The following is a 139,247-nucleotide window of genomic DNA, read 5'->3' as shown; positions in this document are numbered from 1 at the left end:
TTTTGGAGGACGCAGCCTCCTTTTTGTCCCAATTTCCCAGCTGCATTTCCCTTCTCTCTTTCCCCATTTCTGAGGTACTTGAGAGGTTCAGACTTCCCAGGACACCTGATCCCAAAGATTCCCCTCTAATGTACAACCCTCCCTTTTAACTTTTAATTCTTATGGAATTTAGGGGTTTTCTTTCCCATTGTTTCTTTCATCTCTCAATGTCTAATTTCATTTCTCAGCAAACCTAAAGTTTATTTGTAAAATCAAATCTCTTTTTCCATTCACCAATCAGTGGAATCCTTCCCATGGTTTCTTTTATCTCCCAGTGCTGGTTTTATCTCCCAGCAGACCCACAGCTGGTTTGGAAAGACAAATCTGCTGTTCCTCTCACAGGGGGTCCTGGAGCAGGAGCCAGGAGCTCACAGCAGCTCTGCCACCCTGGTAAATGCTGGTGATGCCCACACAGGTGCTGGTGCTCCTCAGTGAGGAGGAGTGTGGTGGGGAGGAATGTGCTGGCACAGCTCTGGCCCTGCTCTCTGCCTCAGGGACCAGAAAAGGGTCACAGCTGTCTCAGGGGGGATAAGAGGAGCTGGAAATTCACACAGAGATGTCCCAGCAGCGGCTCTGACTCGGCCATGGGTGTCTGAAGCCACCCCTCCCGTGGGGTCAATGTCCCCTTGCTCACACCCTGCCCAGGGAGCTGCTGCCCTGTCCTCGCTCCATCTCCAGCAATAATCTAAAGTCAATTTGCTATAACAATTGAGACTGTTCCCTTTGATGAATTCCTGTTTGCCTTTAATTTGTTACAAGATGATGAGAGTTGGAGGAAATGTTCAGCTGTCAGGAAAGTGCACTCTCAGACACTTAAATTTGTGAACTTTGATATCATCAACTGAGTCATTTTCCAGGGACTCTCTTCTAACTCCCAGCACTGTCACTGCTGGGTTTTCTGTCTTTCTCACATTTTCTATGGCACCAGGCTGGATATTTTACATTAGGAAGCCCTACCTGTGCCTTGGTGAGATTTAGATGCTTTGAAATGTCACTTGCCATATGTTGCCACGATTATTATGAATTACACTCAGATGAAGAGCAGCTTCTCCCAGGTCTGTAGTGCCAGAACTTTGTACTTCACAGGGTGCCAAAGAGCCCCTCAGGAAATGCCACTAATAAACAAACCTCATCTCTGCCCAACCAGGCACTTACTTCATTTTAAGCTTTTGAGTTAGTGGCTTTTGAACTTGACTTTTTTGCCTTGGACTTGCAAGGGCCATGGCAGGGCTCAGCGGGGACATTCTAGTGGCACCAGGGTCCAAGATAATGCCATTATTCCCAGATAATGCCATTATTCCCAGATAATCCCAGCAGAGCCATTGCCTCAGCTCAAGGCAGAGGTGTAGAGCAACACTGCTCAGGCAAAGGATGCTGGAACTCCATGCCAGACACAAAACTGGGATGGTTTTGCTGCTCTTCCCCCACAATTCTTTTTTTTTTTTTTTTCTGGAAAAAAAAAAGGAATTTTTTGCCCCACAATTCTCTTTTTTCTGGAAATTCAATTTCCAGCAAAATTCCCACAACTTTGCTGTAGCTTCCCTTTAAAGCGGGCAGGGATACAAATGGGGGAAGGAAAAAATCTCTTTGCATTTCTGAGGGTTATGAAATAATCAGGTGGCATTTCCCTTCATCACTACTAATCACAAGAACAAGCTCTCACAAGGAATTAGTTTGCACTGAACCTTCTGCAAATCTTCGAAGCCGCAGACGAGAGGCTGCAGAACTGCAGATTATGACTTTTTAAAGTTAAATTCATTCCCTCAAATTAGCATCAAGCTCCAGAGCCCTGCAAGCAGAGCTGATGGCACAGCCCCTGCCCTGGGCTGTGCTGTACAAACCCAGTGGGGTGAGGCAGAGCAGATTTGAGGGCCAGGCTGGAGAGGAGCAGCTCATGTTGCTGTGTGCTCCAAACAGGGCCTTCTCTTGATAGAAAAGATCATTGGGTTATCAGGCAAAATAGATTTTAGCATCGATTTCTCATCTCTTTCAAGACACCTTTTGCTACACTGGTGTGTTTAAGCTGAGCCTGACAGCCTGGGCATGGGAGCTGTGCCCCTGCAGCAGTGAGAGCCAGAGGTGAGGGAGGAGCAATCCTGCTTTAGAGTTCTGGTTGGATGAGCTCCCATCTCCCTGGCAGGGACAGAAAAGGGGCAGCAGGCTCTAGGGGGTGTTAGTTATGTTTTTATCCATTTAAAGAAACCAGTCTGAAGACAGGAGGTGAGGGAGCTGCTGCTGGGGATGGTGGATCTGCTCCCCTGCTCCTGGGGGATAAATTATTACAGCTCCAAGAGCAGTGGAAATTTCAGAAATAATTTTTGAAACCGATGAGCGTGGAATTCCAATAAATCCCTGAGGGGTGCTGGAGGACCTGGGCCAAGTGGGAAAGCCAACGCTGAGACACCCTGGTCCTGCCAGGAGCAGCTTGGTCGCCCTCTCAAGGGGTGGGGAGAGTGTCAGGACCCAGGACATCCCTGGCCAAGACCCCTGCCAGGGGCTCAGGGACCCTGGCACAGAGCCCAAAATGCCCCTGTGGTTTGGATTATGAGCCATGGAGCAAGTTACCAACCTTGTATGAGGATCTGCAAGCCACAAGAGTTTAAGTAGAATGACAGTGAATTTATCATGGGGTGGAAAAGTAGATTTTGGGGTTTTTGAATGGGGGCAAGATGGAGGAATCTGGGTGTGTCCAGCCTTTCTCCTTCTTCTTTTTGGCCTCCATCTTCTGCTGTGATGGTGGCACTTTTGGATTGGTTTAAGGTAGAAGCTCACTGTCTAACACAGGTGATGGTATTGGGAAGATATTGTAAATAAAGTACAGGTAGTTCATAGTATAAAAAACTAACACCACCCCAAGGGCTGGAAACAATTACCAGCTTTGTGTGAGGAGTTACAAGCCACAAGAGTTTGAATAGAATGACAGTGAATTAATCACTATCACAGGGTGAAAATGTGGAATTTTGGGGTTTTCAGAATGGGGATTCGGGGGGGCAAGATGGAGGAATCTGGGCGTGTCCAGCCTTTCTCATTCTTCTTCTTTTTGGCCTCCATCTTCTGCAGTGATGGTGGCACTTTTGGATTGGTTTAAGGTAGAAGCTCACTGTCTGACACAGGTGATGGGTATTGGGAAGTAACTGTAAACATTGTACAGGTAGATTTTAGTATAAAAAGATAACAACACTGCCCTGAGGGTGGCCAGAGTGCCTCTGTCTGTCCTGCTGAATGGACCTCAGCAGGACAGGAGAAAATTTTTTATAGATAAGAAACAATAAACAACCTTGAGAACGAGAACTGAAGAGCTCTGACTCCTTCTTCAAGCACCAGGCTGGGAAAAGAGACTTTCTAACACATCTTGGGGTCACTGTGAGCAGCAGAGATCCCAACAGGAGAGGAGCATGCAGAGGTCAGGTCTGGCTTCTGGGAGCACCCTGGGAACATGGCACAGAGGGCCCCTCCCTGTGCCCAGAGCCATCTGTGGTGCAGCTCATTGCTCAACAGCCAATCCAGGCTCGTTTATATGTGCACAATGGAGGGAAATGGCTTTGCTGCCGGGATCAGTCCTTCAATCTAACACCTCTCAATCCATTGTAACTGCGTTTCATGCCCTGCTCGAGGATTTTTCAGGTTTTTCACTTGACAGAACAAGAGCTGTGGAGAGAAGGACGTGAGGATAAAGAGCTCTCTGCTTTCCATTCAATGCAGAATGACCTGGGCAGGAAAGGAAAACTCAGGAGCTGTGATGATGCACTGCTCATGTCGTGCTGCTCTGTGTTGTGGCTTTGTGGGGTTTTCAAGCAGGGCTCACCACCTACTTGAGCATTTCATTTCACTCATGAAATGCTCCTGCCAGCACGTGGCTGTGCCTCAGCCTCTGTGCAGGGGAGCAGGGCAGGAAGGCACAGCCAGAGCTCCTCTGCCAGCCCAAAGGGGATTTGGCGATGCCAGAGGGGCACCATGAGGGTTCAGGGGGTCCCTGCAGCCCCCATTCCCTGAAAGGCTTTTCCAAGCAGCTGCCAGGCAGTGCTGTCTCGGGGCTATAGCTGCTCACAGTGACCCTGAGATGTGTTAGAAAGTCTCTTTTTCCCAGCTCAGTGCTCAAAGAAGGAGTCAGAGCTCTTCAGTTCTCGTTCTCAAGGTTGTTTATTGTTTCTTAGCTATAAAATTCTTTCTCCTGTCCAGCCAAAGTCTGTTCAGCAGGTCAGACAGAAGCACACTGGTGTTATCTTTTTATACTAAAAACTACATGTACATTATTTACAATAACTTCCCAATACCTATCACCTGTCTTAGACTGTGAGCTTCTACTCTAAACCAATCCAAAAGTGCCACCAGCACAGCAGAAGATGGAGGCCAAGAAAAATAAGGAGAAAGGCTGGACATGCCCAGATTCCTCCATCTTACCTCCTGAACCCCCATTCTAAAAACCCCTAAAATCCATTTTTTCACCCTTTGATAAATTCACTGTCATTCTACTTAAACTTTTTTGGCTTGTAATTCTTCATATAAAAGTTGGTAATTATTTTTTTGCAAGGGCTCAATCAAAGGCTCAGGGGTCTGGGGCTCTGAGCCCCCTGGGCAGGAGCTCCAGCCCTCCAGGGCAGCCAGAGGAATTTCCTGGCTTCTGACACTGCTGCAGACCTGGAGGCAGCCACAGCACTGCTGAGTGCTCACTCAGCCTGAACCAAAGGCTGTGGCAGTGTGGGCATGGCCCAGCCCTTCCTCTGTGCCTTCAATCAGGTGATGCTCCAGTGAGCCAGAAACTGAGCTGCAAAAGCCATTAGATCCAGCAGCAGCACAGCCAGGCTCATGCTCACAGGCACACAGAGCTGTCTCCCCAGGCTGACCCAGCACTTCTCCTCCCAGTCTTGTTTTCATCCATTTTTCATCACCCTGGGCTGCAGCTGCTTTGGGGTGTCCCAGGAGCAGGGCTGGGGTGGGTTTTCCATCGTGATTTTGGAGCAGACTGGTGAGGGGAGTGCATGACCCGGAGCCCTGAGCACAAAACAGCAGCAACAGGCTCCAGGGCTGTGTCCTGGGGGGACCAAGGGGTCCCCAAGTGTCACAGACATCTTTTATGGAAAATCCTTTCCTTAGGATTTTTCCTCCTGAGAAGCTGAGAGGCCTCAGGAACAAAATGTAACCAATGGTTATCTGCTGCTGTGGAATGCAACAGGTGCATCTGGGATTGGCTCATGTGGTTGTTTCTAATTAATGGCCAATCACAGCCCAGCTGGCTCAGACAGAGAGTCCAAGCCACAAACCTTTGTTATCATTCTTTCTGATTCTGTTCTTAGCCAGCCTTCTGATGAAATCCTTTCTTCTATTCTTTTAGTATAGTTTTAATGTAATATATATCATAAAATAATAAATCAGCCTTCTGATAAACCCACCCCAAACAAGAAGATGTTTTTACCAAGCAGAAAGAGAGCACAGGCAAACAAGTCAGCAAAGCTGCAAGTAGAAAAAAGGTCTCAGAATTTTCCACTGCAAGAAAACTGAAAACCAACTTCTGGCTTAAACTGTAATGTGCTAACTTTTAGTGATTGGAGAATAGCAACATGAATATGGTAATTATAGCAGTTATGATAGGCTATAGATAAGACTCAAGGTATAGATTGGTTCTACTGTATTGAGATGCTGAGCAAAGAAAAGTCTAGAATGCATTGTAACCAAAAGAAAAGTATAGAATGCATTGTGACCTAAAGAAAAGTATAGAATGCATTTGTAACCAAAACCAAAGGGTCTCCAGGCCTGCCTGCAGCTGGAGCTCACAGCTGTAGGCACAGGCTCTGTCACCCATGACCCTGGACTGCTGTAACCTCTTGGATGGAATAAACTGCATTTTGGATACAATAAACTGCATTTTGGAGAGCTGCCTGGAGTCCCACATCTCTCATTTCAGCTCTTACACCTCAGCAGGTCAGAGAAGGAATGTTATAAATAAGGAAAAATAAACAACCTTGAAAAGCAGAACTGACAAATCTCAACTTCTTCGGTCACAGGGCTGGGAAAAAAAAGACTTTCTAATACCTCAGGGTCATCTCAACCACAGAAACCCAAGATCCATTAATTATGCCATTTAATGAGATGACAAATATTCATATTTCAGTAATGACTCTGCTCGTGCTGCATTCAGCTCCTCGGCTGCAGTGACGCAGCTTCCCCTCGATCCCTCATTCCTAATGAACAACCACTTAGAATTTTAAAAAGTGGAGAATATCTTTCTGAGTTAATTAGCTTGAAATTAGCTTAATCACAGCTCATTTAAACTTATCTAAACAACAGCATGAGGAACTCTAGGAAAACTTGGGCTCAGCCTTACTCAGCTTTCCACCCAGCGAGCGGCCAGCTGGGGGTTTTACTCCTCTGTACCAGGCTGATTTGAATATTAATTGTGTGTGACCTGTTGCATTCAGCTCATGCAGATCCAGCCCACAGCTTCTTTATTTACCTGCTCTGCCTCCTGCAATAGCTGTCAGGAGGAATGAATAAAGCCTGAATTAGATCCTGAACAGAGAAACGTCATGCTGGAACAAGTTTATTATTTCATGTGCTTTTCAGGGTTCCTGAACACGATGTTAAGATCTGATCAATTGAACATCTGGGTTTCCTGGAGGCTGAGGCAGGATCATGCAATATTTACACCAATAGTCTGAGATCAAAGAAGGCAGTGAGTCTTCCAGAAAAGCTCCATGCAGAGGGATGAAATGGAGTGCAGGAAACCCCAGCTGAAATCCAAGTCAAGCCCTGTCCTGCCCCGCTGGAACCCGGCAGAGAAGGACACCAGGAGGTCCCTGAGTGCCACAGGGAACTGCTGGGACTTGGGGACTATCAGAAGGTCCACAAGAGCCTGGGATCCATTTGGCCCACTGTGGGTGGGAGCACACATCAGGAATTTGCTCTCGTGTGCTCCCACCCAAACTGCCATGATTTTGACCTGCTCTTAGCTTCAACTTCAAAGGAGGCAGACCCTTTAATGCTGAATTTTGTTTTTCAGAGCAAATTCCACAGCACATTCCCCCCACAAGCAGCTGGGAGCTGCATGGTAGCAGGAGATGCTGATGGCAGTGCCAGCCCTGCCGCTACTGCAAATAGGGAGGAGAGAGAAGGGTGAAGGCAGAACCCTCAGAGATCTCATTAGTGGGAAGCATCCTCCAACTGCTGCTGTATGGCTGTCAAAGCCCAGCCTGCTCAGGGCTCCAGCACAGCCCCCAAACCATGTCCTGGGCACAGAAGGGAGCAGGGACAGGCTGGGCTGGGCTGGGTTACCTCTGAGCAGAGAGCTCTGGGCTGCAGGGTGTTCCTGAGCTGTGTCACTGCCCATCTCCTCACTGCAGAGATGGAGGAGCACCCATCCATCCTCACTGCACAGATGGAGGAGCACCCACCCATCCTCACTGCAGAGATGGAGGAGCACCCATCCCCACTGCAGAGATGGAGGAGCACCCATCCATCCTCACTGCACAGATGGAGGAGCACCCATCCATCCATACTGCAGAGATGGAGGAGCATCCATCCACATGCACTGCAGAGATGGAGGAGCACCCATCCATCCACATGCACTGCAGAGATGGAGGAGCACCCATCCATCCCCACTGCAGAGATGGAGGAGCACCCATCCATCCACACTGCAGAGATGGAGGAGCACCCATCCATCCACACTGCAGAGATGGAGGAGCACCCACCCACCCATCCCCACTGCAGAGATGGAGGAGCACCCATCCATCCTCACTGCAGAGATGGAGGAGCACCCATCCCCACTGCAGACATGGAGGAGTACCCATCCATCCTCACTGCAGAGATGGAGGAGCACCCACCCATCCCCACTGCAGAGATGGAGGAGCACCCATCCATCCTCACTGCAGAGATGGAGGAGCACCCATCCATCCTCAGTGCAGAGATGGAGGAGCACCCACCCATCCTCACTGCAGAGATGGAGGAGCACCCATCCACACTCACTGCAGAGATGGAGGAGCACCCACCCATCCTCACTGCAGAGATGGAGGAGCCCCCATCCATCCATGCTGCAGAGATGGAGGAGCACCCACCCATCCCCACTGCAGAGATGGAGGAGCACCCATCCATCCCCACTGCAGAGATGGAGGAGCACCCACCCATCCTCACTGCAGAGATGGAGGAGCCCCCATCCATCCATGCTGCAGAGATGGAGGAGCACCCACCCATCCCCACTGCAGAGCAGCTGCTGGTGGAATCAGAGGTGGAATGTGGGAAGCTCTGTTTCTGTTCCATTACACCAGGCTGAGGCTTGTTCTGCTGAGGATGAGGAGCAGCTCAGCCTGGCATATCCTGCTGGGGATGAGGAGAGATCACCCCAAAATGTTCTGCTGAGGATGAGGAGAGATCACCCCAGCACATCCTGCTGAGGATGAGGAGCAGCTCACCCCAAAATGTTCTGTTGGGATGAGGAGCAGCTCACCCCAAAATGTTCTGCTGAGGATGAGGAGCAGCTCACCCCAGCACATCCTGCTGAGAATGAAGAGCTGCTCAACCTGTCATATTCTGCTGAGGATGAGGAGAATTCACCCCAAAATGTTCTGTTGGGGATGAGAAACAGCTCACCCTGATACATCTTGCTGAGGGTGAGGAGCAGCTCAACCTGGCATGCTCTGCTGGGGATGACAGGCAACTCACCCAGGTGCCTCTCTAATTGCAGGTTTGCTGCATGAGCAGATTATTTTCACTGTGTCAGTGCTTCCCAGAAGGAGCTCACTTCAGGGACACTCTTATTTCCTGTATCATGGAAAATGTAAGTAGTATTTAGGGCCTCTTTCACCACTCTGGTATTTGTGCCACTCTCATTAGCTGTGTGAGGCAGCACTGTGCTGCACCACAAGTGGCACAACTCCTCTGTTTTTAAATCAGACACAAGAACAAAATACTTGAGGGCTCCTTCAGCAGAGAAACAAACACCCTCTGCCCACTGCAGTCATACCTGGTCCCTCTGGCTTAGTCATTTACTCTGCAGTTAGCAACAAGGTGAATTTTAATTCCAGACCATTTTTTCAGTCCTGCTGCTCCTTGTGTGTGTTGTGTCTAATAACAATGTGAGCCATATGGTGCCTCCAGCACTGGGACTGCAGCCATGGGGTAACAGATGCAAAATGGCCCAAGATAATAGATGGGAAAGTTTGTCTTCTCACTTTTGAGGAGTTTGAAGAGCTACCAAAAACAGCAACATGAAATATTCAGCAAATTAAACATGGCTGGAGTACATAAAGTCCAGCCCAGCTGGAAATTTGTTCTTCTGGGGAGCCTTTCTAGGACACTTTGGAGGCACAGCTCCAGAGCCATGCCTGCAGGATGAGCTGCCTGAGAGCTGCTAAAACATCTCCTTCACTGATCCTTTTAGGAACTACCCAAAAATGTCCACCAGAGCCAACTGGGCAGGGCCTGGAGCAGGGAGAGGGCTGAGATGGCACCCTGAGGTCCTTCCCTTGGCTGAATTTGAAACTCCCAGACTCTTTTCCTACCCAGATGCTGGCCTTGCCTACAACACACAGCTGAGCTCTGCAGAGTCCTGCCTCACCCAGACAGCCAGGTCCCATTGTCCAAGAATTTCCAAACTTGTTGGCAAATTAATTGAAGCAAAATGAAAGTTAGATTCTAAGGGATAACTTTTACAGCTCCTGCAAAGAGCAGAACTGGTAGAGGACAAGTCAAAGCAGCTCCCAGCCCATGTCAATACTGAGCAGAGACCCCACGAGGGCTTGGCTTTGCTGCCAGCTCTTCCCAGCCCCTTGGCTGCTCTGACACAGGGAAAGGAGTGCCTGGAAGGCAGGAATGTATTGAACACCAAGGAAAGCTCCTGAGGATGCTGTGTTTGGGTTCACTGCTCTCAGGGCACAGCCTGAGTGCTGAGGAGCTGGTGTTGCTCATTAGAAACGCGTTAAAACACGATTTCTAATGACTGTGGAGTTCCACAAATGCCACCGCCCCATCAAACAGTTATTCAGTTATTGATTTGCATTAAACAAGTAGATAAATACTTAATCTGAGTAGCAGCAGCACTCTCATCATAAAGTGAATGAGTGCCTAAAATGTGTCTGGCTCATTAGCAGGCTCAGAGCTGTGTCACTGCTCCCAGGGCTGCAGGCAGAGCTGTTCATGACCCACATCCCCCCAGCCCCATGGCTGAGCCCCTCAGGCTGCAGGACATGAAATGAACTGGAGAAAGATTCTTTTTCAGAAGGTTTAGAAGTCAGTTTTTAAACTGACTGAAGGTTTTGTCTCCTTACATTGTTGGTGGAAAGGAAAGAAGGGCTGAGGGGAGAAAGGTGTCAAAAGTTTATTTAGTTCTCATCATTCTTCTTTTCATTCTGTTAATAAAGTTTTCTTTATACCCTTTGAAGTTTTGAGCCTGTTCTGCCCCTAAAGCATTTTCTCCTAATGCTTATCTCAACCCCATGAGCCTTATTTTAACTAGTTTTCCCCTCCTCTGCTCCAGCTGTAGCAGAGGAAGATGAGTAAATGATTTTTGTGAGTGCACTGGCCTTTGGCCAGTGGTCAGCCCACCACACAACCTGCTTTGTCCAGTGCCTCCAGGGGATCCATGGGCAGCAGGAGCAGCCTGGGGGGACACAGCCTGCTGAGGCACCTCCCATCCTGCCTTCCCTCAGCACCCCAAATCAGCTGTAATGAAGTGTGGAGAGCCAGGGCAAGGGAACAGCCGGGATCCGTGTTCCTGCAGCTCCTCCTGCGTGGCATTCACATTCTCTGGACAGAGAGAGACATCATTCTCTCTCTCTCTCTCAGGTTTTTTCCTGGAAAAGCACAGAGATCAAAACAATTCTTATCTCATTTGCTGCTCCTGTGTTTGCCCATGTGGACTGTATTAATTTAATTAATTAATGGAGATTGTTTACCCCAGGTAACCAACTGGATCCACACGTGTGGGTCAGGACTCTCAGGCAGAGAGTCACGAGTTTTTCAGTAGTGTTAGAAGCTAGAAGTGAGCATTATGTAGTATAGAATATATCTGTCTTTAATGTAGTATAATGTAATATAATACAGTTTTAATAAAGTGAGTGTTCAGCATTCCAAGGCCATGGAGTCAGATGCCAGTCATTTCCCAGACGTTGGGGGCTCCCTGCTTTTACAATACTCCTGTCTGTCCAGGGCCTGTGTTGGAGCCCTGGTAATTAAGATTTTAAAAGGTAATTAAGACTTTGGACAACTTTTTTATTACAGGTGGGAACTAATATTGATAACCTTCTTCCTGAGCTATTCTCCTGTGGAAGGACTTGCTGCAGGAAAGTAACTGAGCAACATATTAAAAAAAAAATCCATTCTCATCATCCCTTTTCACATCCCATCCTGCTTCCCAGGGCGCCTCCTAGCCTCCTGCCACCTATCAACAAACAAACAGTTTGGCTCTAATTGCAAAGGACACCCTCTAGGGCTGGGAGCAGTGAGCCCAGAAGGATGGATGGGTGGGGTGGGATGTTCCCCACGCTGACACCATGAGCCCAGGGGCATGGATGGGCAGGCTGGGATGGTGTAGGAGCATCGGGGGTGGGACGGTCAGGATGGACAGAGAGCAGAGATCTCTAAAGCCAGGGCTGGAACTTGGGGTTCATTGCAAAGGGCCTGGGTGCAGGGCCCTGCTGGGAGCTGCCAGCCACAGCTCAGAGCAGGACTGAGAGAAGAGAGAGGGAGAGAGGATGAGAGGGGAAGAGCGTAAGGGCATAAAAAAGGTAAGAGAGTGAGGTTTCCATTACAATACAATAAATCTTCTGTGCTGAATATTCTAATTCTCACTAACCAATCTAGTCCAAGATACAAATCCTACAGCATTTCCATACAGCCTATAAGAATCATTACATTACCACACTGGGTTACATTTTAAACCCCAAAAACTCCTCTTTGGGCCCCTTCTGCCAAGCTGGCAGGGTCTGCTCTGAGCCTTGGGCCTGTCTGCAAGCAGAGGGGATTGTTTGATCAAAAGGGGATCACCTTCAGCTGGCCATGCCATTGTTTTCCAGTTGTTCAGGAACTGAGGGATCTCAGAGCTTGCTTGTATTTCAATCTCGCTTAGAGTTTCCATATTCTCAAAATCTTTTGCCAATCATATTCATAAGGCTTTCCTGTTTCATCTTCCCCAACAGGGTGGGATGTTCCCCACACTGACACCGTGTCCCAGCATGGGGCGGGAGCAGCCTGGGCTGATTTACTCCAGATTTGAGCTGGGAGTAAATTGGAAGGCATGAATCATCCTGACGCAGCCACTCCGGAGATGGATTACCTGCTTTGGCAGCTTGCTCCTCTCTTTCCACAGCCCTGCTTTTCTCCTCTCAGTGAAGTTTCATTTCCCAGACACAGAAGCTTCCTGCTCCATGCCCATGCCCCAGGGATCCCTGTGTCACTCTCCAGGTGCTGCCACAGCCAGGCTGGACCTGTGGCTGGGAGGCACTGGTGATTCCTGCTGGTTGGAAGCTGGTGTCAGCCTCCAAACCTGGGCTTAGGGTCCCCTCCTTCCATTGGCACCTCCAGACTGTCAGCCACAAACAGCATTGGGCTGAAATAATGCCACATTAGCTCTGTCTCCTATGTCAGTGGGTGCAAAGTGCACCATCTCTTTCTGCCCAGGCTGCTATGGGTGTTCAGCACATCCCTTCCAAACTTCTTCCCCCCAAGAGTTGCATCTTCTTTTGTCCCAGATTGCAAGGCAAGATGTATTCTATTTGCCATCTGCAGGGCAAAGTGTCTTCTGTTCATTGGGCAGTTTTCCTTATCTCTTCCACAACTGGGGGGACACCTGCTGATAACAGCTATGGAATGTCCCTGCATGGCTGATAAGAACTACAGCATCCCATTGGCAGATGGGAGCCCAGAGGGAGGAGCCAAGCATTCCTACCCGGATAGAATCTGGAGATTCTGGAACACCAGCACGGCTTCTGCACTGGATTCCCCAGAGGAGCAGCAGCTGCCTCTTGCCCTGGATCTGCAGAGGCAGAGACTGCACCTTTCTCCAGGATCCCTGCTCCAGCAGAACCAGCCCTGGCACTGCAGGAGGGCTGAGCCACAATTCCAATGGTTCTGCTGCCACCAGCCTGACCCACAGGGTGTCAGGCTGGGCTCTGACTCTGGCACTGTTGCTTTAGTTCACTGCATTCTTTATTTTATCCTTTTATTTTTTTCCCTATTAAAGAACTGTTATTTCCTGCTCCCATATTTTTGCCTGAGAGCCCTTAATTTAAAATTTACAGCAATTTGGAGGGAGGGGGTTTGCATTTTCCATTTCAAGAGAAGCTCCTGCCTTCCTTAGCAGACACCTGGCTTTCCAAACCAAAACACCTTTTAAGACCTGTAGCTGAGCAGCCAAAGGCTGGATGGCTGCTGCCCCTCCTTTGCAAGTGGCTTTTGCCTTCTCCATCTCTGTGGAAAGCAGAGCTGGAAGCACAGGGAATAATGCTGCTCCACATTTCATTCACCAGGCAGACAGACTCTCCCTCTGTGATCCCTGGGCTCCAGCAAAGGGCAGCACACCTGAGAGAAATCTTGACTCACTTGTATGATGAGGCAGGACTCAGCCTTGCTCTGGTGCAGCAGGCCTAAATTCCCATTTAAATAGGGTCCTGACACCTTCTCACCTTAAAGAATTCAGCACTTCAACACCACAAATTATGAGCTAAACAGGCAAATAAGCCCCAGCCCCGTTCTGCAGTGATTGCAGCAATCAGAGCCCAGCTCAGGTTGGCTCCCAGGGACTGTAAATCCTGAACTCTGCAGGCACAGCCCCGGCTGATGGTTGATAGCAAGTGATTAGCCTTAATTCCACTCTTCCTCTCTTTTAAGATGGTTCATCTGGAGCCCCCACAGTGTTCCTCTGATCACAGCCCTGTGCAGGAGCAGCACAGGGGGCAGAGACACCTCCAGCCTCCCCTTCCTGCTTTCCTTCTTGTCTCCAGATTAACTCCTCCTGGAACAGAGGTTTTCCTTGGTGGCAGGGGATTCGGAAGCAGAGGGAAATCTGGGGATGGAAGCAGCCCTCTCCTGAAGGGTGTTAGAGCAGCCCTGCACCAGCACAAGCTGCTGCTTTGGGGCAGGTACATTTTGGGAACCAGCTTCTCCTGCCACTCACAGCATCCAAGTCCTGACTTGGGACATCCCCAGCTCTCCCCAAAAGCTGGCATTCCCAGACTATGCCATTCCCCAGTGTTCCCACCTGGCCTGTGGGGTTCTGGAGTTAACAAGCAGGTTGTCTGCATTTATTTTTAAGAGGTGGTGGATTTTTGATCACAGCCTTGCTTCCACCCTCCTCTCCATCCCCTTCTCCAGCTTTCTTTGAACAAATCATTCCATTTGCAGAGTCCTGTTGTTTAATTTTGCCAGTTGCTGAGTCTCAACCTCCCGTTAATTGGTTTTGCCTGTCTTTGTGCATTCCGTTAAATGAGAAAATGCCACACATAAAATTTTAATTTTGAAAGCCGCCTTGTTTGTTTTATATTGAAATTACCCACGCCACGTCGGCCCACAGAAACAGACGCTTTCTCATTTCATTAAAAACTCTTTGTGATGATAAAAAAGCAGCAGAAATGAGATAAAGAGTGGTGTTTCCTTAAAGGCACATGAAAGTGAGAGAGATAAATCCCATGTATTGTAGGGATCAAATGCAGCGCAAGGCTGCGAAGTGGCGATACCACGACGGAGGCTGTGCCAGCAGCAGTGCAGCAATAGCTCCTCTCCCAGGATGCTGCAGGCTCTGCCTGGCCTGGCCTCTGTCACCTGCCAGTGTTTCTGCCCCCTCTGTCACCCGCCAGTGCTTCTGTGCCCTCTGTTTGTCCCTAGGTATCTGCGGTGAGGCGCACAGGAGCCCCCCAGGTGTGTGTCCCCAGCCCTGTGTGTCCCCAGCCCTCTGTGTCCCCAACCCTGCTGATGGCTGGCATGGTAAAACCATCAAAGCACCAAGGGCAGAGGGGCCTTTTGCTGCCTGGCAGGTGGGTATGGGGAAGAGGGATCAGCTCCTTCCTCTCCAGGCTCGTGTTTCAGGCCTGCTGTGTGAGCACACACAGGGGATTTAACCAGCTCTTCGTGAGGGATCCTCAGAAGGACCAAAGCCCTTGATGCTTTAAGTTTTAGCTTTTATATTTTTAGATTCTGTGCTGCTTTAGTGTGTACCTCTGAGCTATTATGGGATGGTGAGCTCTCTGCACAGAGCAGGGAGACAAAACAATTCCTGCTCCAGCTGGGGACCAAGGCCAAATGATCCAAATCTCAGGCCCAAGAGCACAAACAACGTGGGCTGAGAGAAGAGAGAAAAACAAGAAGGATGGGACTTCATAACCTAAAGCTGTAATTAGACAATTAACTACAATATGCAAATGAACCAAAACTTATAAAATGAGGGACCCCGTGACCGGGTGTCCACTTTGTGACCATTTTGGTTCATCTTGGGTGCAGCCCTGACTGGGCTCTTGTACTGCACAAGGTGCATCCATTGAGGCCTTTTAATAAATCCCTACTTTATTCTTTAACTCCACCTAGCCTCTGTTCTAGGTCAGCCTTCACCAGGCATCACCCTCAGCAGATTTAAGCACTCTCCAACAGCTGCTGGTCGTGGCAAAGCAAATTTGTTGTCACCACTCTGCTGTCCCCTGCTCTGGGGCAGCTGTGACCACTGAGCACAAAGGGAGCTGAGGCCACTGGAGGTGCACAGGGAGGTGTTCACTGATCCCCTGCGTGCTCGGTGTTCCCATATTTATTCTGCCCAATGGGATTTGTAAATCAGCACAAATGAAGAACAAACTTCCAGCTTCAGACTTGATTGCTTCACTTCCCTTTACATCAAAGTGAGTTCTTTTCTACTTGATTTTCAATCTCCTTCAGCAGTTGCTGAATTGCTATTCAGCTTTGCACAATTTTTCCACCCACTGCCATTTTAAAGGTCATTTAATTATTATTACAGAGAACTACAAAAAGATAGAGAATTGTTTAAATACCTTAAGCTACAACAGGTTATTGGCATGGATTTTTTATAGTCATGTTAAATGGATCAGTATTTACTGCTCAGGAGTCTCTCATTGGACTGGTGATGCTCAGAGCAGTGAGCCAGCCCAGCAGCACTGCAATGGGAGGTGCTCAACCTCTCCCTTCAGGAAGAGTCAAAGACATTTCTTTGGAAATTTCAGACCCCCCATCCCCATAGCACTCTCTCTGGGCAGCTCTGAAGACCCTCCTGCAGGACTGTGGAGATTCTGGAGCAGCCTGGAACATGTGATAACAGCAAAACCCAGAAACTGAGGCTGCTGGTGAGGCACAGCACCTCCTGAGGAGTCAGAACAGGCCATGCTGTTCAGTAGGGAGCTACTGCATGCACAGGTTTGTCCCTTGATTTCATCAGCACATTAATGTGTCTGTTAAAGCAAAAGCCAGCCTCCTGTTTTCATGAAAACATGTTTTCTACCAAAATGCAATTGTTTTCTACCAAAATGAGCAGCTTTCCATCCTCACAGAAACACTGCACGGAGCAGGGAGGAAGAGAAGGAGGTGCTGCTCTTCTTGGTTTGTAAAGGTTGCAGGACTGCAAACAGGGACAGGGGTGAGGCACACCAGGTCCACCTCCTGCTCTGAGCAATCAGAATTTGCTGGTAATTACTGTAGAGAGAATTTAAGATTATAAACCTAAGGACAAGTTTTCATTTCTGCACATCAGGTTGGACAGACAAGCCCAGCAAAAGAATATGAGTTTATCAGCAGAACTGGAAGAGGCATTAACCAGCCTTGGCCAATCATTAATTGCTTCTTTCTGCATCTCATCGTCATTCTCATCCCAAACGCTCTTTCCACAAAGCTGAGACAATAAATCAGGACATTTAGACTAAGCTGTAAAGCCTCGCTCAGGCCTCTAGGTGGAAGGCTGAGAAAGCAAATCTGATTCTTGGGAAAAGGGGTAGTTGTCCCAAAGAGGAAAACAAACGTGCCATCACTTCTTTGCCCCTTTTCTTGATGTCAGCTGTGAATCAGGTGTGTGGGCTTGGGAGGATGTTAAGACTGGCAAGGTCTTAACTGAAACTGTCTGACAAACAGACCTCAGATCCCACACACTGAATATTGTGTCTCTCGAGCCTCCGCTCCAGAAGCTGTTTTGCAATAAATGCATCACTCCTGCACAAGGTTGTGTAAAAGTGGAAAGACAGGCTGGGGCCGGGCTGGGCTCTCCCGTGGCACAGGAGGGGGACCGGGATTTGGGCTGGGGGTGGCAGTGGCTCAATCCTGCAGCCGCAGCATCCTGAGTTCCGTGCTGTGCCAGGGCAGCTCCCGCGGCCCGGCCGGCGCACAAACAAAAAACAAACCCACGGCTCCCGGCTCTGCTGCAGCCCCACAGGAGCCCCACACGCCTCGCGGCGGGGAAATCCCCAGCCAAGGGAGCGAAAGCACGGCGTTGCCTCACTCCGCTGGGCGTTCCCGGAGCAGGGCGAGCGCAGGGGAGGCCGGGGCTGCTCGCTGGGCTGCGCGGGGAGCGTTGCACAACTGCAGCGAGGGATGCTCCGTCCTCTCCTGCACGGCTCAGCCTCGCTGACCGGCACGGCTCAGCCCAGCACGGCTCAGCCCGGCACGGCTCAGCCTCGCTGCCCGGCACGGCTCAGCCCGGCACGGCTCAGCCCGGCACGGCTCAGCCCGGCACGGTTCAGCCCAGCACAGCTCAGCCCGGCACGGCTCAGCCCGGCACGGCTCAGCCCGGCACGGCTCAGCCCCGCTGCCCGGCACGGCTCAGCCCAGCACAGCTCAGCCCGGCACAGCTCAGCCCCGCTGCCCGGCACTGCCCCTTTCCCCTGCTCCGTGGGCAGGCTAACACCTTCACAGGTAGAGCCGGAGCAGGTGGGAAGCACCTCCCGGCCCCTGCCTGATCCCCCCTGAGTCACAGCGCACCGGCCGCTGGCGCTGACATCGCGGCAGCGGCGAGGGGGCTGCGGCTGTTTGTCTGTGTGTCTGTGTGTCCCGCTGACACACATCCGTCCCGTCCCGCGGGACGCCCGCCACCGCCCCACATTGCGCAGGACGGCGGGCAGCGGCACGGCCCCCACGACCACACGGACCCCATGACCCCACGGCCCCCATGACCACACAGATCCCATAACCCCGCGGACCCCATGACCACACAGACCCCAAAACCCCACGGCCCCCAAGACCCCACGGTCCCTATGACCCCATGGCCCCCATGACCACATAGCCCCCATAACCACATGGATGCCATAACCACACAGCCCCCATGACTACATGGCCCCCATAACCACACAGCCCCCATGACCCCAGGGACCCCATAACCCCATAGCCCCCACGACCACACAGCCCCCATGACCCCACTGCCTCCATGACCCCACGGCCCCTATGGCCACATGGCCCCCATAATTACATGGACCCCATAATCACACGTCCCCCATGACCCCACAGCCTCCATGACCCCACGGCCCCGTGGCTGGGGTCCCCACTGACCCCACCGGCCCACAGAAGGACAAAATGAATTTCCTGACAGGCAATATGTGGTGAGAGCCAGGACCTCGCATTCCTAAGAAAAGCATTGGGGAAACTCAGCCTGTCCCCCAAATGATTCACCAGCCAACTTTGCAGACAAGGTCCCGAAGTTGTACAGGAGTTAACTGTTGGGTTTGGGATTTCAGAGGGGCTGCCACATCCTTCCCTGAATTCCTGGGTGCCCAGAGCAGACACTGCTGCTCTGCTTTTCCATTCCTTAGAAAAACCACTTCCCAGATGGATGTGACTTCTTAGGAGGTATTTGCTTAGCAATAGGCATAAATCTTCTGCTCTTCACATCGGTCTGGGTGAGATAAAATATTCTGTAACTGTCTATTTAAACATCTTACATTAATACCATGAAGTGTTTGTTCAAGTTTTATTATTCTTTTAGTTCTGAAGTCGCGAATGCTCCCAGGCATGTCAGAGTACAGCAAATCCAGAGCTGCAGACACTGCATCCAAACTAACCTGGGGCTGAGCAGCAGGCAGGGATATTTCTGGACAAGGGGACCACTGACATTTTCCGGCAGAGAGGCCACAGCTGGGAAGAGCTGAGCAAAACAGTAAATGCTGCTGTCACAGCCCCTTGCGCAATCGCTCGGTTTTCCCCAATTATTTATTACTTGAACTTGTTGCTTCTCTCTGCTCTTGATCTAGCTGCTGGAAAGTTGAGGTTGCCTGGTGAGCCAGGAGTGCTGCTTCAGATGGAGAGGGTGCTGCTGGTGTGTGGGAGCTCTGGGTGCTGCTGCTGGACACAATGCTGTGGGATGAGGTGATCACAAAGGGAAAATATCACCAGATATTGAACCCCTGGTGCAGCCTGGGCAGGGACAGTGGGACTGTTCCCCCCTGGCTTTGGCACAGGGGTGTCAAGGAACTGCTTTCAGCTGAAAGCCCAAGTGATGATGAGGCTTCTGCTGCCTCTGTCACTCCAGCCCTCCCCTATGACAGATTTATAGCCCAAGAGCTGTCAAAGGACAGCTCTTTTACTTGAGTGCATGAGAAAAAATTGTCAGGGTGTGCCCAATCCATCTGTCATTGAGGAGATAGGCTCATCCTATAACTTAATGCCATCAATCACTAAGACCAAAGGTAGAGATCAAGGCTGCTTACTCAGAGGAGTACCTAAGGCCGTGTCTAGTCAGGCACACAGTGACAGCCAAATAAATTTCCTTGGTATGGTCCCTGGGGAGTTTGCACTCTCCTCCAGAGCTCAGAAACATGCCTGCTCTGCAAGGAGCCCTCGGGCTACTCAGGGAGTAGTTACTCTGCAGAGTGCTTACAAGGATCTCCTTAAAGCCCATGGAATGAGTTCAAAATGGAATGTTTCAGAGAAAAATCCATCTACTTGTCTGCAGCTGCACAGGAATCCCATACTCATGGGTGAAGGCAGCACTGGGAGGACCACAAGCAATGTGACAAGGACTGCAGGTATACAGGCTCCAAACGTGAGTTCTGCACATTCTTTATAAGCTCTTCCTCTAGTCCTCCCTTCCTACATTTTCCTTTTTTCGAGCAGAGCTGAGCTTTGTTTCTCCTCTGGAATCACTACAGCACACAGCACCAGGGTCTGGAGGCCAGGAGCTCTTGCCCAACACACAAGTGGGAGGAATCTTCCCTCAGTGCCTCATGGCACTGGGCACGTGTCCAGCCTGGCTTTGCTCAGCTGGCAGCTTCCCCTCCAGCAGCCTGTGATGGTTCTGCCACCAGACCTTTGTTCATCAAGGCCAATCAGAGCAGCAGATCTCTCAAGTGGCATCTCCATGAACCTGAGTGGCTGTGCTGTAAAAACAACCATAAAGGGATGATGTTGCTCGGCTTTGCTTCCAGCATTACCGCTCAGCTTTCCTCGTGAGGCATGATGACCCTCTTCCAAAGAAAGGGATTAAATCATCATTTGTTTTCCCTTTCATTCCAGAATGCGCTGAGTCCTCTGTAATAAATTATACTGCTCGCTGTAAAAGAAAACCCAGAGGCAGCTCTGTGAGCCTCTGGAGTTGCAGGTGATGGGAGAATTCAGTTCATCACCAGAAGCACCTGTGGGTGAGTGCAGTGAGAAGAGCCATCAGGTCACTATAGATGAGCAAGACATTGAGAACACCAAAGCTGCTGGGAACACACAGATCTCAAGGCATCCAGTCCCAGCCCTGCCAGCTCCCTGAGAAGCTGAGAATGAGCTCAGCTTGGAGCAGGTGCCTTAGCAAACCCTCATTGCTCCGGGTTTGTCTATACAAGATTCTTAAGAAAATTAAATTGAATTAACTCATTCTAAAGTAGAACATTAAAATTCTGCATAAAATTCTCATTCAGAATTAAAGTGGCCTTAATTCAGTTTAATTTACTCCCAAATGCTGCTAAATAAGGCCATTTAAGTTGTCTTTAATTAACATAATGGTCCCACATAGGCTTTTATAAATGAGATTTAATTAGCCCGTTTTTAGAAATGAGTTAGCTGCCTTGAGCTTCCATAGGGAAGCAGCCAGGTCCAGGGCCACTTTTCTGACAGGGCTCCTGGTTGTGGCTGGTTAGCAGGAGTTGCAAAGAGCTGGCATCACCTCTCAAGGAACTGGCACAAGGCCAGCTCCTTCCCAACCAGCAGATAATGGGAGCCTTGAATATCAACTATTTTGGCTGTGTTAAATGCATGAGTGGGGGATGAAAGGCTCTGCCAGAGGATGAGCTCTTCCTTTAAAATGTGGGACATGGGGGTGGTAATCCCTAGGAAAATGTGACATCAAGATTTTGAGGATTTGTTCATGAACAAGGAAGCAGGCTGGAGGAAAGCTTACCCTGAGGCAGCAGAGAAGGGGATGGAGGTGGAGGACAGGCAGGGACTGACCCCATCCATGGGTTCCTGCTGTCATAGAGCATTTTGGGGTCCCCACTGCCCCTGGATGCTCTAGTTCCTTTTTTGCACACCAGAATTCCCAGCTCAGCAGCATGAGATGCTGCTGGCTGCTCTTAATGACCATCTTGAGAACATCTGGCCTCACCAGCCCCTGCCCTCCCCTCGGTGTCACCGGTTCCTCCTCGGAACAGCCCAGTGCTTTCTTGTGCTCTGATGGGGACTTCCACCTCTTTCCTGTGGCCACGGATGTTTCACAGAGAGACAGTGTCAGGCCAGCTGACAGCCTGTCCCACCACAGAAAGGGCAGGATGCAGCTGCCTGGCTGTGGGCACGGCACTGTATCATCATCATCATCATCATCATCATCATCATCATCATCATCATCATCATCATCATCATCATCATCATCGCCTGGAGGTGGAAAGCCTCAGTGCATCCACAATCCCAGCAAAGTTCTGTGAATATCCTCAGAAGCTGCAGCTTCCACCATAGCCCTTGCACTTCCAAAAAAAGAGAAGTGCTGTTCAAAGCAGTATGCAGCTGTGGAAAAGAAAAAAAATAGTCAAAATCACCCATGAGGAGCTCTGAGGTGTGCCCGGCACGTGACTCCCTCTGACTTTTTGGGTGGAGAAGCCAACAGCCTCCCTCTCTCCTGGCTTCTCATTCACCAAATTGGAGCCATGTGGCTGCTGCCACTGCTTTGCATAAATCTGGAGATTCAGCTTTGTTCCCCTTCCTTGGGGTATGTCCTATAGGAAGTACGTCTGTGGCCATACTTTGTGGTGCAATAGACTTTAGCCTGGAAGCAAAAGCACACAAACAATACTAAATTCATCCTGACTGGAGTAGATTCCAAGGGAAAGAAGTGTTGGGAAAGCACCTACTTAAGAACTGAGTAAGGATTATCTCTGATCTGAATCTCGCTCTGTGTGTGTGTTACTGTTGAGCACACAGTGCGGTTTCAGACACGGCCAGAGACAAGGAAAAATGATTGTTTCGTGGTAACCACAAGGAAGATGAATGCAAATGCATTCCTGTAACTGGGAGAGTTCCTCGCTCCTGAGCTGGGCTCCGGTACATGGCCTTGGGGAAGCAAATTTGCAACTACCTTCATTAAATTGTTTAGGCATGATTAATCAGAAGTCAGAGATGCGAAGTTTTTGCACGTTTCACAATGTAGATTTAACCCCTGCAGTTCCATACAGGTGCGGTTTAGCGCTTGGCAAGGCACAGGCACCGCGGGGTGACAGATGTTTCCTGCCAGCTCCTACCTCCTCTACACGGCCGAGCTGATAAACCACAGTGGCTGAATCACGGCCACCTGCATCGCCGGACCGAGGCGGCGCAAGGGACGCGTGTCACGGAGCCCGGCCCCGAGGCGACAGCACAGAGGGCGGGCCGGCCGGGCCGGGCCGGGCCGGGCGGAGGCTGCCGCTCCACCCCTCGCTCCGCTCTTCCGCCCCGAGAGGTTCTCCGGTATAAATAGGGGCCGCCGCCCGCCCTGCTCTGGCCCCATGGAGAGGCAGCGGCAGCTCGGCGGTGGCAGCGGCCCGGTGAGTGTGGGGGGGTTCGGCCGGGAGCGGAGCGGGAGCGGGGTGGGGGCCGGGGTTCGGCCGGGAGCGGAGCGGAGCGGCACCGGGGCGGGGGTTCGGCCGGGAGCGGAGCGGAGCGGTGGGGGCCGGGGTTCGGCCGGGAGGGGAGCAGAGCGGCACCGGGGCGGGTTCGGCCTGGAGCGGAGCGGGGCCGGGGGTTCGGCCGGGCTGCGGGGCCGCTGCTAACGCCGCTGTCGCCTCGCAGGTCCCGGCGGCGAGCGGAGGCCGCGAGTCCCCCGCCGGGAGCCATGAGCGCGGGCAGCGTCGCCCCGGGCTGGCCTGAGGCGCTGCCGGCCGCGGCCCGGCCCGCAGCGGGGATGAGCGGCAGCGAGAGCCCCGAGGGGCCCGGAGACGGCCCCGAGCTGCAGCTGAAGGTGGATTTTTTCCGCAAGCTCGGCTACTCCTCGGAGGAGATCCGCGTCGTGCTGCAGAAGCTGGGCCTGGGCGCCGACACCAACACGGTGCTGGGGGAGCTGGTGAAGCACGGCTCGGCCGAGCGGGACGGCCCCGAGGCCCCGCCCGAGCCCGGCGAGGCCCCGCTGGTCCCTCGGGGCGGTGCCGGCAACAAATCCCCCGCGCCCGGCCCCGAGGAAACGGAGAGCGACAACCTGAAGCCCATCGTCATCGATGGCAGCAACGTGGCCATGAGGTGCGTCCGGGGTGGGCACGGGGCTGTCGGGTGTGAGCTCTGCCTGGGAGCTCTGCTAGGGCTCGGAGATGAAAAGCTGTGAGCGCCACGCTCAAAGCAGCCGCTTCTGGGTGCTGGGAACGGGGCTGGTAATATTTTCCAAAGTTCCTCTCTGACACACGAGGACGAGCATCCCGTTTGCCTTTGCGGGCCCGTCTTGCCACTGTTCTGCCCGCCCAGAGCCGCCAGTCACGGGGCAATGGTGAGGCCAGCAGTGCTTCCTTTGAAACAAACACTTCCTCCTGGGCTCTGGCAATGAGGGGATAACTGAAGAGACGTTGTCCTCTCAACTAGTGGCTTTGTCTAAGTTTCCGTAGCAGGAAGTTGCTCAATAAATAATTATAGGGTTAATTAGAGAAGGCTTTGTAATATGGAGCTCCATTGGAGACTTGTCTCCAAATTGTGCCTCTTGTATATTGGTGAATTTCTGTAGAAGGTACAGAGCAATGAGATGTCAGAGGTGTCACCAAGGCAGGGCTGTGACTCATCCTCACCGTTTCACGTGCCCGAGTGTTGCTGGAGCAGGCTCTGTTGGACACTGTGACCAGAGCTCCCAGTATCCATGAAGCATCCAGACTCTCAGGGCTGGACATTTATTGGTGTGATGTCCCCATTTTCACCCTGACTTTTGCTCCCACTTTGGTGAGCGTTGCTTGCCCTCACCCCACCCCAGCAGTATGTGTTCCCCACCTCTGCATAGCAGACTCTTGAAATTTAACACACCAGCTTCTGAACTGGGCCCTGAAAGCTTTTTTCTGTTGCAGCTCAGAAGCCGCCTCCTTTGTTGTTTATGTTTGTGTATGCAGATTTTATAAAAAATAACCCTGGGTGCGGGTGGAGCTGCCGTGTCGGTTGCAGTAGGTTTGTCTGAGGTGAAAGTGCTGTGTGGAGGTTTGTTTGCAGGTGTGGTTTTTGCCAAGCCCTGGCTGACAGTTCTGAGAACAGAACTGAGAAAGATGGGGCACAGGTGAGCCCCAGGGTGAATGAGGGGTGGTGGTGGCAGTGGGACAGGGCAGGAGAGTGAAAGCCGTGCCTGGCACCCCTGAAGAGAACCTGCTCCAGTTCCTACCCTCTCCACAGCCCTGGGAACACTGTGCAAAATGACCTAATGTGAGCCCAGGCTGATAAGTGACTCTGGCAACAAAGTTTACCTTGGATAAGTGCTTGGGCTTTAATAGCAGGATTGGCTGTGTTTGTTAGTGAGGAGCCTCTTAGTGGTGAAAGTTACCCCAAAATGCAGAGGGGAAATCACAGCAGCTGTGAGTCAGGGCAGGCCAGAGCCCAGGGTCTGACATGAGAGAAGCAGTCTGGCTTTTTTAAGCAATTCGCTAGAAGGGGAATTCCATTCTGAAACTTCCTGTATTGATGGTGTGATGTTCCCTGCTGATTCATTTGCAGTATGTACAGTGGCCTCCCTCAACAGCTCTTGACAAACTTATGCAAATCATAGTGGAAATTAGCTTTTACTTCCTTCTAAGGGAATTTTTCCTTGGCTGCTGCCAAATCAGATCAGCCCAATCAGATTAGCTGCCTTCTGGAGGTTCGAGGTTGGTAGCAGAGACTCAAAAAATAAAAACAACCAACAACCCAAAACAAAGACAAACCAAAAAAATCCACCAAAAGGGATTTGTTTTTCACACTTGTCTCTAAAAAATTGTAGTAACCTGTGTCTGGCTATTTATAGCTAAGTCCATCTGATATTGGAGAAAACTTTTAGAGCATCTTCTGATGGTGATTTTCAGCCTTCTGTAATTTAGGATTCTTATTGAAGGTGTGTTAGGTGTCTCTTTAGGGGTTAGTTCTGTTGCCAAGCGTTCAGTTCTTCTAGAATAAGTACTTTTGTACAGCTCTTCAACTTCCTTTGTAGTTTCAAAGAAAGGGTGAGGCTGGGAGGGAACTGAAACTTCTCTGTAGTGGTGCTGCAACAGTGCCACTGCAGGAATGGCTCTGGTGAGGGGCTGGTGGGGGCTGAAATGCCATTCAGGTGCACGTAGAAGGAGGAAGATCTGGGACAGGTAGTGACCAGGTGAGGAAAACCTTCCTGAATTGTGAGAGCAGTTCTCCTTTTGGGGGTGTAGTGCATTGTGACAGAGCATGGGCAGTTGGATCCCCACAGTGACATATCAGGCTGGAAGAGAAGTGTTGGAAGCTTGCCAAAACCACTATCAGCAGAAGAGCTGATTGCACTGTAAATACTAGTGCTTGTAAAACAGGAGGGGTAGTTTCCTCCTAGAAGTTCTGGAAACTTATTGATATGACTTAATGAATAATTAAGAAGCTTTTTGCATCAGTATGTGGCTTCTGACAAGGCTGTCAAACTTTGTTCTCCAGCTGCCATGAGCTGTTCTCTCATCCAGCACTGATGACAGGAGATGATGCCATTTTGTGCAAATAGTGCATTTGTAGATGAGGTTTGGAGCCATCATGGAATGAATCATCTTTCCTTGAGATGAGAGTGCATATAAAACACCTTGTTTTCCTGCAGTGATCAGAATAAGTTTGCAAGCAAAGGCCCAGTGAGGGTGCAGTGGCAGGAAGCAGTCACTGGCATCAGCTGTCAGAGTAGCACAAAGGGCTTTTAGGTCACATTGTGCTCTGGGCTAAAAATAACATCAGCAGGCTTGAAGCAGAGACTGTTTCAGAGCAGCTGCAACAGTTCCAGCTGCTGCCTCCCTCCCAGTGAGTATTTGGGTGTTTACTGGTGTCCTGAGGTGCTGACACAAACGGGGGTGCTGGGCAGGTCTGAGTGAGGGTGTTGTTACACAAGACAAGCATCTGTGTTTGCTGCCTGTGCTCCTCAACCCTTCACTGAAGCTTGTCCTAATTGCCAGCTCCCTTTGCTCTGTGCACTGAATCATGAAGGGATTAAAGTCTTAATTTTCTCCTTTGCAGCCACGGGAATAAAGAAGTGTTCTCCTGCCGAGGTATCCTTCTGGCTGTCCAGTGGTTTTGGGACAGGGGACACAAGGATATTACAGTCTTTGTGCCATCGTGGAGGAAGGAGCAGCCCCGACCAGATGTACTCATAACAGGTATGAAAATATGGAAACCAAAAGCAGCTTTTCAGGCTGACTGCTCTGCCACTTAGTGAGCTTGCAGAGTTCTGGCTAAGTCAGTAATTAACTTCAGAATGGAAAGTCTGAGTAGTAGGAGCTGCAATGAGCTGAACTGACCAGGGAGTATTAGTCATTAACTTCTCCCCTAAGCCAGCTTTTGCCTGAATCTGTTGGAATAATTTAGAAAACAAGAAATGTAATACTGCTCTACTTCCTAACTTCTTGTCTTTTATTTCTTGATGTTTTTCCTCTTGCAGGTACATGCTTTGTATTTAACTGAAGCATATTTAGCCAGAATTATTCAAATTGAGGGGAGCTTGCAGAGAGCTGAGATTTTAATAACTCGGAACAGTGATGAGCAGGATTGAATATAGTCTGGGTTGTGTTAAAATAAATGCTTTTGTTTATTTATGTCTTGTATTTGCAGAGTTCCCAGACGAAGGGAGGAATGATGAATCTGACTCCATGTTCTTGAAGGCTAATTTATTATTTTATGATACTATATTGTATTTAAGACTACTATAGTAAAGAATAGAGAAAGGATACAGACAGATGGCTAGAAAGATACTAATGAATCTTGTGACTCTCTCTCCAGAGTCTGACACAGCTTGGCTATAATTGGCCAATAAGTTAAAATAATTCACAGCAGAAACAATGAAACAATTTCCAACCACATCCCAAAGCAGCAAAACACAGGAGAAGTAAATGAGATGATATTGTTTTCCTTTTTCTCTGAGGCTTCTCAGCTTCCCAGGAGAAGAATCCTAGGCAAAGGGATTTTTCCAGAAAATATGACTGCAACAATAATGCTATTTCATCTGCATGAAGGGCTGTGCAGGTGTCTCACTGTCATATTTTCTGGAAAAATCCCTTCACAGGATTTTCTCCTGGGAAGCTGAGAAGCCTCAGCTTCTCCTGTTTTGCTGCTTTGGAATGTGGTCTGGAGGTTGCTTATCCAACATGTGAATTGTTTTTACTTAATGACCAATCTCCATCAGCTATGTCAGACTCGGAGTCAGTCACGAGATTTTCATTCTCATTCTTGTTAAGCCTTCTGTCTGTATCTTTTCTCTATTCTTTAGTATAGTTTTAGTATAGCATTCTTTAATATAATGTTTGTACATAAATAAGTATATTTACATTTATATATATTTATATACATTTATGTATATAAGTATATATACATCAGTATAAAGAAATAAAATAATAAAATAAAAATTAAAAATAAAATAATAATTAAAAATTTATGTCTAATATATACTTTATATATAAATAAAAAGAATAAAATAAAAATAAAATCATGAAATAGAAGAATAAAAATAAATGATAGAATTTAAAAATAAAAATTAAAAATAGAAGATAAAAATACTAAAATAATAGAAATATAGACATTAAAATGATATGAAAGTGATACTAAAATAGACAAATTATTAAATATATTAAAAATAATATTGAAATATAAAAATAATATAAATTATATCGTAGAGGGATATCGTAGAGGGATATCGTAGAGGGATATCGTAGAGGGATATCGTAGAGGGATATCGTAGAGGGATATCGTAGAGGGATATCGTAGAGGGATATCATAGAGGGATATCATAGAGGGATATCATAGCCTTTGATATCAGTGGAGTCAGATTCACTCATCTCTTCCCTCATCCTGGGGACCCCACGAGTAGCACCCAGGTGTGCTGACAGCTGTGTTTGCTCCAGACCAGTACATCCTGCGGGACCTGGAGAAGAAGAAGATCCTGGTGTTCACGCCGTCGCGGCGCGTGGGCGGCAAGCGCGTGGTGTGCTACGACGATCGCTTCATCGTCAAGCTGGCGCACGAGTCCGACGGCGTCGTGGTGTCCAACGACACCTACCGCGACCTGCAGAGCGAGCGGCCCGAGTGGAAGAAGTTCATCGAGGAGCGCCTGCTGATGTACTCCTTTGTCAATGACAAGTAGGGCTCTGCCTTCTGTTGTTAGCTTGTGTCGTTTTCAGATTTTTTTATTTCTTGGACAGCGTCAGTGCGTGACTCTAAAATCCGTATGGAGTGTTAGGAAGCTCGTCACGTGTTGGTCAGATCTTGTGTTTGCGGGGTTCCCAGAAAAAGGGAGGAATGATGCATCTGACTCCATGTTCTTGGAAGGCTTTGTATTGAACTGAAGCATATTTAGCCAGAATTATTCAAATTGAGGGGAGCTTGCAGAGAGCTGAGATTTGTATAACTCAGAACAGCGATGAGCAGGGCTGGATACAGTCTGGGTTGTGGAGAGACAGAATAAATGGTTTTGTTTATTTATAATGTCTTGTATTTGTGGGGTTCCCAGACAAAGGGAGGAATGATGCATCTGACTCCATGTTCTTGGAAGGCTAATTTATTATTTTATGTAATTATATTATATTAAAGGATAGAGAAAGGATACAGACAGAAGGCTAAAAGATACTCATGAGAACCCATGACTCTCTCTCCAGAGTCTGACACAGCTTGGCCATAATTGACCATTAAGTCAAAACAATTCACATGAAACCAATGAAACAATCTCCAACCACATTCCAAAGCAGCAAAACACAGGAGGAGCAAATGAGAAGGAGAAGCAAATCAGATAATATTGTTTTCCTTTTTCTCTGAGGCTTCTCAGCTTCCCAGGAGAGAAATCCTGGGCAAGGGGATTTTTCCAGAAAATATGACAGTGACAGTCAGACAATACAATCCTTCTGGGCCTGAGAACCAAGGGCAGCCTCTGCCTCAGGCCCTGAAAAGTATCAACAAAATTGAATTGGGGGGAGGGGAGCAAACTGGGGAATATGACTTCATTGCCTGAAGCTGTAATTGGACAATTAACCCCTGATGTGCAAATAGACCAAACTTAATCTGTCTGAAAAACTCATGACCGTGGTCCATCTTGGGTGTAGCCTGTGTGAGGCTTTTGCACTGCCCAAAGTGTACCTGTTGAAGGCCTTTAATAAATACCTTTATTCTTCTAGCTCTGGCTAGCCTCTGTTTTAGGTAGCCACTCTATGGCATCATTTTCCTGGGCTTTTAAGAAAGATTTGTGTGAACACACTGCCTTGTCCTAATGAAGCAATAGCAAGTGACGCATGAGAAGAGCAAAATGCTAGTGAAGAAATAATGAAAAGCTGTAGGATACAAAGCCAAAAGAAGTTGGTGGCATCTCAGTAGCTGCTCCTAATTTGGAGCTAGGAGCTCCAAGGAGAGCTCCAGGGTGTGATTTCTTCACAGGACAATTGTTAGCAGCAGGTAGTAATTCTGGTTGACAATCAGGCATTGAGCCTCTTCTGTGCCTGAAGGGAAGCATTTTGTGCTGGTGTGGACTGGGTGGCAGGAGGATTATCTCTGGAGAAAATGGGAGAGCTTTGTGGGGATCCACATAGCTTTTGATCTTTAATGAAATGGGAGTCTTCGAGAAGAAACCCAACCTCAACTCAGACAAGTGAACTGCTTCTGACTGAGATTTGTTTTTCTTTAGGTTTATGCCTCCAGATGATCCCTTAGGGCGTCATGGCCCCAGCCTGGATAACTTCCTCAGGAAGAAACCTGTAGTTCCAGAACACAAGAAACAGCAGTGCCCTTATGGTAAGACCTCCCTTCTTAATGTGAAGAACCAAGGTGCCTGTGCGAGTGTCACTCATAATCTAGTCAAATCCAGCTGGTCATTTCATGCTCTGGCTTTCCTTACAGGGAAAAAATGCACTTATGGAATTAAGTGTAAGTTTTACCATCCTGAAAGGATCAACCAGCCGCAGCGCTCGTTAGCTGATGAGCTCCGTGCCAACGCAAGGCTGTCTCCAACCAGAAGCACCAGTGCCAAGGAGGAGAAAAAGGGGAAGCGGGGTTCCCAGGCAGAGCTCTTGTGCTCTGTGCCCACAGAGAGTGACAAAAGCTCTGTACAGAAGGTCTCTGCAGAGAGGAAGAGCTTGGCCCACAAAGCCAAGCCCAGCGACGTTGTGCTGCAGGCCAAAGGCTGCGTGTCAGGCACTGTCTCCCCTGACAGGTACCAGCAGCCTCCCATGGATTCTCTGTCTTACATCTCTCAGGAGCATCTCGACTCAGGCATTGGCTCTCTGGAGAACCAGCTGTCTGACATGTGGCCTCACAGATGTACCAGCCACTGTGACCATTCCCACACGGAGCAGGTGCCCGTGTGCACCTGCAGCAGGCAGAGACCCATCTACCCACATTCCCCCAGCTTAGAGCAGAACGGGCTGCTCTCTTACAACCACAGCTCCCACAAATCTTCATCCTCTGGTGCTAGCTTCTTGCAGTACAGCCCTGAGATGCCTCGCTCGGGGGCACCCCACTCTTTCTCAGGCTTTGGGGTGCCCGTGGGTGCAGCAGGGCAGTACAGCCTGCCCGGTGAGTTCGGGGCCGCGCTGCCGCGCTCGCGGGAGTTCTGGTCCGAGCCGTACCCCCTGCCCCAGGTGAGATCCCCTGGTGTGCCCGGCCCCCACCCTGTGCACGGGGCCCCAGGGCCGCCCTATGGGGACTCAGGGCCCTGGGCTGGCCCTGAGCAGTTTGCTGAGGAGAGGGCCAGCGTGCACGTCAAGCTGTGCAGCATCTTCCACCCGCACCTGGTGGATGCCGTCATGAGCCGCTTCCCCCAGCTGCTGGACCCCCAGAGGCTGGCAGCAGAGATCCTCACCTACAAGGCTCAGAACCCGGGTGTGTGAGGCAGGTGCTGAGGGCAGGCAGGTGTGGGGAGAGCTGGAGGGGCTGGGATTTGCCTCTGCAGCTGCCACAGGTGCCTTCTGAGTGCTCCTTATTCCTTTGGAAGGGCTGGGTTCCAGCTGGAGGCTGGGTGCCAGAGGTGATGTGCTCACAGCAAATTCTGCTCCAGCTATCACCACGTGCCTGTGGGAGAGGTGAGAACATTCCAGCATCCCACCTTCCCCAGGGGCTAAGCAGGAAGGGAGGCTGCAGCTCTGGAGCAGGGCTGTTCCTTTGGGAGTCTGGCACACCCTGAGCTCCTGCAGTTGTCCATAACTGCATGTGAGAGAAGTGGGTGCTGCCTTTGTAGGGGCCTAAGGCTAGTTTCTGAGGACCCAAATGCCTTGCTAATGCTGTTGTTAGGTCCTGACTAAGCCTCTTTACTAAATCCCACCATTCAGATCTGTGGCAAATATTGGGTTATAAATGTAATCTGGAGCTGGATTTATCTGACTGGCTTTACTGGTGCACTTCTTGAATGATGTTTTCCACACCCCTCCCACCTCAGCTGATCTTCCTGAGGTAATTGTGCCCCATGGACCACAAGTGCTTGGTGAGCTCTGAGCTCCCAGGAGCACAGTCCTGGCTCTGGGGAGTGGCTGGACACTGCTCCAGAGCTGGGTGTGAGTTGTGTGTTGGGTGCGTGCTGACAGCTGCAGTGTCAGAGCAGGTGGGTGAGCTGAGCGTGCTGTGAGTGCTGCTCTGGAACTGTCTCTGTCCCAGGATGGCTCTGTGCAGCACCGACAAGGATTTATTATGTGCCTTTTGCTTTCAGACAGCAATAGAACAGCTGCAGTCACATCTGGACTGCTGCCAGGGGCCTTCCTGAGGAGTCTTGAGTATTTTGTGTTGTAAAGCTGTTGCTTCCTCTTCTTCCTCACCAATATTCTCCTGTCCCCTTTGGCTGTGCCCAACTAGAGCAGCATCCAGAATTGTAGAATAAGAATTATTTGGCAAGACTGTTTTTGTTTCATTTCCTCTTACTCTGTAAGATGTTTTCTATTGTAGGTACTGTAAGAGATTTTAAATATGCAAAAACAATTGCTGTAGTAATTGGTTCTGGTCCTGGAATTTTGCTGTGCAAGGGACGCAGAAATGTTCCTGGCACTTGCAGGCCAGAAGCAGTTGATTTGTTGATACACATTGTATCTGTGTGTGTTGTTGTTTTCTAAATACAATACGCCCTTCTGTGGTTAAACCAAGGTCATTGAGTGGCAAATTAGGAAGGGAAGAGTGGAAGGCAGCTGGTCCTGAAACCCTCCTGGGAGCAGGGTTGTCTGTTCTGCTCTTCCTCTGCTGTCCAAGGAATGACCTGCCCAGACTGGCACCGTGTGCCATGAGACCACAGGGACACAGGAACCTGTATACCTGGTTAATAATGATACATTACAAATTAGTAATGTTTCATGTTAGTAAGCAAAATGCTTCTTAATTTTAAGTAACCTGATACTTTGCATATTTGTAAATTACAGATAAAATGGTTTTTAATGTTACTGTTCAGCATCTTGCTGCTTGCAGTTTTTAATCAATGCTGTTCTCACCTCAGCCATATGTTACTTGGCAAGGTGGGTTTGGGTTTCTGGTGGAATGCTGGTATCTGCTGCCTCTCTTGCAATGAGAAGATTTAACATTTTGTACTCCCCAGCTGACACTTGCTGAACTTTCTGTATCACTATGCAGTGTAGCCATGTACTGACTAGCCATGTGACAGCCCTGGCAAAGAAAAACTGTGTTATATAAATAAAAACTGCTGACTCGACATATTTGGTCTCTGGTGGCTTTGTGGAGGAACATTCAACATTTTGGTTGGCTTTCCAGGGAGAAGCCAGAGAAATGATCCTTCCTCCCTGGGGGTTCCTCTGACAGGCTTTGATCTGTGTGTGCAGTCTGAGGCTGGGTATTGACAGGCTGTTAATGATGCAGTGACACCAAAACATCCATGTGCTGTGGCAGATAAGGGCACGAGCAGTGTCTGCTGCTGATTTGGCTTCCCTGGGGTTGCTCAGTGCCCAGGGCAGGTGGGGTGAGCAGCAGCACTGGCTCTCACTCAGCACCACAGTGTGGGTGCCTCGGGTGCTAAAGCAGCATTTCTTGCCATTGAAAGCAGCAGAATTGCCATGCTCCTGGCAATTTTGGAATCAGCATGGACTGTGTTTGCCTTAAAGGGGCAATTCCACAGTACAGCCTGGAAATAAATACATATTTTATCCAGTTACAGTACGTTTGTGACAGATATTGAGTGTGGAATATGTGAATGGTTACACGTCCAGGTTTTGCTCTGAAGATTTGTTACGGACTGGAAGTGCAGCAGGAATATCAGTGCTCACCTTGTGGTGTAAGGATCTTCCCCTCCCACCTGCTCCACTGCAGCACAGCGTGTTCTTATCTCACTGGTTAAATAACTTTATGGTCTGTATTGAAACTTGTGCTCTTCATTTACCACAGGGCAGTGACTGTAGTTAATGAGAAGCCAGGGAGGCAGGTGCTCCCAGGGAGCAGCTGCATTTCAAAACAAACCTGCAGCTCTCAGTCTGAAGTCTTTATTGACTGTGGGAGAGGAAGCCTCTGGGGCTGTCACTGCAGTGACAGAGCTCATGTGGCTCTGTGTGGGGATGGAGAGGTGTGTCAGGGATCTGAGCACACCTTTAGCCAGGTGAGGAGTTTCCTGCTGTCCTGAATGGGATCTGGAGTTGAAAAATGCTGCAGGATTTTAAGGCTGGCGTTCCTGTGAAAGACAATAGGTCATTCTAGTTTTACAGGATGTGTAGAGGGGTTTGGTTTTGTGTCTCAAAGCTGCACTCAAAGACAGTTAAAGAGATCAGTGCAGAGGTTCATTATCACAACCAGGAGAGGAAGAGCTGGAGCTGACTGACTTTGCTTGTGATGTTTCTGCTGTAGTGCCAGTCCTGGGGCACATGGACTGGTTTGGGAGGGTCAGGCCCTAGCACAGATCTGGTCAAAGTTTCTCCCCCAGACTTCTGTGTGTGCTGCTGGGGCAGCCACAACCCCACTGCTGTGCTCTGAGTTTCTCCTTCATTCACACAAAGTTCTGTGTTGTGTCCCCATTCCCCAAGCTCACTGTGGTGCCAGAATCTGGGACATGGCAATGCTGACTGGAACTGTTGCTGCTGCACATTTTTTTCCCCTACACACTCCTCAGTGCCAGGAGTGGTGGGGCTGCCTGCCTGCACACCTTGGAACCCTGCTGGGGCTGTTAAGGGCGGGTTTTGGGATGCATCCTCTGGTTTGGCACTTCCTGAGGCTCTGGGGTAGAGCTTGCTGTGCTGCTGGGTGTTTGGTTTTGGGTGTTTTGCCAAACTGGGTCAGATCTGTGGGTCAGATCTGTGTGTCAGCTCTCGGGGCTGTTGGAGGGAAGGAGGTCACACAGGGGCCTGTTGAAGGTTTCCTGTGCTCAGGGGCTTCCCAGCCCTCATCCTGTCAGCTGTGTGCCACTGCAGCCTCGTGCTGAGCTTCAGGAGGGGCTGGTTCCTCCAGGCAGGCCAGTCTGCTCTCCAGGGCTTGCTTGTCACAGACACATTTTATGAAAATCCTTTCCTTAGGATTGTTCCTCCTGAGAAGCTGAGAAGCCTCAGGAACAAAATGTAACCAATGGTTATCTGCTGCTGTGGAATGCAACAGGTGCATCTGGGATTGGGCTCATGTGGTTGTTTCTAATTAATGGCCAATTAATGGCCAATGTCTGAGCCCAACTGGCTCAGAGAGAGAGTCCGAGCCACAAGCATTTGTTATCATTCCTTCTTTTGCTATTCTTAGCCAGCCTTCTGATGAAATCCTTCTATTCTTCTAGTATTGTTTTAATGTAATATATATCATAAAATAATAAATCAAGCCTTCTGAAACGTGGAGTCAGATCCTCGTCTCTTCCCTCATCCTCAGACCCCTGTGAACACGGGCACACTTGCTCATCTCTCCACTGCCCTGTGCTGCCCTTGCTCCCTGAACTTGGATTTGAACTCAGCTGGTTCCTCCCCTTGGGGGTTTCCAGGATGTGGCCAGCTCAGTTCCAGTATTTTAAAGCATTTCCAGAGGCAGGAAAGGGGAAGGTTCCTGTGCAGGCTGTGGGTCAGGGGATGGGGTTTGTGCACCATCATGGGGGTGCAGTGATGGGAGCAGGGTCAGCATCCACCCCCTGCTCCCCCAGGCTGAGCCTGCTGCTCTCCCTGTAGAGGGGAATGGATGGACTGAGCATGGCAGCAGCTCTGCACCCTGTACCCCACAGAGGCTGCAGCACAGCCTCCCTGTGAGACAGGACTGCAGGAACTGAGGAACTGCAGTCAGTGTTGCATTCAAGAGGAGGGAAAGGTGCTGGGGAGGAGCTGGGTGCTGCCCCAGGGCAGGGGGGGGAGGCTGGGGTGGGATGGGGTGGGGATGGTGTCACAGACACATTTTATGAAAAATCCTTTCCTTAGGGTCTTTTCTCCTGAGAGGCTGAGAGGCCTCAGAAACAAAATGTAAACAATTATTATCTGCTGCTGTGGAATGCAACTGGTGCATCTGGGATTGATCCATGTTGGTTATTTCTAATTAATGGCCAATCACGATCCAGCTGTCTCAGACTCTCTGGTCAGTCACAAGAGTTTATTATCATTCCTTTCTATTCCTTGCTAGCCTTCTGATGAAATCCTTTCTTCTATTCTTTGAATAGATAATTTTCTTTTAATATAATATATATCATAAAATAATAAGTGAGCCTTCTGAAACATGAAGCCAATATTTTCATCTCTTCCCTTGTCCTGGGACCCCTGTGAACACCACCACATTGGTAGTGCTACCTGTTTCCTTTCCTCTTACTCTGTAAGATATTTTCTATTGTAAGTACTGTAAGAGATTTTAAATACCTAAATTAAATTACTACAGCAAAACCAATTGCTGCAGTAATTGGTTCTGGCCCTGGAATTTTGCTGTGCAAGGGATGCAGAAATGTTCCTGGCACTTGCAGGCCAGAAGCAGTTATTTGTTGATGCTCATTGTATCTGTGTGTGTTGTCAGGATGCTGTCAGCACTTGCTTTCCAGTTCTCACACGCTTTCCTAAGAGCCCTGAACACTCCAGAGTCCCCCCAAATCCAGGGGCTGCCCCTGGAAGCCAAAGTCTGGGGCAGCAGCAGCCTGCTCAGCCCTCCTGCCAAAGCCACCGAGGGCCCTGGCCAGTGGAGCAGCGTTGCACAAGTGTGCTGGAGGAAATGCAGCCTCGGGTTAAGCAATAGGTCAGGAGCTTTGGCTGGGGAAGGTTTCTGTGGCTCTTGCCTTGCTGCAGGTGCTGTGGGGAGGTGCAGGTGCTGCATGGGGATGCAGAGCTGGGGGCTGTAGCTCATCCTGCTTGGTGTCATCCTCCTCCTCCTCCTCCTGCTCCCTGTGGGCTGGCTGGGGATTTCCAGCCCAAGGATTGCCATGGAGAGGCGAATGGAGGCTGCAGCAGGAGCAGGACCTTGTCACTGTCTGGTGGTCCCAGCATGGAGGGTGCTGTGATTCCTGCAGGACTGGGTGTGACCGTGCTCACAGGGGTCTGAGGATGAGGGAAGAGATGAGGATCTGACTCCATGTTTCAGAAGGCTGATTTATTATTTTATGATATATATTACATTAAAACTAATGTATACTATACTAAAAGAATAGAAGAAAGGATTTCATCAGAAGGCTGGCTAAGAATAGAATAGCAAAGAATGATAACAAAAGTTTCTGTCTCGGACAGAGAGTCTGAGCCAGCTGATTGTGATTGGCCATTAATTAGAAACAACCAACATGGGCCAATCCCAGATGCACCTGTTGCATTCCACAGCAGCAGATAATCAATGTTTACATTTTGAGGCCTCTCAGCTTCTCAGGAGAAAAAATCCTAAGGAAAGGATTTTCCATAAAAGATGTGTGTGACACATGGGAGGCCAGCTTGGGGCCCCCATGGCACCTGCCAGGACCTGGTTTTCTGTGGCATTTCTGAGCAGCTCGGGGCAGTCCCTGGGTGCAGGGTGAGTCAGGGCTGCTGCTGCTGGCGTTGCCTCAGTTCCCTGCATGTGGGAGCTGCACGGGCACGTTGGGAGCACAGATCCCTGCCAGTCCTGCTGCTGCTGCTGCTGTGGGTGTGTGCTGGTCCCTGCTCTGCTTCAGCCAGAGCTCATCCTGTCCCCCTCCCCAAAGAGCCTGCGGGGCTCTGGTGGAGCTGTCCCAGCCCTGCTGGGGAAAGACCAGGCAGACACGAGCGATGGGGAGCAGCTGCCTCTATTGAGCAGGGTGAGCCTGGGGCAGGGTGCAGCCCCCTGTGCTGGGCCAGGCCCGGGCACTGGGCAGCCCCTCAGCCCTGCAGGCTCTGGGCCAGGTCTTGTGGCCAGCACAGGGCCCTCAGCCATGCCTGGGGAGCCTCCTGCCCTTGGTTGCTGTCTCAAGGAGCCGGCCCAGGGCTGTGACGTGTGCAGGAACATCAGGAAGTCAGTGGGTGAGTTTTGCAATCCCTCACCCCAGTGCAAGGTGACTGAAGCTGGTGCTGACCAGACTCTGGTTCTGGAACTCCCAAAAGCAGCAGAGCAGGAGGATGCTCCTCGGTGGGCTTCACCAGGCACAGTCAGCCCTGGGCAGGGAGGGCTGTGCCGTGTCCTGGGGCAGACCCAGGGCCAGTGGCTTGTCCTGAGCTGCCTCCTGCTCCTGGGGAATGGCTGCAGCTCTGCTGGATGGGCTGGGCCCAGCCAGCACCAAGGGATGGATGGAGGCACATACAGGGGTGCAGCTGGGACTGCAGCAGCCCAGGCAGGGAGGGACGTGTGGATCCTGCCTGGTTTGCTGAGCCCTGCTCACACCCTCACTTACATTTTCTGCCTGTCAGGCTGGATGGAGCCACGTGCTTGCTGAGGTGCCTCCATCCACGGGCGTCCTGGGAAAGAGCAGAGGAGAGAGGAGACACCAGTGGGAGCACCCAGCCAGGCTCCTGCTGGGAGCAGAACCAGGAGCCTCTCCCAGCACCGCCCTCCCCGGGCTGCCCAGTGCCACCCAGTGCCCAGGTGTGTCACAGACATCTTTTCTGAAAAACCCTTTCCTAGGATTTTTCCTACTGAGAAGCTGAGAGGCCTCAGGAACAAAATGTAAACAGTGGTTATCTGCTGCTGTGGAATGCAACAGGAGGATCTGTGATTGGTCTCATGTGGTTGTTTCTAATTAATGGCCAATCACAGTCCAATTGGCTCGGACTCTCTGTCTGAGACACAAGCTTTTGTTATCATTCTTTCTTTTTTCTATTCTTAGCCAGCCTTCTGATGAAATCCTTTCTTCTATTCTTTTAGTATAGTTTTAATATAATAGATATCATAAAATAATAAATCAAGCCTTCTGAAACATGGAGTCAGATCCTCATCTCTTCCCTCATCCTCAGACCCCTGTGAACAGCTCACACACAGGTGGGAGCTGGTGGCTCACCCACACTGCCCACAGCAGAGCTCAGCACATTTCCCCCTCCCCACCACTGCCTCCCTGTGCCCCCCCACCACTCCCATTCCCTACCTTCTGGGCTCTCTCCCTCACTCCCACTGGCACTTTGCTCCTCTGCTTCCCCCAGCAGCTCGGGGCTGTCCCCAGTGTTCCAGGGCAGCTCCTGCAGCTGGAGCAGTGTGTGAGGGTCTGGGGGGTCACGGGGCTGTGGGGGCTGGCACCCCCCGGGACCCCCAGCACTCACCCGCTGGCGCAGGCTCTGCTGTTCCCGCAGCAGCTCCAGGAACCGGCTGCTCCACAGCAGCTTCTCAGCCCCCAGCTCGGTGCACAGGAATCGCACATCGGCCTCCAGAGCCTCCAGCCTCCCCAGCACGGCCTCGCTGCCCTGGCCACGCCACTGCCCTGGCAGCACAGCTCAGCTCCTGCCACCCCCCAGGGCACTGCCAGCCCCGGGGACACCCCTGGGCCAGGGACCCACCTGTCTGTGCAGGCTCCCACGCAGAATCTGAGTCCACATCCTCCTCCTCCTCCTCGCTCCCCTCCAGTCTAAGCTGCAGGGCTGTGCCGAGCTGGAAGCCAACACGGACAGGGGGGGGCTCGCAGGTGCGTGGGCACCAGAGCCCCCCTGGTGCCACCCAGCAGGCGCTGGCTGTCCTGGGCTTTACCTCCTCGGTCACCTGGAAGGCGCCATCCCAGCAGCTCTTGTAGCACATCAGCAGCACCTGGGCGAGAGGAGGGCTCACCCCCGCCCTGGAGCGGCTCTCGGCGGGCACAACCGCACCCGCCCAGCGCCTTGAGCCGAGCAGCCCCCAAGGGACGAGGGTGGTGCGGTGAGGCAGCTGCAACACCCGCAGCAGCAGCGGTGCAGGGATTGCACCCTGACCCCGAGCAACACCCACAGCAGCAGCGGTGCAGGGATTGCACCCTGACCCCAATGCAACACCCGCAGCAGCAGCGGTGCAGGGATTGCACCCTGACCCCAATGCAACACCCGCAGCAGCAGCGGTGCAGGGATTGCACCCTGACTCCAGTCCCCCCACAGCAGCAGCGGTGCAGGTATTGCACCCCAGCACGCCCCGTTTGGAGCCGGCCGAGGTTTGGGGAGCCCCCTGGGGAAGGGGCTGTGCGGTACCGACCCAGGCCAGGCTCCAGAGCCGCCGCAGCCCCCGCAGCGCCGTCCCGCAGAGCTCCAGGAGCCGCCGGCCCCCGGCGCGCAGCAGCCGCGTCCAGCAGGGCCCGGCCGGGGCTCGGTGCCGGCCCATGATGGGCACCTGCGGGCCGGACACGGACCTGCTCGGGCTCGGCCGGGGCTGCCCAGCAGCGATACCGAGGGCGGTCAGGCTCTGTCCCGGCTCGCCGTGAGCAGCACACGCGGGACCCCCGCTCCCTCCCCGCTGCCCCCTTACCCAGCCGTGCACCGCGCCCCTCCTGCCCCTCGGCCACCAGATGAACTCCTGCCTAATCCTCTTGGTGACGAGGCTGTGCAGGGATTAGCGTTTCCCTCACGCTCCACCTTTGCGGTCCATAAGGACAGGGGTTGCTCTCCTGCGCTTTCCTTTGCTCAGGATTCATCTTTCACAAGAAAAGGACTCAGGATGTATTTCTAACCACTACTTTTAGCTTTAATTAGCTTTCAGGTAAAGTCTGTGCAGCTCCCTCTGACTCCTGTGCTCAGCTACTGGCCATCCTGCGGGTCTTTAGTCACTCAGGCTCTTTAGGAAGTAAAACAGAAGCGTTCAGAAGTCAAATGGAAGTTTTAGGCACAGCTGCTGGAGTCAGGACCCAGCGGGGAACAGCTGATCCTTTGACTGAATCAGGGGTGTGCCATTTCTCTTTCTGCCCCGTCCGTGTGCCCCCCTCAGGCTGCAGAAGAGGCTGTCCCCTCCTTTGGTGACAAACACGGCCAGAGGCAGGAATGGCTGCACTTCATTGTCCCTGCAGCACCCCAGCGTGTCACAGGGAATGCAGAGCTGACCCTGCCTGCACACAGCCTCTGAGCTACACCAGCCCTTTGCTGCTTCTCCAAAATGTTCCACCCAAAAAAGCCTGGCAGCTTTCCTCGAGGGCAGAGGTGCAGCAGAGACTTCAGCCTCTGAAATCCAGGTGCTCCAGCCATCCCTGCTTGGAGCAGCAGCAGCAGCAGCAGAACTGTTTTCATACTGAGGCCGGGGAACCAAAACCATCAGCTGAGAATTCTTTTTTCCAGAACTATGGAGGAGCAAGGCCTTGTAGTTTATGCTGATTTAGATCTTCAACCCCCCTGTACTTAAACTGTAGCTTAAAACACAGAAGTAGGCCGGCTTTGCAGCTTGGCCTTTAAGCTGCTCTGTCGTGACCTCCCCGTGGAGGAGCAGCCACCAGTCCCAGCTCCCTGCAGGATAAGCCAGCTCCCTCCAGGAACAAATACAGAGCTGCCTTGATCCCCAGATCAGACACAGCCCAAAGCAGAATTCTGCTCCCTCACAGTCCCAGTGCCTGGAGAAGACCCCAATTTGGGAAGACCCCAAATCCCAGGGGAGCAGAGGTGCAGCAGAACACTCGAACCTGTGGCAGTTCCACAGGCTGTGCACACTCTGGGGACTCAGTGACAGCCCTGTCCCTCAGCAGCAGGGGTTACACAAACACATCCCAGCACTGATAAAGCAATTCCCCACAGCTCAGATCTACAGCAGCAACAAGATTCTGACGTGGCTGCTGCGAGAAGCACCCAGCTGTGATTCCTGTCCCTCTCCAGGGACAATCCAGCTGCCTCATCCCTGACCTGCCAGCAATATTCCCTGACCAGCAGAACCATGGACATTCCAGTCATGCCTTGCAGCAGGATCAGCCAAACACAGCTGGAGATCAGAGCCTGGCACTCCCTGCACAACTTAGGAAGAGCTGCCCCAGGAGAGAAAGCACCAAGAGAACCTCCCATGGGACACAGGACAAGGAGCAGCTCCAGTGCCAAAGGGGAAGAAGCCCAGCAAGTCCCCATAAAGCAGATGGACACTAAAAAGCAGCAGGAGTCAAAGTTTGGACTGAATAAACCATGAGAAGAGACAAACATGGAACTTTTATTGTTTATGTACAAATGACAGAGGTTTGTATTAAAAAGAGAACCCACCCAAAGTCAGCGACAGTGAAGAGTTGGCTCTGAGCTCTGGCCCTTCCTGCACCTAATGCACTGAGGAATATTGGGAGATGGTGTTTAAAATGAAAGAGAAAAGGGTTAAACTGCCTTCTTCTCTGCTTGAGTAAGAATCAAAAGCTGCTCCACAAAATGAAGAACCTTCACTACACGGACTAAACAAAGAAACCCAAAGCCAACTTGTAACTATACACTTCAGCTTTAAAAAAGGCACAACAAAACCAACAAAATAAAACAAAACAAAAAAACCAAACCTTCAAAGCTAAATATCAGCAACAAAAGTAATTTAAGTCTCACGACATGGATGGGACACACTGAATCCTAGCCCAGTTCCAGTGGAAAAGGAAATGCCTCTCTGTGGGTCTGCAGGTGACAGGGGGGCAGCAGTGTCAGCCTTTTCAGCAAGTTCCCGACCAAGGTGGAAGCACAGAACAGTCAGGAATTCAGAACTACTACAACTACTACACCACCTTTGTCCTCCTGCAACTCAGGTGATTTAAAAATGATGCAAAGTACATGGTCCAGGATTTCCTCCCCCCATCCAAGTCCCTTAGAGTGAGTCACTCCTGCTGCAGCTGCCATCCTGCTTCAGGGCTTCTCAGAGGGGAGTCACAGACCTAAATCCCAGGAGCATCAGCACTGATGGCTCTAGTAGTCCTGCAGAGAAAGGACAGCACATGCACATTAACACCTTCCCACCTCCGAGTCTGCTCTTGGAGCTGGGGCCTCTCAGTCCTCTCTCATCTCACACACCACTAGCTGCAGGCAGAACAGATCTTTCTCTTGTAGCTAAACACTGAAAAGCAGGACCCTTCCAACCTCGACTATCAACTCAAACCAGATGCTTTTGATGCTCCAGATCATGACAAGGTAACAGGATGCAAAGCAGCTTTTTCCATGAGAAGCACACAGGAGTTATCTGTGACCTGGGCTCAGCTGCTGCCACAGCCAGGGGACAATGCTGACCTCACACTGCGACTCCTCGACCATGACAATAAGAACTCAAATGACAGCAGCAGCAGCAGCAGGAGGGTTTTAAAGCTTGTGAGTCAGCCAGCCCTTCCAGTGAGCAATGAAAACACAGACAGAGCACGGATACTTACGGCTCTTGGCTTTTTGTTTAACTTGAGATCAATCCTGTGGTTGGAAAGACAAGAGAAACGTCCATGTCAATACCTGACCCAACACCAGAGTTACTGCACAGGGCACAGCTAGACAGAGACTATGGTTAATCCATCCATTCCCAGCTGGCTGAGCCAGGGGCTGTTCCCAGGGTTACTGGGCACGAGAGCAGCACAGGAGAGCAGAGCTATTTGCCAAAAAGCAGATTCCATCCACTCCCAGACAGAGTTAATCAAGGGGCACAGTCAATCACAGGGCACTTAGGCAGTGAACAAGGGGAACCAGGCATGCTTTATGTTAATTTAATCTGCCAGAGGTGTAACTATGCCACAGGTAATTAGCCAGACATAGCGTGAGAGTTATTTACTCGGATAGAGAGAGGAGTTAGGATGACAGGGATTATATGAGCCAAAATTACTGAGTTAAGTACATTTTTCCAAAAGGAAATATCCAAGTCTATACTTATCTCCTTAAGCAGCAAAGCCAAAAGAATCAGTTTTTAAACTAAGTTTTAAAGTTAAAAAGTTTTATCTATTCAAATATGAAACAGAAAGGTAAAGAAGAGTGAAGTTAATTTATAATTTGCTGAAGTTATTAAATAAAATGTTACCTCCATCACGCTTTTCTGTTTTTAAAAAATACTTCCCAGCCTAACCTAATATACATACCTACAATTAAACAGATAAACTAGGGGTTAGCGAGGTCTCAAAAGGCACATCGTGTCTACACACTAACAACACAGCACAAGTACTAATTCAAGTCAAACTTACTCAAAGTCATAATCAAACATGCCAGACGGGCTGAGGGGCAGCATTTGAAAGGAAGAAAGCAATAGAAATTAATATACTAATGAATTAAATCAATTAATTGATTAGCCACCCTAGCGAGATTGCTAAAAAAATGAAATGAAATAAATAATAAAGCCAGTGTTCAAACACCATTGAGTTCTTCAGGTATCTTAACCAGGACTGGACACAAAAAGCTCTCTGGCTTGGCAATGCAGAGTCCCCCTCCCCACTGGATTTCTGGGAACAAGAGGTGTTAGCACAGAGGTGGGGTTGGCTCACACAGGGGATTTTAGGAGCTGAAGGAGGGGCAGCTGCCAGGCCCAAGGGCAGGACAGGAACCCAAGGGTTGGAAAACCAAAGTGAGGGGTCAGGAAGCTGGGGAGGGGGCTGGGCTGCCAGGGCAAGGCAAAGCTGCTTCAGGCAGAGGTGACACAGAACTTGGTGCCCAACCCTGCACTGGGCTGCTCCCCCCACACCCCAACAACGCTGCTGTCCCCAGCTGTGGTGGCCCAGGGATGTTGGGCCAGAGCTGAGCAGTTTGGGGACTGTCCCACCCCCCAGACCCAGCTGTGCCCACAGCTGGCAGGATTGATCACGGAATCCCATTCCAGGACTGCACTAAGAGCAAACAGCACTGGGCTCCCTCAAACCCAACCAAGCACACAGAAAATCATCTCCAGCCTGGCCTTGCTGTGGTGTGGCAGGGAGCAGAGGGACAGCACGGCCCCTGCAGCCACAGCTGAGGCCCTGGGTGCACCTGGAGCCAAAGGCCCCAGAGGGGAAGGCAGCGAGGCTCCTGCAGGGCCCTTCCCCAGCACCTCCCAGAACGGGGCAGCACAACCCACAGTCGGGCTGGCAAGAGGAAGAGCTTCTGAATAAAGAGAAAAGGCAACATTTCTTTTATTTTTCTCTTTTGTCATGCCAGACCCCTCAGGGGACCGACCCACAGGTCTGGCTGGAGCACCTGTGGGGTTGTGGGGCCTGGGATGCCCTCGCTGCACGTTGTTGCTGGGGTGTTTTTAACCTAAACATATTCGAGAATTGTTTGGTCTTGTCTGCCAAAATTTAGGGGATACTCAGTAACAGCAATCACAATTTTAACAGAGCTTTTATTACAGACAAATTTAATGATCTTTTTATGGTTTTTAATTGTCTATCTGGCCCTGCTGAGCATTACAAACAGTCAGTTCCTGCCTTGCTGAGCCCCTCGGAGTGTCTGAAGGGGTCTGGGAACACAGAAGCTGCCACAGGTGAGCAGGGCAGGGCTCCTCTGTCCAGCCAAAGCTGCACAGGGGGGATGTGAAGGAACCCAGAGCCACAGAGCCTGTTGGGGAGCAGCTTCCCCCCAGCTCCTGTCCCTAAAGTCCGGGTCATGGACCAGAGCAAAGAGATTTGTGTCAGTTCCAGCACCTGCCCTGCACCCCACCATGTTGTTGGCCATGGTTTGTCCAGGGAGAATATTTTCTAATTTGTTTGAAATGGCAGTTTCCTTAAGCTGTACTTCAGTTTTACAGGTTGTTTCTCTGGACTTGTTCACGGATGTAGTTTCTTGTGTTATTCCTGAACTTCTTCCAAATATCTACAGGCAAAAAAAGAGATTTGAACTTCTTTGGATTCCCAGCTCATGGGGAACCAAAGGGACATCCAGTCCTTTTGGATATTTGCCCAATTCAGGCTGCTGTAGGAAGCAAATTCTGACCTAAGAATTAAAGACATGCTAATGACTCAACACTTAATGAAGGCAAAAAAGGAGTTAAGCATTTTTCAAGCATTGTACCTACCTCGTGTCCCCACCCCAACTGTCCCCAGCCCCCCTTGTAAAGTTTTACCACTTTAAACCCTTTCTCTAATTGCATGGCAGGTCCCTTAAAGAGGAGAGCCTGTCCCTAGGCAGAGCCAACAGCTCAGAGCCAGCACAGAATGGCTCTGAGAGAACTTTTAAAACTAGAAAGTTTTAAAAGCCCCATTACTTCTATGAGATCCTTAAGCCCCAGCTTCAGCAATCCTCCCAGACAGCTCTGCAGTGTCTCCTCTCCAGGGTTTTCCTCCCTCAGGGCCTGACTCACAGGCACTGTCACTGCCAGAGACTGGCTGAGGGCACAGGGACCAGCTCACTGCCCTCATTATGCCTTAGGGGCAGAGCTGGACAGGTAAATCCAAGCAGAAAAGACTTCAATGAATCTGTTCCACGTGAATTTCAGGTCAGTTTAATAACAAACACTCTGAGGTGAAGGTGACACAGCAACTCCTCTATGCCAGCACTGAGACTCAGGTGGGATGTGAGAGCTGGAAGGGGCTGGACTGGAAATCCAGACACAGGGAGTGTCCAAAACCCCAAAAACATTCCCACTGGCTTTCCACCCTCCCTCAAAACAAGCACTAACATTCCTGTCCTCCTGGGCTCTGCAGAAACCAAGCAGCAAGCTCAGGAGGTCAGGACCTGCTGGAAGGAATGAGCTTTATCCTGGAGAGATGGGAGAGCTGGAGAAGCTGCCCAGCTGTGCCACAGCTGGAGCAAGCACCCTGTGCTGCTTGTTTAACTTCCTCAGCACTCTCCCCTCCTCGTCCAAAAGCAGGAAAACCACCCAAAGAACTGACCCCAGCTGCTTGTTGGTTATTCCAATGTGTTACTGGTTCCCCTCAGGCAATAAATTCAATCCAGCCCCAGCCAGCTGTCCAGGTGTGGTGAGCAAGCTGCTGGTCCCACTGACCTGTGTCTGTTTTTGTTCTTTCTCTTTTTGTGGCTGCTGTGGTGGCTCCCAGAGGAAGTGGAGGAAGCAGCTTTCTGGGGCTTCACACCCTGCACGGAGCCATCCAGCTCTTCAGCATCCTCCTGGTTGGGCTCATTCTCCTGGTTGTGGAAGTCTGGAGAAGTGTCACTCTCTGTGCCACTGCCCGGCTCCCCTAGAGCAGGACAAAGCCAGGTGAGCACCAGAGTGAGCTCCTGGCACAGCCCTGAGGGGGAGAAACAGCCCCAGAACAGCAGCAGAGGCACCTGAGCCCTGCAGCACCAGGTGAAACACAGAGCCTGGGAAACAGCTCTGCAGGATGGACAGGAAGCTGCTCCCCAGCTCTGAGGAACCACATCTGATTTGGTGCTGCTCACAAAACGGTTTCTCAGTGTCCTGGAGGTGAGTGGTCCCTCCCCAGGCCTCCTGTGACTGACACATCTGCAGATGCAGGGCTTCAGCTCCTCCGGCCTCTTCCTCCACAGAGCACCAAAGCAATTTCAATCCCTTTCACACACAACAAAGCCCTCTGAGCCTGGAAGGAACCTGGGAAGCCGGAGCAGCCTGGGGCAGCAGACACAGGGGCTGGGGAGTCAGACCCCAGACAGGGCAGAACGGTGGGGAGAGTGTAATTCTTCCCCAATTCAGAGAAAAATGACAAAGGGACTTACGCTTCTCAATGAGCTGGTCCTGCACTCCAGCTAACGCACTGACAGCCTGCAAAAGCAAACAGCATGTCAGGCCAAGCAGGGATTCACTTCCCAGGGCTCAAAGCACGGAGACCAGGTCACACAGACACGTCCCTCTGAAGTGCCCCATGTGACACCGGGGGTCTGGGGCACAGACAAAGCCAGGGGACAGCAGTGACACCAGAGACAGGCACACTCCCACCCCCAAACACCCGGAAAGGGGCTCTGGAAGAGGCTGCAGGGTGGGATGGGGATGCTTAGGGCAGGGAGCCAGGGCAAGAATGGGATTTCAAATGGGGAATTCATTCTGCAGGTGATCACAGCAGGACTGAGGCACCAAGGGACAGGGATGGGATGGGATGGGATGGGATGGGATGGATGGGGATAAAACAGGAACAGGAATGGGGACAAGGAAAGGGATGAGATGGGGATAAAACAGGAACAGGTGTGGGGACAAGGAAAGGAGACAAGGATAAGGACACGGATGAGGGGAGGGGTGGACACAGGGCCGGTTATGGGGTCAGGGCTTGTCCCAGCACTCACCGCTGCTGAGGTGACCGACGACTTGCTGAAGAGCCTCTCGGCCTCCTTGAACTTGCGGTTCCTGCGGTCGTTTTTGCTGTTGGAGTTCCTGAAACAGAGACAGGCGCGATGGCGGGGCCGGGCGGGCGGGGGGCCCTGGCGGGCGGGCAGCGCCTCCTCCGCCCCTCACTCACTTCTGGTTGGTGAGATAGCGATCCCAGCCGCGGATGATGTTGCCGTACATCTGCGTGTCCTCCAGGTAGCTGCCCTCGAAGGCGTAGATCTGCCTCTCCAGGTTTGCCAGCGTCTCCTGCCGGGAACACCGCCGCGCATGGAGCAGGCCGGGCCGCGCCGCTCCGGCCCCGCCGCTCCCCCAGCCGCTCCGCCGCCACCCGCACCGCACCGAGCCCTTCCCCGGTGCTCACCGCCAGCTCCTGCTTGCGTTTCACCAGCTCGGCGAGCTCCCGGCGGGTGTCCGGGATCTGAGGGGGCCCACCGGCCTTGGCGTGCAGCGCGGCCATGGCGGCGCGGCCTGCGCGGGCGGGGCGGGCCGGTGCCGGCGGCGGCCGCCAGGGGCGCTGGTGAGGCGGGAGGGGCGGGGCGATAACCTCAGCCTCATTAAATAAACCCGACACTCCTAATTAATTACCCTGCCTATCCTCTCATTAGCCCTGGGAGGATGAACGGGGCTCAACCAAACACTAACCCGAAAAATCCTAGCTTTTTCTTCCACCTCCCACCTAGGCTGAATAGCAATCATTATCAGCTACAACCCTAAACTTACCCTCCTCAACTTCTACCTATACTTTACCGCTATAAATAACTGCAACCGTTTTCCTCACCCCAAACACAATCAAAGCCCTAAAGCTTTCTGCCCTAATAACTGCATGGACCAAAATTCTGTCACCAAATGCAACACCCTGGGGTAGCTTGGTTGGCGGGACCCAGGCTCGGTGACAGCGACACCGGGGGCAGCCCCAAAGGTTGGAGCGTTCTGTGGTTCTGCTGCTAAAAATTCAGATATCCCCCAATTCCGTGGTTTTTAGGGTCACTCTGAAAGGAAGGAGGGGTTTGTCTTTACAAACAAGCTGTGGGTAGATAAAACCAGCGCTGAGAAATAATAGAAGCAATGGGAAGGATTCTGCTGATTGATAAATGGAATGAAAGGGATTTGTCTTTACAAACTGTGGGTCTGCTAGTAGATAAAACCAGCGCTGAGAGATAAAAGAAATAGTGGGAAGGATTCCACTAATTGATAAATGATTCCCTTTTGAGAGGGATTTGTCTTTACAGACAAACTGTAGGTGTGCTGATAAATAAAACTGGAAACTGAGAGATAAAATAAATAATGGGAAGGAGGAGCATTAATTCCACAGGAATTCCACACAAGGGAAAAAAGGGGAGGTATATATTGGAAGGGGTTCTGTATTAGGTGTTTTGGGAAGTCTGTACCTCTCAAGCACCTCAGTCAGTGGGCAAAGAGAGAGGGAAATGCAGCTGGGAAATTGGGATAAAAAGGAGGCTGCATCCTCTAACAATTTGAGAGACCCCATGGGGAATGCTCCATGGTCTCTCCCTTTATTGGAATAAAGTTCCAGGACTCCTCTGTCTCCTTTTTGGACACAAACTTCTGGTATTAGTGGATTAATTTTCCTGACACCTCCAACCCAAACCCTTCTGTGATCCTATTAAACTGTGTCACTCCAATCCTCTGCAGTGACACTGGGGGCCACTTTGCTCTTTTGCAATACAGCAATTCTGTCACTTCCCAGACACAGAGTGAGCCCCTCTGGGGTGAGAGAGGGGAGCAATACAAACCTCCTGTGCTCACAGCTTCTCCAGCATACAAATTGTGCAGTTTTGAACTTATTTGGTTTCTTTACTACAGAAACAAGTGCTGAAACTTCAAGTCTTCTGAGGAAAAAAAGAAAAAGGATGCTAGACAAATATTACAACTGAAAGCAATCAAGGCTAAATTTACAAATTGTTTATTTAAAAACCCTTGGAGTAGATATAAAGGAGCTCCTCCTGCTCAAACCCCATCCTACCCATCTGAAACCCCACAGCAATGCCCCATATTTACACTATCCATGTGTACAACAAGCACCTTTGTGTACAGTCTGTACACAGCAGGGATGAACAGGTGAGACCACAAACATCCAGGTGAGTCAGTGAAGTGTGGGACACACACATTGAACATAAAGCAACGTTGGAGAGACACCAAAAACTCTGCAACTCCCAGTGAGTGGGACTGGTGCTTCTCTCCCTAAACACTGACTTCTTCACTGTTAAACAATGGACTTGGGTAAGTTTTTATAAAAAGAGAACTTAAATAGTGCAAACTGGTTAAAACATGTCACCCTATCAAAGGTGTTTCTGTCTGACACTAACAAACCCTGGGGTGGGGTCAGAAATGAGGGTTCTAGCTTACAACCCAGACACTCCACATCCAGGACAGCTTCAGCATCATGTGTGGGAACAGGGAACTGGGGTCACAGTCTCATCACCTGAAATTCCAGGAACTGTTTAACTTCTGTTTCGCATTCCCTTGTGATTTCCAGGCAGAATTCCAGTGAAATGCCCGTCCCTCAGTCACCATGAGACAAATTAAATACCAAAAACACACAAATACATGAGAATCTTTGCCACATTTCTGCCATTTTAGCAGTGATCCAGGTAAATTCTCCTGTCAGAACTCCCAACAGGCAGAGGAATTTGGCAAACTACGGAACAGGACGTGCATCAGGTACTCTCTAACTAACCTTTCAGTCTGTAGCATTTTCAAAGGGCTATAACAAAACAAGTCATAAAAATAATTTTCCAGACGTCTGTGTTTGACAAGGTTTTCTGGAAGAGTCTGGCAACATCTGTGGAGGGTTTCCAGCACCAAGAGTTTTCACATCCAGGTGCTCTTCGGCTTCTTGGGAGAAAAATAAAATAAAAAATAAAGCTGTATTTCCTGATATGCAAAACTATCAAACACGAATAACGAGCAAAGCCCCCCCAAAACAAACTATGGGAACAGACCAGCAACAGAGAAAGGACTTTAAGGCAACAAGAGGCATCAGTGCTGCAATGCTCCGTGTTCACATCCCAGTCCCGTTCGACCGCAAGGAGTTTCCCTCCTCTGCCTCTCCCCAGCTTCTCCCTCATCCGTTAACTGTCAGACTCCTCCTCCTTCTCCTCATCCTCATCATCGTCCTTGGTGTTGGCCTCAGATTTGTCTGAGGACTCGTGGAGCAGCACGTACTCCCTGCTGCTGAAGCCGAACTTGAGCACGTCCTTCTCCTTCAGTTCGTAGTAGCGCTGGGGCTCGATGCGCTGGTTGTTGAGGAAGGTGCCGTTCCCTGAGCCCAGGTCGATGATGTAGGGCCTCACCCTGCGGCCCACGGTGCCGTCTGCTCGGGTGTACTCCACCAGCCTGCAACAACAACGCTGCTGAGCCACCAGAGACACTGCAAATGTGTCCCAAAGGCAGCAGAGGCAGAAATTGTGCTCTGCGGGGAGGTGGGGTTCCACCGGTACTGGAAGACGGCTTATAACTGAGAGAATTGTAACTTTTAACCTACACTGTAAAAACATGACCTAAACCCACTTACCTATGTAAGAAAACAAACAAGAAAAACCCCCTGCATTATCAAAAGCAATTCAGAAATCATCTTCAATTCCTACAAAACCCCTCCCCCTCCTGAGCTCTCACCAGCATTGGAAGATGGCTTATAACTAAGAATCTTGAAACTTTTAACCTACACGTACAAACACAAGCTAAACTCACTTTTCTTACTTATGTTAAAAAAACCCAAACAACTGCATTATCAAAAACAATTAAAAAACCTTAAATTCCTTCCAAACTCCTCCCAGTCCTGAGCTCTCATCAGTACTGGAAGATGGTGTGGTGCTTGGAGCAGGAGGGGTGGTCGATGGGGATGTGTTTTATTAATGAATAAATCTTTTAAAAGCCTTATAACTAAGAGCCTTGTAACTTTTTAGCCTATACTGTAAAAACATGAACTAAATTCACTTTTTTTGCACAGGAAAAAAACCCAAAAACCTGCATTATCAAAACCGATTCAAAAATAATTTTAAATTCCTTCCAAACTCCTCCCACTCCCGAGTTCTCACCAGTACTGGAAGACGGCTTATAACTAAGTATTAACTTCTAACTTTTTAACTTATACTGTAAAAACATGAACTAAACTCTCTTATCTATGTAAAAAGAAAAACAAAAAACAACTGCATTATCAAAACCAATTAAAAACCCTTAAATTCCTTCCGAACCCCAGCCATTGCCGAGTCTCACCAGTACTGGATGACAGCTTATAACTAAGTAGAACTTGTAACTTTTTAACCTATACCGTAAAAATATGAACCAAACTCACTTTTATTACTTACATAAAAAAAGCCAAAAACCTGCATTATCAAAAACAATTAAAAACCCTTAAATTCCTTCCAAACCCCTCCCAGTCCCCGAGCTCTCACCGGTACTGGAAGACAGCTTATAACTAAGTATTAACTTCTAACTTTTTAACTTATACTGTAAAAACATGAACTAAACTCTCTTATCTATGGAAAAAGAAAAACAAAAAACAACTGCATTATCAAAACCAATTAAAAACCCTTAAAACTCCTTCCAAACCCTGCCCTGCCGAGCCTCACCGGTACTGGAAGACGGCGTGCTGCTTGGAGCAGGAGGGGTGGTCGATGGGGATGTCGGCGATGCGGCGGTGCCGGCCCAGCAGGTAAGCGCTCTGCCTGTGGATGTACATCACGGGCAGGAACTTGTCGTTCTTGAAGGGATACAGGCGCCAGCGCGTCTTGGGGATGCGCGCCTCGGGCGGCTCGCTGTACTTGATCACCACGCCCCGGAAGGTGTTGCTGTCCTCCAGCAGCGCCCCCGACAGCTCGAAGCTCGGTTTCTCTTTGTTGGCGGCGGGTTTTTCTTTGGCTTTGCTCTCCGATTGCCAGGGCTCTGCGTTGGGCTGGCCCTGCCGGTGCTCTCGCCTCCTCTCGTTGTGCAGCTCCCTCTCCGCCTGCTGTTCCCGCAGGTTCTGTGTGTCCCGGTCGTGGCTGCGAGCTCCTGGCCGGTCACCGGGGTTCTTCTTCCTGTCTGAGTGCTCCTTGTGCCTGTCCCGGTCCCGGTCCCGCCGCTGCTCCTGCTCTGCTGGGTGCCTCTGCTTCCTCTCCTCCTTCCCCCTGCCACAGTGATCCTCCCGCTCCTGCAAGGGACAACCAGAGTCAAAGAGCAGCACATCTACCTCGGCCTTTTAGAAAATCAGCAGCTTGTAACTAAGTAGAACTTGTAACTTTTTAACCTATACTGTAAAAATATGAACTAAATTCGCTTACCTATGTAAAAAAACCAAAAAAACAACTGCATTATCAAAAACAATTCAAAAATCATCTTAAATTACTTCCAAACTCCTCCCAGTCTTAAACTCTCACGGGTACTGGAAGACAGCTTATAACTAAGAGTCTTGTAACTTTTTAACCTATACTTACAAACACGAACTAAACTCACTTTTCTTACTTATGTAAAAAATCCAACTGCATTATTAAAACCAATTCAAAAATCATTTTAAATTCCTTCCAAACTCCTGCCAGTCCCTGAGCTCTCACTGGTACTGGAAGATGGCTTATACCTAAGAGTCTTGTAACTTTTTAACCTGTAAAAACGTGAACTTTTAAACTGTAAAAACATGACCTAAACAGCAGCTCATCTACCTCGGCCTTTTAGAAAATCCCAATCCCACACACTGGAAAAACGCATACTGGGGTGGATATCCCTCTGTTTTGAGGCATGGGGAGGAACACCTGTGGTTGTGCACACAGGGGAAACGAGGGTGCAACGGCCGAACCCACCATTGATGACACTGCAAACGGCATTGATGTAAACATATAGGGAGTTTTTACAGAGGATGCACAAAGGGTACTGGCATCTTGCTGGGGTGCAGCTCTGACACCACGTGGAACAGATTTCCCTGCCAAACTACTTGGCTTCCCGCAATTTGCATGGAATAAAGCGCCAGAAATAGGCAGTGCAGCCTGCTCTGGGGAAAGGACGCAGCTCCCAGGGACGCCTGTGCTGTGGCACCGGCAGGGCTCCGATAGGAGCTCCTGACTCGCCCAGATCCCCCCTCTGCTCACGGGACACCAAGCAGGGTCCAGTCTGAACTGACAAGTGAAGAGGCGCCTTCTGTGCCCGGCACGGCCGAGTCCCGGGAACCGCACCCGCCGGGCCCCGCTGTACCGACAGCCCCACTTACCTGCTTCACCCTCACGGCGCCGTGGTGCGGGCTGTGGCTGCGGCTCCTCCTGCCTCGCGGGGAGCGGCTCCTCCGCCCGGACTTGCTCCTCCGCCGGGGCGACCTGGGGAACAACGGGAGGGGTTGAGCGGCGGGGCCGGGCCGAGCGTGGTGGGGCCGAGCGGCTGGGCCTCCTCACCTGCTGCCCGCGCGCGGTCCTGCCGGGCCCCGCCGCTCCTCGCTCGGCGGCGACGGACTGCGCCGGGGGCTGCGCCGCTCGGCCTTCACCGCCACCTCCCGCCGCCGCCGCCGCTCTCTCCGCCGCTCCTCCGCCGCGGCCTCCATGGCACCCGTCCCGACGGAAGTGCCGCTACTTCCGGTCCGCCGGCACTTCCGGTCCGCCAGCGCTTCCTCCCGGGCGTTGCTGCGCGGCGCGGTCGCCATGGTGACAGTGCCGCGGCCGCCATGGCGGCGCCGCCGGAATCGCTGCTGCGGTACTGCCCGCCCGTGCTGGTGTCCCGCCGAGGAGACAGGCCCTCCGCGGCGGTAAGCGCCCACAGGGGCACGCAGGGGGGCACCGCGCTCCGCCGGGGCTGAGCGGGCCGGCGGCCGGGCGTGCCGCGGTGCCCTGCCCGCTCCTACGGCGCTGTGCTGTCGTGTTCCCGCAGGGTCAGGCCCCGCGCACCCCCGCCGGCTTCTCCGCCACGCAGCAGCCGCAGGAGCTCCTGAACCTCATCCTGCCGCCGCGGTGAGCGGGGCCGGGCCGGGGCCGGCGGTGCCCGGGGGGCGCCCGGTGCCTCCGGTAACGGCCGGTGCTTGTCTGGCAGGGAGTGGGAGGAGGCGCAGAAGCTGTGGGTGCAGGAGGTGTCCACCGCGCCCAGCACCCGCCGCGACGTCGTGCAGCTGCAGGAACAGCTGGACCGGCAGCTGCAGCAGCGGCAGGCGCGGGAGACCGGGCTGTGCCCCGTGCGCAGGGAGCTCTACACGCAGTGCTTCGGTCAGTGCCCGACACAGCTCTCAGCCCGGCGACAGCCTGCACCTGAAAAACAGCCTTGAATCCTCCTAGTGATCTTATCCTCTTAGCTGCACTTCAACCGAGTTTATTTAAAGTAACTTATAGCCGGTTTTGGGTTACACACTCTTACGACACAGTGCTGGGCTCCCAAAGGTGAGGGGATGCCTGCACGTGAAAAACAGCCTTAAATCCTCCTGGTTACCCTCTTAGCTGCATTTCAACCGAGTTTACTTAAAGTTTTTTATAGCTCTGTGTTACGCGCTCTACAGTGTGGGCTCCCAAAGGTGAGGGGTTGCCTGCACGTGGAAAACAACCTTGAATCCTCGTAGTTATCCTCTTAGTTTCACTTCAACTAAGTTTATCTAAAGTAACTTAAGGCTGCTCCTCTCAGTGAGCAGAGAGCTGTTCACTGTTTCAGTGGCCAGAGGGCTGTTCACTGTTTCCCTCACTGGCCAGAGAGCTGTTCACTATTTCTCCCAGTGCCCAGAGAGATGTTTACTGTTTCAGCAGCCAGAGAGCTGCTCGCTGCTCCTCTCAGTGGCCAGAGAGCTGTTCACTGTTTCTCTCACTGGCCAGAGAGAGCTGTTCACTGTTTGTGGCCAGAGAGCTGCAGCCACAGGTGAGATGTCAATATAGGACACAAAACAACACAATGTGGACTCGCTGCTCTTTCCAAGGTAAAAAAGGGACCTTTATTTTTCTGACTCCAACATTTATAGATTTCCAAAAGTGACAGTGGATTGGAGGGTGAAAGTGCCACCTCTCCAATGACACTGCACAAACCAACAGCCCATCAAATTCCTCCTCCTCCATAAAAGACTGCAAAACAGTAAATTATTTACACAAAGCGCGTGAGAAAGTTCGTTACAGGAACATAAACATCAGAACGCTTAGAAAATCTTCAAAAATCAGCGCGACAGCGAGACGAGCAGCCAGTCCCTGGCAGAGGCACTGCAGGCCCTGTCCCTCCTCCCTTGCAGACGAGCTGATCCGGCAGACCACGGTGAGCTGTGCGGAGCGGGGGCTGCTGCTGCTGCGCGTGCGGGACGAGCTGCAGCTGACGCTGTCGGCGTACCAGGCGCTCTACGAGAGCAGCGTGGCCTTCGGCGTGCGCAAGGCGCTGCAGGCCGAGCAGGGCAAGGCCCACCTGGAGAAAAGGGTGAGCCACCTGCACTGAAGGGTGTGAAGGCCACGGGGTGTAAGGAATTTCCTTGCTGTAAGGGCCTGAATGAGGGATGTGGGACTCCAAAGTGCAGTCTATTCCATCCAAGATGTTACAGCAGTCCAGGGTTGTGGGCGACAGAGCCTGTGCCTACAGCTGTCAGCTCCTGCTGCAGACAAGCCTGAAGAACAGCATCCCTCATTCAGGCTCTTACTAATGGTGCTGCACGTTGGGTGCCACTCTCAGAGCTCAATGAGAGATGTGGGACTCCAGGCTGCTCTCCAAAATGCAGTTTATTCCATCCAAGAGGTTACAGCAGTCCAGGGTCATGGGTGACAGAGCCCGTGCCTAAAGCTGGACTCCTGCATCCCTCATCCAGGCTATTAATAATGGTGCTGCACATTGGGTGCCACTGTAAGAGCCGAAATGAGAGATGTGGGACTCCAGGCTGCTCTCCAAGTTGCAGTTTAGTACAGCCAAGAGGTTACAACAGACCAGGGTCATGGGTGACAGAGCCTGTGCCTACAGCTGTCAGCTCCAGCTGCAGGCAGGCCTGGAGACCCTTTGGTTTTGGTCACGATGCATTCTAGACTTTTCTTTTGGTTACAATGCATTCTATACTTTTCTTTGCTGAGCATCTTAATACAGTAGAACCAATCTATACCTGAACTTTTATCTATAGCCTGTCATAACTACTGTAATTACCATATTCATGTTGCTATTCTCCAATCACTCAAAGTTAGTACATTACAGTTTAAGCTAGAAGTTGGTTTTCAGTTTTCTTGCAGTAGAAAATTCTGAGACCTTTTTTCTACTTGCAGCTTTGCTGACTTGTTTGCCTGTGCTCTCTTTCTGCTTGGTAAAAACATCTTCTTGTTTGGGGTGGGTTTATCCTCTGCTCTAAGCCATAAAAACCCCTTCTAACTAACACACCCATTGCCTCCTTGGTTATCCAGTGAGACTGGCACAGAAATTCTTTTCTTCTATATCAAAACTTGCTTCCATCTCTATTCCTTCATCAGACTCCACATTTAAAAATCTGCTAAGCACAGATATCTGTGAGACTTTCTTGTCAAACTTTCATCCTTCCCAACACCTTGCCAAACTACTTGGGTTCCTGTGGTGGTGTTTGCAGGGGTCCCAGGATGAGGGAAGAGATGGCAATCTTGAGTCCGTGTTTCATAAGGCTGATTTATTATTTTATGATATATATTATATTAAAAGAAAATTATATATTAGAACTACACTAAAAGAATAGAAGAAAGGATTTCATCAGAAGGCTAGCAAAGGAAGGAAAGGAATGATAATAAAATCTTGTGACTGACCAGAGAGTCCAAGACAGCTGGACTGGGATTGGCCATTAATTAGAAACAACCACATGAGACCAATCCCAGATGCACCTGTGGCATTCCAGAGCAGCAGATAATTATTGTTTACATTTCATTTCTGAGGCCTCTCAGCTTCTCAGCAGAAAAATCCTAGCAAAAGGATTTTTCATAAAATATGTTCTTGACAGGTTCCCACAAGGTGCTCTGCAGGCACTGTGCAAACTGTGGGAAAGTTGTTTCCTTTCCTGTGGTCTGCACAGTGGAATTTTTGTCTGCTATGCTAATTCCAAACCTCCACCTTGACACCTTCCTGTTTGCCTTACAGTGCTTATGCCAAGTGTCTGTTGTGATGGGTTATTTTATGGGAAGATCCTTCTTTGATAGCATTTAGAAAATTTCTGCTCTTTAAATCTTTACAGCTTCCCATTGTACAACAGATTCCAAATTATTACATTACAAACATAGTCTGCTGTCTCTGCTCACCATGTATGAACTATGATACTGAATTTCTTTCTCTTTTACTGTTGAAAACAATGCAAAAGCAGAGTTTAATTAGTGCTAGTATCCCAATTAATGTAACAGAATTATTTCACTGAAACCTGTTCTCTTTTTTCAAGTCTTCACTGAAAATTAAAGTGAGACAATGTGAGTGACGCCTTGGGACCCCGGGATTGAGCTTTCTGCACGTGAACACAGCAGATTTTATAGCCTTAAACTCATTGTTTCCATTCCACAGGATGGCAGCAAAGACCATCAGAATGCTCAGCTCATGCTCCTCGGGCTTAGCTGCCCTTCTGAAGCTTGTTGCACAGCTTTAAAGACTGCACCACACACCAACCACTTTATCCTGATGCCTTAAATTTTAACTCTTGTATTTTTCAGATTCTGTACTGCATTATTATATAACTCTGAACTCCATACAGAGTGTTAGCAAGTTCTCTTCACAGTTTAGTTAGCCAAAACAATCCTTTTTCCTTTCCTGAGAACACCATTATAGCTTCAGGCCCAAAAAGTATGAACAACAGCAAATTGAGGAGAGCAAACTGGGAGGATGGGACTTCATAACCTGAAGCTGTAATTCAACAATTAACTCCAATATGTAAATGGACTTACAAAAGTGTGAAAACTCTTGACCCATGGTCCATTTTGGGTGTAGCCTTGGCCAGGCTCTTGTACTGCCCAAGGTGTATCCTTTGAAGGCCTTTTAATAAAACCTCCTCCATTCCTTTAACTCTGTCTAGCCTCTGTTCTAGGTAGCCTCTCAAGGCACCAGTCCCATCTGAACTGAAAATTGACTGTTTGCCAACAAAACTTGAGACATCTGTGCTCTTTCCCAAGATTGCAGAGCTGGAAGAGGAGAAGGAGGAGCTGGAAAAACAAGTGAGTGAAGAGAAAGCGAAATGTGAGGCCATTGAAAGGCAAGAAACAGAACGGAGAGAAATAGAAGAGAAGAAACACAGTGAGGAGGTTCTGTTCCTCAAACGGACAAACCAGCAGCTGAAGGTCAGTAAAACTCCAGAATTCCAAATACTAGTGGTAAAATTCTCATTAAAACCATTAAAGCCCTAGTAACACAACACACCATTTAACATTAACTATTACCCAAGAACAACTGTGCAGGGACCAGATAATTATTTGTGCTTGTGGCTTTGGGGAGAACAGCTTCTGCTCTGTACTTTGTTTTTAAAAGGAAAAAAAAAACCCCACATCTTTTAAGTAAGGAAAGAATGTCACCCTGAAGAGCATCAAATGTTTCTGGCTCCAGCTAAAAACATCTCCCTTAGAGCAAGCTGCTTTTCCTGCAGATCCTACTTTCAAACTCACATTTTTAGGCTGCCTTGGAATGTTTTAGGACACAAAATCTTAGATCAGGTGTGTGTTGCCCCTGAATCGGATTCTTCCTTGAAATACCTGTACTTGACCAGCTGTGTGTGCCACTGCTGTGGGTTATTGTGGTGGCTGCTCCCATCCATCCCCTAACTGGCATCAAATTTTCTCAGTAATCACAAAATTTGCTGTTCCCAGCTACTCTTGTCCCGGAGTCAGTTCATGTTCCAAATGCTAGAGAGCCAAATACTTAATTTAGCTCACATAGTCCAGCTTCAAATCTGAGAATTCAGACCACTGTTTCAACAGCTTTTATTTAATTTCCTCCTCAATGCTTCACATTCTAAACAGAGTCTCTCATTGTACAGAGCCAAGGCCAGCTCTCTTCTCCTCAGAATGCAACAAGTGTGCATGCCAGGAACGACAAACTAATTTATAAAACATGTAGGAACGGAATTGCTGGGGAACAAACCTGGCCTGGCTCTCCTGGCAGCAGCACAGCATCCCTCAGCTCCTTGCTGTGAACATCCAACAGAAAATTTAGCCCTTCACAGGACTGAAGGTTTATTTTTTAGGTTAGGAAATCTAATTTGTCTCACTGTCTCATTTGTTTTTCAGGCCCAACTTGAATGCATCATTGCAGCAAAGAATTAATTGTTTTGTTGTCCTCAAGGCAGGCTCAGAAGAGCTGTCAGAGCAAGAAGCTTGCAATTAGTGACAAAGATTTGTCTTCCTAAAATGATCTTGAGTTTTCACTTACCAGTAACAGCAGGCAGTGTAACTGTGTTCTTTCTTTCTCTCTTGAAGAGTTGAAATTCAAGAGCTTTATTAATTACTGCTCCCTCCTTCAGAGCCATCTCAGCAGTCAGCTCTTTGAACAGTGAACTTGTCTGGAACTTGCCTGTTGGTAATGTGCTAATGACCTTCAAAGCAATAACTAATAAACATTTTTAAATGCAAACATCTTTCTGACATTATTAATTTGAAAATGTTGTAGAAGATTCAGAAATATAGAAGTGCTTACAAGCAAAGTAAGTCACATGCACCAAGAAATGGCAGCTCACTCTTGGACAGGTGTCTTGGGGGCATTTCCTTGAGTATCTGCTGGTGTCAACTGTACATGGAAATCCCTTGTCAGAACCATCAGCAGTAACAGCACAGGCAACACAGAGCTCTGGGTGTGACTGTTTCTGGTGAAAGGAAGGGGCACAATGGCAGTCACAAGTTCACTTCGCACTGGAAGCAAATGAAATCCCTGCTTGAGGTACCTCTGCGAGCAGCTGGTACATAGAAGGTGAACAAGGGAGAGAGAATTCCCTGCAGTCATGTGAAAAGCCCCATAAAGCCAGTTTCCAGATTAAACCCACCCAAACCCCACCACTGAGCAACACTGGAATGGCTGCTTGGCTACTGCAGTATTTGCTGGCCTGGGACAGCGATGTGGAAATACCACCAGCTCCAACTGCACAAAGAACTTTCAGATGATGCAGAAACAAAGACAGAGATGCTGCTCCTGGGGCCAGGACAGACCGGTCACACTGGGCTTTGAACAGGAACCGCAAGTTTTATAGTAAAAAAAGCCACCACATACTAGAGCTGTTTTATGTAAAATTTAATAGAATAAGCAGCTATTTCTTATGGTTGTATTTTTTGTGCTTTGATCTTTGTCCCTCCAAGCCAGTTTTTTTCTTGTTCTTATTCTTATTTTTCACGTTGTGAGTTTCATAATACCGGACTCCGACTTTCTTGGAGCGCTGCTGCCTCTCGGCTCGTCTCCTCTGCAAACACAAAACACATTAGCAAATCCCCAGCATCCAGAGCCTCAGTGTCTGCAACTCTCCAATGGTGTTCACTTTGCATTCCACACACGTTAAGTAAAACAAATAATTTCAAACTAAATGTTACTGATGTGACTCTGTACGGAACCCACCCGCCCTGCTCTTATGGGAGAAAGCTCCACTTCAGTCTTTGCAGCAAGACACAAGATTCAATCTGGTGTGCATAGTCAGGTAAGAGGGGGGTCACAGAAGTTGTCACAGAACATTCAGAACAGAATTCAGATTTCATTCCCCTTCTGTTCGTGCCCAAAGTCTCAAAGCTCTTTAGTGACAACACGCTCATTAGTGATATGGCCAAGGATAAAAAAGCCAGCTTATTTCCCTGCTCAGCTGTACTACAGGAAAGCAAACTTACTTCTTTGGATGTGAGTTTCTTACAAGGCTGTTTACCCAACTGGTCATCATCATCATCACTCTCCTCTTCTTTCATCTTTCTTTTCTTCTCTGTGCCTGCAAACAGCAGAGATCATGCCCTTGGTATCTTCCAGAACATTCATTTGTTTGAAGAACTGCAGGCTGAGGTCACCATTTCAACTCCTTGAGCAACATATTCCCTTGGCTGTATTTAAGAGCTTCTAGCAAAACAACATGAATGTTCCTCACAAGAGAATCACAGCTATTACTGTGAAAACTGCTCTTGAGCAGCAGGTTGCTCCAGCCCCATCCAAGTCCAGGAGAGAATTCCACAATCCTGTCAGGACAGGGCTCTCACACTGGATTGTGCCTTTACTAAAACTGACAACAACTCAGTAAAAACCTATAGCTTGAAGTATCTTTGCTTTTATAACATCCCAAACCCCAACTACTCCTTCCTATAACACCCCATGGAAGGGGAGCTGCTCTGGCTGCAGCCTGCCTGGAGCCCAGGCTGTTGGAACTCAAAACTTGCTTTCACTGTTTCTTCCCTCACTGAGAGGGACACCTCCCATCACACACACAGCTGTTCCACAGGAAGGCTACACCAGGTCAGCAGCAGCCCTTGGGACAGCTAAAGGGAGATTTAAGTAGTTTTAGGGGAAAAGATCTTGCACACAGGATCCAGTGGATGCTTCTCCCTGTAATGCCATTTTTTTCCTCTGGCTCATAGGATTTCCAAATGTAAATTAAGAACATCTACTAATCTTGTTTTACCTCTGTCTCCAGTTTCTTTGGGTTCTTCAGCCTTCTCCATGGATTTTGCAAACACTTGGTCACTCAGTCGCTTGGGGATTCTGTGGAAGATAAAACCAGCAATAAAAGATTGTTGTTACACAAACAGTGACCACCTCTGAGAAGCCATCAGACTCCAGCAGATCCCAGTCCCCTGTCAGCATCAAAGCAGTCTTTGCACCAGAATATTGCAATACCCTTGTTGCTGGAGTTACTGTGCTTGTGAGCTATATGAGAGAGAAAATGTAGCACTTAAACCTTGAAATCTCCCTCCTCACAAGGCTGGAGGGTGAGCTTTGCTAAAACTGGGCCTGCTGCATGGGCCAGGATTCATTGCACATGCATGAACACCCAGGCTTATCCAGCCTTGGGATTATCCAACATCAAGGAGAGATCCAAGGATGCAGTATTGCTGCCCAGATAACCAAGATAATGCTAACTCTATCCATAGTTTGAGAGGCAGCTTTCCAAAAGTGGGAACATTTTTAATTTGCTGGTAAATAGCAGCTCTTGGAATAATCTTTCAAAAACAAACTGCTACTTGGCCCAATTCCCAACCCTTATAGCTAAGCCAGATAAGCTGTGGCAACTTATGTGTGTCAAGCAAGTCAGAAATGGAGTCAATCTACAGCAGAGCCTCATCAGCCCTTTCCCCCCCTGCAATGTATTGGACAGATTTAGGTACCTTATTGCTGAGAATCTCTTGGCCTTAGCTTTATCCAAAAATTTTTTGTATTTTGCAATCTTGTCCTCCAAAGCCTTAAGAGCTGCTTTAGGGCCCTCCTGGACACCTGGTGCCACCTGCAATTCCTCCTCTCCTGGATCCTGATGTTCCTCATTCTCCTCTTCCTCCTCCTCCTCCTGCTCCTCCTCCCCAGAGGAATCATGGTCTGTGTCATCAAAACCTGGCACATCCACAGGAACCAGGTCTTCTTCTGAGAACTGAGGTGCCACGTTAATCCTGCCAAAGTTCTGCCGAACGTGGGACATGAGCTGCCTGATTTCATTGTTTGTGCTGTTCCCCTCTCCTGCTGCCTCCACACCTGGTGCCACCAACTCAGAGACTTTCTCCTCTGTGATATCTTGGCTGGATGTCACAGCTGCTTCCAAAACAGGAGGCTGCAAGGAAGAGCAGTATGTAAAAATCTGTCCCACCATCTCCAGGAACAACTTCCATTTTCTCTCATCAGAAAAAGCCCAAGAGCACAACATGATTACTGACATTTCTGGGAGTAATGACTCAGACATCTCTGTAAAGAGCACTGCTACCTGGTCCTCACCAAATTCAGGTGTCACACGAAGGACCATGCTTGGGCAGAGCCCAGGACATGCACTGCCAAAGATCCATGGCACTCTGGGAGAAGCAGCAGTGAATACCATTGGGAAAATCAAATATGAGGGAAGAGGAGGCACAAGCATCACATTCTTACCTGGGGATCTGGCTGACCTGCCACTGGTTCTGCCATTGGTGGCATCACAAAGAAAGGGATTCTGCCCCTCTGCCAGTCATTGAGAACCATCTTGCTCACAGTCTGCAAGTCAGGCTCACCACCCTGAGAAAAACAGAACAGTTCATGTCCACGTTTGTGGGGCACACAGCCCTCCCATGCCCCATGAGCAACAGAAACATTGCCATTTCCCATGTTCAGAACAGGCCACAGGCCCTTCCAGCCCACAATGCAGGAAGCTGGCACACCTTTAGCAGTTTTCCAGTCCTAGCAGCAAGTTTCTCAAGGAAGTCTTCTGTATCCGTCCAGGACTCAATTTTGTATGTCTTCCTGATGTACTCTTCTTTGGCTCTTTCCAGCACAGCACAAATATGGTCTTCAGGGCTCTTAATCTTTTCAACTTGAACCTGAAAAAGCACAGCAGAGCATCAGTAGAGGATCAACCCTCTGAGACCATCACAGAGCCAACAAGCAAAGCCTTCCAGCCCTCAGTGCAGGCACATACCACTCCCTTCAGCACAATGTCTGTCTCTGAGTCTCCTGATGGATAAACCACCCCGGGGCAGTCGATGAGGAAGATCCGCCGCATCAAGGTGATGTACTGCCACACCTGGAAGAGACCAGCAGCTCCCCATCAGCACCTCCACACAGGCCTTGTTTCATTTTTGAAGATCAGAGTCAGAGAAACAGAGCATGACTGATCCAGATTGCAAGGCAGGATGTGTTCTATTACCATCTCTATGGCAGTTGGCTTCTGTCAAGTGGGCAGTTTGCCTTATCTCTCTCTTGAGTGACCACAATCACTCCTCCCTGGGGAGGGGACACCTGCTGATAACAGCTATGGAATGTCCCTGCATGGCTGATAAGAACTACAGCATCCCATTGGCAGATGGGAGCCCAGGGGAGGAGCCAAGCATTCCTACCCGGATAGAATCTGGAGATTCTGGAACACCAGCACGGCTTCTGCACTGGATTGCCCAGAGGAACAGCAGCTGCCTCTTGCCCTGGATCTGCAGAGGCAGAGACTGCACCTTTCTCCAGGATCCCTGCTCCAGCAGAACCAGCCCTGGCACTGCAGGAGGGCTGAGCCACAATTCCAATGGTTCTGCTGCCACCAGCCTGACCCACAGGGTGTCAGGCTCAGTTCTGACTCTGGCACTGTTGCTTTAGTTCACTGCATTGTTTATTTTGTCCTTTTATTTTTCTTCCCTATTAAAGAACTGTTATTTCCTGCTCCCATATTTTTGCCTGAGAGCCCCTTAATTTAAAATTTACAGCAATTCAGAGGGGTGGGGAGGGTTTACATTCTCCATTTCAGAGGAGGCTCCTGCCTTCCTTAGCAGACTCCTGTCTTTCCAAACCAAGACACTGACCCAGCATTTGGATCAAGGAGTGAGGGCAGCTGACCATTCCCATCACAGCCCTGCAGTACAGCAGAGTGGGAATTTGGGAATGCTGCCAGAGCAGGGACTGTCCATGAGCCCCTCCTCAGGGTTACACAACCTGTGCAGGTCAGTGCAGAACCTGACAAGGTCATTAGGCTGTTTCACATGAGCACATCTGTGTCTTTAGCACTGGGATGTTCCTACCTTTGTTTCCCCTGCAATGGGGGCCACACTGCAGACCTTCTTGGACCTCAGGGTATTGATCACTGAGCTCTTGCCAACGTTGGGGTAACCAATGAATCCCACACTGATCTGCTTCTTGTCAGAGTGTAACTGGTGAGAAATAACAGATCCTTTTACATCTTGGAGTGAGGATTACCATTGCAGTCCTGAACCTCAAATGCTAACAAAGCAAAAGACCACATACAGTAACCTCCTCAAACCAACCACAGATCCCCAAAATTGTTTTGTACCTTTCCAAACTGCCTGAGGAGCTGGATGAAAGCACCTTTGCCAAACGGGTTTGTGAGGCTGGCATGGAAAGCAAGTGTTGGATACTCCTGGGAAAGGACAGCAACCCAGCGCTTCTGGAGAGGCAAAGAGGACTGGGTTAGAGACCTGGGCTGGACAGTGACACTCTGAGCTCAGAGAGGAGGACACAGCCTCTGCACTGGGCTCACAACTGCAACTGGCCATGAACATTGCTAGTGAAGAACCTTTGAAGCACTTCCCCAGCCCAACAGCTAAAAGCTCTGAGTATTGTTTGTATTAAAGACAAACAATTTCCCAAAAACGCCTTCACTGCTAGCTAAAACTCATTAGTTTAATGACATAAAGCAAACCAGCTGGGGTGGATATGGATCCTAGGCAGACTAACATTTAGCACACTCTGGAGACAACAGCTGAACTGTTAAATCCAGACAGAGGAAGTAGGGAATTTGTGGCTGGTGTGTGTTGCTCAACTTGGCCAAACTTGGACAGATTTACATGGTAATTGTTACTTTTACTGCAGGCAAGCAGAGAACTCCCAGCGCCCCAGCTGCAGTACGCCCTTCCAGACCAGCATGGGGACTGGCACAGAGCTGCAGCCACAACAGGAACAAAGAAGGTCCACAGAATAACAGGCAGGACTGTGCTTACAGTGGCCCAGGTAGGAATGAGATCACATTTGTTCAGGACAAAAATGAGATGTTTCCAAGGCTTCTCCTTTTTAAGGTAGGATTCCACATGAGGGGAGCGAGTGCCCATGGGATCTCGGGCATCCAGAACTTGAACAACAACATCTGATGAGTCAATCACCTGAAAAATAAAAAAATCCACAGAGAAGTAATGGATTTTGCAGAAAGCAAGATATCTGTACCTCCCAAATGAAAACGAGTCATATTTGAAACTACCTCACTAATTTAAAAACCTTGTATCCTTCACAAACTGCTGGTTCCCCACAGTGAAGTTCAGACTAACATCTATTGATGCTCTACTCTCTCCTCTCCTAAATCCCCTCCAAATTCAGCCTGGACAACTGAATGACTTTTACCTGTTCCTATGCACCAGGGAAAGAAAACACTACACCCAAATGGGAAACCTAAAGTGCTGCAGCTCACAAACCCCCAGTGTTCATCCTCCATTCAGCAACAACTCCCTTCTCCCATTTCATAATGCATCAGGGTATAAAGGATGTTTTCTGGACCAATATGAAACACACAACCAAGCAGGAACCTGCTGTTAGTCCACAAAGCAACTACAGCAGGGAGCTGTCATTTATGACTTGTTTCAAGCCAAGTGAATTTGTTTCACAGCTTTTTCCTGCAGTTTTGGCAGCCACTTACTGAAATCTGTTTTTCTCAACCATTCCCAGTGTTTTTAGATCCGAATGAAAAGGTTTTAAGCTACATTCAGAAATTCAGAGCAAAAAGTCAAGCAATTTCACACCTAAGAGTCACTGAGAGCACACAAGCTGCTCATACCACCCCAATTCGCTCAGTCTCCATTTCTCTGGCAGCCATGGTGGCTCATGGAGAACTGAGGGTCAGAGCTCTCTCAAGATGACCCCATCAACATGCCAGATGTTTTTAGCCTAAAGAAACATAAGGGAACATGACTCTTTTACTTGTGGTGAAGACCCAGGAATCCGAGAGAAACTGACACCTTCACTCTGCCAGTCCTCTTCTAGATCGTGTATTTTAAGAATGTTTGTTCCTCTAGGACAAGAACTCAAGAATCAAGCTCAATCAGGCAGAGATTTGGAAATTAAAATCCACTCTTTTTGAGTTTTTCTCATTGTTGCTGTACAGGATTTCAATGCTGTGCTGAAGTCCCTAACTGTGTAAAGGCTGACAGATGTGACTGCTGCAAAATCCAAGTGCAATTTACCTTGTAGAGCTCACCCCAGATTCTTTTGGACTGTCCTTTTTTAAAGATTTCCTCTTGTGCTTCATCCCTAGAAGACATCACCAGAAACATCAGCACCACAGATGCAGAGTCAGGATCTTCTCTTCTCTTAATCCATTTACAGACAAAAGAGGGGACAAAGCCCAAGTTGGTCTTTAGCCAAAATCCCACATTCAGCTCATCTCCTTTTCCTTCCTCCTCACACAGTAACAGCATTGATGGAGGTACCAGATCCTTATTTAAAAACAAGGCTGGCTTTTCATATGTGTATACAATGAATAATTTTTCCTTTGCAGTCACCTTACACCAGTGTCCTCTGTCACCAGGTCTCGGTCCTTGCCCTGGTCATAAGACTCTGACGAGGCCTCAGCATTCTCCACCAGAGACTGCACATCACTTGCAGCCAGAGTTGGTCTTTTCCTTTGTGCTTTGGGGCCAAATGTTGTTTCAAATGTTTCTGTGTCAAGAATGTGAACTCTGGAGGTCTGAGGAAAAACAGGTTGGTTAAAAAAAAAAAAAAAACAAACCCCAAGCACCATTTTTTTCCAATCTCTTGTGACACACAGGGAAGGAGCCCCAAGTTCAACACAGCCCTGGCAGCCTGTAAGTGACAGGCACTTCCTTAACAATGTTTGAGTTTTCCACTTCAAGCTTTGAGAAACACAAGAGTGGATACTTAATAAGCAACAAAACATTCTGCACTTGCCAACGAACCATGCTTCAGTTCTTCCACCATAAATGGTGTCAAATGCAATTACAAGCACTGTGATGAAAATTCAGCTGCTATCTTTGATCACTGCTTGCTTTTCTAACAAGAGCACAAATCTTGCCAAATTCTCAGATTTTTGTCAGGGATAATTACAATCAAAACTAGATTTTAAGCTTGCAATGAAAGCCAGCTTGTCTTGGAACAGCAAACAGTCCATGGCTGAAAGGAGCAATTTGTTTTTGTAATGCATGTTTTAACACAACCTTTTCCCTAATTTAAATAATGTTCTTATGACATGAACTTGCAAAGTTTCCATATGACAAAACAGCTACCAACAGTCCAAAATAATGCTTTAGACACTGTGAAAAAAATGGCAAGAACTAAAACTTGATGTACTAGAAAATGAAGGCTGAATGAACAAGAATTTCTGGTACAGGATAAAGCACATGTGTTTGAGTTCAAATTCATCATGTGTGTGTCTGCAGGGTGCAGCAGCCTCAGGAAAGGCACAGAAGCTGTTAGAGGCATTAGAACTTCAGCTGGCACATTAACCTATCAGAAATCATAATCAGAAATCATAATATGACAGTATCATAGCCTATCACAGAAGGCTTTGGGCTGGAAGGGACCTTAAAGCCCATCCAGTGCCAGCCCTGCCATGGCAGGGACATCTTCCACTGTCCCAGATGGCTCCAGCCTGGCCTTGGGCACTGCCAGGGATCCAGGGGCAGCCACAACTTCTCTGGGTACCCTGTGCCAGGGCCTCCCCACCTTCACAGGCAAGAATTTTTGGGGTAATTTCCTATTGGAAAAGGAGAATTTTTATTAAACAATGCATCTTTCTTTGCCCTCACACTTGATGGCCACAGTGACAGGGAATCAGAACCACCCTTGCCCAAGCAATCCACTCCAGCTGCCCCTTGCAGGGGCAGTGTTTCCCAGTATTTCCCAGGCTGAGCAGGACAGCAGAGCTGCTCACAGCTGTGCACACACCTGCACAGTCAGGGATACCCACGTGTGGCTTGATCCTGTCATGGAACAGGGACATGGGCAGCTTCTTCTGCTTCATGATCACCCTGTAAGGATCCTTCATCACAGTCTCCATGTCCTCCTGGAATTTCTGCAGGGACGATTGCTTGATCACACGAGTATTTCCTATAAAAAACAAGCATCACACCTGGCCTTTCCTGATCTCAACTGCTCCAACTGGGGACACTAATAAAACATGAACTTTGCATCTGGAACAAAAGTACCAGTGACAAACCCAAAGGATTTTACTTGAGACCAAGCCCAAAGAAGCAGCCAATCCCTTTCTTTCTCACCATTTATAGGAAATATTGAAAGTATCTCTAGGATATTTAAAAGCCATACACATGGGCAAACCTTGGGAAACAAAACAGGAGCCAAAATAACCCCCCTTAGGGAAAGCAAAGCCCCAAAGCACAGGTACAGGCAAGGGGTGACAATGATGCCTCAGGATTTCAGCTTTTCTATTTTTCATCTATTTGTAATCCTGCAGTTCTTTAGTGTATAACTCCAAACTCCACACACAGTGGGAGCTGCTGCTTTCCCATTTGGGGCAGACACAACAATTCCTCTCCAGGCCTGGCAATCAAGGACACCTCACTGCCTCAGGCCCCAGAGAGGGAAACAAAAGTGAGTTGGGGGGGGCAGCAAACTTGGGGTCAATGACTTCATTAGCTGAAGCTGTAATTGGAAGATGAACCCCCAATGTGCAAATGGCCCAAACTTATAAAAGTGTGAAAACCTGTGACCCATTGTCCATTTTGGGTGGCCCTGGGGGGCTTTGTCTGCCCAAAATGTCCCTGAAGCCCTTCAATAAACAGAACTGCTTTTTATTGCCTTAAATTTGTCTTGTCTCTGTTTTTAGGTAGCCACACAAGGCATCAACAGCAGCAGGGGTCCCTCACCTTCCCACACAGCTCTCAGATCACCATTTTGAAACAAACAGCTTGCATCACACTAAGTTCAACAGCTTTGAAGCTTGCTGAGTCTGGAAGTTGGACAAAACTCACCAAACCATTTGATATTTGGTTCCACTCTTGCAACAGTGCCTGGTGCCACAGTTGACTGATACTGCAGAGGTTTGATGACTTTGCCACGTTTGTTCCTAAGGGACAAATGAAGACATGTCAGTGCACAAAGGGCAGCACTGACCCCTCCAGCCCCTGTATGTGCCAGGCCAGAAGCAGAGGCACAAAATGCAGAGGGACCCTTCCCCTGCAGTGCTGAATGCTGCTGTGCATCCCATGAGGTGAGTTACCCAACCCTGAGTGGCAGTGATGGCAGTCACAGCCCTTGGTGTCACTCCAGCCTGGCCAGACCCTCCCTGCAGCTGCTTGTGGCAGCCAGGAAGGGCTCCTGGGGCTGCAAAAGGCACCAGTGCTGTTTTCTGGCAAACCCCACTGAGTTCCCTCACAAAGCCCTTTAACCACCACTGCAGGACTCACCCACACAGGATTTAAAAGCAGAGACCTGGTTTGAACTCAGCAATACCCCAAAATCCACCCTCCCCACCTGCTGTCCAAACAGGAGGAAATTTGGCACAAGAAACCAAATAAGGTGATGTGAAACAGAACTGCCATGGCACAGCCACGTGGGTGCTGCTCCCCTGCCATGGATCTCTGAGGGTGGCACAGAGGGGAACAGGGGCACCCTCTGTGGAGATGCTGAGGGGAGCTGAGGCTCTTCAGGTCTTTGGGGGGAGATTTTGAGCTGTGCTGCTCTGGGAAATTCAGGAATTCTGTGTGGTTTGGGTCTCTCCAGGCAGATGCATCAAGGGCTACCCAGGTGTATCCCTGGTACATCACTGCGCTGCTGAGAGCTTGGGATCAGGCTTGGGATCAGGCCCAGATCAGGCTCAGGATCAGGACCAAGCCTGGGCTCAGGCTCAGGACCAAGCCTGGGATCAGGCTCAAGACCAAGCCTGGGATCAGGCTCAGGATCAAGCCTGAGATCAGGCTCAGGATCAAGCCTGGCATCAGGCTCAGGATCAAGCCTGGCATCAGGCTCAGGATCAGACCTGGGATCAGGCTCAGGATCAAGCTTGGCATCAGGCTCAGGATCAGACCTGGGATCAGGCTCAGGATCACGCTCCCAAGCTCATGGGGTTACAGAGCTCACCACAGAGTGAACTTGCAAAGTTTCCATATGACAAAACAGCTACCAACAGTCCAAAATAATGGTTTGGACACAGTGAAAAAAAATGGCAAGAACTAAAACTTGATGTACTAGAAAATGAAGGCTGGATGAACAAGAATTTCTGGTACAGGATAAAAGACATGTGTTTGATTTCAAATTCATCATGTGAGTGTCTGCAGGGTGCAGCAGCCTCAGGAAAGGCACAGAAGCTGTTAGAGGCATTAGAACATCAGCTGGCACACTATCAGAAATCAGATCATAATAGGACAGTATTATAGCCTATCAATGAAGGCTTTGGGCTGGAAGGGACCTGAAATCCCATCCAGTGCCAGCCCTGCCATGGGCAGGGACACCTTCCACTATCCCAGATTGCTCCAAGCCCCCTCCAGCCTGGCCTTGGGCACTGCCAGGGATCCAGGGGCAGCCACAGCTGCTCTGGGCACCCTGTGCCAGGGCCTCAATGCCCTCACAGGGACCAATTTTTGTGGTAATTTCCTATTGAAAAACAAGAATTTTTATTAAACAATGTTATCTTTCTTTCCCAGTACCAGTCCCGAGGCGTTTTGTGGCCTGTCCTTGGTACGGCCCTGCCCAGCCGGTACCGGGATCGCGGCTGGGCCAGGCCGGGCCGCTCACCTGCGCTCCTTCTGCCGGTACATGTTCAGCCGCCGGATGGTCGCTCGGTCCCGCATGTTGTTCCCTCCCTCGCCCCCGATGCGATCTGCGGACACAAAAGAACATCAGCCCCGGTTCGGTTCGGTTCGGTTCGGTTCGGTCCGGTCCGGTCCAGCCCGTGGCCCTGCCCGTACCGGGGTTGGTGCTGGCGCGGGAGGGGTTGATGGAGCAGCGGCCCTTGTAGCGCGGTTTCACCATCGTGCCGGTGTGAGTGCTGGTGTCGGTGCCGGTATCAGTGTGAGTGCTGGTGTCGGTGCCGGTATCAGTGTGGGCGCGGGTTCCGGTGCCGGTATCGGTGTGGGTTCGGGTGCCGGTATCGGTGTTGGTGCGGGTTCTGGTGCCGGTATCGGTGTGGATGCGGGTTCCGGTGCCGGTATCGGTGTGGATGCGGGTTCCGGTGCCGGTGTCGGTGTCGGTGTGGGTGCGGGTTCCAGTGCCGGTATCGGTGTGGGTGCGGGTTCCGGTGCCGGTGCGGTTTCCGGTGCCGGTATCGGTGTGGGTGCGGGTTCCGGTGTCGGTGCCGGGACAGGCCCGGAGCGCTCGGGCCGAGCCGCGGACACGCTCGCGGCACTTCCGGCGCGCAGCAGCGCCTGACGCACTTCCGGGAGCACCGCGCGCCGGCGCAGGCGCAGTGGCACCTCCGGGCCCGGTTGCCACGGCAACCTCGGCTTGGTCTGCCCGGCCCCGGGGCTCCGGGGTCCCTTGGTGTCCCCCGGTGTCCCCTCCGTGCCCCTGTGCCCCCGTGCTCTGTGTCGCTGTGCTCCGTGTCAGTGCCCGTCTCCGGAGTGGCGGTGCCCGCCCGGAGCGCCGCGGTGTGGCCGGGTCCAGCCCGGGCCCGCGGGGTGTTGGGAGGCCCGGCGGGGGCGCTGGCACGGGAGCCCCCATTGTTCGGGAATGGAGTTTGTTCAGTGACACATCATGGAAATCGTTCGGGAGAGCGGCAGGAGCGCTCCCTGCTTCTCGCTGATGGATGGGGGTGGCTGGTGGGACACTGGGGCTGATAAATGGGCACTGGGGTGGCTGGTGGGACACTGGGGATGCTAAAGGGGCACTGGGGCTGATGATGGGACACTGGGACTGCTGGTGACACTGGGGTGGCTGGTGTGACACTGGGACTGCTGATGGGACAGTGGAGCAGCCAGAGGTACACTGGGACAGTCAGAGGGACACTGGGGCAGTCAGAAGGACATTGGGGCTGCTAAAGGGACACTGGGGCTGCTGTTTGGACACTGGGACAGCCAGAGGAACCCTGGGGCTGCCAGAGGGGCACTTGGACAGCCACAGGGACACTGGGGCTGCTGGTGGGACACTGGGACAGCCAGAGGGACACTGGACAGCCAGAGGGATGCTGCTGCAGCAGGGACTCGAGCACAAGGCAGTGCTGCTGGGTGTTTACAGGCACACAGGGCTGCTCTTTCTGGGTTACTGACAAAGAATTTTAGAAATCAGCAATAACAACGCTGCGTGTTTTCCTGTGCGGGTGAAGAACTGCATGGATGGTGCATTAACAGATCAAATCTGTGCAAGGTCTGTGTCCAAAGCCCACATCCCTGTTACTGCCAGACTGTAACAGCAATCTGAAAGCCCCTCACCTAGGGGGAATGAACAAAGCTGAGCTGAAACTGTGTTAATTGATAGCAGAGCTTGGGCTGGGGCCAAGCTCAGCACCTTGGGGAATACTTGCCCAAAACACAGCTCTGGCCCATCCTTCCCAAACACTTATTAGCAGCACAGCAATGTCCTTCTGGTGCTGCTAATGCTCCTTTAAACCCAGAACAATAACAGAGCTGCTGGGATTTTGTTCTCCTAATGATTTTCAGCGTTTTGCTGTGAGGTGCAGAGTCCCTGCTGCACAAGGGAGCCACGATGAGTCAGGCCTTGGGACATGTTTTGTAAGACTGAGTCTGGAGTTGGAGGCTGTTTGGCTTAAGCCTACACGTTCTGGTTTTTCTCTTTAATAGAATTATCTGTGCCTTGGGCATTGAAAAAGTACACATTGATGTGGCTATAAAAAAATCAATTCCAAATTGTAGATAATTGTTTAAGCTATCAGACTCGAGGCTCATGTAGAAGAGTTGTCCCGGGACAAGTGTGTTTTCTATTAGAGTCGATATCAATCTGTCAGAAAAGCCTTTTGATTTTCAAAATTTTAGACTAAATAGTTGAGTAATACTTTTGCTCTGCTCTCCCCAACTCTTTCTTCCTTTCCCTTAAGAAAACTCCCTCTTTATTGTTAGCAAGACATCTTGGGGAGCAGCCAGAAAGTCGCCGTCTCTTTCTGTGAGGAAACAGACCCAGCCAGCTTTGGGCAGGAGGCTGTGGCAGGGAGAGCTTGTCTTGGGGATGCCCTGGAGTTGGGTGCTGAATTCCCAGGTTGGAAGTGTTGGTGGGAAGGCTCAGACCCTTTACCAGCCATTGGGGTGGGCTACAAGCCTGGATTTTGTGTCATAAGAAAAGATCCTGCTGATAATGTGTGGGACCTGCATTCAAACTGGCACCTTGCTGTGGCTCTTTCCTCACTCTCACAGATCCCCTGACCCAAATTCCAGCACTGGGGCCAGCAGTTGGTGTTGATCTTGCAGCATCCCTGAGGCTGCAGCTGCTTGTTGTGTATCTGATAACGTGCAAGTCAGATATTTTGCTCCACTAAACTGATGTTTTGTTGTTCCATGACTCACAGCTTTTCCTTTGCTGTTGATGATTCCCCCCCCATTTCAATCTTTAGCTTTTTCTCATTCTGTCCTAGCCACAACCATCCAGGACAGCAAGGTCACAGATCCTTGTCCCTCTCCTCTGCTACATGGCCTCAGCTCCTCTGCCTTACCAGGGTTGAAATGAAATAATTCTGAGTTTTATGTGGCCTCATCTTTGTCAAATCCCAGTGAATGTGGTTACATGATGCCATCAGAATGATTCATTCCCATAATTACATATGTTCTGAGGGGTTATTCCCATTGTATTATTAAAAACTAGTGATGTTGGATTTTTGGCAGGGATTGTCTTCCTCGTATGATCTACAGATTTTGTCAATTAAATGAAGGAAAAGTAGATTTCCAAGAGTTCAGAACAAGACCAGACTTGCACTCAGAGCCCTTTTTTCAGTGTGGTATTGAGCTCCTCTGTTTCATTAACAGGATAAAGCAGCCTCAGTCATCTCCCTCTATTGCAGCAGTTTCTGGCAGAGCACAAGTGGATTTTGTAGCTCATCTTCAAAAATCACAGCAGAAGATCAGAATCAGAAGTTTATCACCACAGCAGCTTTCCCAGCTCAGTTCCTCAGGCTTGGCTTCCCAGGGATACAGGAGCAGGAGCAGGGGGGCTCCTTGGCAAAAGGTTCCAGGTGGGACAGGAAAGACAAAGTGATCCTGGATTGTTGCTTTGAATATGGAGTTCCCAAAATGGTGACTGAAGGAGGAAAAACTGAAGTCAAGAAAAAGGCAGAGAGGTGTAAGAGGGCTTTGAGAGCTCAGGCTGAGCTGTGGAGCAGGGTGCAGCCCTGGCAGGGTTGGGGAGGCTCAGAGCTGGGCTGCAGAGCCCTGGGCTTCACCCTGGGATCATGTGCCAGCACTGCACATCCAGCAGGCACCAGTGCTCTGGGAGATAAAGCACTTAAAGAGGAATGTTTCCTCATAGTTTGATTTGAACAGTCAGGAAAAGTAACTTCTGGGCTCCTCTGTGGCCCTGTCAGTGCTCTAAACCAGCATTTCCCCTCAGGCTGGAAATTACAATATACCACCTACCTGGCTGCTTCTCTTTTCCTGTTCTTCAAAAATCCTGGAAATTCCAGCAAGCAGCTCCATCCAGCTATATTTTGGCATTCAGTTGGGTGTGATGTATTACTGAGTACATAAATGCCATCAGGGTGATTTATTGATGGTGACTGATTAATACTCTGGTATTTCTGTACTTTTAATATAGATTTTTAAAATGTGATGCCTATCATGTCTGACTGTGAAAACTATTGACTTCATAAAACTTGTAAATATATATTTAAATTATCCCTCTTAGTGTTCTCAGACAATGTAATCCAAACCATAATTTTAGAGATAACCTTTTTCTCACTATCCTACTTTGTTTCCTTTAATCAAAGCTAAAATTTCTCCTGAGTGAGAAATCATTTAAACATAAACATGGGCTAAGGAGTATATACATTACCTCCACCTCTCTGGGGGTGGAAAGTCAGTGAATTCCTGTGTGAGGAGTGTGTGGACATTTTTGATCAGTTGGGTTTGACTCCAGTTTTGGTGAATAAACAAATGAAGCTGGTTCAGCAAACCCATTTATTGATTTATTTGTTTAAAGACATGTATTTTACACTGATGCCATGGAGACAACGCCACAAGAGGGTAATTTAGTGCATGGAAAGAGAGCATTCACATGTGTGTGAGTTGAGGTGACATCACCCAGCTAAGGACATCTCAGCTTGGACTGGGGAGCTCAGTGTGCAGTTCATGTTGGTCAAAGGCAAAATGTTCCTAAATTCATAACTGAACCAGCTCTCTGGGAGTGGGAATAAGCACAATTCTTGAACTGACTCAAAAAAAAAAAGAAATAAAATAAATTGGATTTTATTTTTTTATATTTTTTCTCCTAATTGTTCTAAAACAATTTAATTTTAAAATCACCCCTACTGAAAAATCTTGGATATTCTTAAGATGCATCTTAAACTTCCTGTTGCCTTTGTCCCTTTTTCTTCCCATTTTGCTCAGAAAAAAAGGAAGAAAGTAGGGGAAAGGCTACAACAGAAAGGAGTTTGTCAGATTTTCTAATAATCCCTAGAGTTCTCTAAAATAGGTTCTGTTGATTTATTACATGCAGTTTAGTTTTGAAATAGTTGTGCTAATAGTGCCAGGAGTTACTGTAGGGAATCAAGTCATTACCAGAGCCTCATGTAGGAAACTTTCCTAATGCATTCTCTTTTCCTTAATCCTCACTGAGAGCTCGCTGGGGACCTGGCTCCAGGAGGGAGGCACAGGGAGCTGAGCTTCACCAGTGGATGCTGGTAAAACTGGAAAGGAAAATGGTTCTGCTTACAAGCAAAATATTCCTCTCACAGGCTAGAAAATAGAGCAAGGTTGGATCATTCAGCTGGGAAGCTTTCAGAAATCATATGAACATGATCCATAAACAACTTAAAGGATGACTTTTAAGAACCTCTTTCTCCTCCTGCTTGGTATGCTGGTCGTTTATCATTGTGCTGAAATGGAATCCCCTTTCAAAGATGGAACAGCTTCTTGTTTACTTAAACACAAAGTGGACCAGAGGCTGAAAGGTTTTTCTGCCAGCAGAGCAGTCAGGGAGAGCTTGGTACAGCTCTGGAGCCCAAACAATGTGCAGCCTCCACGTCCTGCCCGAGCCAAGCCAGCCCTGGGGTGAAGGGAGCTGGGGTGTCCTGGCCAGAGCTGAGTCCTCAGTGGTCACCAAGAGCCACAGGAGAGAACCAGGGCTGGGGGTGTGGGCAGGTGACCCTCAGAGGGACAGGAGCTCTCTCCTGCACTCCTGTTGGCTCCAAACCTCAGAGCAGAGATGGTATGGAAGCAGTACAGCCAAGATTGGATTCACCAGGGTTAGTCGGGGTGAGTTTCCCCTGCCCTTTGCCCTACCAGGGGAGTTGGAGCTCCAGCAGCACGTCCCTGATCCACCCTGAGAGCCATGGCACATCCCTTGGGAGCAGAGAGCTTCTGCTGAACTCCAGAGAAATGAAATGTGTCTCTATGTATTTATACAGAGAAATCACTTTTAAAAACCCCAGGGCAGGGAGGGGGAGCCCCCCTGTGACACTGCCCTGAGCAGAGCAGGCAGCAAAGCCACACAGGGTGTGGACACTGCCTGGCACTGTCCTTGTCCCAGTTCCTCTGCCCAGCTGTCAGCTCTGGCAGAGCAGGAGAATCCAGGGAATTCCAGCCAGTGCTATGCACACAGGTAGTTTCTACCCACTTCATAAATTTGTTTCTCTCCTGCAGGACCTGAGCTGTGCCTTCCCCTCCCACCTGCCTCCCTCCTGCCACACATAGGGTGGCACCAGCTGTCCCCAACCCGGGATTGTCCCACAGCTGGGACTGGCCGAGCAGAGTCACAGTGTGCTTTTCTGCACAATGTGCTTTTCTGCACATAGGACTTCCATTGATTTCTACAGGAATCGTGTGTATGAAACAAGTGCAGAAGGTGTAATGGAAACCTGCACTGCAGATAAAAAGGAGGTAAAAAAATGCACATGTATGGATCCACTGCCCATGGCAGAAGAGCATGGCTGCTGGAGCAGACCCCAGTCACAGTCTGTATGCATTAAAGAAATGTTTCAGCAACCTGTGGTTTGTTGGAACCTCTCATTTTCTCAATCTGCTGTGTGTTAAGTGGGTCCTTCAGTGGGGAGTTCCTCGGGGTGCAGCTGGAGTCCCTCTCACAGGACGGCTGATTTGTGCTGGCAGCATTTCCTGGGATTTTCTTAAAGCTTTGGTGAGTTTCCCTTCCACAAGTGAGTCTCTGTCCTGTGGGACACCAGCCTCCATAGGGGCCAAGGTATGAACCACACACTCAGGAAGCTGGTTGTCATTTTGATTTTGGGTTTGTTTTTTTTTTTTTTTTAATTTGAAATAATTCTTTGAAGCAGATTCAGGGCAGATGCCACTGACCTCTTACCACAAACATGTATTTGCAATGATAAAGTCATACAGCTTAAAACACAAAATAAAGGGTGAAGGAAGAGAAAGAGGCCCCTGCTGTGTGTGTCTGGGTCCCAGGTCAGGGAGAGTGGCCATGTGGGTTCAGTCTCATCCCCTGGCTGAGTGGGGCTGTGTGCTTGGGCTCCATTTGAGGCCTTTGATCATGAAATCAATCCCATGTCTGGGTCCTTCAGTGGCTCATGCTCCACCTCTCCTCCCTGCAGTGTCCCCACAGAGCCCTGGGGACGCTGTGGCTTTGCTCCCACTCCTCAGCAGCGTTCTCCCACAGCCCTGGGCAGGGTGTGTGTGTGTGCAGCCTCCTTCAGGGTGTGTGTGTGGCCTCTGTCAGTCCGTGGGTCAGTCTGGAGTATATGTCTGTCTCTGGACACGTTACATGGTGTAGCAGTGCTCTGTTCAATAAAGCTTTCATATACATAGCAGCAATGGAGTCTTGCCATCCATGACACACTGCCAGCTACTGGGCAGGGCTAGCAGGTGTCGTGGGCACTGTGGCCCCTCTCTGTTTGTTCTTCCTCTTCTTGGTGCCAGACTTAGTGTCTTTGGTGTCTTTCCGATTTTTATTCCCATTATCTTGCTTTCCTTGCTCTTCCTTTTTCTTCCTTTTCCCTGCAGTAAAGCAAAGGGGCAACGTGAGGTGGAGTGAGGGGAACAGATTGGTGCTGTCCCCTTCACCCTGTCCCCTTGGTTAATTCCTGTTAATTTAATCACTGCTCAGAGCCCTCTCCCCTCAGAACAATCAGCACAGCTGCAATCCTTGTCCATTCTGTAACAAGATAACCATACCACCATTCATCCTGAAGGCTCTAATTCCTGGGAAAAACAGACCTATTCTGGTAGAGAGCTCCTATCATGGCAGCACACAGGCATGCACCCCTGGCTGCTCTCTGGCCAGGGAAGAAACTAAAATGGGTTTTTTGGCACAGGTTGGACTCAATGATTTGGAAGGTCTCTTCTATCCTTGCCATTCTGTGAATTCTGTAAAATAGCTGGAACCTGTGGCACACAACAAGCTGTGCCAAGGATCACCCCCCTGGAGGCTGTGCAGGCATTCTGAGTTAATGGAATTAACAGGCATGCACCCCTGGCTGCTCTCTGGCCAGGGAAGAAACTAAAATGGGGGTTTTTTTGGCATGGGGTGGAATCGATCCTGAAGGTCTCTTCCAGCCTTGCCATTCTGTGAATTCTGTAAAATAGCTCAAACCTGTGGCACACAACAAGCTGTGGCCCTTCCACCTGCAGCACTCCCAGGTGCCATCCCATCCCCATCCCCTGCACTTCAGAGGAGCCAGGAGCTGCCCAGCACATTTGTGACACTGGACAATTGGCTGACTGCCTGTCCCTGAGCTCCCTGGGGCGTGGGGAGGGATGGGAGCCCCCCGGCTCTGCTCACCTTCGGGGCACTGGCTCTTCTGCACCGTGCAGCGCCGCACCTCCGTGGTGGCAGGGCACAGGGACACGTCCCCAGAGGGCGCCTGCAGGATCCGCCGTGTCCGGTCCTCATTGCCCTTCTTGAAGCCACAGAGCTTCCTTTTCTTGGAGCAGGGCCCCCACGGCCCCCACTCACTCATTTCACATTGTGCTGCAGAGAACAAGAGAGCCCAGCTGTAACTCCTGGTCCAGGCCACCCCAGAGCACAGCACTGCATCTCTCCCCTACCTTAGGCTGCAAGGGAGTCTGTGCTTCCCCAGCAGGTTCCTAAATCCCTGAGCACCCCTTCAAGTTTGTGCTTCCCAAGTCCCTGAGCACCCCTTCGAGTCTGTGCTTCCCCAGCAGGTTCCTAAATCCCTGAGCACCCCTTCGAGTCTGTGCTTCCCCAGCAGGTTCCTAAATCCCTGAGCACCCCTTCCTTGCCACACCACACCACCTCTGGGTCACAGCTCACAACCACCAGGGGCTGCTCCCCATCCAGGCTGGTTCCCAGAGGGCTCTGCCCCACAAAGGGCACCCTGAGGGGTTTGGATCATCATCTCCACCCCCTTGCAGCAGAAGCCAGGGCAGACAGGGCAGTGCAGGGCTGCTTACCAGGACTGCTGCACTCCATGGTGCCGTTGGCAGCAGCGTAGCCTTCGGGGCACGTGACGTAGCATCTCCCTTTGTGCAAATACAAACCTTCCTTACATTTTGTGCAAAAGTTTCGACTGAAACAGGACTCACAGTTCTCAATTTTGCATTCTGGGGGGGGGGGGGAAAGAAAAAAAAGGCAAAAAAAAATCACCAAAGCCATCATGTAGTTTGATGTGAACAGAAGGCTCAAGAAGCTCCACGCTGCCAAGCCAGGGGTCTCGCAGCAGCCAGGTCTCTGAGCATCCTGCCAGGCCTGGCTGTGCCACTCAGAAGTGAGTTTTCTTTGCACCATCCCCTGTGCAGGACAGCCCTGTGCTGCAGCTCTCACAGCCAGCCAGCAGCAGCCCCTGCCAGGCCAGAATCAGGCAGGGTGGGAAGGTTTTGGGCTGGGGTTCAGCTGAGATCAGTCAGCCAAAGGGGACAGTGCAAAGGATACAGCCCTGGCTCCAGCTGCAGCTGCAGGACAGGCTGCATAGGAAGGGAGCTGGATGGAAAGCTGGCTGTGAGGGTGCTGTGCATGGACCTGCCAGGGCAGTGATCCCCTGCCTCCATGTCCAGCTCTTTCTGGTGCTCTGGCTACAAGATTCAAGTCAGGGATTTCACTCAGAGCTGCCTGAGGCTGGTGAGCAGTAGAGCAGGAAAAGAGGCACTAAGTGCCTGAAAGGATCTCCCTCCTCCCAAAGGCTGCCAGTGGGGCAACCAGTAACAAAACTGCCCAGAGGTCCTGCAAGGTCCCACATCCACAGCCTGTGCAGTGCTGAGCAGGGCTGTTCTCAGGCTGCCATGCTCAGCCCTGCCTCACCCCTTCCCCAGAGCCACAGTGTTGTGCTGTGATTTCAGGGTTTACCCCAGAACCTCGGGTCCCTGCCCTGATAATTCCCTCCCAGGTGTGTCAGTCACCTCTCCTTTCCCCTCCCAGCACTGTCTGTCACTCCTGGAATTCCAAAAGGGCCTCGAGTGATTGGCAGATCCAAAGGATGCCCTCTACCCCTGGGGGGCATTGGGCCATCCAGGTGTCCTTTGTCCCTTTGTCCCTCCCCTCCTGTCCCTGCTTGGTGCCTCCCTGCCCCTTCCCTGCCCCTCTCCCCGGGGTTAAAGGAGCAGCAGCCACGGGCTCAGGGAGTTCTGTTGGAGCTGGTGCTGCATTCAGAGGCCTGAGGGCCAGAATAAAGCTCTGGATCCAAACCCTCCATCAGAACCGACTCCTTTCCTTCACCATCCCCTTAAAGCTTCTCTGCCAGAGGGAAACCCCAGGAGCAGCCCCTGTTATGGGGGGAAGCTCCATCCCAGCACCACCAGAGCTCCTGCAGGCCTGGACTTGTCCCCATGTGCCAACTGCAGCACCCAGCCAGGCAAAAGTGTCTGTGGGGTGAAACACCACACACCCAGCCAGCCAAAAGTGTCTGTGGGGTGAAACACCACACACCCAGCCAGCCAAAAGTGTCTGTGGGGTGAAACACCACACACCCAGGCAGGCAAAAGTGTCTGTGGGGTGAAACACCACACACCCAGGCAGGCAAAAGTGTCTGTGGGGTGAAACACCACGCACCCAGCCAGCCAAAAGTGTTTCTGGGGTGAAACACCACAGTGCTGCTGTTTGGTTCAGCAGCAAGGCCAGACGAGCTCAGGCACGTCCTGTCCAGCTCTATTGGTAAATATTCCTATACCACAGCAGGTGCTGCCCTGCAGAGCCCTCCCCACAGCCTCTCCCAGCCCCACACTCACTGATGCACTTGTTCATGTCCGTGTTGCGAAGGCCGAAGTAGCCCAGGGGACAGGAGGGCAGGCAAATCCCGATCTGCCGGATGTCGTTGCGCTCCAGGAGGATGAAGAGTTTGGGGGAGCACCTCAGGCACCCGTTGAACTCGGAGCACAGGTCACAGCCCCTGGCACAGCCCTGGCTCAGCTCCGTGCTGACTGGAAGAGCAGCAGAGAGGCCCTGGTTAGTGCTGGGCTCTGCAGCACCAGCTGTGCCCCCAAACCACTGCACCAGTGGCACGAAGGGCAGGAACGGGGGCACAGCAAGGGCCCTGCAGCCCTGGCACACTGGTAAGGGATGCCACAGAGCCAGAGCTGTGCCAAGGATGGGCACAAGAGTCACAACATGGCTGTGCTGAGGAGCAGGACCCTGAAACGGCCAGAGCTGTGCCCAGGGACCCACCCCAGCTCTGAAACAGCCAGAGCTGTGCCCAAGGACCCACCCCAGCCCTGAAACAGCCAGAGCTGTGCCCAGGGACCCACCCCAGCCCTGAAACAGCCAGAGCTGTGCCCAGGGACCCACCCCAGCCCTGAAACAGCCAGAGCTGTGCCCAAGGACCCACCCCAGCCCTGAAACAGCCAGAGCTGTGCCCAAGGACCCACCCCAGCCCTGAAACAGCCAGAGCTGTGCCCAAGGACCCACCCCAGCCCTGAAACAGCCAGAGCTGTGCCCAAGGACCCACCCCAGCCCTGAAACAGCCAGAGCTGTGCCCAGGGACCCACCCCAGCCCTGAAACAGCCAGAGCCGTGCCCAGGGACCCAGCACTGCCCTGAAACAGCCACCAGCTCTGCCCAGGACACAGCACTGCCCACCCCATCCCTCTGCCTCCCATCCCGGGTGCCCATGTGGGGCACACACTAACATGGGTATGTCCAAGGGGTTCAGCACCTCCTGCTGCCGCCCCTGCAGTGCCTCCATGCTGAGGAGCAGAGTTCATGGCCCTGGAGCAAAACTCTTCCATTAATTCTGTCCCAGGCTGGATCTCACCCTGACCCTGCCTATGTTAAATTCTCTCTAGCAGTCAGGAGGTGTCACTGCCCCCAAAATAGAGATGTGTTCTCAGCTCCTACATTCAGTCCAATAAAAATACTCAATCCCATGTCTTGAGAGTTTTCTGCTTTCAATTATCATATAAAATGCTGCTTGTTTTGAAACCAATGGCATTCTTTGCAGACTTAGAATGCAGGTTATTTTTATTAGTTTATTATGCAAGCCATGTCCTTGTTTATAGAAAAGCTGTGTATTTAAAAGATGTATTCTTTTAAATACCATGTTTACTACACTTCAAAAGCAAGCACAGAGCAGTACAGTGCTCAAGTGTCAGAACTAGAGGTGAGAGAGCTGCTGTCCCCCTGCCATGACCCAAGAGCTGCTCTGTCCCTGTGCCATGACCCAAGAGCTGCTCTGTCCCATCACCATGACCCAAAAGCTGCCCTGTCCCTGTGCCATGACCCAAGAGCTGCCCTGTCCCCTCACCATGACCCAAGAGCTGCTCTGTCCCTGTGCCATGACCCAAGAGCTGCTCTGTCCCCCTGCCATGACCTGGCAGCCCGTGCTGCCTGTCCCAGCCCCATTTCCAGGCCTGTGGCTGCGTCAGCCATGGGACAAGACACCAAAGGCAGGGGTTCCTCAGCCCCCAGCTGCCAGCAGGGTCCCCTGGTCTGGACTGGGACCCCCAGGGATCAGCCCCATCCCTCCTGCAGCGCTGGGCTCTGGTGCCAAGCTCTGTCTCCATGGCAAAGGTATAAACTGGGCTCCCACTGGAAATTGCCCTTTGCAGCATTAGCCATGACGTCAGGTTTTCCTTGTTCTCCCAGGGCTCGGCAGTCCCAGTTTTAATATGAAATCAATTTTCTATAATTTAATTTAAACCAGTTTTAATGTAAAACAGCTCTAACATGAGCATAACATAAAGGAGGGCAATTGGCTGCTCTGGTGCCAATTCTGCCCTGCACGAGCCCCTCCAGGGACCCTCTGGGCTGGAGGCAGAACTGACCCCCCCATGACCTCAGGGTGCTGGGAAGGATGAAAGTTTGACAAGAAAGTCTCACAGATATGTGTGCTTAGCAGAAAGATTTTTAAATGTGGAGTCTGATGAAGGAATAGAGATGGAAGCAAGTTTTGATATAGAAGAAAAGAATTGCTGAGCCAGTCTCACTGGATAACCAAGGAGGCAAAGGGTGTGTTAGTTAGAAGGGGTTTTTATGGCTTAGAGCAAAGGATAAACCCACCCCAAACAAGAAGATGTTTTTACCAAGCAGAAAGAGAGCACAGGCAAACAAGGCAGCAAAGCTGCAAGTAGAAAAAAGGTCTCAGAATTTTCCACTGCAAGAAAAACTGAAAACCAACTTCTGGCTTAAACTGTAATGTACTAACTTTGAGTGATTGGAGAATAGCAACATGAAGATAGTAATTATAGTAGTTATGATAGGCTATAGATAAAAGTTCAGGTATAGATTGGTTCTACTGTATTAAGATGATCAGGAAAGAAAAGTCTAGAATGCATTGTAACCAAAAGAAAAGTCTAGAATGCATTGTAACCTAAACCAAAGGGTCTCCAGGCCTGCCTGCAGCTGGAGCTGACAGCTGTAGGCACAGCTCTGTCACCCACAACCCTGGATTGCTGGAACTCTTCGATGGAATAAACTGCATTTTGGAGAGCAGCCTGGAGTCCCACATCTCTCATTTCGGCTCTTACATCAGGGGACAGGTCAGGGCACAGGGTGGGTGGGATTTGGGGATCTCTGCAGGCTCTTGGGGCACCACAGGCTCTGCCCAGCCCCCTGTGATGCTGTAAACACACTCACACCAGCACAGCATCACCAGAGGAAGCAGAGAAGAAAAGCATTTCATACATACTTCGTCTTTGCCTCTTGCCCTTCACCACTTTGCTGCTGCCGGTTGGATCCATGGAGCTCAGAAAAACCACCACCACAAGCAGTCCAAGCTGCATAGTAACTCTCCAGAGCTGCAGCCCCTCCGTGCTGGGGTGGCTGGGGGAGCGTGCTCCACAGCTGGGGGCTCTGCTGCCCCTAAATCCTCAGAGCTGAGAGTCTGTGCACAGAGCCAGGGCTGGCACCATATCCACAAGCTGCAGCAGCACCAGCCAGCTCAGGTAGCAGGGAACATGGCTCTGCCTTCATCCCTGTCAGCAGGGCAGGAGCTCGGCCCCAGGGCTGTCCAGGGCTCAGCTGTGGGTGTTAGGGGCTCACAGTTTCCAGGGATGCTGGCAGGAACTGCAAAAGAAGAGGAGAATGGGTTAATTTGACAGACAGTATCACTCCCATGATGGCTGGGGTGAGCACGGGGGTTGTGGGGTGCACTGGGGGTGCTGGCAGATAGTGGTGTGGGGAGAAGTGTGCTCCAGCCTCATCCATGAGTCCCTGTTACAGAATCCCAGAATCACTGAATCATTGAATCCCAGAATCACAGAATCACTGAATCCCAGAATCACAGAATCAATCACAGAGTCACAGAATCCCAGAATCACAGAATCACTGAATTACTGAATCCCAGAATGATGAGGTTGGAAGAGACCTCTAAGATCACCAAGTCCAACCTATGCCCTAACACCTCACCCAGACTATAGCACCAAGTGCCATGTCCAGGCTTTTTTTAAACACATCCAGAGATTGTGATTCTACCACTTCCCTGGGAAGAGCATTCCAGTATTTTATTATCCTTCCAGTGAAAAACTTTTTCCTAATATCCAGCCTATCCCTTCCCTGACATAGCTTGAGACTAATGACCAGTTTGAATGCTCAGTGCATCTTTGCCATCTGCCAGTGCTGCAAACAGTAGTTATGGCTGGAACTTGTTTAAAACAGAGCCAGACCCCTGGGCTGCCCTCCCTGAGGGGCAGATGGCTGCTGTGGGTACACAAGATGTTTCCAGGCACACAAGATGTTTCCCATCAAGGGGGCACCTCTGGGGCTCGAGCCCAGCAGAGAGCCAGCCTGGTGTGTCTGGGGACGGGGTGGGATCCTCTGCCCAGAACTGCTGCTTTTCTGCTCGCAGGGAATTTCCAAACCTCCCATCTCCCGTTCATTCCCCGAGGCACAGGGCAGGGTCAGCGCTGCCTGCACAGGGCTGAGAGCGGGAGCTGCTCTGCCCCGGGCTCACCAGCACAGAGAGCCTGGTGTGGGGCAGAGAGAGCCTGGTGTGGGGCAGAGAGGCTGGAGAGGGGTAGAGAGGCTGGTGTGGGGCAGAGAGAGCCCAGTGTGGGGCAGAGAGAGAGAGCCTGGCATGGAGCAGAGACAGCCTGGTGTGGGGCAGAGAGAGCCTGGTGTGGGGCAGCAAGCCCAGTGTGGGGCAGAGAGCGTGGCACAGAGAGCCTAGCATGGAGCAGTGAGTCTGGCACAGGGCAGAGACAGCCTGGAGAGGGGCAGAGAGCCTGGCATGGGACAGGGACAGCCTGGTGTGGGGCAGAGAGAGCCTGGTGTGCGGCAGCAAGCCCAGTGTGGGGCAGAGAACCCAACATGGGGCAGAGAGACTGCACTGCCCTCACCAAGCCATGGCACAGAGTGGCCCAGTGTGCCTGGCAGGACAGAGCGGTGAGATGGCAGCACCAGCAGCACAGGCTGGCACCAAACCAACAGCTCTGCATGAACTTGGGGAGAGAGAAGGGAAGCCCAGCTGCCAGCCAGGACTCCGCATCCTTTCCTGAGAGTGCCCAAACCCTTGCTTAGCTGGCTCCTGGCATTTCCCCTGTACTTTTCAAGTGTTTTTCCCTGTGCCCTGTGTAAGGAAGGGCAAGTTCCACGCTGCACCGAGAGCTCTGGCCCTGCCAAGCCAGCCCCACTCCTCTCTGCAGCTGGCAGAGCCAAGCCCTGCCAACAGCAGACATTGTGCTGGAATGGAGGCGACAACATCTGCTCTGTGAAGTCAAATGAAACAGAAAATTGTTTTAATCCCTTTCTAATAACTGCGCAATCACCGATGCCCCAAACAACTGCTGGCGACAGAGCTGGGAGTGAGCCTGGACCCTGCCTGGGATGGTCCCCACGGGGCTGTCCCCTCCCTGCCCCACCCTGCCTCGGGGACCTGCTGAAGGGCCACTGGCACAACACCCCCTGCCCCAGCCCACCGGAGGGGGAATGGCCACACAGCAGAGCACCTGGAGGGAGGGGGCTGCCCCAGCAGCATTGGGCTGCTGTGACCTGGGAATTGCTGAGCCTTGTGGCAGCCCGTGGCACAAATACTCAGTGTGCCTGGCTCACCTGTATCCCCCTGTCCTGGTGGCTCTGAACCTTCCCCTGTCCCCCTGTCCTGATGGCTCTGAAGTTTTTACTATCCCCTGTCCTGGTGGCTCTGAACCTTTCACTGTCCCCCTGTCCTGGTGGCTCTGAAGTTTTCACTGTCCCCCCACCGTGATGGCTCTGAACTTTTCCCTGTTCCCCTGTCCTGGTGGCTCTGAACTTTTCACTGTGTGACCCAGGTATTGCTGAGCCTTGTGGCTGCCCATGGCAGGAACACTCCTGGCACTCACCTGGGCCATCACCACTGTCCCCCAACCCTGCTGGCTCTGAACCTTTCACTGTTCCCCTGTCCTGGTGGCTCTGAACCTTTCACTGTCCCACTCACCCTGCTGGCTCTGAACCTTTCACTGTCCCCCCACCGTGGTGGCTCTGAACCTTTCCCTGTCCCCAGTCCTGGTGGCTCTGAACCTTTCCCTGTGTCCCCTGTGTCCCTGCCGGGGCAGGAGCCCAGCACTCTCCATGTGCTTGTCATTACAGCCCACAGCTCCTCTGCAGGATTTTCAAATAAATAATTAGTCACTTGTGTAAACACCGACTTGTTCTGCACTTCCAAGCCTGTTTGCTGCAAGCTGCTTTATAAACACTGTCAAGTGCTCCAGCTGGGCTGGTGGAGCATTCAAGGAGCTGAGCACAGGGGGATCCACACAGCTCCTCCGCTCTTGGAGGGCAGCAGGGTCAGCAGGGTCCCCTGGACAGGTGCTGTGGGACAGTCCCCATGCCCAGCACAGCCACAGCACCCTGGGGATGGCATCAGTGCAGCACAGCCCGGACTGTCCCCAAGGAGCCGCTCCCAGTGTTTCATTCCGCCGTGTTTACACAACACTGCCAGCCTGGCACAGCCCCCAGCGTGGGGACAGCAGCAGGGATGGATGTCCTGATGGGGCAAACACGGCCCCGGTGTGCCAAGAGCCAGCATGAAACTCATGGACCCCATTGCTGAGGGCAGCCAGGGCAGGAAGTGCCACGGAAACCTTGAGATTGCAGCACAAACCAAGCGAGCACACACTTCTGTCACACACATCTTTTATGAAAAATCCTTTCCTTAGGATTGTTCCTCCTGAGAAGCTGAGAGGCCTCAGGAACAAAATGTAACCAATGGTTATCTGCTGCTGTGGAATGCAACAGGTGCATCTGGGATTGGGCTCATGTGGTTGTTTCTAATTAATGGCCAATCACAGCCCAGCTGGCTCAGACAGAGAGTCCGAGCCACAAGTCTTTGTTATCATTCTTTCTGATTCTATTCTTAGCCAGCCTTCTGATGAAATCCTTTCTTCTATTCTTTTAGTATAGTTTTAATATAATATATATCATTAAATAATAAATCAGCCTTCTGAAACATGGAGTCAGATCCTCATCTCTTCCCTCATCCTAAGACCCCTGTGAACACGGTCACACACTTCTCCCTCCTGGTTTCCTTGCTTTCTAGCCCAAAGAGAGCCTGGGCTTGGCCACAGCTGCTGCCTCAGCACAGAAAGGCACTCTAGGTGCTGTCTTGGCAGGTCCCACATGAGCCACAGGTCCCCCAATCCCCCCACGAGCACCTGGGGGTCTGTGGGGAGCTGTCTGGCTGGACTGCCTTCCCCACCCTCCCTGCAGGACACGAGTTATGATTCTTTCTGTTACTGCAGCCATCAGTCAAGCTCAGGTTGCTACAAACAATTTCCAGTCTAAACATTTGCAGGATTTATGCCATTATCCAATCTACAGGAAGAATTTGGGGTAACCTGAATTGTTCTGAGTTCATTTATGGAGAGACCTGGCCCCTGGATCTGAGATGGCACTAAGCCTTGTTTGCAATTCAATCAGGATAAATTGGTCCTTGGGAGCTGCAATACAAACCAGAAAATGTAAACCATCCAGATAATTTGCCATTAGTCCTCCTACACACAAGGTGAGAAAGACCAACATTATATCCCCAGGACATTTGAGACCTAATCCACAATAACTAAATTGCTGATATATTGCCTCTTGCTGAACCTACCAGGGATCCCAAATGTAAACAGGCTCTCCAAAGGTTTACTGAGCCTTGGAGAGAAGGACCAGATGCTGGAGGCAGGACAGACCTGGTTACAGCAGGAATGAACCCCTGGGAACTGCCAACAGCCCAGCTGTGAGCTGGGGAATTTGGGTTTCCAGGAGCTGCACGGAGAATTTGAATTTCCTCTGTGTGAACATGCACAGAGGGGCTTCCTGCAGGAGGAGTCATGGTTTTGTAGGGTTTGTTTGGTCCCACATCTCCCAGTCCTACACCCAGGACCCACCACCCTGAGGGCTCCAAACCCAGCACACACCACCCTGAGGGCTCCAACACCAAGGACACACCACCCCAAAGCCTCCAACACCGAGAACACACCACCCTGAGGGCTCCAAACGCAGCACACACCACCTTGAGGGGCTCCAACACCCAGCACACACCACACTGAGGGCTCCAAACCCAGCACACACCACCCTGAGGGCTCCAACACCAAGGACACACCATCCCACAGCCTCCAACACCCAGCACACACCACCCTGAGGGCTCCAACACCAAGGACACACCATCCCACAGCCTCCAACACCCAGCACACACCACCCTGAGGGCTCCAACACCAAGGACACACCACCCCAAAGCCTCCAACACCGAGAACACACCACCCTGAGGGCTCCAAACGCAGCACACACCACCTTGAGGGGCTCCAACACCCAGCACACACCACACTGAGGACTCCAAACCCAGCACACACCACCCTGAGGGCTCCAACACCAAGGACACACCATCCCACAGCCTCCAACACCCAGCACACACCACCCTGAGGGCTCCAACACCCAGCACACACCACCCCAAACCCTCCCAGCCCCAGCACACACCACCCTGAGGGCTCCAACACCAAGGACACACCATCCCACAGCCTCCAACACCCAGCACACACCACCCTGAGGGCTCCAAACCCAGCACACACCACCCCAAACCCTCCCAGCCCCAGGGCAGACTCCAGCTCTGGAAGGTTGTGGGTAGCAGCAGCAGCTCTATGCTGCTCACTCCACAGCCTGCCTTTGTGGGGCTTTCAACAGGCCCCTCAAACACCAGAGATGGCAGCTGGCTATCCCTGGTTATCCCTGGTTATCCCTGGTTATCCCTGGTTATCCCTGGTTATCCGTGGTTATCCCTGTTTATTCCTGGTTATCCCTGGTTATCCCTGGTTATTCCTGGTTATCCCTGGTTATTCCTGGTTATCTCTGGTTATCCCTGGTTATTCCTGGTTATCCCTGGTTATCCCTGGTTATTCCCTGTTCCACAGCACACGCAGGGATGTGCCCTGGTGCTCCCTGAACCCGCTGCCTGCTCTGCCTGTGCCCTGTGCCCTGTGCTGGTGACCCCATGGCGGGGAAGGGCTGAAGGAGCAGGTTTGGGGCCTCATTCTCTTTGGGAAAGTCCCTCAGGGAAAGTCCATCAGCAGGGCAGGTGCTCCAGGAGCAGCTCTGTGAGTCCCTGTGCAGTGGAAGGTCCCACCAGGCCTGGCTCAGCCATCCCAGCTGCCACAGGGTGTCTCACGTGCCTCTGGCAAACAGCTCTGCACATGCACAGGCACAGGCAGAGCCACTTTGTTCTGCCTAATCCCTGAGGCAATAAAAGAGGGCTGCATTCAGTCCCATTTCCGAACCAGAAGGTCCTCATTTGATATCAGATCCCAGCGCCAAGTTCTGCAAAATCCCCAACCCGTAAACTTCACTGAAAAAAAAATAAAAATAAAAATAATAAAAGCCCGATCTGGCAGCAGAGCTCTCCACAGCATTGTTGAGGTCTGATTTCCTCCAGCAGCTCCTGCACTGCATTCCCTGTGCTGTGACACCCTGAGGAGGGGCTGCTGCTCGTGCCCCAAAAAACCCCATCCCAATGATTTGTTCCAAAAATAGAACTTTACACCTTAGCTAAAAAAACCTTGCAGGATAAGTCTATATGTGTTATAATTATATAGATATAATTATATAATTATATTAGTAGTAATACCTTGCATACTTCAGTGTGTATGCAACCAATGATAAAATGATCAAAAAAATTTTTATCATACAAAACCCCCATAAACATCACTGTAAAAAAAAATAAAAGCCCAAGTGCCCAATAAGTGCTCAACAGTAAAATAAAAGCCCAGTAAGTGCCCCAAAGTGCCCCAATAAGTGCCCCAAGCCCCAAAAATAAAAGCCCAATAAGTGCCCCACAGTAGCTGCGCCAAAAAAACCCATCCCAATGATTTGTTCCAAAAATAGAACTTTACATCTTAGCTAAAAAAACTTTGCAAGATAAGTCTATATGTGTTACGTGTTTTAGCAATTATATTAGTAGTAATACCTTGCACACTTCAGTGTGTGTGCGACAAATGATGAACAAAACTATCAAAAAAGTTTTTATCATACAAAAACCCCATAAACTTCACTGAAAAAAAAAAATATAAAAATAATAAAAGCCCCATCTGGCAGCAGAGCTCTCCACAGCATTGCTGAGGTTTGACTTCCTCCAGCAGCTCCTGCAGTGCATCCCCTGTGCTGTGACACCCTGAGGAGGGGCTGCTGCTCGTGCCCTGCCCTGGCACTGGGAGCTGCTCCAGCCCCTGCAGCTCCAGCTCAGAGCCCCACAGTAGCTGCTCCAAAACAACCCCAGTGCCACAGGCCTCCCTCCAGGAGCAGAGAGCTTCAGCCCTGTAAAACATCAGGAAATGTTTTACAGGGGGATTCCCAAGGCCCTCATGCCAGCACACAGGCTGCTCTGCAGAAGGAGAGCCCTGAGGCAGGCAGGCTGCAGGATCTGTGCCTGCTGCTTCTCCACAGAACCAGAGCAGCAGCTGGAGCTGCACTGGAATCACCCTGGCAGGCACAGCTCTGTGTTTGGGGTCTGACTGCAGTAAAAGGAACAGCAAACCTGTGTGTGTTGGGTACAGCAGGCACAGCTCTGTGTTTGGGGTCTGACTGCAGTAAAAGGAACAGCAAACCTGTGTGTGTTGGGTACAGCAGGCACAGCTCTGTGTTTGGGGTCTGACTGCAGTAAAAGGAACAGCAAACCTGTGTGTGTTGGGTACAGCAGGCACAGCTCTGTGTTTGGGGTCTGTAGGAGCAGCAAACCTGTGTGTGTTGGGTACAGCAGGCACAGCTCTGTGTTTGGGGTCTGTAGGAGCAGCAAACCTGTGTGTGTTGGGTACAGCAGGCACAGCTCTGTGTTTGGGGTCTGACTGCAGATTTGGGAGCAGCAAACCTGCACAGGGTGGCACAGCCAGCTGGGCTTGGCAGTGCTCAGGGCATCCCTGCCCTGTGTCTGCAGAGCTTTTGGCATCACTGCCCTGCATCTGCGGAGATTTTGGCCGTGCTCAGGGCATCTGCAGAGTTTTTGGCTGCACTCAGAGCATCATTGCCCTGCATTTCCAGAGCTTTTGGCCATGCTCAGGGTATCCCTGCATCTGCAGAGCATTTGGCTGTGCCAAGGGCATCCCTGCCCTGCATCTCCAGAGGTCTTGGCTGTGCTCAGGGCATCCCTGCATCTCCACAGCTTTTGGCTGTGCTCCGAGCATCCCTGCCCTGCATTTCCCGAGCTCTTGGCCGTGCTCAGGGCATCACTGCCCTGCATTTCCACAGCTTTTGGCATCCCTGCCCTGCATTTCCCGAGCTCTTGGCCGTGCTCAGGGCATCCCTGCATCTCCACAGCTTTTGGCATCCCTGCCCTGCATTTCCCGAGCTCTTGGCCGTGCTCAGGGCATCCCTGCATCTGCAGAGCTTCTGGTCATGCTCAGGGCATCCCTGCCCTGCATTCCCGAGCGCGTCCCTGCTCCCGGCTCCTCCCTGCCGCGTCCCTCAGGGTGGTGCTGCTGCTCTGGCAGCGGCCGCGCAGGGCCGGGGGAGCTGATCCTTTATTCCAGGGTGGTTTCCAGGCGTGCTGCAGCCCTGGCATTGCTGCCGTCGTCCCACCCAGCCTGCACAGCCCTGGCCCCACGGCGGGGTGAGGGATGGAGGCAGGGGTTCACCCACTCTGGGGTCACCAACAGAGCTCAGACAAAGTCGCTGTGAATGGAGAGCCCTCCAAAAAGAGGCTTCACTGCATTCAGTCCCTGGCAGATCTCAGCACAGATCTGGCCACCCCAGCATTCTAAGCGCTGCCCCAAGCTCACAGACCTCCAGGTGACAGATTTTTGAGTGTGGGTACCTTCTGACCCCCGTGCAGCAGGGTGTGGGCTCCGTGCATGCACACATGGACTAGAAAAGAAAGACTAGAAAAACTAGAAAAAGAAAGGCAAATGAAAGTGGGGGATTTTGGCAGACTTCAGAGTTACAAGGGACCTCAGAAGAAGATCATTTATGTTTCCAGAGTCGTGCCATCCCCTTTGTCTGCCTGGATTATTGCCTGTATTACCCTATTTTAATGCCTTTCACTGTAAAGTGCCTCGTTAAACCCAAACCACACCACCTGAACGCCCTTCCTGGGTTCCCAGGGCCATTCAGGGGACCACACATGCCTGAGACTATAAAATACTCCAAGCCCAGTGACCCCCCCAGCCACATCTCACAGCACCTGGCTCCATCAGCACCGAGGCTGAAGCCACCTTGACCCTTGGGGAGCTGTGTCCCAGCTGGGCTGCAGGAGCCCTCACTGCACCCAGCACCAGCTGCTCACACCACTCTAATTACTGCCATCGTCCCCATTATTAATTATTATAATTATTAATTATCTCCCCACGGATCCCCCATTCCAGCTGCACAGAGCTGCACTTACCCCATGCTCTCCATGGGTGCCTGGCAGCAGCCTTGCCTTAGGTGCAGCCACAGCAGGACTGAGCCAGCAGCAAATTACCTGCTCATCCTCCCATTGCCCCCGTGCCTGGCACCAGGGGGAGGGCAGAGGGCACAGCTGGAGCCCACAGCTGGCCCAGAACCAGCCAGGAGCTTCAGCCAGCTGATCAACACCCCAGCTGTGTCCCTGTCCCCAGCCTGGGATGCTAACACGGTGCCAGGGGACACACAGAGATCAGCCCAGCTCTGTCCCTCTGTCCCTCTGTCCCTGCCCAGGGTGGTAACACGGTGCCAGGGGACACACAGAGAGCAGCCAGGGCACACAGAGAGAGCAGCCCAGCTCTGTCCCTGTGTCCCTCTGTCCCTGCCCAGGGTGGTAACACGGTGCAGGGGACACACAGAGAGCAGCCAGGGCACACACACAGCAGCCCAGCTCTGTCCCTCTGTCCCCATCCCTCTGTCCCCAGCCCAGTTGCTAACACGGTGCCAGGGCACACACAGAGATCAGCCCAGCTCTGTCCCTCTGTCCCTCTGTCCCTCTGTCCCAGCCCAGATGCTAACACGGTGCCAGGGCACACACAGAGATCAGCCCAGCTCTGTCCCTCTGTCCCTCTGTCCCCAGCCCAGATGCTAACACGGTGCCAGGGCACACACAGAGATCAGCCCAGCTCTGTCCCTCTGTCCCTCTGTCCCCAGCCCAGATGCTAACACGGTGCCAGGGCACACACAGAGATCAGCCCAGCTCTGTCCCTCTGTCCCTGTGTCCCTCTGTCCCCAGCCCAGATGCTAACACGGTGCCAGGGCACGCACAGAGATCAGCCCAGCTCTGTCCCTCTGTCCCTCTGTCCCCAGCCCAGTTGCTAACACGGTGCCAGGGCACACACAGAGATCAGCCCAGCTCTGTCCCTCTGTCCCTCTGTCCCCAGCCCAGATGCTAACACGGTGCCAGGGCACACACAGAGATCAGCCCAGCTCCCCTGCAAGCCCCAGCAGCTCGGGGGAAGGAAGGGAGGGAGGGAGGGAGGAAGGGGATCCCACAGATGGTGCTGTGATCCCGCTCAGCTCTCATTGTCTGCGCTCATTATCCACGTTGCACAAGGCAAGCCCGCGGGCAGATGCTGACACGGCTCTCGGGTTCTTCATTAGCAGCCCGCCTTGCAAAAAGCTCCATCCACACAAACATGCATGCTTGAAGCCCTTACCTTCAACTTGTCACTCCCTCATCCCTGCAGAAAAGACTCTACTGGGTTCTCGGGTTTAAAACGCTACAAGAACAACTACAAAATTCCTCAGTTCCTCCAGAGAAAGTTACGCGCACGTTTCTGTCAAAAAAAACGAAAAATAGATTCATGGCGAGTTCATGGAGAAGCCTGGTCCTGCGTTTGGAGGTTTTGGTGGCTCGTTTTTTGAGGCAGGTTCCTGAGGGGGTCCCGGGTTTGGCACAGAGGAACAAACCCTCCTGCGATGTGCGGGATCGCAGCTCGGGCTGGCTCCTACTCCGTCAGCCCACGCTGCAAAGCAGAAAGTTCGTGATCACCTCAGAGCAATTTGCACGTCCATAAATCCTGCTCTCAATCCGCAGACTCCGTCCCCATCCACCTTCTAGGGGGCTTTTTTATTATTATTGTTGTTGTTATTATTTTTATTATTATTATTACCAGAGTATGCAGCTTTGTAAAGGCATCCAGTGCAAACTCCTGCATGAGGGAATTCCACCCCACTGGTACCACCTCCTAAGACAATATCCAGCCAAAATATTGTGTGGCTGTTGCAAAACCCGGACTGGAGCTCCACAAAGGACCTTCCAGCCTCGCATCCAGAGCCAGCAGGGTCTCAGTAAATTACTGCAGAGTGACACACCATCCAGTTGTCTTTGTAGTCTTTTTTTTTTTTTTTAATTTATGACAGCTAATTCCGAGTTATTACTAACATTTCAGTGGTAAGTGGCACATGAAGTCATCAGCTGTCACAACTGCATCTGTTAATAAACATGTCAGATATTAAAAGCAGCTTATTATCCTCTGGAGGGGGGAAGGCATGAAGGCAAAGAGCTCAGAGCCTGGTTGTTTTTCCACTGCTGGCTGTGCAGCAGGAGGAAACACTCCTGCTCAGGGGAGCAGCATGGCTGTGGTGGGACTGCCTGGGACACCTGCCCTGCAGCAACCCCTGAGCAGCCTGGGAGCTCTGCTCCCTGTGCTCTCAGCTCCCCGCGCCTCCTCCTGCAGGGTGAACACACGGCAGAGCCTGCTCTGGGCAGGGCAACAGGGGACATCAGTGCTCAGGTGCTCCCAGAGCCCCACCACGGCTGCTGGGGTGAGCAGATCCTGCAAAGGGGCTCAGGAAAGGTGTCTGAGCCCCACCATCCCTGCTGGGGTGAGCAGATCCTGCTCAGGTGTTCCCTGAGCCCCACCATGGCTGCTGGGGTGGGCAGAGCCTGCACCTGAGCCCTACCATGACTGCTGGGGTGAGCAGATCCTGCAAAGGGGCTCAGGAAAGGTGTCTGAGCCCCACCATCCCTGCTGGGGTGAGCAGATCCTGCTCAGATGTTCCCAGAGCCCCACCATCCCTGCTGGGGTGAGCAGATCCTGCTCAGATGTTCCCAGAGCCCCACCATCCCTGCTGGGGTGAGCAGATCCTGCTCAGATGTTCCCAGAGCCCCACCATGGCTGCTGGGGTGAGCAGATCCTGCTCAGGTGTTCCCAGAGCCCCACCATGGCTGCTGGGGTGGGCAGAGCCAGCTCAGATGTTCCCAGAGCCCCACCATGGCTGCTGGGGTGAGCAGATCCTGCTCAGATGTTCCCTGAGCCCCACCATGGCTGCTGGGGTGAGCAGATCCTGCTCAGATGTTCCCTGAGCCCCACCATGGCCGCTGGGGTGGGCAGAGCCTGCACAGGGGCTCAGGTGCTCCCAGGAGCCCTGGCCTGTGCTCCTGTACAAGCCACACAGAGGAGCTGGTGGCCACCAGCCCCCCGAGGGCCAGCAGCCATGAGGGACCCTCACCCCTGGTTCTCCCAGGGCTGGTGTGCTGCTCAGGGCCCGGGTGCCCTGCAGAGCTGTGCCAGGGGTGTGTGCCCAGCTGCAGGCAGCCCCTGGGACCCTGGCAGTGTCCCCAAGCTGGCAGGCTTTGAGCTGGCAGCCACAGGGCACAGGCTCTTCCAAAGGGTGTGAGGAGCCCTGGGGTGGCTCCTGGAGCCCTCCTGGGTCCCCTGCTCAGCCAGGGCAGTTCCCCTTCAATGCTCTGCTGGCCAGGAGCCCCCACTGGAGGGAGGTCCCTGAGTGTCCCTGGGAGCTGCTGGCATCAGCCCCGGAGTGCTCAGCGCCTCAGAACGGACCTGGCAGCCCTGAGGAAGAGGAGGGCAGGGGTATGGGTACAGAACAGGGCGCCAAGCACCCCCCAGACACAGGGACCAGGAGATCCTCATCAATTCCTCACACAGAGCTTGTGTGGGGGCAGCTGTGAGCACAGAGGTGCAAAACAGAGACCCAAACTCAGGCAGGAGGGGAAACTCACCTTCCTGCAGCTTTCCCAGGTGTGTGTTAGTGCTCATGTGCAGGGATGTTTTATTCATCCTGAGCTCTCCTTGGCACCTCATTAAATGGTTTCCTATTTGTAAACGATGTCCCTGAGACCTTTGCTGTCTCACAGGAGGGTGGTGAGCGGGTGCTGCTTGTTGGCAGCTGCTGAGCAGTCCCTGCTGCAAGTCTCCATATCCAAGACCTTTTTTCTATTTATATTTAGAGCTTTTTTTTTTAAACTTTCTATTCTAGGAAACTCTCAAGTGCCATCAAACATTGTCAGGGACAACATCGCTCCATTGACTGGACGAGTAAAAAATCTGATGAACCCAAAATCTGTATTTTGTATTAAAAAAAAATCTGATGCACCCAAAATCTGTATGATGAGTACAGAACCCAAAATCTGCATGATGAGCACAGAACCCAAAATCTGCATGATGAGTAAAAAATCTGGTGAACCCAATGTGTATTTCATGCACATTGAGCAGGCAAACCTCCTCTCTGATACTGGAGTGGTGCAGCCTCAGCTGACAGCTGTAGGTCAAGTTTCCAAGTGAGAAATAAACCCAAATTTTATAATATAAAAATAAAATAAACAGCTCCAGATGCAGCAGCAGGGCTAGAGCACAGCAGTGACCAACCAACAGAGCAGTGGGGCTGGCTGGAGGCAAAGGGACACACTCACAGCTCCCTGCTGCCACGGGTGTCATTGCAGACACATCTGCAATTTCAGTGTCAAGCACACTAAAACCTGCTCAATAAACCCAGCACCAAGTCCTGCATTTCCTCCCCCTCTGACAGGAGCTCATTTGCAGCTTTGGTTTTCTTTAGCTAATGGCTCTTGAGGCTGATCCTAAATTAATCCCAAACAGGTTGTTTCTCTCCAGTACAAAAGGACATGAAGTTCCCTGTTTTGGCAGGAGAAGATGCCAAGATGCTCCAGATGGAAAGCAGAGGGTTCCTTCACACCCACAGGGGGTTCTCTGGGCTCCTCTGGCTGGGACAGTGGCTCTGAGGGGACGACCCCACTCTGCTTCTGCACAGGGAGTGCCAATTGCCCCACATCCCCTAGCCCACCTTAAAGGACTTGCTTCTCCTCTACTGTCGGGGTCTCTGCTGCTCACAGTTTATTTTAAGATATTTTAAGAAGTCTCTTTTCCCAGCCCAGCACTTGAAGAAGGAGTCAGAGCTCTTCGGTTCTCGGTCTCAAGGTTCTTTATTGTTTCTTATCTATAAAATTCTTTCTCCTGTCCAGCCGAAGTCCATTCAGCAGGACAGACAGAGGCACTCTGGTGTTATCTTTTTATACTAAAAACTACTTGTACAATATTTACAATAACTTCCCAATACCTATCACCTGTGTTAGACAGTGAGCTTCTACTCTAAACCAATCCAAAAGTGCCACCATCACAGAAGATGGAGGCCAAGAAGAAGAAGAAGAAGAAGGAGAAAGGCTGGACACGTCCAGATTCCTCCATCTTGCCCCCTGAATCCCCATTCTGAAAACCCCAAAAATCTATTTTTCACCCTGTCATAGTGATTAATTCACTGTCATTCTATTCAAACTCTTGTGGCTTGTAACTCCTCACACAAAGCTGGTAATTGTTTCCAGCCCTTGGGGTGGTGTTAGTTTTTATACTAAAAACTACCTGTACAATATTTACAATAACTTCCCAATACCTATCACCTATGTTAGACTGTGAGCTTCTACCTTAAACCAATCTAAAAGTGCCACCATCACAGCAGAAGATGGAGGCCAAGAAGGAGAAGAAGGAGAAAGGCTGGACATGCCCAGTTCCCTCCATCTTGCCCCCTGAATCCCCATTCTAAAAACCCCAAAAATCTATTTTTTTCATCCTGTGCCAAATTCACTTTCATTCTACTTAATTTGTCATGGCTTGCAGATCTTCATCTAAGGTTGGTAATTTGCTCCATGGGTCATAATCAAACCCACAGGGGCATTTTTGGGTCTCTGAGCCCCCTGGCAGGGGTTTGGGCAATCCAGGACAGACAGAGGGATCTCCTGGCTCCTGACACTCTGCATTAAAAACCTGCACTATTTTGGTCCAATTCCATCCCTCTACAGCTCCTGCTTTGCAAAACCCTCTGCCTCTCTCGGAGGTGTCTCCGTGGAAGGCTGAGCCTGCCCAGGGACCCCCGGGATCCCTGTCCCTCCCCTGGTGCAGCTGAGGGGCTGTGCCTGTCCCCAGCTCTGCACCACAGCATCTTCCACACCCAGCAGTGCCCACAAACTCCCAGCTGGCACAGAAGGGGCCTCACTCATCCCCGGGGCCTCAGCAGCCTCTGATAATATCTCAGCACAAGCAAAAAGCAGAAAAGGCACTCACAGAGAAAGCAGAAGGAAAGTGAGTGCATCTGTGACACTGCCAGACTGGACAAGAGGTCATTTCTGGCTGCTGCTCTGAGAGTTCTCTGAGGGTCTCTGAGGGTTCTCTGAGGGTTCTCTGAGGGTTCTGAGGGTTCTGAGGGTTCTCTGAGGGTTATGAAGGGTTCTCTGAGGGTTCTCTCAGTGTTCTGAGGGTTCTGAGGGTCTCTGAGGGGCTTCTGGGTGTTCTCTGAGGGTCTCTGAGGGTTCTCTGAGGGTTCTCTGAGGGTTCTGAAGGGTTCTCTGAGTGTCTCTGAGGGCCTCTGAGGGTTCTGCTGCTCTGAGGTTCTCTGCTGCAGGATGAGTGACAGCCCAGGCAGCTCGTAACAGCACCTGAACATCAGCAGGGTCTCGGGAGCACAATTCTGCCCACTGCCTCCACTCTTGCCCTGGCTGCAAGGCAATGCCTGCACTCCTGGCAGGGCTCACAGGGTCAGGCTCACGGCTGCTGTGAGAGCCAGAGGATGTGGAGCTGACGTCCTGACAGGATCACCCAGGCCTGTCTCTGCTCCCTGAGCAAGCCCAGGCTGCCCTTCAGTCCTTGCTGTGGCTCCTGTGGGAGCCTCTCCATGGGGATTGTCCCCATCCTCATCCTCATCCTCATCCCTCCTGTGGGAGCCTCTCCATCAGGGATTGTCCCCATCCTCATCCCTGTCCTGTCCATCAGGGATTGTCCCCATCCTCATCCCCGTCCTGTCCATGGGGATTGTCCCCATCCTCATCCCTGTCCTCTCCATCAGGGATTGTCCCCATCCTCATCCCCGTCCTGTCCACGGGGATTGTCCCCATCCTCATCCCTGTCCCCTCCATCAGGGATTGTCCCCATCCTCATCCCAGGCTGCTGCTGAGAGCCACAGCTGGGCAAGGGGAGGCCAGGATGGGGAGGATGAGGAGGGAAGGGCACTGCAGGCTGAGGCTGGGGTGGAGGAGGCTGGGCAGGGAGCCAGGCTCAGGCTCCCAGAAGATGAGGAGGGAAAGGCTCCCTTGGTGGGAGGGACCATGGCACAACCATGGCAGCTCTGCCCTGTCTCTTTCTGCCTTTTGGTCCCTCCAGTTTTTGGATGAGTTCATTATGGGGACCTGGAGGTGAGGCTGGCCCAGCTCCAGCTCCTGTGTGCCCAGGGCATCTCCTGTGTGCCCCAGGGCATCTCCTGTGTGCCCCAGGGTATCTCCTGTGTGCCCAGGGCATCTCCTGTGTGCCCCAGCCTCTGTGTGCCCAGGGCAGCCCCTGTGTGCCCCAGCCTCTGTGTGCCCAGGGCATCTCCTGTGTGCCCAGGGCAGTTCCTGTGTGCCCAGGGCATCTCCTGTGTGCCCCAGAGCAGCCTCTGTGTGCCCAGGGCAGCTCCTGTGTGCCCAGGGTATCTCCTGTGTGCCCACCTCGCTGTTCAGACCCCTCTCCAGGCCCTGCCACATCTCCTGGCACCCCATCCCTGCAGTCTGGGCATTCCCCTCTGCCCAAGGAGCAGCACTGTGAGCATGTTGGGAAATGCTCCTTTCCCATTTGCTCCCTTTCCCCTGTTGGTTGAGGAATGCTGTTTGAATTAGCTGCAGGGATTGCAAACAGACCCCCTTGTTTTCCTTTCCCAGCGCAGGGAGGCTTCTGTTCCCTCTGGCCTGCTGGATTAAGCAGGGGCCTTGCCCACTGACCTCTCTGCAGCTCAGGGGAGCTAATTTAATCCCAATGTTGTTACAGACCCCAGCAGGACGGATGTCACGGATTCCTTGGGGCAGAGCAGCGCGGGGGGACTGCGGGCAGGGACAGCAGCGCTCTGGGTTTGGAGATGTGGTGTGAGGCCGTTCACCGAGCTCCTCAACAGTCTGGTCCCACAAAAGTGACAGAAACAGCATTTCCCTGATGATCAGGCTTCAGGTGCAAAAGATAGACATGTAAAAAAGCTGTCCAAAATCAGTGTAAAGTGAGAAAGCACCAGGCTTTTGCCCAAGATCCAGAAAAAAGATGAAACCAGTGCAAATCAATGTCATTCCAATTCTGATGTAGATAGAAATCTTCTATGGTGAAAAATGCCTTAAACTGTCTTGCTGAACTGACCTCAGCAAGGCAAAAGAAAATTTTTTATAGATAAGATAAAATAAACAACCTGAAAACCGAAAAATAAATAGCCCTAACTCCTTCTTCAAACGCCAGGCTGAGAAAAGAGACTTTCAAACTTTTCTCAGAGTCACTCTGACCAGCTAAAGATCCCAACAGCAGAGGCAGGAGCTGCTGCAGTTTCCTGTGAAATTCCCTCTGCAGAGCTCCTGGGGGGGACAGCAGCACCGGGGATCCCCTGGGCACAGAGGAGAGGCTGTGCCTGCATCCCCAGTGCCCCTGGCACGCCAGGGCGTGGAGGGTGGCTCTGAATCCTGGCAGAAGAGAGGGAGATGCAGACTCACATCTCCTCGCTATTTCCTTCTCATTATTATTCTTTTTCCTGTGATGTCAGAGCTCAGTGCATCCCTCTGGGTGTCCAGAGTGGCCAAGGACCCTGCTGGGGGGCTCAGAGACCCTGGCACACAGCCCAGAGCACCTGGGGATTTGATTGTGACCTCTGGAGCAAGTTGCCAGCTTTGTATGAGGACCTGAAAGTCACACAAGTTTGAACGGTGTAATAATAAAATGATCACAGGGTGAAAATGTACATTTTAGGATTTTTGGTGTGGGGGTTTTGGGGACAAGATGGAGGAACTTGGGCGTGTCCAGCCTTTCTCCTTCTTCTTCTTGTTCTCCATTTTCTGCAGTGATGTTGGCACTTTGGGATTGGTTTAGAGTAGAAGTGCACTGTCTAACATAGGTGATGGGTATTGGGAATTAAGTGTAAATATGTTATATGTAGTTTGTAGTATAAAAGGACAACACCACCCTTGGGGCGGTCACAGTGCCTGTGGCTGCCCTGCTGAGCAGATCTCAGCTGGGCAGAAAGAAAATTTTATAGATAAGAATTAATGAACAACCTCAAGAGCGAAAAGTGAAGAGTCCAGACTCGTTCTTCAGTTGTGTGGGCTGAGGCAGAGACACCTGCACATCTCAGGGCAGCAATTATCAACACCAACCCAAGACTTTGGTACCTGCTCCTGAAAGTGATGCTGAGCCTGGAAAAGGCCTCAGCACCCTCACAGCAGGGCAATCCACGCCCACCTCACTGGTATTTGCAGGGGGAGGATCTGCACTCTCATCCTGTCCCTGCTGTGCCTCCCCTGGCCCCACCTGAAGCCATCTCTGTCCCAGGGAGGGTGTCCAGCCCCCCCGGCAGGGCAGAGGGCTTGGGGGCAAGCCCTGCCTCTCCCAGCATTGCTCAGGGGCCTTTGATGTTTGGGAAAAATGAATCACTTTGGGGTACTGTTAAAGAGGAGTTTGGATGATGATGACACATCACAGGGCCGGGACTTGCAGCATTTCTTGTAAACTCCATGCAGAGCTGGAAGGGGAAGAGGCCACTGGCACAGCCAGGAGGGCATGAAACCAAGAGGCTCTGCAGCAGGAGTGGCTCTGTGAGCAGCTTATCCCTCTGCAGGCAGCTGCTCCCTCCCTGCTGCCTCTGCTGCTGCTGCAGAGGTCCCCGAGGAGCAGGGACAGAGCTTGAGGAGCACAAATGGGGCACCCAAGGGAGCCACAGCCCTGGGAGCCACTCCTGGGAGACTGGGACAGGCCTGGGAGCCGGGCATGCGGCCCCTGCTCAAGCCCATCCTTCTCTCAGACATCATCAGCTCTTGGGAACATTCCTGCTGGATGACATTTCACAAGGCATGGAGAGAAAAAAAAGCACCAAAAAAAAAAAAAAATCACTTTTTTTTCCCAATATAAATTCTTGCAACATTAAAAACCCCACACAATAGTTGTAAGCCCTGGAACGGCTGGGGGTAGAAAAGTTACAGTTCAACATGGAAATAGCACTGCCATCTCCAAGTGGTGAGTCCCAGATGTGGCACATCATGAGGGACAAAACCCCACGGGCAGGGCATGCAGGAAGCCTGGGATTGCTGGGGGCTCCCATCACCGTGTGGGGACAACCTGGGGAGTCCTGTGGGTCACCTGCACAGCCAGGGCAGAGCCCTGAGTCCTTGTCAGCACCCAGCACATCCCTCTGGCTGCCCTGAGCAGCCCAGACCCCTGCCAGGGGCTCAGAGACCCTGGCACAGAGCCCAGAATGCCCCTGTGGGTTTGATTATGGCCCATGGAGCAAATTACCGACCTTGTATGAAGATCTGCAAGCCACGACAGTTTAAGTAGAATGATAGTGAATTTATCACGGGGTGAAAAATAGATTTTGGGGTTTTTAGAATGGGGGTTCAGGGGGCAAGACGGAGGAATCTGGGCATGTCCAGCCTTTCTCCTTCTTCTTCTCCTTGGCCTCCATCTTCTGCTGTGATGGTGGCACTTTTGGATTGGTTTAGAGTAGAAGCTCACTGTCTAACACAGGTGATAGGTATTGGGAAGTTATTGTAAATATTGTACACATAGTTTTTAGTATAAAGAGATAACACCAGAGTGCCTCTGTCTGTCCTGCAGAATGGACCACAGCTGGACAGGAGAAAGAATTTTATAGATAAGAAACAATAAACAACCTTGTGAATGAGAACTGAAGAGCTCTGACTCCTTCTTTGACCAGCAGGCTGAGAAAAGAGACTTCTAAAATATCTTGGGGTCACTCTGAGGAGCTGAGACCCCAACACAGCCTGGGCTGGCACTGGCACAGAGCTCCTGCATCCTCATCCTCATCCTGGGCTGGCACTGGCACTGGCGCAGAGCTCCCTGCTGGCCCAGGATGCAGCAGAAGGGACCTGAGGCAGTTTTGGGACCCTGGGGTGATTTTGGGATGCTGGGGCAGTTTGGCAATGCCCCAGGCATGAGCTGGAGGTTGCTGCTCACCCACAGAATAGGTGTTGGTGCCCTGGGCTGTCCTGACACACCAGCAATGGGTGGGAAGTGCCTGTCCGTGTGTCCTCACCAGCAGTGGACATGTGTCCCCTGGGCAGGGAGCCCTCCAGGCTGGCCCAGGAGCATCACTGTGCTGAGAGCAGCAGAGCAGGTCAGCAGCAAACACCTGGAGGGGAACCCTGGGCAGCAAAAGCAGTTAGTGATGTGCTCGATCTGCTCTATCCTGAGCCACTTCCAGAACGTATTAATTACGTGTAATTACTCTAATTACAGCTTGGCACTCTCCCAAGGATGCACATCTGCCATGCCCAGCCACCTTCTGCCATGCAGCAGTGCTGCAGAACTCTCCAGCAGAGCCAAGGGCTTTGCTGGTGTGGATGGGAAATGTCCACATGTTGTGTCCTAAACCATTTCATTAATTGGATGCAGCACTGAGCAAGGAGCTAATTCTGCCTGGGGGGTTTGGTCATTGTACAGGCGTGGAGGAGAGAGAGGCACTGCAGGATGAGGCTGGGATGGAGGAGGCTGAGCAGGGAGCCAGGCTCAGGCTCCCAGAGGGGAGGCCAGGATGGGGATTGTCCCCATCCTCATCCCTGTCCTCTCCATGGGGATTGTCCCCATCCTCATCCCCATCCTCTCCACGGGGATTGTCCCCATCCTCATCCCCGTCCTGTCCATGGGGATTGTCCCCATCCTCATCCCTGTCCTCTCCATGGGGATTGTCCCCATCCTCATCCCCGTCCTGTCCATGGGGATTGTCCCCATCCTCATCCCTGTCCTGTCCATCAGGGATTGTCCCCATCCTCATCCCTGTCCTGTCCATCAGGGATTGTCCCCATCCTCATCCCTGTCCCCTCCATCAGGGATTGTCCCCATCCTCATCCCTGTCCCCTCCATCAGGGATTGTCCCCATCCTCATCCCCGTCCTGTCCATGGGGATTGTCCCCATCCTCATCCCTGTCCCCTCCATCAGGGATTGTCCCCATCCTCATCCCAGGCTGCTGCTGAGAGCCACAGCTGGGCAAGGGGAGGCCAGGATGGGCAGGGTGAGGAGGGAAGGGCACTGCAGGCTGAGGCTGGGGTGGAGGAGGCTGGGCAGGGAGCCAGGCTCAGGCTCCCAGAAGATGAGGAGGGAAAGGCTCCCTTGGTGGGAGGGACCATGGCACAACCATGGCAGCTCTGCCCTGTCTCTTTCTGCCTTTTCCCCCTTCCAGTTTTTGGATGAGTTCATTATGGGGACCTGGAGGTGAGGCTGGCCCCACAGCAGTGTCAGACAATGCCCGTTTCTCATCCCAGAGTTTGCACACAGATGCTGTGTGGGCCTTCTGCCAGACCCAAAGAACTTTCCACAAATCCATTTCCCCCCCAGCAGCCCCTGAATCCCCTCACCCCAATCACCCTGTGCCACCAGCCCTCCTTAGTGCCCATCATCCCCACCCAACAACCCCACAGCAGGCACCAAGGGCACACAGAACACACTTCAGACACCCCTGCCTGCATCTGCAGGGATTTTAAATGTTTACAGGACAAAAGCATGAAGGAGAGATGTATTTTTAATATCTACAGGATGAAAGCATGAGGGAGAGATGTATTTGAAATATCTACAGGACAACAGCATGAGGGACAGATGTATTTTAAATTCCTACAGGACAACAGAATGAAGGAGAGACATATTTTAAATATCTACAAGGCAACAGCACGAGGGAGAGATGTATTTTAAATATTTACAGGACAACAGCACGAGGGAGAGATGTAGTTTAAATATCTACAGAACAACAGCACGAGGGAGAGATGGGTCAAGCCTGGCTTTTTCAGGAGGCACAGCAATCCCAGAACAGGGCAGGACAAGCAAGAACAGAGCCAGGGCAGCTGTGGGGCAGGGGAGCAGGAGGTGGGGCAGTCTCTCATGGTGCCTCTGCCCCGGGTTTCATTTCCAATTAAGTTTTTCATCTGGTAACATTCAGAATTTTGATGGGAGATGAGGCTGCTTTTGCCTAAGAGAGAACATACTTTCACTGCTGCGCCTGGCCCGGGAATGAATTCTCCACTATTAAAATGTAATTTAATTTATCTCCATGGGTTTTGTGATGACTGGGATTTGTTCTAAGGAGACCTTTAAAGGAGAATTTTTGCATTATTGAATGTATGTGCTAGGAAGTTGAGTTCTGGCATCCTCTGATAACCAAATTTCTTTTCTATCCTCCACTATATCAATCATGATAAAAGCCCCTGCCAAAGCCCTAACTCAAGCCATGCTTCTGGCATATTGTGAAACAAATCAGCAGGGGAAAAAAGCAAAACCCACAAGATGCTCTAGTCCAGTATTTTTTAATGTAAGCTTCAAGGATATTGATGCTTTACCTCATCAGGTAAATATTTGTAACACAGTTGCTTTCCCAGGGTTAAACCAGGAGCAAGTGGCTGCTGAAACTGCAACTCATTTGCTCTGGCAGACCCCAGGTAGCTTAAAAATGAGTTTTGCTGAGATGTGAGGCCTTGCACATGCCGAGAAATGGTCCTGGTGCCTTCCCTGATGGACACTCAGCTCCCACAGCTTCCCAGGGCCCCCCAAACACAGAACCCCAGCGAGCTGTGGGTGGGTGAGTGCATTGGGCAACAAGGGACCCTTGGTGTAGGAGTGTCAGGGGTGGGATGGTGGGGATGGACGGAGAGCAGAGATCTCTGCAGCCAGGGCTGGAACTTGGGGTTTATTGCAAAGGGCCTGGGTGCAGGGCCCTGCTGGGAGCTGCCAGCCACAGCTCAGAGCAGGGCTGAGAGAAGAGAGGGGGAGAGAGGATGAGAGAGAGAGAGGGTGAGAGGGTAAGAGAGTAAGAGGGTAACAGACCGAGGTTCCCATTACAACACCATCAATCTTCTTCTGTGCTGAATATTCTAATTCTCACTAACCAGTCTAGTCCAAGATACAAATCCTACAGCATTTCCATACAGCCTATAGGAATAATTACATTACCACACTGGGTTACATTTTAAACCCTAAAAACTCCTCTTTGGGCCCCTTCTGCCAAGCCCCTTCACCTTCAGCTGGCCATGCCATTGTTTTCCAGTTGTTCAGGAACTGAGGGATCTCAAAGCTTGCTTTCATTTCAATCTCACTTAGAGTTTCCATATTCTCAAAATCTTTTGCCAGGCAATCCTATTTATGAGGCTTTCCTGTTTCATCTTCCCCACCACCATGGCCCTTTGCTTCTTTGTGATGGGGATGTCCAGGGATGTCTGATGGACACCCAGCTCCCCCAAACACAGAACCCCCTGGGCTGTGGGTGAGCTCTGAGCATTGGGCAACAAGGAACCCTTGGCCCTTTGCCTCTCTGTGACATGGTGGCCATACAAGGAGGATTCTTTTTCAGAATCTCAATTTTATCACTTCCCCGACCCCTCAGCTCGCTCAGTGCATCAACAGCAAACCAGGCTGTGGAAAGAGCGAGCTCCCTTCCCTGAGAGATTCCCTGGGCACAGGGCAGGGGGGAGCCGGGCTGAGCTCAGCACCAGGGCTGGGACCCCTGTGGCACTCAGGGCTGGCTGGCACGGCCGGCGTGGCCACCTGGCGGTGCCCGGCTGGCCGAGCACAAGGTGCCTGTGTGGTCCCGGCTCTGCTTTGCGTTTAAGTCAAAACCTGCGAGCTACCGGCTGCAGGCGCTCGCTACTGCAGCGGGCTGGAGTGGGAGAAGGGAGAGAGCTGCCAGCTGCAGCTGCTCCCCGCTCCAGGAGCTGATGGGGGATTAGCCCAGCAGCGTGTCTTTACAAATTGTCAGCTCCCAGAGTACACAAAACAAAGCGCTGAGCGTTGAGTGTCTCAGCACAGAGGCAAAGGCAGAGATTTTGGGAACCTGATAGGGCTTTCCAGCCAGACATGGAGAGTGTGGACCCTGGCCTCCTGCAGCTCTGCAGAGCCCAGCCTATCCCACAGCAGCTCGGCCTTGCCAAGCTCAGCTTTGGGGCCAGTGGCTCCTGCCTGCAGCCCCACCAAGCTCAGCCTTGGCAAGCTCAGCTTTGGGGCCGGTAGCTCCTGCCTGCAGCCCTGCAGAGCCCAGCCTATCCCACAGCAGCTCGGCCTTGCCAAGCTCAGCTTTGGGGCTGTGGCTCCTGCCTGCAGCCCTACAGAGCCCAGCCTATCCCACAGCAGCTCGGCCTTGCCAAGCTCAGCTTTGGGGCTGTGGCTCCTGCCTGCAGCCCCGCCGAGCCTCTCCCTGTCTAGGCTGGAGCCCCACAAAGCAGGGAGGGCTTGTAAAGCCACCAGAGATCCCTCCTGGGATGTGCTGGGACACACAAAGCCATTCCCTGCTCTCCAGTGCCCGCTGCCAAGGGCTGGGGCCTCCCCTCTGCCTGCCCTGCCATGCACGGTGGCAGAGCTGGAAGCTCTCGCTACTTGTTCCACGGGAACTTCCGACGTCTCAAAAATTGTTTTCATTCTGGCTTGGAATGAAGACAAATATTTCAGAAATTTCCTGGATAACATAAAGTTTAAAATAGAAGTGTTGGGCTATCTCAGCTCTTGCATTATGTCATATCATGCCAGCTCGCAGTACACTTTGCAGAGTCACAGATGACTTCTCACAGGGAGACGTAAACAAAAATACAAATAATGTCAGCAAGGCAGGAGAAATGAAACGCTGAAATGACAAATTCTCTAAAACTACTTTTTTCCCCCACTTGTGCAAATCAATTCTCCAAGGGAAATCGTTTGGATTTTTTTTTTTTTAAGAGCACAGACTGGCCAAAGCAGCTCCGCTGTTCTCCGGAGCAGGAGGAACGTGATGCCGGCGCTCCCCTCCAGCCCGTCCAGCCGCAGTCCCGCAGCTCCTGCAGCTCCTGCAGCTCCTGCAGCTCCTGCAGCTCCTGCAGCTCCTGCAGCTCCTGCAGCTCCTGCTCCGGGATGTCCCAGCCCCCGGCTCCCTGGCCGTGCTTGACCCTTTATCGTGTTCCTCGCAAACCCAGGGCAGGCGAGCCCGGTGCTGCCCGGGGCCCGGCTGTCCGAGCACAGATAGCACCGGGATGATCGCACCGGGAGCACGGATAACGGCGGCATGGATCGCACCGGGGGCACAGATAACACCGGGACAGATCGCACCGGGGGCACAGATAACACCGGGACAGATCGCACCGGATAACGGCGGCATGGATCTTACCGGGGGCACCGGTAACCCCGGCATAGATGGCAGATCGCAGCGGGAGCACAGATAAACACCGGGAGCACCGATAACACCGGGATGGATCGCACCGGGAACACAGATAACCCTGGATAAATCGCACCGAGGAGCACAGCGGATAGATCGCACCGGGAGCACAGATAACCCCGGCATAGATCGCATCGGGGAGCACCGATAACATCGGGATAGATCACACCGGGAGCACGGATAACACCGGGATGATCGCACCGGGAGTACAGATAACCCCGGCATAGATCGCACCGGGAGCACAGAGGATAAATCGCACCGGGGACACAGATAAACCCGGCATGGTCGCACCGGGGACACCGATAACCCCGGCATGGTCGCACCGGGGGCACCGATAACCCCGGCATGGATCACACCGGTGACACCGATAACCCCGGCATGGTCGCACCGGGGACACCGATAACCCCGGCATGGATCACACCGGGAACACAGATAACACCGGGATGATCGTACCGGGGAGCACCGATAACATCGGGATAGATCGCACCAGGAGCACCGATAACCCCGGCATGGATCGCACCGGGAGCACAGCGGATAAATAGCACCGGTGACACCGATAACCCGGCATGGATCGTACCGGGGGCACCGATAACCCCGGAATAGATCACACCGGGAGCACGGATAACCCCGGCGTGGTCGCACCGGGGGCGCGGGGCGAGCGGCTCCGCGGCAGCGCAGGGCGGGCTCCGTGCTGCCGCCCTGCCCGCTGCCGTGGCACGGCGCTTACCTGGCTCAGCTCTGCTCGGCCGGGGCTGGCTCCTGCCCTCCCTGCGCCCCGCACATCGCCCGCCCAGGCTCCGCTCAGCGCCGCGGCGGCTGCCCCGAGCAGCCGGGGCTCCGTGGCGGGCAGAGCTGCGGGCGCCGGCGGGCAGCCATCCCCCTGCCTGCCCCGTGCCTCTCCAGAAAGGCACTGCTGGGAAGGAGTGCCGGGGCTCATGTCTCCGGTGCTGTATCCACCCCTTCCCACCCTCTTGGGGTTCGGTCCTGCCAGTTCCACTTGTGGGCTGTCCTCACCACTTTGGGCCTTTCTACCGCTCCCCTTCTTGTGGCTCTGGATGTCACCACAGACACGCTTTTATGAGAGTGGGCTTGTGCAAGGCTTGTATAAAGTGTTCTCAGAAATACGAGGTCCTGTCATTTGTAAAACTAATAAAAATGTCCAATAATTTTTACAAGGGAAAAATGAGTCATTGGATGGCACATTTCTCATTACTGGCATTTTACAATTAAAATGAGCATCTATTGAATCAATCCAAAGCTCTTATTGTTAGCAGACACTAATAACTTCCTGAGCTATTGAAGATACTTTTTTTCTGAAGAAACATGACCCTTTGCCACGGCATTTCTCGTTGAGAGTGGTATCCAGCTGAGACCAGCTCTGCTCAGCTCCTGCTGGAGGCTTTTCAAACACATCCTGATGAGACTGGTGGCTATAACTGGGTGGGAAATTGTTTTTAAGCCCTCAAAAATGTTCAGGATTTCAAAATTTTTCCCGCTCCACATGGGGACGAAACCAGAATTGTTCAACATTTTTACCAAAAAAATAAAAATAAATAAAAGTCCTCATGGAAACCATCTCCGGAATAGCCAATAGCCATGGGTCACAGTGAGCCAGGGGAGCTCGGACTGCCACCATGGTGGCTGCCCTGGCATCAGGCAAATTTGCTCCCAGGGTGGGACACCCATCCCAGACCTCCTGACCTTTGCTGGTGAAAAATGAAATCATTGAAACTTCCCCAGTTTCACTGCAGCCACTGTGTGTGCCTGGCAGAACAAGCCAGGCCAGCAGAGTGGAGGCATCATCACCTCCTACCTTTGGAAGACCAAGGATTTTGCAGCTGCTTGTGTTTTGAGGACAGTGCATACAGTCAGAGCCTAATTTTCAACAGGCACCAAGCCCATCTGCTGCTGCTTTCTGAAGATCAGCCTCCCTCCAGATGTCTTGGGATGGATCCTGGTCACCACAGTCACCACCTGCTTTTTGGAAATGGACACCCTGATGGAACAGAAGGTGTGGTCTGAGGAGGATTCAATGAGAAGAAGCCCCACAGAGGCACAGGGCAACTCTCAGTGCCTTCTTTGTCCATGGGGACTCATTTCAGCCTCAGGAGATGAGACCAAGGAGAGCCAGCCTGACTGCAGGACTTGTTTCTCAAAGTTACTCCAGATGAAGCAAAAGAGATCAAAATGCAAACCCCATTTATTCCTTCAGCAGATGTGTCCAGGAAAAGCTCCCACTGCAGGATTTAGCACAGGAGCTCCTGGTTGCTGTCTGGCTCTTTTTCTGTGCACAGCCACCTGTAACATCCTCAAGGCAGAGTGGGAAGCCCTTGCCCTGCCATGATGCCAGAGAAGAGAAGCCAAATTGTCCCATGTGCTCAGTGAAGACAGAGAGTTTCTGACTGTGAATGGACAGCTTTCCTCTCAAGCCCCAACGGGCCCCAGGCAGCCAGGCTGCTGTCACTTGTGGGGAGATTCAGTTCCTATTTGTACTATCAAACACGTGCAAAGCTTGTGAAAAACTGCCATGAAATCCCAGTGCACAGCAGTAACAATCCTGGCTCCTAAACACGGAGTGCCCTGCCAAAGGGCTGGCAAATGCAGATCCTGCTGGGAGGAGGCATCCAGATGCCACATCTGCCACCACAGATCCTCTTGGTGCAGATCTGCAGCAGAGCAGCCCCAGCCCAGCCTCCCCAGGAGCCAGCTCTTTTCCAGAAATGAGCACCTGCAGGACTCAGAGACATCCATCATGGAGACTTCACTCTGCCTTGGGTGGAAGAGTCCTTATCTGCATGGAGTTGGCTTTTTCTGGATGAGCAGTCCAAACTGGGCACAACAGGAGGATGCCAGGCTCTGCTCCCTGGGCACCACACTCAGGACTCTCCTGTCCCCGTGGCTCTCTGGAAGGGATGGCTCTGTCTCTTGGGAAAGCTCCATGGGAGTGGGGATGCTGATGCTGGGGAGAAGCAGATGAGTTTGTTTTCCATTCTCTGCTGTTGTGCAATGGCCCCAGCTCTGGAGACACTTCCCACTCCTTTTCCTTTGCTACTGAGCATGGGGGTTGAACCACAATATGTATTGTCATTTATAAGCTCTGTAGGACCCTCCTGGGACCCACGTACATAAATCTTGGGTTTGCTTTAGCATTCCTTTTTTCCTCTTGCATCCTTGCAACACAGCTTCTGCCTGTCCTGCCTGTCTGCAAGCCCGAGCTTTTTGCAGGATTTGGAGCCCTGTTCCCCAGAAGGTCTGGGCTCTGTGCTGCTGCCATGCTCATCTGCTCCTGCTCCAAAGGGAGAGCCTTGGGAACGAGCTGCTAATGCTCCTTCCTGCTGAGGCTGCCAGGTGCCTGAGCACAGCACACACAGCAGGCACTGCCCACAGCTGACAAAAACGCCAGGAAATTCCCTTTATGGCTCTGTATTTCCTGTTACATTTTTATGGGATTCCCCCAGCACCCAAGAGCTCAGTCACTGGCAAAACCTGCTGCCCAGAGGGGACAGGACACAGGAGGGGACAGGGCACCAGGAGGGGACAGGGCACCAGGAGGGTGCCATTGTAGAGCACGACACAGCACAAAGCACCACGACTCCTTCAGAAGGGTGCAAGAGAGATTTATTACAGCAACACGTTGCTTTTATATTTTTTCAAGATATTTACATTCACTTCACATACCCATTCACTGCCCATGGGTTACAGGAAAGAAAGAAAGTTCTCAGTGGGTGACCAAGGAGCCAGTAGGTGATCAAGGAGTCATTCTGTGAGCCAGCTGGAGTCTGTATCTCTTAACTTGCTCTCCTTCATCACCTCTCCACGGTGACAACCTCGGTGTCCTCCTCAGGAGGGATATGGGGCTTTCCTTACCATCAGGAAGCCTTTGCTGGCTCACAAGAACAGCACAGAATGGCTTTCCTACAGGAGGGGACAGGGCTGGAGGTGCCATCAGCCCGGCCAGGTTCCCGGCCACCCACCCCTGCAGGGACAGGGCCAGGTGTTACCGCAGGGACAGCCCCAGGTGCCACCACAGGGACAGCGCCAGGTGCAGGGACAGTGCCAGGTGCCACCACAGGGACAGTGCCAGGTGCCACTGCAGGGACAGTGCCAGGTGCAGGGACAGTGCCAGGTGCAGGGACAGTGCCAGGTGCCATTGCAGGGACAGTGCCAGGTGCAGGGACATTGCCAGGTGCAGGGACAGTGCCAGGTGCCACTGCAGGCTGTCGGGCCCCGGGGCTGCCGTGTGCCCTGCCGGCAGTGAATTTGGGACATCGGCTGATGTCGCCGGATTTCCTCGCCCCGCCGGGAGCGCACAATAGGGGGACAGGCTGCTCCGCAGACACCCTAATCCCTCGGCGATTGTGCCGCCTTTCGGGGGGTGACAATGGCTCAATGGACGTTTGCAAGGTTAGCAGGAACGTTAATCCTTACAGAAGAAAAATGTGACAATTACTTCATGCCGTGGCTGGGAGCTTTTGTGCAGCCCTTCTGGGCAGTGTCTCATGGACAGGCGCTGCCCAGAGCGGCTTGCCCGGGTACCTGCGACAACAGGGGACAGCAGTTGGTGCTGCCACACGTGTGCCCAGCCCGACTCGTCCCTTGGAATTCCCATTCGAGCCCAGGGAGTTTCTGCCACCACCGAGTGAAAGCACAAACGTGTCCATGGCCACGGCACAGGCGGCTCTGGGGAGCAACAGAGCTTTTTGTTGTCTCAACTTAATTTCCAGAAAATCGAGTGTCTCTTACAATTCAGAAATGCTGCAGGAGAAATGCGGCTGAGGAGAACGTGGAGGGCACACGCCTGCCATGCTCCAAGCAGGGCCCAGAGGAGGGGCAGGAGGGAGAGCAGGGGGGCTTGGAGGGGCTGGGGAAGATGGAACAGCAGAATTTTGGTCACTGGACAGGGCTGGTGATGGCACCATCCAGGAGGAGGGCAGGGAGCCGCTGTCCTGCAGGTCCCGGTGTCCCGGGGGTGGGCAGAGCCCTCTGGTTGGAGCCTGCGGCAGCTGCCGGGGGCTGGGAGAGCCGCGCGAGTGCGATCGTGTCGGGGCAGAGCCCCGGCCGCTCCTTCTGGCACCGGGGAGGTGCAGGAATGAAACACGCTCGGCGCTGCCAGCGCGGAGAGCTGTGACAGCCATGCCGGGATTCCTCTGGCTGCAGCAGCGGCCGGGGCGAGGGAAGGAAGGGATAAAGCGCTGAGATCACAGACGAGATCCCGCCTGCTCGCCCAGAGGCAGCGCAGCGCCGCAGCAGCAGCCCCGCCAACCTGCTCCCGGCGGCGCTGGCGAAAGTGTCGCCGTGCTGTCCCCGCCTGACCCCGCCGAGCGCCGCGGCCGAGGGCAGCGGGGACAGCCGGGCACGGCCGGGGCCACAGGGACCCCGCAGCGCTGCCTGGGGCATCCCCTGAGCCTGCACACCTGGCCAGGTGTCCCTGCGTGAGACTGTCCTGGCTGCCCTTGCCTGGGATGTCACCAAAAGAACCCCGGGAGAGGCAGAGCCAGATCCCCGTGGGCAGCTCGGGGCAGCCTTTCCTCACCTGTCCCTTCCCTCCTTCACCTGCTCCTTCCCTCACCTGTCCCTTCCCTCCCTCACCTGTCCCTGCCCTCCCTCACCTGCTCCTTCCCTCACTGTCCCTTCCCACCCTCACTGTCCCTTCCTTCCCTCACCTGTCCCTTCCCACCCTCACTGTCCCTTCCTTCCCTCACTGTCCCTTCTCCCCCTCACCTGTCCCTTCCTTCCCTCACCTGCTCCTTCCCTCACTGTCCCTTCCCACCCTCACTGTCCCTTCCTTCCCTCACCTGTCCCTTCCCACCCTCACTGTCCCTTCCTTCCCTCACTGTCCCTTCTCCCCCTCACCTGTCCCTTCCCTCCTTCACCTGCTCCTTCCCTCCCCTGTCCCTTCCCACCCTCACTGTCCCTTCCCTCACTGTCCCTTCCCTCACTGTCCCTTCCTTCCCTCACCTGTCCCTTCCTTCCCTCACCTGTCCCTTCCTTCCCTCACTGTCCCTTCTCTCCCTCACCTGTCCCTTCTCTCCCTCACCTGTCCCTTCCCTCCCTCACCTGTCCTTTCCCTCCCTCCCGTTCCTGCCGCACCCTGGGCACACCGGGCAGGGCAGGAGGGCACGCTGGGCTCGCAGCAGGTCGGGCTGAGCCCCGAGCCCCCTCCTCGGTGCCCGCCAGGTGCCCCCAGCCCGGTTCCCGTGGCTCACGGTGCCCGTGCGCGCTCCGTGGCTGTGTCGGAGCCATCGCGGCTCGGCGCAGTTCAGGCACTGAGAGCTCAAATCTGCCTCTGATTAAATCGGCCCTTTGTAATATAACCTATATGAGCCTGCACTTAACACCCATCATGGTGAGGAAAGCCCAGGCTCTCTTCCAGCCGCTTGGGCTGCGTGCCTCCGGGGCAGATCTCCCAGGGACACGAAACTGCCGGGGCAGGAACTTGGATGCATTTCTGTGCGGATTCTTCCCCCTTCTAGAGAGGCACAATGGGGCTTTGCATGAGTGATACAAACATGCCAGTTGTACTTAAGGTTGACAAATAATGTAAACCACACAATCTGGTTTGAGGGAAACGGCTTCACCACAATTTATTTTAGTGCTTTAAACATCACGCCAAACTCTGTAGTGAATTGCTAAATTAATGCCGGGCTGCCATCTAAATAGACATCTTCAGATCACAAGCATGTTATAGGGGGAATGGTTTCCTTTGAAATGGTTCCCACAGCTTAAAGGCTGCGCAGAGAAAAAATGTGCCCAGGATTCAATTGCTGCCAACATGTGGTGGCCACATTTCTCCACTGCTATTGGCCAAGATGAGCAGTAAAGCTGAGGAAGCATCATCTGAGGTGGAGAGATAAACTGGTGATTGCAGGGAGACAGGGAATGCCATGAGCAGCTCACTCTGAGGAAATGGGTGAAGCCAAAGAGCCCCTGTTCCAAGCTTTCAGCCTGGAAAAACGTGTCCTGCCCAGGAAGGCATCTGGTTGTCCCCATGACACATTTTCTGTGCTGCTTGGGATGAAACAGAGCCCAACACCAGCACAGTGATGTGTCCTGCACTCCTGGTTTTGCATGGGTGCCTTGGCTGATGCTCTCAGCACTGCTGCTCCCACGTGCTTCCAGCCTTGTCCTGCACCTCCTGACACAGAAACCTGCCAGATCCCCTTGGCATGGGGAGCTGGAACTCTGGGGCCAGTGATCCCCACAGGTGACAGGGAAGGGGACAAATGAGAGCAGGACATCTTCCTTCCAGCTGGGGAGGTTCATGGTGGGTGCTCAAACCCCACATCTGCACTTCAAGCTGGAGACAGCCCAGCACCCATTGACCAAGTGTGGAGAAAGGATGAGGAGACAAAGGAGAGGGAAGGGAGCAGTCATTTGTCCACTGTTCCCACCCTGGCAAGCTGGGGCTTGTTTCCCCATCACCAGCCTGAAGTCCATCTTCCATGATTTCATGGCTCAGTCCCTCTTTCCCCTTATGGTTTCCTTCAGCTGAGCTGGAGGAAGAATAAAGAAATGTCTCTCTGGGCCCCAGCCTCTTACAGGGCTCATAAATATGTCTCTGCTTAAAAACTCAAGGATTAATTAACTCATGAGTATCTCCTAACCAAAGTTCTGGGAGAGAGCACCCTCCTGTGTGGGAGGCAGCACATCTGTGGGAGGTTTCCCTGGGGCCTCTCCCCTTTCCCTGGGACCTCTCCCCTTTCACCCCCTGGCTGGGACCCGGAGCCAAACAGTGCCCACCAAGAGGGATCCTGGCCTGGCAGTGCCCCTGCATGCCAGCTGTGCCCTGCTGGGACCCCACGAGGCACCTGGGTGGCCACCAGCACGGGCTCTCAGGCCGTGTCGCCGTGTTGCCTTCACAGTGTTTTCAATTAGGTGCTTGACAATGCCCAGGCTTGGTGGTCCCTCATAAATTTGGAGCGCTGATGGTGCCATGGGAAAGTTTGGGCCAAGGGGAGGTGGTGCCCTGGGGGTGCATCACGGGGCTGGGCTCTCTGGACACTCCAGCCCTGCTGAGGCCCTGCCAGAGCAGCCACCCCCTTTCCTTGTGGGGTGGCTGAGCCCTGCCCCTGCATGGGGACAAGGCTGCCACCTCGTCCCCATGCCCTGTCCCACGCGGGACAGCTGCCACCCCCACTGCTGCTGGGGTGGCTGAGCTGTGCCCATGGCTGCCACCCTGTCCCCATGTCCTGTCCCACCTGGGGAGCTGCCAGCCCCACTGCTGCTAGGGTGGCTGAGCCCTTCCAGTGGCTCCCACCCCGTCCCCATGTCCTGTCCCACCTGGGGCTGCATTCCTTGTGGGGTGGCTGAGCCCTGCCCATGGCTCCCACTCCATCCCCATGCCCTGTCCCACCTGGGGAGCTGCCAGCCCCACTGCTGGGTGCTGGTAGGTGCAGGACAGGCATCCTCCCTGCTGTCCCTGCCTGGTCTGGAGGCAGCAGGCTCGGGGCAGAGCAGCTCAGGGCACTGCAGGATGGTGGGCAGGAGCTCACCCCACCCTGACAGCGCCTCTGCTTTAGCATTTGCTCAGCTCAGCCTGGCACTGGTTCTGCAGTTCTGGTCCCACGTGGCCGTGGGCACCCTGGCCAGGGAGCTGGGCTGCTCTGTGCCCCCAGGGAGGGAGGGAGGTGTCTCCAGCAGGCGTCTGCTCCTTGGCACGAGCTGTGAGCCCAGCCATGGCCGGTCTCTGAGGAGCTGAGCTGCCAGCAGCCACTCCTCCTGCAGCGGCTCTGTGCAGAGCTGCTCCGAAACAAACAACTTTTGCAACAACATGTTTTGTTTCCCACCATTGCATTTAAAAAGTAAATAAATTAAATTCATTTTGCTGCCACTTCACTCTGTCAAGTGTAACCTGAGCGCTGCTGGCGGGGGAATCAGTGCAGGGTGTGAGGCCTCCCCGGCTCGTGGTGAGGCTGGGCTGGGAGAGGGGACACACAGGAGGGACACACAGGAGGGACACACAGGAGGGACACACAGGAGGGACACACAGGAGCTGAGCTGAACTGTGGCCCTTCTGCCACTGCTCAGCCCCAGGAGGAATGGCCTTCATGGAGAGCTGGGCTGGAAGGGACAGTGGAGAGGGGTGCAGGGAGCTGAGACACCGAGCTGGGCAGGGACCAGCCATGGCACACAGCCCCAGGGGAGCCTGGTGGTCCTGCACTCCTGGTTTTGCATGGGTGCCTTGGCTGATGCTCTCAGCACTGCTGCTCCCACGTGCTTCCAGCCTTGTCCTGCACCTCCTGACACAGAAACCTGCCAGATCCCCTTGGCATGGGGAGCTGGAACTCTGGGGCCAGTGATCCCCACAGGTGACAGGGAAGGGGACAAATGAGAGCAGGACATCTTCCTTCCAGCTGGGGAGGTTCATGGTGGGTGCTCAAACCCCACATCTGCACTTCAAGCTGGAGACAGCCCAGCACCCATTGACCAAGTGTGGAGAAAGGATGAGGAGACAAAGGAGAGGGAAGGGAGCAGTCATTTGTCCACTGTTCCCACCCTGGCAAGCTGGGGCTTGTTTCCCCATCACCAGCCTGAAGTCCATCTTCCATGATTTCATGGCTCAGTCCCTCTTTCCCCTTATGGTGTCCCCCAGGCTGTCCCCAGGCCTCTCTTCACTCTGCTGAGTCACTTCACCTCCTTCACAGCATCTGGAGGGACGGTGCTGCTGCCTCAGGGTGTGCACATCCATCCTGGGCTGCTGTGTGCCACACGGGCTGCACACACAGGGTCACCCTCACAGTGTCACCCGCACAGTGTCACACTCACAGTGTCACCTGCACAGTGTCACCCACACAGGGTTACCCACGCACGGTGTCACCCACACACAGTGCCACACTCACAGCGTCACCCGCACAGTGTCACCCTCACAGTGTCACCCTCACAGTGTCACCCACACAGGGTTACCCACTCACAGTGTCACTCACACAGTGTCACTCACACACAATGTCACCCGCTCACAGTGTCACCCGCACACAGTGTCACCCACTCACAGTGTCACCTGCACACAGGGTCACCCACACACAATGTCACCCACACAGTGTCACCCACACAGGGTTACCCACACACAGTGTCACTCACACAGTGTCACTCACACACAATGTCACCCGCACACAGTGTCACCCACTCACAGTGTCACCCGCACACACACAGTGTCACACTCACAGTGTCACCTGCACACAGGGTCACCCTCACAGTGTCACCCACACAGTGTCACCCGCACACAGTGTCACCCACTCACAGTGTCACCTGCACACAGGGTCACCCACACACAATGTCACCCACACAGTGTCACACACAGAGCACTGACCCCAGCAGGAGCTGTCCCCAAGGGCTGCCCCTGGAGGCAAATGCTGTCCCTCAGAGGGTCCCCTGTCCTGTCACTGCTCTGGGTGGATGAGAGCCCCTGGGCACAGCTCTCTGCCAGCCCATGCCCAGCCCCAGGGCTGAAAGCATCTCCCATGGCTGCACTCGCCCTCTCACAGGACCAAAGGGACTTTGCACACATCCCTCACCACCCTCAAGGCTGGACTCCTTGTTTTCCCACCCCTTGGGGCTGCCACAGCAGCAGAAGAGGCAGGGGGATGCCCTGGGCTTTGCTGGGGCTCTCTGGGCCATGGGGCTGCACAGACCTGGTGGGTGCCACTCTCCCCACTTGGGGACAGCCCAGCTGCTCTGTGGCTGGGGACAGTGTGACCGTGTTCACAGGGGTCTGAGGATGAGGGAAAAGACGAGGATCTGACTCCATGTTTCAGAAGGCTTGATTTATTATTTTATGATATATATTATATTAAAACTATACTAAAAGAATAGAAGAAAGGATTTCATCAGAAGGCTGACTAAGAATAGAATAGAAAGGAATGATAACAAAGATTTGTGACTCGGACAGAGAGACTGAGCCAGCTGGGCTGTGATTGGCCATTAATTAGAAACAACCACATGAGCCCAATCCCAGATGCACCTGTTGCATTCCACAGCAGCAGACAATCAATGTTTACATTTTCTTCCTGAGGCCTCTCAGCTTCTCAGGAGGGAAAAATCCTAAGGAAAGGATTTTTCATAAAAGTTGTCTGCGACAGGCAGTGCCCTCCAAATCCCCAGGACAGCCTGGGGACAGCCCAGCTGCGCTGTGCCTTGGGCAGTGCCTTCCAAATCCCCACAAAGAAGCAGCAGGGAGGGATCCCTTTGCTCTGGGAGCTCCATCCAGGGGCCTGGGTTTTCTCCTCCCTGTGAAGGCAGCTGTCTGCACCCGGGACAGACCTTGGCTCCTCTGGCACGGCAGCCAAAGCACCCACTGATGTCATTCATGTGAAATGGAACTTGGCCCTGGGTGAGCCAGGGCTCAGGCTGCTTCCAGCTGGCCTCCTCGCTGCTTCTCTCACTGGCTTTGGGACATAATTAATTGTCTCTGTTGGAAGGGTAGTTTCCAGCTAAGCAGGGATCCTCTGGGTTTAAAAGTCAGCGAAAGTGATTTCCAAAGCACAGGACACCCTTTCCTCTCAAGAACTGGCTTGGAGAGGCAGCAGCAGCAGCACTCCCAGGTTCCAGCCTGCCCCAATGCCATGCTGCTTTGTTTTTGGACAAGCCTGACTGCCTGGCTTTATCAGACACCTCTGGACACAGCCTGGTTCTCTGCAGCACCATGGCACACGGCTCTGCACGGGCACAGCTGTGCCAGCTGTGCAGGGTGTGCTGCCAGGTGGGTGGCCCTGAGCCCTGGCAGTGGCTGCAGACCAATCCACCCACTTGGCCTTCTCCTTCTTCCACACAACTTCTCCCTTTTACCTCTGCACTGCCTGCAGCAAGGCTACACCGTGCTGGAAGCCCAGAGAGCTCCTGCCCCTTTATCAGCTTCAGCCCCAGCTCTGGGAGATGGCAGGGTGGGCACCCAGCATCAGCTAGGCCTGACAAGATCATGGTGCCAGGGTGCTGTCCCCATCTCCACCCTGATCATTTGCAGAGATGTTTGATGAGACAGCTACCTCCATCCCATCCATCCCATCCCATCCCATCCCATCCCATCCCATCCCATCCCATCCCATCCCATCCCATCCCATCCCATCCCATCCATCCCCATCCCCATTCCTTCCCCATCCCCATCACGTCTCCATCCCCATGGGTGCTCCCATCAGGTTCCTCTCAGAGCAGGAGGAGAAGAGCAAACATTGCAGCAAACTGTTTTACCAGAAAACACGCAAGTGACTTTTTAAATAATGACATCCAAATGAAAACAACGTGAGCTTCAAAGTCTGTCCTCAGGGTGCTTTGTGGTTCACGGGCTTTCATTCCTGCCAGCAGTGCTCCTTTCCATCACAGGGAAACAGCATCCAGCAGCACCAGCCCCTTCCTGAGCTGTAGGAGTGATGGGGGTAGGATGGTGGGGATGGACAGAGAGCAGAGATCTCTGCAGCCAGGGCTGGAACTTGGGGTTTATTGCAAAGGGCCTGGGTGCAGGGCCCTGCTGGGAGCTGCCAGCCACAGCTCAGAGCAGGCCTGAGAGAAGAGAGGGGGAGAGAGGATGAGAGAGAGACAGAGAGAGGATGAGAGGGTAAGAGAGTAAGAAGGTAACAGACCGAGGTTCCTATTCCAATACCATCAATCTTCTGTGCTGAATATTCTGATTCTCACTAACCAGTCTAGTATAAGATACAAATCCTACAGCATTTCCATACAGCCTATAAGAATCATTACATTACCACACTGGGTTACATTTTAAACCCTAAAAACTCCTCTTTGGGCCCCTTCTGCCAAGCTGGCAGGGTCTGCTCTGAGCCTTGGGCCTGTCTGCAAGCAGAGGGGATTGTTTGATCAAAAGGGGATCACCTTCAGCTGGCCATGCCATTGTTTTCCAGTTGTTCAGGAACTGAGGGATGTCAGAGCTTGCTTTCATTTCAATCTCACTTAGAGTTTCCATATTCTCAAAATCTTTTGCCAGGCAATCATATTTATAAGGCTTTCCTGTTTCATCTTCCCCAACCCTGAGGTGCCTCTGGCCACTCGGGCACCCTGTGGGGCCACGATCTGGGCAGGGAGAGTGGCTGCTGGCAGGGCCTTGCTGGGACACCAGGGATCCTGTCCCTGCCCAAATTGGCCCTTCAGTATCTCCTCATTCCTGCCTTGGCCAGCAGTGCTGGCCAGGATCTGCATGGCCTCGGCTGTGGCTGCTCCAAAGGCCATCTCCTGTTACCCAAAGGCAAATGTTGATGTTTGAGGAGGGGAGATGCTGATGAAAACGGAGCTGGCTCTGTTTGTTTGTCGAAGCAGCTATTTTAAACAAGTTCTGTTCACACAGCTTGCAGATCGGAAGGAAGTTTTCCCAGCCATAATATCCTAGCTCAGCGCTGGGCAGACAATGGTTCAGCAGTTGCCCGGGATTAGCTGGTGAAATCAGCCTGGGAAGGACGTCTGGGAAAGGGCAGCACTGGATTTTGTGCTGGGGAGGCTGGGGGGGTCAGGAGCTGCCTGGGGAGCTGGGTGTGGCATGATGGGGCTCAGAGCCAGGCTCAGAGCAGGTCAATGTGCAGCTGCTCCTGCTCGTCCTGGACCAGAGCTGCAGGACAGCCCTCCCTGGCCCCTCAGCATCCCTGTGTCCTGCTTTTTTCCCCTCAAGGAAAATGGTTACATGTAAAGTTTAGCATAAGATAGTTCCCAAAGCAGCAAGCCTGAGAACAGGGCACCTTGTCACCTGCAGTGTGAAGGGGAGAGGGGAATGGGGAGAGGTGCCCTGCTCCCTGAGCAGGAGGAGCAAGAGACCCCAACAGAACATCTGCCTGTGCCCTGAGCCCTCTGTCCTGTGCCCTGAACCTTGAGTCCTGTGCCCTGTGTCCTGACCCCTGTGCCCCATGCCCTGTCCCCTGTCCATGTCTTTGTCCCCTGTGCCCCATGCCCTGTCCGTGTCCCCTGTCCCCTATGCCCTGTCCCCTGTCCGTGTCCCCTGTCCCCTGTCCATGTCCTCTATCCCCTGTGCCCCATGCCCTGTCCCCTGTCCATGTCTTTGTCCCCTGTCCCCTATGCCCTGTCCCCTGTCCGTGTCCCCTGTCCCCTGTGCCCCATGCCCTGTCCCCTGTCCGTGTCCTCTATCCCCTGTGCCCCATGCCCTGTCCGTGTCCCCTGTCCCCCATGCCCTGTCCCCTGTCTGTGTCCCTATGCCCTGTCCCCCATGCCCTGTCCCTGTGCCAGGGCTGCCCAGCCACCCAGGCTGTGGTGTCACAGCCGCTGTTCCCAGCGTGCTGTCCCCAGGAAGGCAGACAGGGCTCCCTGGGGTTGGCAGAGGCAGCAGTGCCAGCTCCTTTATTCACTGCAGCCTCGTGTGCAAATAAAATCTTTACAAGCTCGCTCCGAGCCCTTAAAAACGCCGTTTAGGACGTGTCACTGCATTGTCTGACTCGGGCTGCTCTGCACCAGGGCTGAGAGAGGGGCACTAAAATCTGCTCTCCATGTCCAACACAAATTGAATTTATTTTATTTGCAGGGCAAGGGCAGCTCTTGCCAGCTGTGACACCCCAGTGCCCGCTGCAGGCATGGCATTGCCTGCTCCCTTGAGAGCACCCTGGGTATCGTGGTATTTTTGCCCCTGGCAAAGGAGAGGAATGATGAGGAGGACTCCATTTTATCAGAAGGCTAATTAATTACTATACTATTATAGTAATTAATAATAACAGCAGAGTAATTAATACTATTAGTAATTAATTACGAATTAATTATTAATATTCTACTATTAGTGATTATTACTAATTATCTAGTAATTAATAATTATCAATTAAATAATTAAATAAAACTCAAATAATTACTAATAATCTAGTAATTAATCATTACTATTATAGTCATTAATAATGATATAGTAATTAATTACTATATTATTACAGAATAATACTACATTATTCTATATTATATTACACTATGTTACATCTAAACTGAATCTGCCAAGCACTCCACTGCACTTCTCTCGTGACTGTCCCAACACACACACCTGGATTCAATTGGTCAGTAAATAAAAACACTCACACCAGAATCCAATTATCAATTCCCTTCAGGTCAACAATCTTCCTCAATGCATTCCACTTGTGAACAACACAGGAGCAGTAAATGAGATAAGAATTGTTTTTCCTTTTTCTGAAGTCCAGAGAATGTGAAGCCCAGAAATATTCTTGGGAAGAATTGTGCCTTGCTTTTCCCTGCGAAGAGAAATATGATGACACTGGGGGTCCCATGGGACAGGGAGCCCTCGTGGATGCTGCTCTCACCCAGAGATCCTCCTGCACCTCCTGTGTTTCTGCTTGGGCCATCCAGAGAGTGGCATGCTGTGGCATGGCTGCAGTGCCACCAACATCAGAGGGGGACACAGAAGATTAAAGCAAATTAATCTCCGCCAAGCCTTTGGCTGCTCTGCGAATGCCAAGGGGTGAAAGCTCTGACTCCGGAGGTGCACATGGAAACTCCACCAAGGGGAATTAATTGCAGCAGCACTGGCCCTCACTGTGAAGATTTTTTCATTAAATGCTCAGATGAAGCTTTCTGCTTCTTCCTCTTCTTGGTGAATCTTATTGTGATTAAATTAAAGAAATTCTTGTTAAAATGTTAGTGTCCTACTAAGGCAGTTTGTTGTTTTTCTCAGCTGCCTCTGGCCTCTTTAGAGACTTTGCTGCCTTTTCCTAACATTTTCCAGCTCTTCCCCCCTCCAGTCCGGCCTCCCCCCTGTTTCTGAGGCAAACTGGAAAGTTACAGTTGTGGTTGAGCCGTGGCTGCGGGCGGTGAGTCACGGGAGGATCCCCACTCACAGCTCGTAAACAGCGGGGGAAACACGAGAGGAGAGCTCCGGGCTGGGCTGGGCTGGGCTGGGCTGGGGGGTCACAACGGGGTGGGCTGGGGGAGAGGGGATGGGGATGGGAACAGGGGTGGGGATGGAGATAGAAACATGGGGATGGGATGGGGATGGTGAGGAGGGGATGAGGATGGGGATAGGGATGGGAACAGGGATAGGGACATGATGGGAATGGGGATGGGCATGGTGGGGATGGGGATGGGCATGGAGACATGGGGATGGTGGGGTGGGGATGGAATGGGGATGGAGACATGGGATGGGGACATGATGGGGATGGAATGGGGATGGAGACATGGGATGGGGACATGATGGGGATGGGGGTGCGGACATGAGGACGGGGTGGGCATGGAGACATGGGAATGGGGATGGGATGGGAATGGAGACATGATGGGAATGGGGAAGGAGACATGGGGATGGGGAGGGAATGGGGATGGAAACATGGAGATGGGATGGGGACATGATGGGAATGGAGATAGAGACAGGGGGTGGGATGGGGATGGGGACATGGGGATGGGGATGGTGAGGAAGACATGATGGGGATGGGGATGGTGAGGAAGACATGATGGGAATGGGGAAGGAGACACAGGGATGGAGACATGGGGATGGGGAAGGAATGGGGATGGAAACATGGAGATGGGGATGGGATGGGGACGTGATGGGGATGGAGATAGAGACAAGGGGATGGGATGGGGATGGGGGACATGGAGAAGGAGACATGAGGATGGGGATGGTGGGGAGGGGATGGGGATGGTGAGGAAGACATGATGGGAATGGGGAAGGAGACATAGAGATGGGGATGGTGGGAGGGGATGGGGACTCGGGGATGGGGGTAGCAATGGGAATGGGGACCGTGCCTCTCCCTGGTGTGCAGGGCAAACCCAAGGCTGTTTCCTGTGGCCATCACTGAGCTGGGAGTCAGAGGAGAGCCCCTGGTCCGCGCTGCTCCCACTGCTGTGCACGTGGCCATTCCCAACCTGTGTCCCAGCCTCCCTGCATCATGGGATGACTGCACAGAGACCTTCCAGTGACATGACAGCAGTGCCTAAAAGCTTGCTAAAAAGCTATGGAAAAGTAGAAGAGTGATAGGTTGGGAGTTTTTTTTCCACAGCTAAGGAAAAAAAATGCTCATTTGTGGGCATTTTCCATTCAGGGGCATCCTGTGCAAATGCATTGTTCCTCTTTGAATTCCTCAGCATATGGCATTCTGTGCTGTTAGAGTTTAATATTCTTTTCATTACCGATATCTAATACAGACAAGTCTTGAGGGTTACACAAAACATATGTGAGCCTAATTTGTTTTTACTGTGCCACATGGTTTTACTCCCTGCATCATTCAGTTTGTCTTTTTTTTTTTTAATCATGTGATCAGCAAAAACTTAATGCTATTTTTAAGCATGGTAAGAAAGTGAAAAACACATTTACTATGACTGCAGAGGAAAAGGAGTGTAGATTCCCCTCTGCAAAAGTAGCTGTTACAGCGTGGTAGCAAAATGACACTGCTGCTGTAAAAAAGGCATTGCTTTGGCAGTGCAGTTTGTCAAAGCAGTGCCCAGCTTGTAAGGAGAATTCCTGAAAATTCTGGGCTTGTTGTGATTGATCTGACTGAGACAGATGAGAATGGGCTTCATAAATATGCAGATTTGAGGTGACAAGGCACCTTTCTGTGGGGGAGCTCACCTTCTTCCTACCCTTCATCCTTTCCTCATCTGACACCTCTCTGGAAAGGTGGGCATTAATTTATTGCATAAATAATCTCTAATGCTCCTTTTTTTACCCCCAAAAATTATATTATGGCACCCACACTCAAAGGGGGGATACAGAAATGTGAGTTGTGGGACTGCTGACATTCCCTATGCCAGGAGTGAGGAATCCATGCTTGGTTCTCTGCTCTGCAGTTGTGCCCCCAGTTGGCCACACAGGTTGGGGTTGAGTTTATTTGGGAATTTGGGAGCCTGGGAATGAGCAGAGCAGGGAACAGAGAGGGTGGGTCACTGTGTCCTCTCTGCTGCTGGGACAGAAAGGCTGCAAGGGCAGGGTGGGCACATGCTCACCCAGGCAGGTCCCTGGACATGGGCTTGTGCAATGGAATAACCAATATCAGAGCACACCCAGCCTTAGCTGAAGGTGGATCTTTGGCCCAAATCTGAGCTCTGTGACCCTTAGTGATGGAGACCATCAGAAAAGGAGAAGAGGATGTGTGGGGCAGAGGGAGAAAGGTGTTGCTCAGCCATGAGCTTCCCTTCCAGAGGTTCTGGGCTGCAGGAGGCTCCTCCACTCCAGCACAGGCACTGGGCTGGTGTGGCAGCACCATCCTGCTGCCAGCCCAGTGCCACATGCCTGGATCCTGCTGCAGCAGGTCAGGAAACCTGAGCCCTGGCATCTGGTGCTGCCAGAGAGCTCCAGCCCTCCCCAAGCACAGGAAATGCTGGTGCTGCCACACGCCTCATCCTCTGCTCCCACACATGTGCCTTGTTAGCAGTGTCAGGAGCCTCCAGCTCGTGGGTGACTGCTAACCACAACCACCAGCATTAACCTCCTGCTTGGAGGTCATTTGCAACAACCCACAGAAATGCCTCAGAATTGGGCTATATTGAAAGAAGCTGGTGCGTTCCTGACATAATTAAAAAAAAAATAAAAAAAAAAGGCAGCTTTATTATTTATGTATTTGGGCCTTTGAGAATTCTGGAGTAGAGTAATAAAACTGCTGTGGACATCTGGAGCTTCCAGGGCAGGAACCCCAGAGTGGCTGTGGAGTAGGACGGCTCCATTAATGGGCTGAGGTCATGGTTGCTGCTCTCTGCTGCTCAATCACAGCAGTCGTGTGCATCCAGATGATCCTCTGGGGACCACAGAATCCAGTGTGGAAATTATCTCACCATCCCAGGAGGAGCCTGGCCTGAAAGGTGGAGCCTGGAGCAGCATATATAAGCCAAGGAGGCATTAAATCTTGCATCACACAGGAGGGATGGAAGGGCAGAACAGGATGCCCAGCAACTTTCCCAGTGCAAATCTATCTGTTCCTTCTTTCTGTTCCTCCCTTCCTTTTCCTGGAAAACTCTAGAACCTGCAATCAAGGCTCACTGTGGGACTCTCCTGTGCTCAGCTGGGAGAGCAGCAGGGGCTGGATGCTGTGGGGGACTGCCCCACATCTGTGTCAGACACATCCAGCATAAAAAACCCCCCATGCTGGGGAGCTTGGGCCAGCTGTGCCTTTGGGGGCTCCTGTGGATCACCCAGAACTGGGTGAAGAGCCTGGTTCTGTGTCATGGAGCGCATCAAAACCTTTGCTTGCACCCAGGGCCTGGCCTTCAACGGGTTAAGGGTGATTTGAAAGATTCCTTTTGTTTAGATTCATTTCAGGTTTCGTGATTTCTGTTATTGCTGCACCAAATCACTTGCAGGCACTCGAGGTGGGGTGGGCGCTCGGAGAGCAGCAGCAGATGTGGGATAATTGGAAGCACAACAGCAGCCACAGCAAGTGCTGCCCTGCTCCTCAGGGCCCAGGGTGCCTCTGAGGCTCAGCACACCCACTCTGGAAATTGCTCTGGCCGTGGGGAGAGCCTGGCAGGGTGGGGTGCAGGGCGTGGGACAGCAAATCTCTGCTCTTCGGTGGGTACTGAAGTTCAGGATGATCCTCCTGGCATCCTGGCTTGGCTTGGAGGTTGGATCATTCTGCTTTTCTTTCAGTTCAGAAATAAAGCTGGAAAATATGGGAGTTTCTGCAGAAAGGTGAATTCTGCCAGGAATTTGGTGAAGGAAAATACCCAGACATCTCATGGGTGCTTCAGCAGATGGGCTGTGTGCTGGTGGATGGGAAAACCCCAGCATGACCATCCTGGGATGGGATGGGATATGGGAAAATATGGGAGTTTCTGCAGAAAGGTGAACTCTGTCTGCCAGGAATTTGGTGAAGGAAAATACCCAGAGATCTCATGGGTGCTTCAGCAGATGGGCTGTGTGCTGGTGGATGGGGAAACCCCAGCATGACCATCCTGGGATGGGATGGGATGGGTGGCACCTCTCCCTCCTGTCACTTTGCTTGCAGCATGCTCTGGCCTGCAGCTGTGACCTGCTCCAGCTCCCCAGGTGTGTCTGTCCCAGGTGGGATGGTCACCCTGAGGGCAGACCCTGCCTGGGGGTGTGGGCAGCAGCGCTGGGAGCTGTGACAGAACTGTCCTCTCCCATTGCAGAGGTGAGTCAGATGCTCTGCTGTCTGCCAGCAGCTCTCCCCTGGGCTGAGGGCAGAATCTGCTCCTTCCTCCCCCCTGAGCTGCTGTGATAACAGATATCCCTGCCGGGCAAAGCTCACCAGAACCTGCCTTACTCCTGAGGCTCGAGCAGAATCAGCTGCTCCTCCAACACCCACAGAGAGGCTCCTGTCAGGCTGAGATGTGCCTGTGCCAGGCAGAGCAGGGCTGATTGCAACGTGCCCCAAACCTGCTCCTCATGCTGCCAGAGGGGTGAGAACCAGGAGGCCACACAATGAAAATTCAAAGCAGCCTGTTGCAGACATCTTTTATGGAAAATATTTTTTTTTAGGATTTTTCCTAAGAAGCTGAGAAGCCTCAAGAACAAAATGTTACCAATGGTTATCTGCTGCTGTGGAATGCAACAGGTGCATCTGGGATTGGTCTCATGTGGTTGTTTGTAATTAATGGCCAATCACAGCTCAGCTGGCTTGGACACAGAGCTCGGGCTACAGACTTTTGTTCTCATTCTTTCTTATTCTATTCTTAGCCAGCTTTCTGATGAAACATTTTCTTCTATTCTTTTTGTATAATTTTAATGCAATAAATACAATAAAATAATAAATCAAGCCTTCTGAAACATGGAGTCAGATCCTTCATCTCTTCCCTCATCCAAGAACCCCTGTGAACACGGTCACAGCAGCCCAATGCAATAACCAGCTGGAGCTGCAGGTGCTAATGAGATTGTGAGATTGTGTGCTGGCTGTTGTTCCCCAGCCTGAGTCTGTCAGGAGCTCTCTGGACCCCACCATGGCAACCTTGGCTTTAATGAAAGAATCTCTGCGTGGCACCCGAGGGCAGATTCACCCCTGGGATCTGTGGCACTTGCAGAGTCACAGACAGCCTGTCTCTGTGCAGAGATTAGGCTGTGGGAATCTCTCAGGTTGCTTGGCACAGGGAAGCAGGGGAACTTCTGTGTGGAGCTGAAGAACGTGGTTCATTAACTTTTCTCACTCTCCCTTTGGGGCAGATGCAGAGCGTGTCCGGGGGTTCACACCCCAGGAGGGCAACAAGGCTCAGGGTTAATTAAGGAGCTGACATTCCCAGAAAAGCTGCAGCCTTTCCTGGGAAAGCATCCTGGTGCTGGAAGGCACTGGTTTCCAGAGCTGCCAGTGCAGCCAGAAGGGTACCCAGAGTGTCCCCAGCCTCCCCTGCCTGCCCTGGGGGGAGCAGTGGGTGACATCTCACTCCTCACTCACTGTTGTTGTGCTGGAAAGTCACATCCACCAGCAAACCCCTTGTCATGGCTGGAGAAAACACATGTGTGTGTGTCTGTGTGTCCATTTGGGTGTATCTGTGACTGTGTGTGTATCTGTGTGTGTATCTGTGTGTAAGTCTGTGTATATCTGGGTCTCTGTGTGCATCTGTGTCCGTGTGTGTGTATCTATGGCGTGTATCTGTGTGTGTATCTGTGTCCATCTGTGTGTGTATCTGTATCTGTGTGTGTATCAGTGTCCATCTGTGTGTATCTGTGTGTTTCTGTATCTGTGGTGTGTATCTGCATCCATCTGTGTGTCTGTGTGTCCGTGTGTGTTTATCTATGTGTATCTGTGAGTGTCTGTGTGTGTGTATCTCTGTTTGTATCTGGGTGTATCTGTGTCCATGTGTGTGTGTGTGTGTATGTGTGTCTGTGGTGTGTAGCTGTGTGTGTGTATGTGTGTCTGTGGTGTGTAGCTGTGTGTGTGTCTCTGTGTGTCTGTGTGTATCTATGGTGTGTCTATGTGTGTCTATGTGTGTATCTGTGGTATCTGTGTGTGTATCTGTGTCTATAAGTGTGTATCTGTATCTGTGTCTGTGTGTGTATCTGTGTATCCATCTCTGTGTATTTGTGTGTGTATCTGCATGTGTATCTATGCTTGTGTGTATCTGTGTGTGTATCTGTTGTATCAGTCTGTATCTGTGGTGTGTATCTATGCCTGTGTGTATCTTTGGTGTGTATCTGTGTCTGTGTGTATCTGTGAGTATGTACAGTGTGTATCTATGGTGTGTATCTGTGTATCTGTGTATCTCTAGCTCTGTGTATCTTTGGTGTGTATCTGTGTCTGTGTGTATATCTCTGTGTACCTGTGGTTTGTATCTGTGTGTATCTGTGTGTGTGTGTGTCTGTGTGTATATCTGTGTGTGTGTCCCTGTGTCCATGTGTGTGCACAATGAGCACAGCTGTGTGTGCACGTGTACCAGGTGTGCACACCTTGTCCAGGCTCGAGGGGTTCATTTCTGTGCTGTCACCTTGGCCTCAGGGCTTGGCCACTGGGCCAGCACTGTGGGACTCTGGCCAGCCCAGCCTGCCTGGATCAGTGAGGGCTGGAAGGGAATTCTGGAGCAGCCACAGGGAGGGTGATGTGTCTGCCCTGTCCTGTCAGAGCATGTGGTTCTTCTTCCAAAATCCCAGCACTTCCTGCAACCTGCTCCATTCAACCCAAATATCTTTCGAAAGAAATCTGGAAATAGACTCCAACAGTATCAAAACATCCTGTTTTGACATTTTCTGAATGAATCACTTTGATTTTTATTTTTTTTTATTTTGTTTGGAATGACCTCACTGCCTTTTTTGGTACAGAAATGGATTGTGTTTATCGACAAGTTGCAACCAAACAAAGTCATTGATTTTTGCCTCACTGAAACATCTCAACCTCCTCTCCCAAACCTTCTTTGAGGTTTGATTTGCTGTACCAGAGTATTTCTAAATATTATCATTTTGTTCCAGCTTAGAGCCAGATTTTGCAATCCTGAGTAGAGCCTGAGTCTGGCTGTGCAGCCCTGGGCACGTCCTGCTGGGACTGGGGCAGGACTGGGGGTCTCACCAGGGGCAGCCCTGGCTTGGGGACATCTCTGAGCCCCCTGAGGTCACCACAGGCTCCTACCTGGGGCTGGGGGTGCTGGGGCCAGGGCTCATGTGGCTATTAGCACTATTTGACAACTTGTCAGGATTAGAAAGCTCATCATAAAACCCTCCAAAATGAGCAGTTTTTGTGTGTGTGTGTGTGAGTTAAGCTTTTCTGCCCCAACCAGGAACAGATGTCTGAACTGGTTGATGAATTGGAAACATCTGAAACAACTTTCCAAGCCGAAGTACAATAAATATACCTTTCATCACGATCCCTGCAAGAGGGTTTTAGAGGCAAAAATCACTGAAGTGTTTAATATGGACCGTGGTGAAGAATCATTATAACAAATGAACCAAATTAAATGAGAATTTCTCCCCATTTTAGTGACTTTGCTGGGACTCCAGGTATCACCTCCTGAGCTGGCAGTGGGGCTCTGTCCTGTCAGCCTTCTCAAATTGCTCTTCCATGGTCTCATCGTGTCAGCTCCCATAAGTGCAGGAGGATGGAGAAGTGGGGCCACCCCAGAGGGTGTGGGGTCCCAAAGGGCACCCAAACTCTGCCCTGGCTGCATGGGCAGGAGCCAGGTGCTGCTGCACAGGGGTGGGCAGCTGCCATCTCGCAGGACATTGGGACCCATGAGCAGGACAGACAGAGGCAGATGCATCCCTGGTGCCTCTCCTGATGGTTCAGCATCTCCAGAGGCTGCTGGTGGGGCCCCATCTCTTCCAGCATTGCCCCTGACCCCTGCCTTGCCCCCTGGGCCAGCAGTGCTGCCCCAGCCCAGCAGCTCCACGCTGGGTGGGGTGCAGGGGGAGGCTCAGGCTGACCCCAGAGTGGCACCTGGGGCTCTGAGGCTGCCCAGGAGCCAGCCCTGTCCGGCCCAGGAGCAATCAGCAAAGCATCCTCGTGCCTCAGTGCCAGGAACATCTGCCAGAGCCTGCGGGCTGCCTGCCAGGGTTCAAGTGCTGCCATTCCAGAGCTGATCCCATGACCTACAGAGATGAGGATCTTTCAGCAGGAGTTGTCAGAAAGAGTTTATTTTTCCCTGTCTCCACTTGGTTTATTCCACTGAGCAAAGTTGTGTTCTATTGATTTATTCTGAAATCATTTATTTTCCTTTAAGAAATGAAGCCCAGTATTTCTTCCTTCAAAATTCATGTGGGTTGCACAGGATTTGAGGGTCAGATTTTCAAGGGTGAGCACATCCACAAAAGCTCCTGCCTGGGCCCATAACTTCCTTTGTACATGGGAACCTGATATGAGACCCTGTGCTGGTGCTGCCAAGGGCAGGGAGATGCAGCCTTGCATGAGGCTTGGTGCTTCAGGGGAAATTCCCTCCTGCTCCCCTCCTGACTCCCCACCAAGGAAAAGACAGGTGTAAGGGATTTCAGAATTGTCACTGAGAAATATTTACACATGTCACCACATAAATATGGAAACAGGACTGTGAGACTACAGCTGGGTCTCTGGCTATGCTCAGGAACCCACACTCCATCCCCTGGTCGGGATGGAGCTGCCAGTGCCTTCAAGCCCTGAGCCGCAGCCACCACCATCATGTCATCACCCTGATGGGAAAAGGTGGAAATGATCCTATGGGGATTTATTGGACACTCACTGACCCCCTGCTAACCCCTCACCATGGAGAGAGCTCTGGGCTGTGGTGCCCTTGCAGTGACACCATCCCTGTCCCTGGGAGAGCAGGAGCTATGTCATACAACAGCTTTGCACAAATACATTATAGGAATGGCAACAGAAACCCTACAAGTGCTTGGAGCACAATGAGTCACCAGAACATGACTCACAAACAAAGGAGACACCTTTGATGTCTCCATTCCCCAGCTGAGCTGGTGGCTGGTGGGGCCTGGGGAGCTCTGGGGCTATCACACATGTCCCCAATGGGACACTGATGCTCCTGCCACCCCACATGGCCGTGGTTCTCCCATGAAGGAGCTCTGGGGCTATCACTGGTGTCCTTAGTGGGACACTGATGCTCCTGCCACCCCACAAGGCTGTGGTGCCCCTCCCGTGAAGGAACCCTGGGCAGGGATCCATGGCCTCCAACTTGCCTGCCTCAACCTTCCCTGGGGCCTGTTGGCTAATTCCCACCCATGGCAATGGATCAGCTTCTCCTTATGGTGGGGATCAGGGGTTGGGGGACGCGGACGTGACACCCACACGTGCAGCAGGGCTTGGAAGTGCTGCCTCAGGTGATTAGAGTGAGGTGCAGCCGGGCTCCAGGTGTGGGGGCTCGGCCTCAGCCAGGAGAACCAGCACAATCTGAAGCAACTTTCTCATTTAGGGAAAAAAATATTTTGGAAGCCGCCACCTCCCTCCACTTGCCAGCAAGTTTAGAGTTTCATAAAGTCAGCCTGGTAATGGGTTACAAATGTACCTATCAGTTTTACATTTGTTTTCATTCAGGCTCAACGAGTCTCCACCAAACCTGGCCATGGCAGGGGAGGGAAGGGCCCCCCCATCCCCTGCCCTCCCCGCTCCCCTCCCAGCACACCCACAAGTGAATTGTTCTTCCATAATCTAAACCAACACTTCTCTCCGGCAAATTGGATTTCAGTTAAACCCTGTGACTTATGTGCAAATCCTGACAGCAGCTCGCCTTGCGCAAAGCTCCCTGCGGGGCGCGGAGCCACTGCGGGCACGCGGGGCTGGGGCCTCTGCAGCTGCTGGCAGCGTGTCCAGCCCTGAGCGCGGGCACTGCGGCCCCCATGGGCCTGAATCCCGGGCACTGCGGCCCCCATGGGCCTGAATCATGGCCACTGCAGCCCCCCATGGGCCTGAATCATGGGCACTGCAGCCCCCATGGGCCTGATCCCGGGCACTACAGCCCCCCAGCCCTGAGCCCGGGCACTGCGGCCCCCATGGGCCTGAATCCCGGGCACTGCAGCCCCCCATGGGCCTGAATCCCGGGCACTGCAGCCCCCCATGGGCCTGAATCACGGGCACTGCGGCCCCCATGGGCCTGAATCCCGGGCACTGCGGCCCCCCACAGGCCTGAGCCCGGGCATTGCAGCCCCCCATGGGCCTGAATCCCGGGCACTGCAGCCCCCCAGCCCTGATCCCGGGCATTGCAGCCCCCCATGGGCCTGAATCCCGGGCACTGCAGCCCCCATGGGACTGAATCATGGGCACTGCAGCCCCCATGGGCCTGAATCATGGGCACTGCAGCCCCCATGGGCCTGAATCATGGGCACTGCAGCCCCCATGGGCCTGATCCCGGGCACTGCAGCCCCCCAGCCCTGAGCCCGGGCACTGCGGCTCCCCATGGGCCTGAATCCCAGGCACTGCAGCCCCCCATGGGCCTGAATCACGGCCACTGCGGCCCCCATGGGCCTGAGCGCAGCCACTGCAGCCTCCATGGGCCTGAATCACAGGCACTGCAGCCCCCCAGCCCTGATCCCAGGCCCTGCAGCCCCCCATGGGCCTGAATCATGGGCACTGCAGCCCCCCAGCCCTGAGCCCGGGCACTGCGGCCCCCCAGCCCTGATCCCAGGCACTGCAGCTCCCCATGGGCCTGAATCATGGGCACTGCAGCCCCCCATGGGCCTGAATCATGGGCACTACAGCCCCCCAGCCCTGAGCCCGGGCACTGCAGCCCCCCATGGGCCTGATCCCAGGCACTGCAGCCCCCCATGGCTCCATGGCCATTGATTCAGCCTCTTGATCCCAGGAACTGCAGCCCCCATGGACATCGGTTCAGCCCTGAATCCTGGGCCCTGCAGCCCCCCATGGCCATCCATCAGTTCAGGTCCTGAATCCTGGGCACTGCAGCCCCCCAATGGCCTCATGGCCATTGGTTCACCCTCTTGATCCCAGGAACTGCAGCCCTCCACGGCCCCATGGCCATTGGTCCAGCCCTGAATCCCAAGCAGTGCAGCCCCCCCATGGCTGCTGCTGCACCCCAGATCCTGGCCAGCACACCCCAGATCCTGGCCATTGTCCCCCCCCAGTTCTTTGGCACCACTCTTACAGCTCCTAGGCATTGTACACCAGGTCCTGGGTGCATCCTGGATGTTGCACCCCAGATCCTGGACGTTGCACCTCCAATTAAGCAGCAAAGCCAATCCCAGCAATGAGAAAACCAGCGAAGCCTGAGTTCAAAGAACCTCACTCTGATGTTGGAAATTCAGAATATAAATGTTATGTGGCATGGTGGGCACTGGCTGAGGTCATAAAAGTTAGCTTTTTTCCTGGGCATTATTGAATTTTTGAAGCTGTAATAAAGCGCAGTTCCCAGAGGAGTCAGCCGAGCAGGTCTTGTCTGGATCGTGTGAAACTGAAGCTGAGCAAAGTCACTCATTTCTAATTCAGTTACATGGTGATTACATGGGCTCTCAGCTGAACAGCAACGAGGGGTTGTATTTTCTGTGATGAATGAGCACTTTTAGTGTCTGAAGTAGCAGCTGTCACACAGCTCATACTTCTGCCAAGAAAGTAATTCAGAGGGGAAGGATAAATTTTAGCTCAACTTCTTTTTTATTTCGAGATTTAGGACCAAAGATTAACAGAAGAGCCCCCAGTCCTCAGGACCCAGCCACACCCAGTGCTGGGCCAGCTGTGGATGCTGCCAGCACTGCACAGTCCCCTGGGACTCCTGGTGATGTTCCACACTTCACCTCAGCCCACCACCTTCCCATGGCCTCTGTCCATCCATCCATCTGACCCAGATGGACACAGCAGCTCTGGGGTTTGTTTGTTGCTCTCCCAATGCCTGAGCAAGAGCTTCATGAGAAGTTCCACCTCCTGAGCACTCTGGGTCCCCCATGATTGACTCTGTTGCCGAGAGCTCTCTGATGGAAAAAAAAAATCTATTTAATTTTGTCGTCTGCTAGCAATTTAAGTTGAAGAAGTGGTGCTCAGTTCCATTGTTTTCAGCCCATGATGTTCGTGTGAGAGGTTTCTTTGATTCAGGATGCTGCAGTGCACGAAGGAACTGCAGGCACTGTGCAACATTGGTGAAAACACAGATAATTGATCAGGAGCTAATTGCAAGCAAGATACCAGTGTTGTTGTTTATTTAAAGGGATGTCATCAACTTAAAATTCATGTTTAATTTCCCAGTTAATTCGCATGCTAAGATTGGAGAGATTTTGCACTGAGTCCAAGAGAGTGAGATCAGGAACGGGTGGTTTTCCCTGTCTCACATCTCCTTCACTTTATGCTCTTGGCTGCATCTCTGCTGCATTCTACCCTCCCTCAGAGCACAGAGCTCATGGAAGCACATGCTGCAGTAAAAGCAAACACACAATGCTGTGCATGGTCTGTGCTCAAAGCTTCCCCAGCACCAGCACTGCCCTCATGGCATGTCACACCTGGCACTCAGGGGTGCCCAGCAGGAGCAGCTTATTGCAGCCAGCTCCCCAGAATCCCAGCAGGCTTGGGGTAATGGGTTTTATCCTCCCCTTCCTCACTCTGAATTGCATTTCTGGTTTGCATTAATCAGCTTCATTGTTCTGATCAGAATATCTACAGCACAAGCAGCAGTGACAGCATTTGTCTATTTGTCTCTTGGCACTGGCTCTGGGTATGGCAGGGCAGGTGTTGGGAACCTGCAGAGCTGCAGATGCTAACCCTTGGTCCATATCCTCCCTCACCAGTGTCAGAACCTAGGAAATCCCTCTGACTGCCCTGGAGGGCTCCAGCCCCTGCCCAGGGGGCTCAGAGACCCTGGCACAGAGC

General features: G+C 51.9%; 6 protein-coding genes across 10 annotated transcripts; 2 read left to right on the top strand and 4 right to left on the bottom strand.

Annotated features, from left to right (window-relative positions):
• The first annotated feature begins 22,826 nt into the window (after positions 1-22,826).
• On the top strand, positions 22,827-33,193 carry ZC3H12A (zinc finger CCCH-type containing 12A). Its single transcript, XM_036397252.1, has 6 exons — positions 22,827-22,934; positions 23,179-23,622; positions 26,554-26,693; positions 28,431-28,665; positions 30,197-30,303; positions 30,409-33,193. Exons 2-6 carry the CDS (start codon positions 23,222-23,224, stop codon positions 31,395-31,397), a joined length of 1,872 nt encoding a protein of 623 aa, XP_036253145.1. The 5' UTR covers positions 22,827-22,934; positions 23,179-23,221; the 3' UTR covers positions 31,398-33,193.
• Positions 33,194-41,880: 8,687 nt separating this feature from the next.
• On the bottom strand, positions 41,881-48,393 carry MEAF6 (MYST/Esa1 associated factor 6). 4 transcript variants are annotated; one of them, XR_004981544.1, is made up of 8 exons: positions 48,272-48,393; positions 48,041-48,156; positions 47,868-47,955; positions 47,307-47,352; positions 46,618-46,810; positions 43,729-43,786; positions 43,100-43,133; positions 41,881-42,653 (listed from the first exon to the last, which is right to left on the bottom strand). XR_004981544.1 is itself a non-coding variant. In XM_036397162.1 (8 exons), the coding sequence occupies exons 1-8, from the start codon at positions 48,365-48,367 to the stop codon at positions 42,645-42,647; spliced, it is 612 nt and encodes a 203-aa protein (XP_036253055.1). In that variant the 5' UTR covers positions 48,368-48,393; the 3' UTR covers positions 41,881-42,644. The 4 variants fall into 4 exon arrangements, 3 of the variants coding, with proteins under 3 accessions (XP_036253055.1, XP_054373181.1, XP_036253056.1); XM_036397162.1 differs by lacking the exon at positions 43,729-43,786 and adding an exon at positions 43,889-43,918; XM_054517206.1 differs by lacking the exon at positions 43,729-43,786.
• A 1,425-nt stretch (positions 48,394-49,818) lies between these two features.
• Positions 49,819-54,444, bottom strand: SNIP1 (Smad nuclear interacting protein 1). The gene is made up of 4 exons (XM_036397240.2): positions 54,288-54,444; positions 54,110-54,212; positions 52,503-53,062; positions 49,819-51,267 (listed from the first exon to the last, which is right to left on the bottom strand). Exons 1-4 carry the CDS (start codon positions 54,431-54,433, stop codon positions 51,003-51,005), a joined length of 1,074 nt encoding a protein of 357 aa, XP_036253133.1. The 5' UTR covers positions 54,434-54,444; the 3' UTR covers positions 49,819-51,002.
• A 94-nt stretch (positions 54,445-54,538) lies between these two features.
• Positions 54,539-60,381, top strand: DNALI1 (dynein axonemal light intermediate chain 1). The gene is made up of 6 exons (XM_036396985.1): positions 54,539-54,634; positions 54,757-54,836; positions 54,916-55,085; positions 56,084-56,262; positions 58,932-59,096; positions 60,039-60,381. Exons 1-6 carry the CDS (start codon positions 54,554-54,556, stop codon positions 60,072-60,074), a joined length of 711 nt encoding a protein of 236 aa, XP_036252878.1. The 5' UTR covers positions 54,539-54,553; the 3' UTR covers positions 60,075-60,381.
• A 636-nt stretch (positions 60,382-61,017) lies between these two features.
• GNL2 (G protein nucleolar 2) lies at positions 61,018-72,740 on the bottom strand. Of its 2 annotated transcripts, XM_036396983.2 has the most exons (16): positions 72,309-72,740; positions 72,136-72,220; positions 70,374-70,468; positions 69,353-69,492; positions 67,929-68,113; positions 67,611-67,677; positions 66,381-66,539; positions 65,714-65,827; positions 65,445-65,573; positions 64,361-64,465; positions 64,104-64,262; positions 63,838-63,960; positions 63,093-63,526; positions 62,390-62,469; positions 61,614-61,708; positions 61,018-61,198 (listed from the first exon to the last, which is right to left on the bottom strand). In XM_036396983.2, exons 1-16 carry the CDS (start codon positions 72,370-72,372, stop codon positions 61,049-61,051), a joined length of 2,184 nt encoding a protein of 727 aa, XP_036252876.1. In that variant the 5' UTR covers positions 72,373-72,740; the 3' UTR covers positions 61,018-61,048. The 2 variants fall into 2 exon arrangements, with proteins under 2 accessions (XP_036252876.1, XP_036252877.1); XM_036396984.2 differs by lacking the exons at positions 70,374-70,468; positions 72,136-72,220; positions 72,309-72,740 and having other exon boundaries at positions 69,331-69,455.
• A 5,636-nt stretch (positions 72,741-78,376) lies between these two features.
• Positions 78,377-85,633, bottom strand: RSPO1 (R-spondin 1). Its single transcript, XM_036397139.2, has 5 exons — positions 85,540-85,633; positions 82,647-82,838; positions 80,880-81,029; positions 80,248-80,436; positions 78,377-79,463 (listed from the first exon to the last, which is right to left on the bottom strand). The coding sequence occupies exons 1-5, from the start codon at positions 85,631-85,633 to the stop codon at positions 79,312-79,314; spliced, it is 777 nt and encodes a 258-aa protein (XP_036253032.1). The 3' UTR covers positions 78,377-79,311.
• Positions 85,634-139,247: the final 53,614 nt, after the last annotated feature.

Source organism: Molothrus ater, chromosome 24 (assembly GCF_012460135.2).
Source record: "Molothrus ater isolate BHLD 08-10-18 breed brown headed cowbird chromosome 24, BPBGC_Mater_1.1, whole genome shotgun sequence".
Taxonomy (NCBI): domain Eukaryota; kingdom Metazoa; phylum Chordata; class Aves; order Passeriformes; family Icteridae; genus Molothrus; species Molothrus ater.
Note: the sequence above shows the minus strand (reverse complement) of the source record. Positions and strands in the feature narration are given on the sequence as shown.

Bases quoted from the DNA above. Each gene is read 5' to 3' on its own strand.
- SNIP1 (XM_036397240.2), bottom strand. From the start codon at position 54,433: ATGGAGGCCGCGGCGGAGGAGCGGCGGAGAGAGCGGCGGCGGCGGCGG. The intron at 53,063-54,109 runs GTAAGTGGGGCT...TGTCCCTTGCAG, and splicing joins GCGCCGTGAGGGTGAAGCAG to GAGCGGGAGGATCACTGTGG. The intron at 51,268-52,502 runs GTGAGGCTCGGC...TTGTTGTTGCAG, and splicing joins CACGCCGTCTTCCAGTACCG to GCTGGTGGAGTACACCCGAG.
- MEAF6 (XM_036397162.1), bottom strand. From the start codon at position 48,367: ATGGCCGCGCTGCACGCCAAGGCCGGTGGGCCCCCTCAGATCCCGGAC. The intron at 47,353-47,867 runs GTGAGTGCTGGG...TTGCTTTTGCAG, and splicing joins CGTCGGTCACCTCAGCAGCG to GCTGTCAGTGCGTTAGCTGG. The intron at 43,919-46,617 runs GTCAGTGGGACC...GCTGCCCCTCAG, and splicing joins AAGAACAAAAACAGACACAG to CCCGTCTGGCATGTTTGATT.
- GNL2 (XM_036396983.2), bottom strand. From the start codon at position 72,372: ATGGTGAAACCGCGCTACAAGGGCCGCTGCTCCATCAACCCCTCCCGC. The intron at 62,470-63,092 runs GTACCTAAATCT...TATCTTCCACAG, and splicing joins AAGAGATTCTCAGCAATAAG to AATCCCCAAGCGACTGAGTG. The intron at 61,199-61,613 runs GTAAGTTTGCTT...TTGTGTTTGCAG, and splicing joins AGAAACTCACATCCAAAGAA to AGGAGACGAGCCGAGAGGCA.
- RSPO1 (XM_036397139.2), bottom strand. From the start codon at position 85,633: ATGCAGCTTGGACTGCTTGTGGTGGTGGTTTTTCTGAGCTCCATGGAT. The intron at 81,030-82,646 runs GTGAGTGTGGGG...CCCCCCCCCCAG, and splicing joins GGACATGAACAAGTGCATCA to AATGCAAAATTGAGAACTGT. The intron at 79,464-80,247 runs GTGAGCAGAGCC...GCTTTACTGCAG, and splicing joins GAAGAGCCAGTGCCCCGAAG to GGAAAAGGAAGAAAAAGGAA.
- DNALI1 (XM_036396985.1), top strand. From the start codon at position 54,554: ATGGCGGCGCCGCCGGAATCGCTGCTGCGGTACTGCCCGCCCGTGCTG. The intron at 54,635-54,756 runs GTAAGCGCCCAC...GTGTTCCCGCAG, and splicing joins GAGACAGGCCCTCCGCGGCG to GGTCAGGCCCCGCGCACCCC. The intron at 56,263-58,931 runs GTGAGCCACCTG...CTCTTTCCCAAG, and splicing joins AGGCCCACCTGGAGAAAAGG to ATTGCAGAGCTGGAAGAGGA.
- ZC3H12A (XM_036397252.1), top strand. From the start codon at position 23,222: ATGAGCGCGGGCAGCGTCGCCCCGGGCTGGCCTGAGGCGCTGCCGGCC. The intron at 26,694-28,430 runs GTATGAAAATAT...TGTTTGCTCCAG, and splicing joins ACCAGATGTACTCATAACAG to ACCAGTACATCCTGCGGGAC. The intron at 30,304-30,408 runs GTAAGACCTCCC...CTTTCCTTACAG, and splicing joins GAAACAGCAGTGCCCTTATG to GGAAAAAATGCACTTATGGA.